This window comes from Lynx canadensis, chromosome B1 (assembly GCF_007474595.2).
Source record: "Lynx canadensis isolate LIC74 chromosome B1, mLynCan4.pri.v2, whole genome shotgun sequence".
Classification (NCBI taxonomy): domain Eukaryota; kingdom Metazoa; phylum Chordata; class Mammalia; order Carnivora; family Felidae; genus Lynx; species Lynx canadensis.
This window is the reverse complement of record NC_044306.2, coordinates 72958145-73102323: the sequence shown is the minus strand read 5'-3', so window position 1 is coordinate 73102323 and position 144179 is coordinate 72958145. Positions and strand designations below refer to the sequence as shown.

The following is a 144179-nucleotide window of genomic DNA, read 5'->3' as shown; positions in this document are numbered from 1 at the left end:
TAGTGTCCTTTGTAATCTTGGTTTTGCAAGTATTTTGAGCAAAGTGTATCCTATGGGTACTCAAGAGGCTGCCAGTATGTATCATTATCTCTTACTAATTGTATGACTTTGGGAAGTTACATGATCTCTCAGCGTCTGCTTTTTCATCTTTGTATTCACATGGGTTATTATGAGGATTGAATAAGAGAATACAGGGGAAACACTCGGCTCAGTGCCTGAAAGACCTCAACAAACATATTAATTGTTACTTGAGATATGCTGAATTTTATGAAAGGGGATGTTCAGGGAGCATAGGAGATTTACAGCTGGGGGCCTTCACTTGTACTGAAGGGAACAACGAATGTCCTCCAGAGGAAGTGACCTTTAAGCTGAGACCTTCAGGGTGAATATAATTTGTGATCTGGAAAAAAACAAAGGTTCCAAGTAGAAGAAACCACCTGCCACATTCCAGGGCCTGAAGGCATATGCTGGGGGAATGCAGGAGCTGAGAAGTCCCAAATGGTGGGATGGAGAGAATGAGCTGGGAAGATGGCAAAAGGTGAGCCTCGGAGAAGTAAGCAGGTGCCAGAGGGCAGAGGACTCTGAAGGTCATGGTTAGGATTTTATACTTAACCTTGACCACAAATTAAAAAACACTAAAGAAAGGTTAGAGAAAGGAAATGACATGATCAGTATAAATTCTGAAGAGACCATTCTCCCCTGCATTTGGGCAGGCTGGTAAGAAACACCTGTTGCTTCCTTCTTTAGCTCCAGGAGGAAGTTCAAAACACACAACGTCCAGTCCACCTGTGGAAACCCTCACCCCAGCCCTGTGCCTTAAATTGCCATAAAATCCAAGTCTCCTTTCCTGACTCTCAAGCCATTTTTGGACCTGCTTGAGAACCTTCTGTGCACTTCCAGAAGGCCTCATTATGTGAGTAATAAACCTTTTCATATGCTCTTGGTATGTGTGTGGCCTCAAAATCAATCTCTACATCTGAACCAAATTCAGATGGTGGGGTTGGGGTGTCCGTTGTGCCTCCTGTGGTAACCACACAATATGTATTATAAATATAAACACTTTAACATATCTATCTCAAAAAAAGAATGAGATTATACTATGAACATCTGATCTTTAAAATAATGTACTTTCAACAAGGATGTTATTAAATGTTTTTCACAATATCATTTTAAGCACAGTATATTATACTAGTATATGTATAGTGCAAATGATCTAACCAACTTACAATTAGACATATGTGTTGGTTATAATATTTTTACTACTGCTGTAGCAGATATCCTTATAGCTAAACATTTGTTCATTTTCTTGGTAACTAAGATAAATTCTAGTTTTAAGTATTAATGAATCATAAGCACGTTCATCTCATTAGAGTAAACATTTATGGAGCACCTGCCATGAGCAGTTATTGGGATCCTAAATACAAAAGACATCAAAATTGTTTTCAGAGAAGTACTCTTACAATAAGGGATTCAGAGGAATATTTGCAGGTTAAAAACTGATTTTTTTTTTAAATGAAGACAGCTAAAGCCAAGAAATGTAGCCTGTATAAAATTTTATAAGGTGTGAAGTTTGCCACAGGGTGGCACTAATACATTTCTATTAAATTATGATATGTTAGAAGTTTTTTCTCTGTTGATCTGTTTTTGTTTTTTTTTTTTTTAATTTTTTTTTTCAACGTTTATTTATTTTGGGGACAGAGAGAGACAGAGCATGAACGGGGGAGGGGCAGAGAGAGAGGGAGACACAGAATCGGAAACAGGCTCCAGGCTCTGAGCCATCAGCCCAGAGCCCGACTCGGGGCTCGAACTCACGGACCGTGAGATGGTGACCTGGCTGCAGTCTGACGCTTAACCGACTGCGCCACCCAGGCGCCCCATGTTGATCTGTTTTTTTAGTGAATTATAATTAGGTTTAATTTGATATTTTAAAAATTAGTTTACATTAAAAAACACAAGACAGGGGCGCTGGGGTGGCTCACTCTGTTAAGAGTCCGACTTTGGCTCGGGTCACGATCTCGCAGTTTGTGAGTTCGAGCCCTGTGTCAGGCTCTGTACTGACAGCTCAGGGCCTGGAGCCTGCTTCAGATTCTGTGTCTCCTTCTCTCTCTGACCCTGCCCCACTCCTGCTCTGTCTCTCTAAAATAAATAACCTTGAAAACACACACACACACACACACACACACACACACACGACAGCATTTTTATTTAAGAACCTAAATATTATACATACCTTCATAACCACAGAGCCTGACAGGTGATTTCTGTTGTTTTTGTTTTTGTTTTTTTAATGTTGGTTTATTTTTGAGAGAGAGACAGCATGAGCAGGGGAGGGGCAGAGAGAGAGGGAGACACAGAATCCAAAGCAAGCTCCTGGTTCTGAGCTGTCAGCACAGAGCCCTATGCGGGGCTTGAACCCACAAACTGCGAGATCATGACCTGAGCTGAAGTCAGATGCTTAAACAACTGAGCCACCCAGGAAGCCCCCAGGTGATTTCCTTTTTAAAAAACCAAAAATCAAATTATTGAACATAGTGTATATACACATATACACACACACATATATAAATGTTTATGAATATTAAAAACACGTAATATTTAGGTTCTTAAAAATCCTGTTTTACATTTTTTTGGGACACCTGGGTAGCTCAGTTGGTTAAGCGTCCGACTGGGGCTCAGGTCATGATGTCTTGGTTTGTGAGTTCAAGCCCCGGATCGGGCTCTGTGCTGACAATCAGATCCTGGAGCCTGCTTCGGATTCTATTTGTCTTCCTCTCTCTCTGCCCCTCACCTGCTCACGGTCTGTCTCTCTCTGTCTCTCAACAATAAATAAATGTTAAAAAAAATTTTTTTTAAATCCTGTTTTGCATTTTTTAATGTAAACTAATTTTCTAAATGCGTGTATGTGTTTGTGTTTTATTGTATGTGAAATAAGAGAGTGAAATACAATTTACAGAGTTGGGTTTATTTTCTGATCTTGTGTCTAACTGAAATTTTAGCTTTTATATTTTATATGAGCTTTTATATTTTATAATATAAAATATATATAATATAAAATATATATAAAATAATATAAAATATTTTATATTTTATATGAGCTTTTATATTTTATATTTTATATGAGCTTTTATATTTTATATTTTATATAAATATATTTTATATATTGAAATAAAATATATTTTTATATTTATATAATATATAAATATATGTTTATATTTATATTTATATAAAATATTTTATATTTTATATGAGGGATCCTCAATAGTCCGTTTCTTTGCTCGCCTACACCAGAAAAATTTTAGGGGCAGAGAACTTTTATAAAGTATACTCTGCCATTTACCCCTGTTTCTCCTCTCAACCATTCTGAATGCACCTGGGGGGCATTACTTCCCTTCCTTCTTAATTAGTTCTCTAGTGAGCTTCTGTTAATGACAATTACATTTACATAATTAATTATTATGTCTTTCTGGTAAAATGACTTCTGTATCATTATGAAATGACCTTTTTATTCCTGGTGATGTTTTTTGCTGTGAAATTTACCCTGTCTGATGCTAAGGAAGCCATTGGTACCTTTTCTTTTGAGTCTTGCTTTTTTATGTAATCCGAATTCACCATCTTGTTATTTCTTACCTATTTGTCTCATCTAACTCTTGGTTGCCCCTTTTCTCTTTTCTGCCTTGTTTGAGATTAAAGTTTTTCTTTTTCTTTTTTTAAATGTTTATTTATTTTTGAGAGATAGAGAGAGAACACAAGAAAGAGGGCACCTGCCGTGTGATCTCTAGTCAGCTTTGTCTCCCTAGACTCAGCTTCTCAACTCGGGGTACCTGCTGGGCTCCCCTTGGCTTTCCCCTCCCAGTGTGTAGCCTGGAAACTCAGTCATAGACTCATCTCATTTGTTTTATATATCTTAGGGAATCACTGTTCTTTGTTGCCTGATGTCCACTGTCTTGAACACTATTATTTCTTTTTTTTTTTTCTGGTTTTTTGGTTGTTTCAGGCAGTAGTATAAATTTGGCCCAGGTCATTCCATCTTGTCCAGAGCAAGATATCTACTTCAAGTTTTTACGAGAGGTTTTTGTTAGTTTCTTTGTATAATTTTTTATTTAAGTCTATGCAATAATCTTGAATTGTACTTTAGATTAAGTAGGGAATTAATTACTTTATCTCGAACACATACTATTTAGAGATTCTACCTGTAAATGGATACATTATACATTAAATAATTAATTTTTGTAGGGTTTTTTCCCCTCATAGTTTGGTTAGAAAAGCAATGGCTTTGACTTGTTAACACCTGGAAAGTAAGTCTAATAATGCTAGTTGTAATTTTACTCCTTTAATTACATTATAGTAAAATTTACTAAACTTAAGCTTTTTATAAATTAAAATATATCTGGTAGGTCATCTTCAACACATTTTAAACTGAACATAATTGCATTTCTTTAATACTGTGGAGTTAAAAAGCTAAAGAAATATGTCTCATACAAAGATTCAACAAATTTTATGAAACAAAGTTACAATCATTTCTTGAGTGCCTACTATGTGAGAGGCACTTCACAAAATAATTTTTTATACTCACAATTAATTTATTAGACAGACATTGTTGTCCCCATTTGAAAGATGAGGAAATTTCATACAATAGGATTATATAACTTGCCCAAAGTTACAGAGTAAGTATTCACACAAGCTGGATTCACACAAGCCAAACAACTAAAACTCAAAAGTATTTTATTATCCCATGCTGATTAAAGCTCTTCACTTTGTAAAGAGCTTAAGATCTTCCAAACTTTAGGAGAATGAGTTTTAATAATAGATTTATTGATAAGTTTTAGTCCATTAACATGTCAAATAGTAATATCTTATAAATTTTGCCTCCTATCCTATAAATAACATAATGACAACTTCATGTCACATTTCAAGTCTGATAATAACTTAAATTTTGAAGCACTTTGCAATTTTCATGGCTTTCACGTATTTTTATCTCAATTAATTATCATAACCACACTGGTTAATGCATTAGCCCCATTTTGTTCAAAGTCTATCACTTGGCTTAGGTTCCTGTGATTCTTAGACCAGTATTTTTTCTATTATCCCAAGCTAGCCTTTCTGCATCATTAGATTATTTTATTAAAACAAACAAAACCAAAGTGGCACCCATGTAAAGTAACCAAGTTTTTTCCCAATTTTATGACAATACTTCCGAAAAAGAAGGTTTGATTTTTATATTTGGGAAGGTCTTGAAAATTTTGCTTACCATATTAGTGTCATTTTCTTTTGTTTTGCAGCCTTGCAGGACACCTTACTGAATGTGATGCTCAGAGTATTGATGGAAAATTCATAAGTTGGGATTGGATGCCAGACTGGTAGGTTATCAACACATATATATATAAAGTTTATATAGCATTTACATTTTAGAAATTTTATTATGTGTTTATTAAATTGTATTTCATTATTTTCTTAATTTATATTGTTTATTTGCATTATATATTGTTTTCATATTGTGATACACAAACTATGTATCCTAGCCATCATTATCTTATTAGGATCCAGAGCTAAGTTTCAAGAGAATTCTTTTTGGCACCTTAAAAATCATATTTCCCTGAGATAATATACAATATTTTATATTACTATTATTATGGTCTCTGGTTTATTATTAAGCTGACCTTTGTACCTGTTAATGAGTTGAATTGTGTCCCCCAAAGATATGTTCAAATTCTAACTCCCAGGACCTTAGAATGTTACCTTATTTGGAGAGAGGGTCTTTACAGAGATAGTCAAGTCAAAATGAGATCATTACAATAGGCCTCAATCCAATAGGATTGGTGTTCTGATAAAAAAAAAAAAAAGAAATTTGGACAAAGAAAAAGACACACACAGAGGGAAGACAATGTGAAGACACAGAGAGAACAACATGTAAAGACAGGACTGGAGTGATGCATCTATAAACAAAGTAACACCAAAGATTGTTGACAAACCACCAGAAGCTTAGAAAGGAAAGGAAGGATTTTTCCCTAGAGCTGTCAAAGAGAACATGACCCTGCTCGTCTACACCTCGATTTCAAACTAATAGCCTCCAGAACTGAGATAGTACATTTCTGTTGCTTTAAGACACCTGGAGTTTGGTACTTTGTTACAATACCCCTAGGAAAATAATATAGTGCCTAAAATAGAGTCTCTCTGTTTAAGGACAAAATATACTAAATATGTATTACTGGAACCTTGTATAAATATATATCTAAATATACACTGGAACCTTGAAATACCAGGACCCTATTCCATCCAGGGCTCTGCTGTGAGAAGGTTCTTGGTCCCAACTCTAAGAAGCTCCTGCAACAAGAGCCAGCTTACCAATGTGAAACTTACAATACATAGGCCTTTGCCTCTAGTAACAATTAGGGATCTATACATGACATTCCAGACCCCAGTCTAGACAGTGGTCTTTCCAGTCTTGTCTCCCATTCTTTCTCTGATCCTTGTCCAGAGCCAAGCAGATGCTATCACTCTTCTCCTCCTCTTTGGCTGTCATATGGTACCAGACTAGTAGGAAGCAATAAACTCATGAGGGTTACAAGCAACAATGGGAAATGTGTCCTTAGCCCTTTACTCATATTTGTCTGTATTTTATCTCTGAGAATGATCATTTGCTTTTGCAGTGTTTTCCCCTACTTGGTAACAGATGACTTATCTGATAGTTTTTGTTTGTTTATAATTTTATTTTTACCTCAAATTAATTAGCTTCTATTAGAGACTTATACATTTCTGATGGTGATGTGGTCAGTCTCTTACTGACCTAGACTCAGGTCTCTTCCATGCTCTCCCTTATCTCATCAGTCACCAGTAAGGTCAATTTTTACTCCATAATATCCTTCATTTTCTTCCTTTTATATTCATCCAAATTTTCCAGTTTTCTTATCTAGCTTCTAAAGGCTATTGTAGAATCTTATGTGGATTCTGAAGGCTATGTAGATTCTCAAGACCATTAGCTGGTCTCCATGCCTCTTGTTTCCAATGTAACAGCTTTGCAACTGTAAAACAAATAGTTGAAGTACAAGAAATCTGACTTCTTAGATTTTATCATCTTGGTTTTATCTTTTCAACCAAATTGTAAACTCTCTGAGGGCATGGATCTTTGCATTCCTACAGATTTATCAGATGCACCATTCAGCCCAGAATAACAATGAGAAAGCATGAACTTTAGAGATATTGCCTAGAATCCTGGTTCTACCACTTATTAGCTCTGTGAGATGGGACAAGTTACTCAACCTTTATGTTCCTCAATGTCACTCATCTGCAGAGTAAGGAAAATGGTAATATCTACTCTGAATGGATTATTATGGAAGATGAGTGAATAAAGCACTTAAAACAGTACCAAAAATGAATAGTAACTTTTCAATAAAATGTTCATTATCTTATTGTCTTACACTTAGATGTTCACCAAATATTTGGAGACTAATAAAAGATAAGTTGCGTTAACACAAGAATAGAAGCACCTATCTGAACCTATTTTATCTGAACGTGTGTTGCACCTCTCACTTAAGGTGGTGTAGTCCTGAGTCTTGTTGAGTTCCATGAGTATAAAATAAGGGTAATAATACCTACCCATAGGATTGTTGCAGAGATTACTATAAATAGGTTGCTGTTGGTCAGGGCTGAATCCAGTGTCTGACACATGGTAAACGTGTAAGTAAATGGTACCCAGGAGAAAGAGTGATAATGGTAGTATTAATAGTAGTGAGGCAGCAGTAGCAGTGATGGCGTGGCAGTAATAATAGCAATAATGGTAGTAACAGGAAGAAGCAGGATTTTACTTAGTTTTTGGTGTGTATGGAACATATCAGCAATTGGAAGTAGCTTGGGGGTTGTGAGGAAAAGGCGAAGATTTTCTTGACAGTCCAAGAGAGGTGATGGTTGAAGTCATGGAATGGATGAGGTGCCTTTGAGTGTGAAGAGAACAGTACTGGGACAATCAGGGCATCTAGGGAATGCAAGGACAAGGGGAAGGTTGAGGATCGTGGAGAGAGTATAGTTCAAATTCTTACCCATCAAATCCGGAGAGTGTGGGAGGAAGAAAACAACTTGTAAGGTGGGAAGCTGTGAGTAGAGAGTGCCAGACAGTAAGAGAAAGTAGTCAAGGAAGACAGTGACCTGCCTCGGCCTCTATTACAGTCATTTCTCAACCATTTCCTCATCTTTCCATCTTACTCAGAATTATCTTCCCTTTAACAGCTAAAAAAAAATAAATATATACATACGTTAATGAAATTAAAAACACTATATTTTAATGCTATGGCTGAATGCTATGGTCCATTAAAACCAATTGGCAATACGTCATGAAGAAAATATGGACATGCTGGAGAGAAACAAATATGCTTTTCATTTTAAGAAGCAAATTATGGCCTGAAAGTTATATTGTGAAGCTGAGGACATACATTTGACAGGAGAAATTGAGAAAGCATGGAATGTGCCTTTACTCAATATATTTGGAATCCTTTGCTGAACTCTAACATGTACCAGTGCTTTAGATAAAGAAACATTTTTTAATTGGTGAACCCAAAAGTTATGTCCTAAATTATTATATATATATATATACACATATATGTGTGTATATATATATATATATATATATATATATATATATTTGAACACATATATATGTTCATTGTGACTTTCTCTGAAAATTATTTTCTAAGTATTTTTTTAAATATGCAGGTTTTATCAAAAAGCAATTTTTGCTTCAGCAATTCAGATAATATTGATTAATGTCTATCTGATTTCGATGTTGTCAATGCTTTAGTCAGTTTGTTCCAAATGAAACATACTTCTCTTGGCTTCCTGCTTTTGCTGTAAACAGCCTGAAAAGCAATTACAAATTAAAAATCATCCCTGTTCAGGTAAATAGTAAGATTATATTTATTTATTATTTCGATATTTCTCTTTTTTGTCTCTATATACTGTTTTTAAATATATTGTTTAAACAAAGTATTCAATACAATATAAATATAGCAACTATTATACCTAGAAGAACCAAAACTGATCTATAGCTTCTTCTCAAAGAATAGTTCCAAGGATACTATCTTAGACACCTTCCTTATAATGGTTGCGTTGCCATTAAGCATTGCACATGGCCTTTTAAAATTTATACTTTTTATTTATGATACTTAAACATGCAGTGGTCATAATGCAATATAAAATAGCTTCAATTAGTATACATATTCTTTTTCCACTTCAATCTTTAAAAAAATAATAATAAACTCCCAGTGAACCTTTACCCTGCAAATGACCTGATATGACATATTTGAACTTGCAGTGAACTTTCACATGAACTTTCAGTTATCCTCTGAGAAATATAACAGATGGAAAATAGGCAGATTTTTCAAATATTTTTAGATGCAGTGCTTGGACATGTTTAACAGAGACAACAAGGCCGACTATCTCTTTCCAGTGTTTACTTTGCTGACTTTATTGTACTGCATGCTGTTTACTTACATTATATGCATGAATTAAGAGGTTCAGTTATAGTTCTGTTTGACCAGCATCTTGATTTAAAAAAAATTTTTTTAAACGTTTATTTATTTTTGAGAGACAGAGACAGAGCACGAGTGGGGAAGGGACAGAGAGGGAGACACAGAATTGGAAGCAGACTCCAGGCTCTGAGCTGTCAGTACAGAGCCCAATGTGGGGCTCAAATCCACGAACTGTGAGATCATGACCTGAGCTGAAGTCGGAGGCTTAACTGACTGAGCCATCCAGGTGCCCTGACCAGGATCTTGATTTTAAACCAGCACTTGTATATGTGTTTAAAGATGAGGCTAAGAGGGTCATAAAATATAACAAATTGTGAGAGAACTTTATCGAACTTATTGAAATAATACTGCTTCAAATCATTTAGATATGAGGGACTTTCAAGGATCTATTTCAGATTTTAGAATATGAATCAGCTATAATGTCTTTCATTTTGAATGGTTTGTAGCTGGAAATTCAGTTCAAAATACACATGGTTTTTGAACGGTTATTTGGGAAAGGAAGAGGAAAATTAAGGGAGCACTAGCTATTGTTTATAACTGCTATGGTATGAGATAGGCTCCTTGGAGGTATTTAATCTTAGCAACTCTCTTCCCTAAGTAGTTATCTTATTCATTTTGCACAACAGGAAAGGGAGACAGAGAGGTTGCGTAACTTGCCTGAGAAGACACAGCTAAACTGGGGAATTAAATCCGGGTCTCCAAGACTTTCAAGTCCTTTCTCTTGCAACAAGTTTGTGCTCCCAAGAACAAAATATTTTGTTTGGTCAAATGAATGCTAAAGATAAAAGTGTGATTATGCTGTAATACTTCTATAATCTTTGTTTTGAGAATTTGAAGAGTTTATTTCTTTGTATTTGTTGCATAATATTGCTAAATAAGTTAGGTATAAAACTTTCAGACTGCTCTCAGTGATATAAAGATAGTAACTGAGACTTTTGCTTCTCTTGAAAATTTCCTATTGTTTGCAAAAAAAACTATACATCTATTACATTTACCAAATAATGCAGGCATTTATATTATTTATCCACTGATATGCATCTCCTTGCTTAGAATCAATTCTTATTAACGCCCACTTTATTCTCAGACCATAATTTATTCATCCTGAATAATGTTTTAGATGTAGTTTAGTTCAGAGAGAGATTATACTTAATGGACATAGATATGTATAAAGTAGCGCACAATTGCATTTATAAGATCAGAATGTGAACTGTATAAAGCTGTAATTAGTCCCTCTTTCCTGACACTTCACTTAGCAACAACAATATCATTGGTGAGGAAAATAAAGATCTTTCCATTTCACAAGGATGTACTCAGAAGCTTCAAGGACCTGTTGTGATCTTGTCAGTGACATAGTTTAAATGGATAGCAAGTTAGGGGCACCTAGGTGGCTCAGTTTGTTAAACATCTGACTTCAGCCCAGGTTATGATCTCACAGCTTGTGATTTCGAGCCCCGCATCGAGATCTGGGCTGACAGCTCATAGCCTGGAGCCTACTTCAGATTCTGTGTCTCCCTCTGTCTCTGCCCCTCACCCCACTCACATTCTGTCTCTCTCTCTCTCTCTCTAAAAATAAATAAACATTAAAAACCATTTTTTTTACATGGATAGCAAGTTAAAGTAAGTTGTTACTCATTTTAAGGGAATTTGTAATACATTCCTTTCTTTAACTTTTTAGCTCATTTATTAAAAACAGGTTTTAATGAAAAGTAATGAACAGTTTTCATGTTAAAATAAGTGATCCTGTTTTTCTCTCCAGTGTTTAGGTATTGAAGGTGGAACAGTGTAGGTTCAAGGAGCAAAAGGTCTCTTCCTTCTTCCTTTTACAGCTGATCCTTCAACAACATGGGTTTGAACTGCACTGGTCCACTTACACATGGATTTTTTCTGATGAATATAGTACAGTACTGTATATTTTCTATTGCTTATAATATTCTTAATGATATTTTCTTTAGCTTTCTTTATTGTAAGAATACAGTATATAACACATATAACATACAAAATATGTGGTAATTGATTATTAGTAAGGCTTCAGTAGGCTATTAATAGTTTATTTTGGGGGAAGTCAAAAATTATACGTGGATTTTTGATTGCGTAGGGAATCAGTGCTCCTAACTCCTGTGTTGTTCAAGGGTCAACTATATAAGGGCTTTTCTCTTGTGTTATTTTATTATTTGTTTAGAGGTCAGGTGGAAAGCACATAAATTTCCCTCTGTATGATAGGGTGATTTAGTTAGGGATAAAGTTATGATTTCCTGTAAAAAGTAGGCAGAAAACATCTTAGAGAGATAAGCCCACGACTATCTTTGATTTCTTGATATTAGTTAAGACTAATTGGTATATGTAAACTCTAAAACTTACATTTATAATATTGCAATTCCTTAGATTTAGGGTAATCATTATCTGTACAAAGCTAGTTGTGTATGGTGGCACCACAATTATAAAACATCATAGAGAAGGACTGTGGAGTGGGTATTGAAGTATTAATATAGAGAATATATATCTGTATATTAAAAATAATGTTTCATTTTTTGATATGGTATGTCCAAAACTGTGATATGTCCATGACAGAAAACATAAAATTTAGGCATACATGCTTTTTTATCTTCTTGCTTTAAAATAAAACCTGAAAGCTACAAAGTGATGCAACCTCTAAAAATAAAAGTGTCAAATTCGGGGGCACCCGGATGGCCCAGTCAGTTAAGTGTGTCTGACTCATGATCTCAGCTCAGGTCTTGATCTCAGGGTAGTGAGTTCAAGCCCCGCGTTGGGTTCCATGCTGGGCCTACTTAAAAAAAAAGAAAAAAAGAAAAATACAAAGTGTCAGCTTAAAAAAACAAACTGTTTAATATAGTTTTTACATTAATTTTTTAATTAATAATCTACATGTGTACTATTTAGGATTTTTTTTATTGCAAGTGACAGAAATGTAATTCAAACTGACATAAAAAGGAGTGGCAGTCACATGCAAACTTGAACACAGATTATATTGTATACCGTTTTTGCCTCTTTTTTAAACATAACATTAGGAGTATTTCATCATAATTAATTTTACTTTTTACCGTTTTTTTTTAATTTACTTTCTTACATTATTTCAAAAGTGCTCTATAGCATTCCATTATCTGCATGTATCATATTGTATTTATTTATTTTTACTTTTTTTAACGTTTATTATTTATTTTTGAGAGACAGAGTGAGAGGAGGGAGGGGCAGAGAGAGAGGGAGACACAGAATCCAAAGCAGGCTCCAGGCTCTAGGCTGTCGGCCGAGAGCCCAATACAGGGCTCAAACCCATGAGCTGTGAGATCATGACCTGCGCCGAAGTCAGATGCTTAACCGACTGAGCCACCCAGGCGTCCCTATTGTAGTGTATTTAAATATTCCTTTCTTGTTTGACATTTAGATTGTTTCCAGTAGAGTATTTCCAAAGTTTCTGTCCATGTAGAAGAAAAAGCTTGATTGGAAGCTTAACAGAAATAAACTTTAAAGCCCCCAAAATATTTCTCTAAATTCAGAAATGTAATCTTATACCCCCCCCCCCCAATTTATTAAAGCTTTCACTTGACTTCTATGAAGGTCATTATTTCATATTAGAAAAGATAACCTTATTTATGTATGCACTCAGAATAGATACAATTGTTTCCGATAATAGTTATGTGATCCATTCTAGGGCATATTATTGTTGGCATAGATTAATATCATTGTTTATATTTATAACCTTGTCTTAGCAGGTAAGCAAGTGCTTGTTACCATGATGATTTCAGAGCAACTGCTGTCTGCACAATGGAAGGTCCAAAAAGCAACTAAAAAGGGAAGGAGAACAGCTGAAAGTTTTTTGAAAAGGTTGGCACATGAAACAAATTGATGGGTTTTCCAGTCTATTTTAAAGCACATTAGCGATCAGATTATTTCACAAGGATCGTTATTATAATGACTTAACGTTTTTCCCCTAATGTATCTATATATTCACTCATCACGTTATGTATTAAGTGGAGAGTGACCTGCCCCAACAGTTTTGTAGTTTAGTATGCTCAGATAAGCAAGTTTTAGTAAAGTTTTATGGATGTTAGCTTCTTTCTCTTAACCTAGAGATGATGTTTAGAAAGATAACAGGTGATAGAATCAAAGCAACAGACCCTTTGACAGGTCAAATGGTACATCCGCCGGTTTTTGTCTCTGGAGGAAACTTCATTCGTCCTAGAAATTTCTCTTTAAACATATCCAAATAAAGAAATATTATAATTTTGTAGCCAAACTTAATTATTTAACAATTTTTATAAAATTTTTGATGCTAGAACCAAATCATTTACATGTTATTTACACTAGTGATGCTTCCTACCATGTAAGTACCCCCAAATTATTTCATTTTTATCAATAGTGGTGATCAAAAACATTTAAAAGTAAAAACATAAACAGGAAACTGAGTGAAAATAACCTGTGATCCCTTAGCAGAGAGTTAGAGTGTTTTTAAATTAAAGATTTGGGGTGCATGGGTGGCTTAGTCAGCTAAGCATCTGACTCTTGATTTTAGCTCAGGTCCTGATCCCAGGGTCATGGGATTGAGCCGCATGTTGGCCTCAGTGCTGAGCATGGGGCCTGCTTGAGATTTTCTCTCTCTCTCTCTCTCTCTCTCTCTCTCTCTCTCTTCTCCTGCCCCTCTCCCCCACTCACTCTCTCTCTCGAATTAAAGTGTTTTTTAATTAAAATTTAAGATAATTACAATCTGCATTTTAAAGGCTATCTATATAATTAATTAATTAACTAGTTCTCTCTTTCAACATTTGAGTCCCTTACTACATAGCAGTGACTTCTGGGCCCTGGGTATATAGCTGTGAGCAGGACAGACAAGGTAGCTATCCTCATGGTGTTTAGTAATATGGATAGACATTAAACTAATAACCCACAAATAAAGAATTGAAAAGTACTTTGAAGAAATATTAAAGGGTATTATGAAAAAGAATAACGAAGCATAATTTCAATTTAGCAGTTAAGGAAGGTTTTATTTTATTTTTTTATTTTTTTTAAGTTTATTTATTTTAATTTTTTTTTAACGTTTATTTTTGAGACAGAGAGAGACAGAGCATGAACGGGGGGAGGGTCAGAGAGAGAGGGAGGACACAGAATCTGAAACAGGCTCCAGGCTCTGAGCGGTCAGCACAGAGCCTGACGTGGGGCTTGAACTCACGGACCACGAGATCATGACCTGAGCCGAAGTCGGACGCTTAACCGACTGAGCCACCCAGGCGCCCCTAAAGTTTATTTATTTATTTTGAGAGGAGAGACAGAGCACACCAGTCGGGGAAGGGCAGAGAGAGAGAATCCCAAGCAGGCTCCTCACTGCAAGGGCAGAGCACAACGCCGGGCTTGAACTCACGAACTGTGAGATTGTGACCTGAGCTGAAGTGAAGAGCCAAGACCCGGATGCTTCACCGACTGAGCCACTCAGGTGCCCCAAGGAACGTTTTATTAAGTGATGTTTGAACAAGGCAACCTGAATGATGGGTGCCTTCTTAGGCACCTACATAAGATAAAAGGCATGAAAACACAGTCATATGTCACAATATCTGGCACATATTATTCAGTAAATATTGTTGAATGAATGAATGACTATTCCAAAAATCAGAAAATAAAGCAAACGTTAAAACGGGAAGTGTAAAACAGTATTTTAAAAGTTAATGGGGCGCCTGGGTGGCGCAGTCGGTTGGGCGTCCGACTTCAGCCAGGTCACGATCTCGCGGTCCGTGAGTTCGAGCCCCGCGTCAGGCTCTGGGCTGATGGCTCAGAGCCTGGAGCCTGCTTCCGATTCTGTGTCTCCCTCTCTCTCTGCCCCTCCCCCGTTCATGCTCTGTCTCTCTCTGTCCCAAAAATAAATAAACGTTGAAAAAAAAAATTAAAAAAAAAAAAAAAGTTAAGTCAAAATCACAGTTGTGCAAATAAATGTAAATGCCGTAGACTGCTCAATTAAAAGATAGTCTCTTAGATTAAAATCAAAGTTCAACTAAGTGTTATGATGCACAGTGAAACCAAACAATGCAAGAAAGTTGGAAGAATCAGTAAGCAAGGAATAAGAAAAAGAAGGACAAGGAGAAGGTAGGGGAGAATGAGAAGGGAAAAAATAAGAGGGAAATGATATTGACAGTAAGGTAGGATTCAAATGGCATAAAATGTATCATTCACAATGAAGATAATGTGGTCATGCCCTTTCATGTGCTAAATAACAAAGCATTAAGACATTTACGTCTCTTTAGATATGTAAAGAGAAAGAGAAATACAATTGCCGTGGAAGATTTTAACATCTTCATATTTATTGAGTTAAATAATAATGATTATTTATTTTTATTTATTATTTATTATTAAATAAATGATTAAAAAGAACACAGAATATTGGGATAATACAAAAGTTGAATTAAAAGCTACAGATAGAACATTCTCCCCCACACAAGACAAGTATGTACCTTGTTTTTAAGCATCCTCAAAGCTACCTTAATCTGTTTCAGAAAGTAGCAATTTTATAGACCACATTCTTTGATCATATGTTCAATACACCAAATTAATAACAAAACTTTCAAAAACAACCAAATCCCAAAACTCTAGTCTCTAAGAAATGTCAAAAGTACTTACATGTACCCTGTGGTGCCAGAGTGGTGCAGTCAGTTAAGTATCTTGGCTCAGGTCATGATCTCACGGGTTCGTGAGTTTGAGCCCGGCATCAAGCTCTGTGCTTGGGATTCTGTCTCTCCTTCTCTGTCCCTCCCGTTTGTGCTCACACGTGTGCTCTCCCTGTCTCTCAAAATAAATACATAAACTTAAAAAAAAAAAAAAGTATTTGCACGTGTAATTATTGTATCAAGGAGAAAATCTTCGACATTAGACTGTTTAGAAAATAAAAGACATTGAGGCTATTAACATATCAAATGTTGTGGTTTGAAGCTAACGCTATATTCAAGAGTGACTTGATAGACTTAAAGGCCCCAGATTGCCCTAGGGCTTTAGCTGTAATTGTTGTTGACATCCAAAAATGGGTGACCTTGATCAAGAACGAAAACTAAGGGAATGTTGGAATGGATCCACTGTAAATTCATGAATACTTTTTTCTTTTCCTTCTCTTTTAATGATTCTGATTTTAAGAGAAAAAAAAATCTCATTTGGTCCTTGAGCACGTGCCAACCTCCCTTTTTTATCGTGGAGCCAGCTTGCTATCGGCAGGCTCAGACGGTCCCACCAGAAACAGTATTTGGCTGGAATCTGGTAATGCTTGTTTTCACTTTATTTATTTATTTATTTATTTACTTACTTATTTATTTATAATTACTGAAGTATAGTTGACAATGTTACATTAGTTGCAGGTGTGCATCGTAGTGATCCAACAATTCTGCACGTTACGCAGTGTTCGCCACCCTCAGTGTAGTCGTGGTACAGCATTATTGCGGTATTTTTGCCTCTGTTCCCCATGCTGTACTTTTCATCTCCATGACTTACTTAGTTTATACCTGGACGTTTGCACCTCTTAATCTCGCGTGCTTATTTTTATCATATCCTTTGCTGCAGAACTCATGTTTGAAGACGCTGGTGTGGAAAATTAGAGTGGGGTTCGTCTTCAAATTTTAGGATATGAAGAAACATATGGAACATAAACTGAAACAAATTTAAATGGAGTAAGTAAAATACAGGATTTCTTATTCCAGTGTAAAAGAATTGGTTTTGCATATTCTTAATCACTTATGTATGAAAGCATTTATTATAAAGACCAACCTAGCTAAGTTTTAATGGGCTATGAATTTTGGGTTACTTCTGTTTTATAGTGTGTATTGTTTTTAATCGATTGTTCTATAACAAGCTCGTTAATTCAATTTGAAATTTCTGTATGCCTATGGCAAAACTTTATTCATTTCCTTTCTCATTATACCGTTAATGGTGTAGCTGTTATGGTTAGGCTCTCTGGGTGCCACATATATGGTTTTCTTAAAAAGCTTTTAGAAAGCTATGAATATTTAAATTTTTAACTTCTAGCTAGTTAGTACATGTTGTTCCTTAGCAGTAAAAACAAATAATGTTCCTTCCATTCTTGCTGGAAAATTTCTAGCTATTCCCTAGAAAAGGAATCAGAGATTCAGAATTGTTTTTTGCTTACACTGAAAGCATTCAACATATAAAGTATGTCAAAATCTATTGTGAGCACCCATTAAAAATCAATTGCATTAATCTAATACAAGGCATTTTGAGATTTTTTTTTTTTTTTGAGAGAGAGAGAGGGTGTGAAGGAGTGGCAGGAAGAGAGAGGAAGGAAGAAAGAGAGAGAGAGACAGACAGAGAGAGGCAGGGCTCAAGCTCACCAGATGTGGGACTCGAACCCACGAACCATGAGATCATGACCTGAGCCAAAGTCAGAGGCTTAACTGACTGAGCCATCCAGGCACCAAGATTAGTTTTTAAAATGTAAGTGACCAAATTAAACAAAATGAAGTATGGTCAATGTCTCATTAAATTATGGATAATTAACTTGACCTTGCCTAGGAACTTTCTTTCCCTATTCGTATATTTGTTCCAAGCAACATTATTATAGGTGTGTCTTATATAAACTTTCTAATTACAAGTCTAACCCTTTTGAATAATTTTTTTAGGACTTTTTAACTCTGACAGTCTTATTCACAAAGGTTTGACCATTATTATTCTGGATTATTTGTAGATATCTTGGTGTGTAGTGACTTCTGTCACTTAAGAAGTATTAATCAAAGATGGGAAAGTATATGGGAAACATCAATTACAGAGTCACAGTAACACTAATTGAGAGGGTAGTGCGTGGCAGGCACTGTTCCAAGTGCTCTACTTGTATTTTTTTCTTTTTTTAAAGTTTATCTATTTATTCGAGAGAGAGAGAGCAAGCACGAGTGAAGGAGCAGCAGAGAGAGAGGGAAAGAGAATCCCAAGCAGGCTCCACACTGAGCATGGAACTCGATCTAATGACCGTGAAATCATGACCCAACCCGAAATCAAGAGTATGATGCTTAACCCATCGAGCCACCCAGGCGCCCCTACTTGTATTTTCATTTAGCCCTCACAACAACACTTTTAGGTAGATCTGTTAGTATTTCTATTTTATAAATGAGGAAACAGACGCAGAGAGGTTGAATAATTTGTCTCAGGTCAAACGGCTAATGAGGGGCAGGGCCAGACTTTGAACTCCCTGCAGTCCAGTTCTAGCTTCTGCACTTTTAACCTCTAGGAGCAAGAGTTTCATTTTAGTGTAGAATCAATGGAAAAGATGTAAAGCTTCTGTAACTGAATTATTAAGGCTTGAATGCCATAAAAAGATAATTTATTAAATTTTAAAAAAGGAAAATAATATCGTTCCTTATAATCCCAGATATGTTAAAATAGTATGGTTCAATTGTCTGTGTTACAATCTTTATTGACATTCTTCTCTATTTAGGAATTTTCTCTTTTGTACAAAGTAGAAAGCTCAACAAGATGTTGGCCAAATATTTTATTTTGACAAAATTTTTAGAGAATTCTTAGTTGCATAATTTTTGCAGTCTGTTATTCATTTCATTTTATGAAGCCCCACTCCACTCCCCAAATGCCAGGAACTCCTGTGTTTTATTTTGTAGACTAGCATGTGGTAAGGTCGGGATTTAAACTTAGGGACTATTGAGAATTATATGGTAAATTTTAGGTGCCTGATAAAACCCAGAGGCAGGAAGCAGGTGTCAGAGTGTAGTTATTTCACTCTACCTAGGAATATGTGCTCTATGAGTGGCTAGGTGGTTTAACTGACATATATAATTCACTGAATTAGAATTAGTGAATGTAGAACTTAAAATGAAAGGTTATTGTGAAAGCCAACTTTAAAACTTTTAATTAATTGATTCGTTTTTATTAATTTTTTTGAGCATGGGCCACACACAATGTTATGTTAGTTTCAGGTGTGCAAATGGTGATTCACCTTCTCTATACATGATGCTATGCTTACCACAGCGTAGCTGCTATCTGAAAGCCAACTTTTAATCTGTTGTTTGGAAGGTGCTTTGTATTAAAGGCTGCCTGAAAACAGTACATGTGTCTATTTTTCATGATGTATCCATAAAGCTCAATTTAGTCACATAATTAAATTGTCAAACAGATTCATTAAGTTGGTTTTAGACTGAGAAATTGATAGTAAACATAATGGGAAAAGTAGAAGTTTACTTTAATTATTGGTCATTAAAATAATTATGTCTCGTATTTGTCCTTGAAGAAATGTTTCACATCTGATGCCATATTGTTTCATCATAGTAGCTCTGTGAAGTAGTTAGGAAGCTGATATGATCTTCATTTGACTAAAAAGGCAAATTAAGTTGTGGGGAAATGAACTGACTTAATGAAGGACAAGCAGGTCTTTAGAATAACAGGCAGAACTAGACCTTAGACTTCCACTCCTTTCTAGTGACCTTTCAGATGACCACACGTTTCAGAGAAGATCATTGCTAAATCCTTAAAAAGTCTCAAGTAAGACATTATTTATATATTTATGTATTATAACTCTGTTTCAAACTAGGATAACTGACTCATTCTATAATAAACTGTCCAATGGCTATAGATCATGTATGATGTAGATGTCCTTTTAGAGGAATTGAACTATAGCCATGATACACATATCATTTAAAATCATCTGTCATATGAAGAAAGTAATAGGCCTCAATTAAATAAAAGAGATAGAAAATGGAAAAAAGTAAAGGGGTTTTTCAAATAGAATTTTAGCGATTTTTTCAAGCTATCATTCCCATGTGTCAAGTTATATTCCTAAGATAAAATTTATTATTAATAATTTATGGAGGACCAAGAGTGTTATCGTTTAATAAGGTGTTTATTTTTGTGGACAAGCATGGCATAATTGGGAAAACCTATAATAATAAACTCTTTATAGTGATCATGCAAATCAGAGATAATTATATGGTCCAGAAATATATCTTCTTTCATGGTATGCAAATATAGGCTTGTTTCATATTTTGCAGTAGACATCTGTTAATTTCTACTCTTTGTTAATAGGGTCCTGGAGAAGTAGTCCTTTGACTTTCAGGACATCATAAACAGAAGAAGGCATTAGAAATTTTTTCAAGAGAAATTGCACAAGCAGGGCCTGACTGGAATGGGTAAATATGCATATTTTTACAGTTAAAATATGTACATATATTTTACAGGTATAGCTGTAAGAACCTCTTACTTTCTTATCACTGACATCAATTATAATATTCATTATTTGACCCTTCTGAACTTGGCAGTGTATGCCAATGGTCAGGCCATATTCATAGCCCTTTTGCCTTTGAATACCTTTAAACATTTGTTGCGTATATGCCCTTTCTCATAATACTTACTTAAAGTTTATCAAAAATTTTAAAACATCTTGACGTTAAGTATGGGCATATATATTTGCCCATTACGTGTATGCCAAATGATGGATTTAGGTTATAGTCCCAAACAAAGCAACCTGGTAAAGTTTATTTTGGGTTTGCTCTGCTGAAGCAGCACACCCATCCTGTGTCCCATTTCTCCCACATCAGGATCCCATTTCCCCAGAAAACGGTCTCTTCTTTCTTAGTACCCTCTGAACAGGTCTCAGGGCGACCTGTGCCATGCTACCTCCAAGCATACAGGATTTCTTTCCTCCCTTGCTCTTGCTCTCCTCTCACAAGTGAAATAGACCTGCTGTGACCACAGGACCAGGCTTCTCAAGGCTTCAGTTTTGCTAATGCAATGAGCTCATTCATTCATTGGCACATTACATTTGAAAGGCTTTGAATTCCTACATTTTGCATATGGAGAAATTGAGGCGCAGAGAGGTGAAGTGGGTAAAATGAGAGAAAATAAGAACCTTCCTTTGGCTTCCAAGAAGAGAAGTAAAATTTTCTAGAAATGTTAGTGTCATGGGGAAAAGTTCTGTTCTATTTCCACTTCTTTCCTCATTCTCTACCAATGTTTAAAAATGGAGGGGGAAATGAATTTTGACTAGGCAAGACTTACATTTTAAAATTAAAACAAAGCAAAAATCAGTAAGTGGGACTACATTAAACTAACAAGCTTCTGCACAGGAAAGGAAATGATCAACAAAATGAGAAGGCAATCTATGGAATGGGGGAAGTTATTTGCAAGTCATATTTCTGATAAGGGGGTAATATTCAAAATATATAAGGAACTTGTACAACTCAATAAAAAAACGGTGCAATTAAAAAATGGGCAGAGGACTTGAATAGACATTTTCCAAAGATGACATATAAATGGCCAATAAATACATGAAAAGGGGCTCAATATCACTAACATGAGAGAAATACAAATCAAAACCACAATGAGGTATTATCCCACACCTGTTAGAATGGGTATTATCAAAAAGACAGGAGATAACAAATGATACAGAAAAAAAGGGAATCCTTGTGCACTGTTGGTGGGAACGTATATTGTTGCAGCCACTCTAGAAAACAGTATGGAGGTTCTTCGACAAATTAAAACCAGAACTACCATATGATCCAGCAATGCCACTTCTAGCTATATATTCCAAAATGAAATCCCTATCTCAAAGAGATGTATGCACCCTCCCATGCTCATTGCAGCATTATTTACAATAGCCATGGCATGGAAACCATCGAAGTGTCCGTCAACAGATGAATAGATAAAGAAAATGTGGTTGGTTTATATACACAATGGAGTATTATTCGGCCATAAAAAAGAAGGAAATCCTGTCATTTGCAACATCGTGAATGGACCTTGAGGGCATTATTAGTGAAATAATTCAGATTGAGACAGACAAATACTAAATGGTTTCATTTATATGTGAAATCTAAAAACACTGAACTTCTAGAAACAGAGACTAAAATGAAGACTGTCAGGGGCTGAGGTGTGAGGGAAATGGGGAGATGTTGGCCAAAGGGCACAAACTTTCAGTTATGGTACGAGGAAGTTCCAGGGATCTAACATACAACATGGTGACAATACTATACAATACTATACAATACTATAGTTAACAATACTGTATTGTATACTCCAAAATGGCTATGAGGGTAGAACCTTAACATTCTCGCCACCGTAACAACAACAAAATGGTAATTATGTGAAATGAAAGATGTGCTAACTAACCTTATTGTGGTAAACGCTTCACAATATAGACATAAATCATCATAGTATCCACCTTAAATTTATACAATGTTGTGTGTCAGTTCCATTTCAATAAAGCTGGAAAAAATTAAAACAAGAAACACGTTATGGAAATGGAGGCAACCAAAAACCATTCCGAAGTGGTATGAACTTTGGGAAGGAGTTTAGGAATTCTGGGGATTGCTCTTAAATGTCCTCATTCTACATCCTTTTTTTTTTTTTTTTTTTTTTCTTCTAGTGGAAAGTAGGGCACACGATAGTCTATTTTTCTGAGGCACAACATGGGGACAGGTCGACAAAATTTTATGTCATGCCTATTAAGAGTTTCCAGCTTTCCGCTTTCAGTATCTGTGCCTTCACTGCTCAAAGCCCACCTTCAGCAACCCAGTTCCACATCTGAGATTGCAGCATGCCATTTCAAGGTACCAAATTCTATTGAGGTGAAGCTTCTTGGTCTCAAACAGAATTCTAGCTAGTTTAAGTGGAAAGAGATTTATTGAAGGATATTAGTGGCTCCCAGAATCTTGAGAGAGCCATAGAACCCAGTTTTGGGTCTCACTCAGTCAAAAACAAACAAAACAAAACAATCAGGCAAAAAACAGTGGTTTCAAATGATGCATGAATGGATAAAAAAGGTGTGGTATATATTATTATTAATATTTTCTATATTATATATTAATATATTAATTTATTTATATATTAGGTATTAATATATAATACATTATATTAATATATTAATACATTATATTAATACATTATATATTATTAATTATACATATATATGTGTATATATGTATATATATGTATATATATATATATATATATATATATATATAATGGAATAATAGCCATAAAAAAGAATGAAATCTTGCCATACATGACAACATGGGTGGGCCGTGAGGGTATTATGCTAAGTGAAGCCAGACAAAGACAAATACCATAGGATTTCACTTATATGTGGGATCTAAAAACCAAACAAATGAAGACACAAACAACAACAAAAGAGAAAAACAGACTTACAAATACAGAGAACAAACTGGTGGTTGTTGGCAAAGGGGAAGGGGTGGGGGATGATAACGGGTGAGGGCGATGAAGAGTTACAAATGTAGTTATAAAATAAGTTACAGGAATGAAAAGTACAGCATAGGGAAGGTTGTAATACACTTATCATGGTGAGCATTTCATAACGTATCTGATTGTTGAATAACTGCGGTACCCTTGAAACTAATTTAATACGATATGTCAGCTACACTTCAACTAAAAAGAAAAAAGAAAAACAGTGGTTGTAGGGAGCCTGTAGGGCACCGGGCAGGTAGGACACTAAGTGGCAGTGAGCCTACTTCATTGTCTCAGAGGAACCGCTTGGCCACACCACTGTGCTCTCCAGAAGAGACAAGCTCCTGGCATGCAGCGGCCACCTCTCGTTGCTCATTTCTCATCCTGCCTGCCAGAAACTCAGATGCCTCTGCCTGCCAGGAATTCAGGCCACCTGCCTGCACCCAACTGCAAGAAGACTGGGGAATGCTGGTGTCAAAATGAGAGAGAACGAGCCAACCTGCAGAATCTGCCACAGTTTCCTGCGTCCTTACAAATTCATTGTGAGAATTCAGGCAAGGTATTTAACCTCTCTACTAATCCATCTTCCTAATACTTAACGTGAGGATTTTGGACGCCATGAATTCCAAGAATCCTTACAGTAATACAAATCTGTCCCTGAACTAGTTAGAACTCTGGCTTCTGGTGATAGAACCTTACATGAACTAGTGAAGGTCGGTGCATGATATTTGTTGACTCTTATAACCTAGATGTGGGAAGAGTAAGGGTGCAGTTAGCTTTAGGAGTGTCCAGCTCGTCTGGCCTCTCACTTGCTCCCCTTTCTGTGTCTGTATGTTATTCTATGAAGACCAGTTTCTTTGGGAAGCTGGAGAAGCAGCCAAGGCTTGTATCCAAACTATCTTGAAATCATAAAGGAAAAGAATTCTTCTCTCCCAGAATCAGTTTCTAAAGTTCCGAAGGCCTTTTTAATTAGCCACGCTTGGTTTGTATGCCGACTCCTGTGGCCAGAGGAGTGGAGTCTTTAACCAGAGAAGACACCTCACACAGGTATGGCCATCAGATAATTTGTTCTGAGGCAATCAGGCACCCAGTGTGACCAGGGCAGAGTCTAAGAGCTAGTGTGCCACAATATGTGATGTGGGATTTATTCATTTGTTTTCATTTCAGATACTCCAAATGAAACAAAATTCAATTATTTTTGTGAATCTCCATTGTTGTGTGGGGCTTGATAAGAGATATGAACACCACATATGATTCAGAATCTGCATTCAGGGAACTTAAAATTTAATGGTAGAGATCAAAACAAATAGAGGCACATGAAGTCCTGACGGTAAACAAACAATATAATGGCTTTAGGGAAAGATCTGAATCCTAAAGCAGATGAATATGGAACTTTAAGGTCATATGGAAAATAGTTTTGCCAGCCATTTTGACCCAAATCATATTCCCAAGCCAAATACAATTGGTATTTGTATTTTAAGATCAACCGATCTTATGATCAAAACTTCATAGGTGAAAAAGAAATGTATATTTTTTCTTGAACTTTTGGCCTTTATCTTTTTTTCTTGGATGTTGTCTATGTTGGTATATAGACAGCCTTTTCTTTTGGAAAGTCACAGAATTGTACCGAAATATATTTTGCCTTTAGCAATAAATGTGATAGTATGGTTCTTTGGTCTTGTGTTTTCTGAACATAGCTTGTATAAAAGAAAAAAAAAAAAACACCTATTTTGTCCCTGGACTCAAGGAATAGGTAGCTCTCTCTAAAATTTATCTGGACTGAATTTTGCATATTAAATTGTATTATGTTGACAATTAGATTGTTGGAAAAGTGTGAAAAGTTGCAGTCAGTCTGTGTTTTGGTTCATCATACAAATGAACTTCTTGGTTTTATAATCTGAAGCACATGCATATTAAGTAGATAAAATTAATTGCAGTAAATCCTGGCAATAATCCGGATGTTTCAATAATGTCACATTGTTAATTCTGAGTTTACTTGTAACACTGTTGCATAAGGGTCTTACTTTTACATTTTTAGTTTGGTTGGCCCCTGCTTCTCTGATCCTTAATTGAATTGATTAGATTTCATTTAATTAGATTGTATACTTCGATGTCATGTCAAACTTTTTTGAATGCATTTTGCACCCTTTTCACTATGGGCAATCTATATAGATTTAGGTAGTGGTTTATATATACTCTGTTTATTTCTTTCTTGGAATTTTTATGGTAATAGGCAATAACCAATTTGTATACTTTAGTGATGACTGAGGATCCCTCCTTGCTTTTAGAGTGGATATATCCATCCCAATAATATTTTTAGCAGTTATCAAAATCATTTTAATGACTGTTTACTCCAGCATTTATGTCCCTTTTTCATTGTAGGGTAAATGGTCCTTAAAACTAAATGGGAATCTTTAACATTCCAGGAATTTAACCCACAATTTTTGATGAACACCAGTGCTCTGAAAAGAATTGCTGTCTTGGTGTAAATAAAAATCAGAATCCTGGCATTACAATCTAATTGAGAAATCTGGAGAGACAGGTTATTAGAGATCAAATGTGCCCTCATGGAGCAAAAGAAAACAAAAACAATGGCAGTGAGGAGTTGGGGCGCCTGGGTGGCTCATTCAGTCAAGCATCTCACTCTTGGCTTCAGCTCAGGTCATGATCTCAGGGTTCGTGAGTTCGAGCCCTGAATCAGACTCCATGCTGACAGTGTAGAGTCTGCTTGGGATTCTCTCCCTCCCTCCCTCTTTGCCCCTCCCCTGCTCATGTGAGCTCGCTCTCTCTCTCTCTCTCTCTTTCTCAAAATAAATAAATAAGCTTAAGAAAGAACAAAAACAATGATAGTGAGGGGTATAGGATGTTGTGGAAAAATACAGCAGGAGCACCCAACCCAGTCTAAGCATATCGGAGCAGTGGCAACTTAAATTGAGAATCAAAAGATTCCTAGGAGTGATACCTAGCCTTGTGAAAAAAATTCTAGTCAGAGGAAACAGCACGCATGAAAGTCCAGAGGTGAAAGAGAGGTTGGCAGTTCTGGAAAAACTAAAGTTCTCTTCAGCTGCAGCACAGACATGGGGTCAGCTCGGGGAAGAGGGGTTAGGAAACCGATGCCAGGAGAGGCCTAATGTGGGATAAGATTAGCAAGACTAAGCAGAATGGGCGGATCACAGACCTCTATGAGGCTGAATTCCCAGGACTTACTGTTTAACTGGATTTGAGAAACAAGGGAGAGAAGGACGTGAAAGATCATTCTGGGTTGGACCCTGGGTGGATGGTGGTGCCACTCACAGAGGAGGACCCTGGGGCAAGAAGCAGGTTTGGGGGAGTCTGTGGGACTTTTCAAGACATCTAGGCTGCCAAGGAGATACCAAGGAGGCGTCAGTGTGTGTGTGTGTGTGTGTGTGTGTGTGTGTATATATATATATTTCATATCAATGTGCAGGGGATTTGCAAATGACTTTCCTTTAAGATAAGCTTACAGAGATCTCCCAGAAGAGGCAATAAAAACTAGGACAGAATGCTTTGAAAAATTCAGGGAAAGAAAGTATTTCCAAAAGGATTGAATGGTCATGGTGTCAAATGCTATACGGAGGTCAAGTAAGATAAAAACTGAAAAATTCCCATTGGATTTTGCAATGAGGGTGCTGTTGGTGACCTTGGCACAAACACAGTCAAGACGGGGACGAAGCCAGATGCCCGAGTTGAGGAATGAATAGGAAAGAAGGAAGTGGGAGATAGTGAGTGTAGACAGCTCTTTTAAGAAGAATGTTAGTGAAAGGGAGAGTAAAGATAAGGCAGTCACTAGAGGAAGATGGGAGGCTGGGGGACACTTGAATTTTTCATTTAATATGGAGAGACTTGAGCGTGTTAGACACTGACGATGTAGAACAATTAGTGGAGAGAGAAACGTTGAAGGTACTGAAGGGGGGGGTGCAATCAATAGAGAGAGGTCTCTGGGAAGGTGGAAGAAGAAGATGGGATGCACAGTACAGGATAAGGGGTCTCTTTTTAAAAGAGGTGGGCTCATTGTCAGGAATGCTTTCCATTCAGGCAACAGAACTTCAGCTGCTAATAGTGCCTCACTCCAGCAGAGGTTTATGTTTTCTCACGTGAGAATCGGTTTGAGGTGCACAACACGGGCATAGCTTCTGTGTCAATGGTGTCAGCACTAAGGGCTTGACATCACCTTATTCATCTTGGCCTTTTCCTCTAGGGCTGTGATCAAGGCCAGACAAGAGTGGGCAGAGGCGATGTTGGCTGCACCTGGTCCTTTAGTCAGGAAGTGTTGCCAGAAGTTTCTGGGAGACTTCTGCTTATGTCTGATTGGCCAGCACTGTGGGGGAGGCTGAGAAAGTTTTCTTATCCTCCTGGTTGGAGAAGTCAAGGGACGCAGGACTTGGGAGTAGCAGTTGGACCAGCCAAGTGGCAGTGTCTACCACAGAGCAAGTGCAGATTTTGTTGTTGGGTAGCGTGCAGGTGAAGGGCTTCCTATCTGAATTTCTGTTTTCTTTGAAGTTGGAAATAAATCCATCTGCTAGGAGAGTACTAGAACAGGTGAAGGTGGTGAAAATCGGAAATGCCCCTTTGGACAAGTGGAGAAACTGGGGACTGATGAAAGTCAGTGATTGATTTCAGAGCAACACTGAGATTCAATTCAGATTAGAGACCATGGATTCATGGGACACAAGACTAGAGGAAGGTGTGGTTGCTCAAGGACTATTCAGTGTGTGACCACGGGACAATGGAAATGTTATGTGTCACTGTTTAGTACACTTTTGATGCATATAAAATGTACCGCTTAATCATTTTTACTTTGAGGGGCTTTTCAAATGTTTATTTTTGAGACGGTGGGGAGGGACAAAGAGAGAGGGAGATAGAGAATCCAAGAAGGCTCTGCCCTGTCACCACAGAGCCCGATGTGGGGCTCAAACTCATGAACCATGAGATCGTGACCTGAGCTGAAGCCGGACGCTTAACCGACTGAGACACCCAGGTGCTCTGAGTTGTTTATATAAAATTCGTATAGTTTTCTTTTTAAAAATTCTTTATTCATTCTGTAAAAGCCATCACTTAACATGTTTTAGGTATGTCTCATATATTTCTGTGGAATATTTTTCCACAGCTTTTCATTTTGAAAATTTTTGAATCTATAGAAAAATTGAAAGAGTTGTAAAATGAACATCCTTATGCCATTCACGGACACTCACTAATTAACATTTTCCCACGTTTTCGGTCTTTTTCTTTTTTTCTGTTTCTCTTTGTCTCTTTCTCTCTCTCTACACAAACACACACACTTTTTTTCCCTGAGCCCCTTTGAAACTTTGAGTTGTAGACAATAAGACACTTCAGCTCTAAATACTTCAGCATGTATCTCCTGGTAATTGGGACATTCTCCTACGTAACCACAACAGCATAATTTTTTGCCTCTTGGAGAATTGTTAATATCATCAACTAGTCTTCAGTATGTTTTTATTTCCCACTTGTCCCCCAAAATGCCTTTCCACCCAGTCTGAAAACTATATATATATTTTTAATTAATTTAATAGATTTTGAAGCCCTTTAACAGTAGGCTTAATGTTGAAATTTTGTTGCCATCTGAAAGAGGCCAATTTAGGGGACTTAGGGCACAAAAACATTAAGGAGCCCATACTCAAAATGATCTTTAATCTCAGTTTTAAATACTATTGAAAGTTATATTTATATTTCCAGCCACAACTCCTTTTTCAGCTAGTAAATTCCTGTGTTCACCTGCCTACTCAACATTTCCTCTTGGATGCCCCATTAGTACCTCAGACCTGCCTTGTTAAAAACCAGGTTCCTGAATCTCACACACTCCCCAAACCTGTGCCTCTTAATAGTCTCCTCCCCTCAGTTGGGCAAATCTGTTTTTCTAGTTGCTAAGGCCAAAACCCGTAGAGTCAGCCCTGACTCCTCTCTCTTGTAAGCCACATCTGATCTAGAGACAATTTCACTGACTCCACATTCAATTCAAAATTGAAGGAAAGGCATCGCTGACGATGTTTTATAATGGAATCCTGTCCATTATGAATTTTTTTGTGTGTGAACCTAAAAAATGATTTGTCATTTTGGTATATTAGTATTTTTATTGAAAATACAGCAGGAAGCATTAATGGCCACTGTTGATATTCCCAACATTCTGTGCTTTCCCCAATTGTAGCCTATTCAAGCCAGAGCAAAAAAGAGATAATTAGATTATGTTACTCTGTGATCTTTAACAATTCTAATATTCTGCGATTAAATCGTGCCAATGAGTAAAGTGCTTTTAGAGAAATCAGATTATTCACATTTAGGAGAAAGTAAGTGGTGCTTTTTGTTTGCTACTACTAGTTTCCTTCTTAATGAAAGTGCATGTAGGAAGTATTCATCCTCTTTAAGCCTCCGAAAGAGCCCTATCAGTGCTACTTCCAGGTCTGACCACAGTTTACCATGTCCGGTGCTAAACTCCAACCTAAATCACTGTCCTCTCTGCCTTACATCATTGCAAAAGCCTTCTAACGTCCCAGAGTCACCAGTTCTTTGCAATGCTCTGCATCTTGTCTCCACGTAGCAACCAGTGTGATCTTCCCATGGTGGTTTCCCACTGCCATTAGACCAGAATAGAAGCTCCTTCCATGGCCACAGAGCCTCACCTGTGGCACCCGTCCATCCCACTGACCTCACCTTCTACCTCTTAGCCCTCATTCACGGCTTTTTTTCGGCTCCTTGAGCTTGACACGCCCAGACCTCTCGTTTATGCTGCTCTATCTTGACGTCTTTCCTGGAAAGCTCTATCCTGACATCTTCTGATAAGTTAGGTATCAGCTCAGATGGGACCTTCCCAGAGAGGCCTGTCTTTATCACCACAAATGAAATAGCACCTGCCCTAGTTGTTCTCCAGTCTGTTACCTATACTTCTTTGTATCATTAAAACTTACCACTATGGGGTGCCTGGGTGGCTCAGTTGGTTAAGCGTTTGACTTCAGCTGAGGTCATGATCTCACGGTTCATGAGTTTGAGCCCTGTGGCAGGCTCTGTGCTGACAGCTCAGAGCCTGGAACCTGTTACAGATTCTGTGTCTCCCTCTCTTTCTGCCCTCTCCTGCTCATGCTCTGTCTCTGTCTCTCAAAAATAAATAAACATTAAAAAAATAATAAACAAACAAACTTATCACTACCTGCAATTATACTATTTATTTATCATGGCTGTACTGACTCTCTCTTGTAAAATTAAGCTCTGAGGTCAGGTTATTGTTACCATTCAGACCAACTTGCCGGCACTAAGAGTAGCCTAGCTCATGTAACTGGCACAGTATCTTTAAGTGCAATACATGGATGAATGAATTAGGTGAAAATGACAGCAAAAACAAAAATTACAAGACTGTTTCACTCCAAAGGGCTAAACTTCACTTACAGGGAACCCAGTGAATATCTTCAAATCCTTTTCCTCATTTGTCATGAGTTGAATGTATAATTCTAAGCACTTATTCTTCAATATGTCGGTTAACTCTTGTAATAAAATAGTTCCATACAATTCATTATCCTGATGCACATTAGCAAACATTTTATAAGGTGAGAGTAAAAAGTCTGGAAAAAGCCCGAAAATAGATAATGGCCAAATATATATACATATATATGTGTGTGTGTGTGTGTGTGTGTGTGTGTGTGTGTATATATATATATACACACACACACACACACACACATATATATATATGTGTATATATACACATATACACATATATATATAGTTTTTGGGTTAAACAATAAACTGAGAGAATAAGCTTTAGAAATAAACGATCTATTTTTTAAAGGCCAACAATTTAGCAAAATTTGGAATGAACTTTACAGTCTAGTTTCTGGAATGAGAAATGAAAGAATCAAACTTTGCCATCTTATTTTAGGTGCAAGAATTGAATTTGTATTATGTACGTACTAGATATCAGTCTTAGAGATAAGTGTTTCTTAATAATGCCAAACTTGTATAGCCCATACTGATTGCCTATATTTTTGGTTGTTGATACTACTTTAAATATCAATTTGACACTTTCACATTTCTTCATTTCTATATATTTTATTTGTGAACAATCATAAAATCCCATGTGACTCAGATAACGGGAATATGCAATAAGGACTTGCTGTTGGGGGCTTTAGCAGAGTTTGATAACAATAAAGTATTTCACTAATAGGAAAAGAATAAGACAAACCCTCTGTTGACCTTTGTTTCACATTAAAATGACCGGAGTTTGACACCAAAATGACAGCTGGTTAAAACAGCTTGAGATTTCAAAGTGCTTGAGTATATATAAATATTATGACTGATCTCATAAGTGTGTTGGAAAACACTTTAAGAAAGGTCCTTGGCTTAACAGTTTGCTACAGTCTCCTCTGTTGGTCAGAGGGAAATATCACACACACACAGCCCACCAAAGAAAGTTTTATGAACTTCTAGATTTAAAGAAATAGAATAATTAAAAACGCGTAGTTGAACTCAACAGAACCAAGGCTGGAGATTAATACTTTGAATGTAAGTTACTAGTTTGTACACAAACCTAGGATTCATATTCCTGTAGTTTGGTAATAGGACAGATACTGCTCCAGATTAACTTTCTGTGATGAGATGCTGACAGCAGTAATATGTGGAAAATTCATCACTAAGATTTATTTCTGTCACTTCCTCTTCTACGATAGAACATGTTAGGACAAGGAGAACTCTCAGGGATGAAAAGATGTCATGGACAGACCATTCCTGCTCACAGGTCTCACGGCATTCCAAAAGGCACATCTACTGGCAACTCCTTAAAATTGTCTCAACTTTATTTTTAAAAATCTTGAGCAAGCTACTGTTTATTCTAAACCTTATAGCGACTTGGATTCTGTGCAGTTTTCCGTGGGCAAGAAACATTTGGGATGACAGGAAAGAATAGGAAGCAAGAGTGATAAACAAAAGTCAGAATGATATAGTTTGTTAGTGGACAGAATAGATTAAGATTATCAGTAGTGCAGAGTTCAAGCAGAAGCTTTCCCATGAGGTTTGTAACATTTCTAAAAGGCATTAGCATCAATTAGTGAAAAATTAATTCAGGACAGTGGAGGCTGACCAGAGCCATGCAATCAGGGTGGGGGTGCAAGTTCGAAGCACAGAGAAGTGTCTATGCAGATCTCCAGCAGGTGGGTGAGGGAAAGAAGAGGCAGAAGGCATGGTTGCCATAGGTTGAGGTGAATAATTTCATTTCCGTGTTTACTTTTTAATTTTTAAGGGGCGTCTGGGTGGCTTAGTTAAGCGGCTGACTTCAGCTCAGGTCATGATCTCAGGTTTCGTCGGTTCAAGCCCTGTGTCGGGCTCTGTGCTGACAGCTTAGAGCCTGGAGCCTGCTTGGGATTCTGTGCCTCCCTCTCTCTCTGCCCCACCCGTGCTCTCTCTCTCTCTCTCTCTCTCTCTCTTTCTCAAAAATACATAAACTTTAAAAAGATAGTACATGCACATGGTACAGAATTCAAACAATGCAACAGAGAATTGATTGAAAATTAAGTCAGCTTCCTACCTCAATTCCCAAACCCCAGGTCCCCGCCAGAAGGTCAACACTTTCTTGTAAATTCTTCCATGCTCTATGCACAGACAAGCATTTATATATATCTATATCTATATCTATATCTATATCTATAGATATAGATATATATATACACAATTCCTTTTTTAAAAAATGCCAACAATAGTATTACTTACAGCGCCTCCATTTTCCACACAAGTCAAATTATTCTAAACCTTGCTTTTTTAACCTAATTCCTCCTAATTTCCTCAGTTCCTTTTAACAGCCACATTATATTCTGTCCTATGGGTGTGACAGTCTCCTATGATGGACGTCTGTTTCCAGTCCTTTGGTCCCACAAACAGTGCTTCAGTCACTGCCTCATACATATGAAGTCATCTCTTTTCTATATTTCCACTGAAAGATATTAGAATGGGGTTGGAAAAATCAGGAAATAAAGTTGTCCTAATTAGATTGAGATATTGAGGACAGGCTGATTTATTCTGGGACAGAGAGAAATTACCACGAGGTGGTACTGATAAGAGAGTAAAAGTTAACTTAGATTAATAGGGCTTCATTGCCCATAAACTGATTTGAGGCGAATAGCAAATGCTTTTTGGTACGTTAGTGTTACTCTTCTTCACAAAATGCGAAGTTCAAGGTTGGAGTAAGTACTCAGTGAAAGTGATTAAAGAGCAAATATACTGATGACCCGTGTAAGACCTGCTATTCTTTTAAGGAAAAACAAGCTATTGTTGAGCAGATATTTTCCCCCAGCTTCAACCAGTGATTTCAGAAACTGTTGGGGCACCTGGGTGGCTCAGTTGGTTAAGAGTCTGACTTCAGCTCAGGTCATGATCTCACACTTCGTGAGACAGCTCAGAGCCTGGAGCCTGCTTCGGATTCTGTGTCTCCCTCTCTCTCTGTCCCTCCCCCACTCATGCTCTCTCTCTCTCTCTCTCTCTCTGTCTCTGTCTCTCTCAAAAATAAATAAACATTAAAATTTTTTTTTAACTTTTAAGAAAATAAAAAAATAACATTAACATATAAACATATAAAAATAACAATAAAAATGTTGAAATTTGAAACCTCACTTCAGAACAAAGAAATGAAAATGAAAAGGACATCCTTTCTGTTCAATCCAGAAAAAATTATTTTTTAATTACAATGCACAATGATAGTGGTTAAATAATTAAAGATCCCTCTGCATGGGAGACCATCTTGTTACAGTTTAAAATGTATTTGTAATTTTAAAAATATATAAAATATTACAAAAATAATTTTGAAATAAAATATTTTGAAGAATACTGATACATAAATTTCACATTGTAATGTTTAAATTAAAGTCTATGCCCAGAATTATATATATAAGTAAATCTATGATACAGACTCATGTATGTCAGAGAGGGAACACCAAAAAGAGATAACAGTAATGATCTCTGAATAATGGGACTATGGGTTTTTGTTTACACTTCTTTGCATTTTCTAAATGTGCTACTGCAAGTCCTTGTATTTTAAACAAACATTTACTTTTTTTAAAGATTAAAAAGTGTGGAAATGGAGACATGGCTTATTTTTAATAAGAGCTTTTCAAATCATGTATATTCCTTTTCCCAAAAGATGTATCCTTCCCGTGCTTAGATTTATGGAACAGTTATGGAAATACTTGAATCAGGTCTTAAGGAACTCACATTATAGATTTTATGTTTCGGTCAAGCAGTGTCACATTGAGATTCAGTGTGAGTGATCTTAAACCCTTCCCCCACTTCATGGAGAGAAAGCCTAATACAGGGGACGACTGCCCTCTCCAGCCTAGACCTGCCCTTTGAGCTTCAGCCTTGTGACATCCAAATGCCTCCAGGCACTCTGCTGGCACAACCTCACATTCTTAAAATGTTCCTTCTTAACATGACTTCCTGGGCTTCCCCCAGTCTCCTGTCACTTCCCAAACTCCTCCTTCCATGTCATTGAAAACCCAGAGAGTCACCCTTGACACTTCCCTCTCTCTCCTTCTCCACATCCGGTCCATGGCCAGATCCCATAAGCTCTACCTGCACTGTATGCTGTGCCTCTACCGTCACCTCCCCTCCCCCACCCCCAGCCACCTCTCTCAGGGCTTGCCGGAGCAACTGTCATTTTCGCCCCCTTCCAGTCGTTCTCCACGGGCAAGGTAAATGATCTCTTCTCATCGCAAGACCGATGCAAACTACAAATTTATCTGATTGGCAAATTTCAAAAATGTTGATAACACATTGTGTTGGCAAGGAATAAAGTATAATAGGCCCTTGAACATTGCTGGTGGGAGTATAAATTAATTCACTCACTTCGGGCCGCAATTTGGCAATACCTATCAAAATTAGTATCTTATAGAACCTTTATGACCTGCCTGTTTACTTCTGGGAATTTATCCTTCAGGTGTCTTACAGAAGGGCAAAATGATATATGCCTGTGCATATTCATTGTGACGTACATATATGTGTGTGTGTAGCCTAAATGTCCATTAATGGAGAGCTGATATAAAATATGGAATTGTAGGTCCATACAATAGAATACACATACATAGCTTTTGGTTAGCTCTAAATGAGATGATGTGATAAGTGTTCCAAGGTGGTTAAGGAAATAAAGCAAAATGCAGAAGAATGTGTATATAACTATTTTTGTTAAAAAAATAAGTTGGGGGGTGAGGGGGGACAATAGGTAATTGTGTTTGGTCTCAGACAAACTGGGAACTGGGACCAAACTGAGAACTCGGACCAAACTGAGAACTAGGTGGTTGTAGGACAAGAGTGAGAAAGAGATGATTTTCAATTGCTTACCCTTTTACTGAACTTGATAATATATATAGTTTACACATTCAAGAGGGAAAAACATTTCTTTACAGAGTGATCTTTAATGAGTCAAAATATGGGCATATGGCCCCCCTGCGTAGCATCTTGCTGCGAATTCCTTTCCATTTAGGATAAAACCCAGTCCAGGATCATATGTCTCTGTGGGGGCCAGCTCCTGTCTGTCTCCCCAGAGAGCCTCTGGGGACTTCTTTCCTTGCTCCCCACACTCCAGCCCTGCTTTCAGTTGCTCTAGCATGTCATGTCATGTCCTTTTTTAACTCAGAAATAAGACAGCATATGCACCTTTGTTTATATCTCACTGCTGCCTGACATGCCCATTTCCCTTTTTTCATCAGTGACCCACAGAGAAAAATGCTCCAATCTATATTAGGTTCCTTTACTAGTCTCTCTCATAGAAGGATGAAATCACATACTTATCTGTGTGGATTTCAGTTAGTGTCTGCTCTGTGTACCACTTTTTAATTTTATCAGATGGGGGTCAATCAAAGAAAACATTTTGTTGAGATTCAAGAGATCTGAGTTTTGATCTTACCACTGTATAACTGTGGCGTTCAGGAAATCACTTAACTTCTCTGGGCTTGAATCGTCTCATCTGTAAAGTCAGAACACTAGACTAGTTGATTTCTAGGGCCCTACTATTTATTAGGATGCTATGAGTATATTGTATAAAGTGAAATGCACATAAACATTGAATGCTGGTGCACTCTTTATATAATGTGAAATACATCTAAATAATGCATGCTTGGATAAAAGAACTTTATGTTAAAAATGAAAGTTTAGTTAACTGTTTTCTTCAGAGTAATTTAACTTTTTGATTATTTCCCACAGCATTGTTTCTTGATTCCTTCTTTAACTTTTACAATTGTGTCGAAAGCTAGAGATCCAGATAACACTCAAAAATGTACTTAATGTACACATAGGATATGCTTATATGCCAAACCCTAATTGTCTTCTTATAATACTCTCCTTGCCATGTTTTTATATGGCATTATTTTTATGCAGTGTCTATAATTTATTAGATCATATAACTCTTTTCTCATTCCTGTTTTTGTTTAAATAATAAATCCACTAGATGGATTTATGAATAGAAAGAAAAGTTAGTTCCTTTTTCTACTTTATAGCTCAAGTTCAACAATTCTGTCTTAAGAAAGGAAAAAAAGGGGCGCCTGGGTGGCTCATTTGGTTGAGCGTCCGACTTCGACTCAGGTCATGATCTCGTGGTCTGTGAGTTTGAGCCCTGCGTCAGGCTCTGTGCTGACAGCTCAGAGCCTGAACCCTGCTTCAGATTCTGTGTCTCCCTCTCTCTGCCCCTCCCCCACTCATGCTCTGTCTCTCTCTCTCTCTCTGTCAAAAATAAACTTTAAAAAATATGTATTTAAAAAAAAAGAAAGGAAAAAAATTTCTGATTACATTTTGGTTTGAGGAGCAAGGGAAAGATGTCCCCAACAAAAAAAACACAACCAAAAATTGATTTTCTGCAATTTTAAGGTTTCTATTAGCTATTATTATTGTTAATTCTAAAAACTGGATATATAAATTAGAAGAATATGCTAAATAAATAATATTTGATTCAATACATGTGATTAAAATTATTTGCCTTCTTATTCTCTTTCAGCTTTCTCAGTTGTAATAATAACTTCACTCTATTCCATAGAAATTTTTGATTGTCAAATTATTCCTCCATTTACTGATTACTACTTATGAATTCTGGATATTGTTTTCACCTGGATTTTCTGAAAAGCTAATAAATAGCACCCTATATTACAAGTTAATTCTTTGTTATAATGGACCACACTGGGGTTATATTATAATTTATCAAACCCTTATATTTTAAGAAGGAAATTGTCTTAATTATTTCTTTTCTCTTTAGCACCTGATCTGATGGCAGTGGGTTGAAGGTCACCCAAAAGTGTAAGTTTACTAATGATATGCTAAAGCCAGTCTTTTATATATTGTTCCCCTCGGCATAGTTTTCTGGGTAGAGATGAGAGCAAAGCAGGTCTAGGGATCACAGGACTATCGTCCTGACACATCTTGTTCATTAACAAGATCCATGAGGTGCCTCCGTGATTCTTGAACAGTAGGCTGGCCTTATCTGAGAATCCCCTGAGCTGATCCTGGGTGAATCAGACAGGTGAATTGGTCTCTGAGGTTAAAGTTCTCATGAGATAAAAGGCTTTTAAAGTTGAACTAATGGTTGCCAACCACTAATATACATTGGGGGAAATTTGATTTATTGATAATTAAGGGGGACTAATTTGGCTCCGCATAACAAAATTAGAGGAAGGTGACCACTTCATTTAGGATAGTCCCTCCCTTACCAGAATCCCTAGTTCAGTTTCTCCTGGTAGTTCTTTCTGTTTGTAGAAAATGAAGCAAATTCTCATACATGAGTGGAATTTTCTAGCAGCTTTGTGCTCTATTCTTTCAAGATAAGATATATGTTTAGATTACTGGATTCCAGTATGCATTTGTGTCAGTTTAATTAGGAATGCACGGCTTCTCTTTTTGTTTAAAAGTCAGATAAAGCAGAAAAAGAGCCTTGAAAGAGTTGGCTTTCCTGTTTATTCGTTTCTCTCCACTCTCCTGAGCCCTCTGCAAGAAGGGTTTCAGCCCCCACCGATCCTCCACAACTGGCCTTGCCAAGGTCTCCCACAACCCTTACTTTGTTTCATACAAAGCTCTGTTATTGTCACCATCTTATGTGGGCCCCGAGCACAATTTGATGCTGGTTAGTCATGCTTTTCCTCTTTTAAATACTTCCTTAATCTAGCTTCCAAGGCATTAGCTTTTCCATGCATGTCTCCTACCTTGTTGGCTGAGAGCTCCCTTGGCTAGATCTCCCTCTTCCTTCCTGACTTCTAAACACTGCATTGCCTTATCACAAACCGTGAAATCCTGACCTGAGCCAAAATCAAGAGTCAGACACTTAACCAACTGAGCCACCCAGGTGCCCCTTCTAGCTACTCTTACTCCCCTGATGATCTCATCCTGTCTTTAACCTTTCAATACCACCTATATGCTAATGGCTCTCAAGTTTATTTCTCCAGCTTCCATGTCTCTCTTGACCCTCAAGCTCCTATACCAACTGTTTACTTAACAACTCCATCTGGATGCCTAGTAAACATCGCAAGCTTGACATGTCCCATGCTGAACCCCTTCCTGCCCCCAGCCAGCCAGTTCCCTGTCTCCTCAGGGAACTGAGTCAGTGGCAACTTCAAGCTAAAAACCTTTGTGTCATCCTTGACTGGTCCTTTTCTCGCGTCTCATATACAGTCCATCAGCAATAGCTCCGTGCTTGTGTCTTCAAAATTTGTCAAAAGTCGGACCACTATCATCACCACTGCTGCCACCCTGATTCCAGCCACCATCACCTCTGGCCTCAATTAATGCAATAATGTCTTAACTGGTCTCCCTGTTTCTACTTGCCACTATTATCTATTCCCCAAATAGAGTGATCCTTTAAATATGTAAGCCAGCTGATTTCTGTCCTTTATTCCAAGTCCTTAAACGCACCTAAGGTAAAAGCCAAAGTCACAGGCTCTGCCCAATCTCTGATCTCCCTCTTCTCCCACCCCCTCCCAGGCACTCATCCCCCCCTCCCCCCCCCCCCCAGCTATCCTGGCCTCCTTTCCAGGCTGCCTCAAGGTCCTTGTGCTCTCTCCTCCCTCTGACTCAACTGCTCATGGCTCTCTGTCTCCCTCGCTTCAAATCTTAGCTCAAAGGTCACTCATTCAAAGAGAACCTAACTACCCTGTTTAATATTGCCTAAAATCATTTAACACTTCTGCTCCCAGCTTCATTTTTCTTGAGGGCTTTATCCCATCTGACTTACTTTCTATTTTACTATTTATTTTCTTTATTAGTAATACTCCTCTGGGTTCTCCCCTGCCACCCTCCCCAAAACACATACTCAAATGTAAGTCCTTTGAGGGAACGAAATTTTGTTTTACATGTTCACTGTTGTACCCTTAACACTGGAGGAGTGCCTGACATATAGTAGGCCCCTAACAGATATTTGTAAAATGAGTGCATGATTAAAAAAAGGTTTGTGTTACTGGATACGCTGAACTAGTGGCATTGAAGCATTCTGTTTATGTCTAAGAGTTAAAACTGTACTATCATATGAATTTTGGTATGTTTGGTTGACTATTCAACCAACATTAATTGAGAATCTTCTCTGTGCCAGGCACTTTGACACTAACCTTAGAGAGGTAAGCAAAACATTACCCCTTGCTGTTAGAAGCTCATGAAACACCTTCCATTTAAATTTTTATTTTGCAATATTTATGGGGCGCCTGGGTGGTTCGGTCAATTGAGTGTCCAACTTCAGCTCAGGTCATGATCTCGTAGTCCGTGAGTTCGAGCCCTGCATTGGGCTCTGTGCCGACAACTCAGAGCCTGGAACCTTCTTCAGATTCTGTGTTTCCCCTCTCTCCCTGCCCCTCCCCGACTCGTGCTCTGTCTCTCAAAAATAAATAAATGTTAAAAACATTTTAAATTTTATTTTGCAATATTTAATATCTACAAAAGTGACACAAAATAATGTATATTCTTTGTAAAAAATATATAAATAATAATGAATCTTTGTATGTCCACCTTATATCTGAAGAAATAAAACGTTTTAAGTGCAGGTAAGCCCCCATTTCACTCCTCTCCAACTGCATCTCTTCCCTTGCTGCCAGAGATAACTGCTCTCCTGAATTTGGTGTTTATCGTTCCCATGCATTTAAAAAATATTTTTGCTACATATGGATCCCTAAATAACACATAGTATTATTATGTTCAATGGCAGGTCATATATATATATATATATATACACACACACACACACACACACACACACACACACGTGTGTGTGTGTATATATAAAAGGTTATATATGTGTATATAAAATTATATATATATATATATATATATATATATATATATACACACACACAAATAATTTGTTGTCAAGTTTACTAACATACAGTGTATACACTGGGCTTTTGGCTTCAGGAGTAGATTCCCATGATTCATCTCTTATATACAACACCCAGTGCTCATCCCAACAAGCGCCCTCCTCAATGCCTATCACCCATTTTCCCTGCCCCCATCAACCCTCAGTTTGTTCTTTGTATTTAAGAGTCTCTTATGGTTTGCCTCCCTCTCTGTTTGAAACTATTTTTCCCTTCCTTTCCCCCCATGGTCTTCTGTTAAGTTTCTCAAATTCCACATATGAGTGAAAGCTTATGATATCTGTCTTTCTCTCACTGATTTATTTCATTTAGCATAATACCCTTCAGTTCTATCCACGTTGTTGCAAATGGCAAGATTTCATTCTTTTTCATTGCTTGGTAGTACCCATTTTATATATTTATATATATGTATATATGTATATATATGTATGTATATATGTATATGTGTGTGTGTGTGTGTGTCTGTTCATGTCTTCTGCCCATTTCTTCACTGGATTATTTGTTTTTCGGGTGTTGAGTTTGGAAATCTTTATAGATTTTGGATACTAACCCTTTATCTGATATGTCATTTGCAAGTATCTTCTCCCATTATGTTGTTTGCCTTTTAGTTTTGTTGATTGTTTCCTTTGCTGTGCAGAAGTTTTTATCTTGATGAGGTCCCAATAGTTCATTTTTTGCTTTTATTTCCCTTGTCTTCAGAGATGTATCAAGCAAGATATTCAAATGTAGGTTTTTTGATTTTCTCAGTGTTATTTGAGGGATTCATCTGTGTTGATACATGTAAACGTTCATTTCCATCACTGTATATAGCATTCCAGTTACTTTTCCATTCCCCTTTTAATGAAAACATAGGTTGCTTTCAAGTTTTTGAAAACATTGTTGCCCTAATATTCTAAACCAATTCTGTCCAATAGAAATTTGTGTACTGATGGAAATATCTGTACTCTACAATACTGTAGCCACTAGCTACGTGTGGCTACTGAACACTTCAAATGTCAATGTGACTGAGGGACTTAATTTTTAATTTAATTTAATTTTAATTAATGTGGTTAGTGACTACTCTGTTGGAGAGCAGTTCTATACTACATTTTTTTTATCTCTTTGGATGCATATGAGAATTTATCTAGTGCAGTAATTCTCAGTACTGTCAGACCCAACATGCTTTTCTTATAATAAATATATTTTATTATTAACAAATATATATAACAATATATCACCCCATTAACTATCTTGAAATGAAATTCATAATTAACTCATCTACACATTTAAAACAACCAAATGTAATGCATTTACTGTGAAATAAAGTAGAAATATAAGAAAACAAACTTTAATAAAATAATTGTATTCAATATGTCAGTGGCTACAAATACACTATAGTATATTAGGAGACAAAATGAAGTTACCTACAAATGCAGACGCATAGAATCTTGTGATATTGGAAACTCAAAACTCAAAAGTGGTGTTGCCATTGGTGATGTGAGCAACGGGGTTCTGAACAAGACAAAATACAATCTTCACTTTTCCAGTAGCTGCATCCCTGGAAAGTTGATATATATTAAAATCTTACCAAAAAATACTTGGTATTTATATCTGAAACAAAGTTGTTATACTCTTAGGTAATTATAAACAGACTTTTCATCTACATGAATCCTCTACTAGGGCTTGTAAAGTCATGGAGGATCCAGGACACTTGTTTTTTTGTTGTTGTTGTTTTGTTTTGTTTTGTTTTGTTTTTTACAGGACATAGAGGATACCTGATCCCCACCCCCTACATGTGGTAGTAAGCCTCCCATCACTATTATAAACAAAAATGCCCCTTCAGGTGAGGCACCATTGGTCTCATCCATTACCAGATTCATCCAGTACCAAATTACTTAATGTTAAAATATGAGCATCTTCAACATTATTTAATATGTACTTGTTCTCCAAAGTAACCTCCAGTTACTGCCAAGTTCTCTGAAGCGTTAGATCAACTTACAGTTCTCACCAGGAGGATATGAAATTTACCATATTTCCATGTACGTGAAGTATTAAACCCCTAAACCTATACTTGTCCTAGAGGATAGCTTTGTTGAGCTCAACAGTTAGCTATTAAAAACCATAACTGACCTATGCCCTAACCCTTTGTATACCTCACACCAGAATAGGACCTCTCCCACCTCTCTGAATAAACCCAGAACAGCATACCTGCTACGTGAATGCAATTGTGGTCTCTTCTGCCATTTTCCCAAGGGGTATAGCCAAGGCTCAAAAAGTTCCTAACTGATGCTAGATCCTTTCCACTGACCCCAAGCTATCTATTTCCATCTCCTACCAGCCCCTTCTTCAAATTCCAAAAGGATCTGGTCATAGGTCTCTGGGAAGCAAGTATTTGAGCTTAAAAAAAAAGCAAAAAACAAAAAACAAATGGGGCACCTGGGTGGCTCAGTCAGTTAAGCATCCAATTCTTGACTTCTGACTTCAGCTCAGGTCATGATCTCACGGTTTGTGGGTTCAAGCCCCTCATTGGGCTTCGTGCTGACAGTGAGGAGCCTGCTTGGTATTCTCTTTCTCCTCTCTCTTCCTCCCCACCCTCAAAATAAATAAATAAACTTAAAAAAAAAAAGTCTTGAAATCTGAATCCCTGGTTTTATGGAGCAAATGTAGATTGAGGTAAATGGAGCCAAGTTCATTACTATTAAGGAGTGATAATGGCCTGATCTTTACAACTCTGTCTATAGCTATCAAACAATTTTTGTCATTATAATAGCAAAGTAGTCAACACTCAATGGCTCACAATAACAAACATTTATTCTTGCACTGGTCACCTTCAGCTGGGCTTACATAGACGCATCTGGGGTGGGCAGCTCTGCTCCAAGTTGCGAATTGGTTGGCTATGGTGTGGGTTCAGGTCTGCTCCACATTTTTCCTTCTGGGGCCCAGGGAAGAGGCCAACCAGGGCTTGCTTTTTTGGCAGATCACTGGAGCACAAGAGCATGAGTCCACCAGTCAAGCATATTTAGAGCTGCTATTTCTATCACACCTGTTGATTTCCCAGTGGCCAAAGCATGTCATATGGCCAAGCCCAAAGATAGGAAAATATACTTCATTATAAGAGAGAGGTGGAGGAGGGCTGAGTATTTGCTGAACAATAACCCAGTCCAGTGCAAGGTAGCAGCCCTTTTTTGTAACAAGTCTGTGATTACTAGAACAGTTCTGCTTTCATGACCACCACACAGCAAATATATCGAAACCAGTATCAGGAATTAATGGAATAACGACTAGAATTGAAGTCCTTTTGTGCATGTGTACATGTACATGCTCTTTCTCTCTTTCATATCAAGCACATACTCGCTGCCCATGTAGCCATGTTTTTCTTGCTCCTTTTTCAGTGACAGAGGACAGAGCTATTTGGTTTGGAGCATGGCCTCAAGTGTTTCTCCTTTGCAAAAATTGGGAAAAATAACCTCCTTGGATCTCCTTCCACCTTCCACCAGCCCAATCAGAATCAACTCTCTCCAATTACCCCTTTTCTGAAGCACACTGAATTTAAGAAACTTTTTTGTTTCTCTCCCTTAAATTAGCCAATTTAATAAGTGAAAACGATAGTCCATATCTTCACTATAATGAGAATCTATGTAGTTAGAAAAAGAGATTAAAACTTCTTTGGCTTTTATAACATGTAAGAAGAGAACTGGGAAATAAGTTGTAGTACATTATTTCAATGGAATATTATACAGTAACTAAAATTTACTGTATAGTATTTACTTTTTGTAACTGAATACATTATACTAACATTCAACGAGATGTGTGAACCTCACAAATATAATGTTGAATTAAATAAGTAAAGAACAAGAGAATATGTATAAATTCCTTTATATATGAAGTTCAAAAAGCAGGCAAAAAAAAAAAAAAACCCAAAAAAACAAACAAACTAGTGTTTGGGAATGCGAACTTAGGTGGAAGAACTATAAAGAAAAGCAAGAAAAGGGCACTTTGGAGGCTCAGTAGATTGAGTGTCCGACCCTTGATTTTGGCTCAGATCACGATCCCAGGGCAGTGATATTGAGCCCTCGGTCAGGCTCCACACTGAGCGTGGAGCCTGCTTGAGATTCTCTTTGTCTCCTTCTGCCCCTCCCTCCCACTCATGCTCTCTCTAAAAGAAAAAAAAAAGAAAGAAAAGTAAGCAAATTATTTTCATCAAAGTGGGGATAGTGATTACCTTTGCTGGGGACATTAATTATTGGGAGGGGGAGAAGGAGTCTTCTCATTTGCAAGCAACAATCCATTTCTTGACATTGGTGGTGATTACATGGATGTTGATAAGTCATCAGAGCTATACATGTCTGTTCCTGGAAATTTTTTCTATAAATATTATATTTCACTGTAGAAATGCCTCAGGATTCCATGATATTTGGTCTCATAAACTTAATCTCACATGCCATAAAATTTAATAACAGACTTTGTCTCTAGTTTCAACTCTTGGTTAATTCTGTCCACAAACTTTCAGTGCCTTCCCTATGTCTGTGTTCCTCTTGATAACTTTTGTGGACACATTGTCCACACCAGATATGTAGATTTCCTTCTGACCCTCATATTTGTGATTAAAGTTAAATGTTAGATGACATCAAAGCCCATTCACCTTTGTCCATGTCTAGTAATTGTGCCCTAGCCACCTACACTTCTTTTAGGTACTCATTTGGTCTTAAGAGAGACTGAATGAGGACATGCGCTGGAGAAAATCCATAGGTAGTACTAGAAAAACAGTTCAACTTTTAATGACTCAGTAATGCTTGGTTTTCACGTATATAAAGACACTTCTTGATAAAAAAATCTCAGTTTCTTGGTAGGATCAAAGAAAAATGCAAATAAGAAACAGCTCAGTATATATGGTCAATAAGAAAACTAGATAGGGTTGCCTCGGTGGCTCAGTCGGTTGAGCGTCCGACTTCAGCTCAGGTCATGATCTTACGGTCTGTGCATTCGAGCCCCGCGTCAGGCTCTGTGCTGACAGCTCAGAGCCTGGAGCTGCTTCAGATTCTGTGTCTCCCTCTCTCTCTCTCTGACCCTCCCCCATTCATGCTCTGTCCCTCTGTCTCAAAAATAAATAAACGTTAAAAAAAAAAAAAAAGAAAACTAGATAGAGGTAGGTCAGGCATGATAAGTGAGCAGAGGTCCCTCTTTTCTGGGCCCCCAGATTTGTAAACTTAATGTTTATTCTCCCTTCTTTTGTATCATATCTCTAGATCTCCTGTTTTACAACCAGTTTTCTTACTGTATCTCAAAACAAGGTTAAGGTAAGAGAGACTCCTTAATCTGCTACCACAGTATCTTAATTACACTTTCACACATAAGTGTTTTTGTGAGAGGTTAGTCTTTACAAGCCTTTTCAACTCTACTGTTTATAATTGTTAATGGGTGTGAATGGGGAATGGGTCACCCTAATTACCTAATTGTTCCTATTGAGTGACAGTTAACCCTCCCCATGAGTTGGATCTGTTAACTCTAGACCAAGTATATGACTACTCAGATAGACAGACTGCATGCTCTTGCATCTGAATTTTTTTTCCTCAGGGCTGTAAGATCATATTGGATATTGTCTTGGTTATTTACTTCTAAAAATACTGCATTTCACCAATCATCTGTAGTCTAGGAATCAGGATAGCATTCACAGTGACAATATACTGATAAAAATATAAATCTCTCTGATAATTTTAATTAAACAGAATAAACCAAAAGGAAAAAATAAATGCTTCTGAACCTTCACACATCAAATATAAAACTTCAGAAGCCATATGTACTCCTGAAAACACTGAGTTTCTTTAAAAAGTGATTGTCAAGATGGGGCACCTGGGTGGCTCAGTCAGTTAAGCATATGGCTTTGGCTCAGGTCATGATCTCGTGGTTTGTGGGTTCGAGCCCCGCATCAGGCTCTGGGCTGACAGCTCAGAGCCTGGAGCCTGCTTTGGATTCTGTGTCTCCCTCTTTCTCTGTTTCCGCACCCCCCACCCCCACTTGTACTCTGTCTCTTTCTCTCTCAAAAATAAATAAACATGAAATAAAATTTTTTAAGTGATTGTCAAAGTAATCAAAGTCCTGAATTTCTTAGAAAAATTAGGAAATTTTGAAACTAACATTTATTGCTAATAAATTATATGAAGGGAGGGATCCTGTCTATCTTATTCACTTCTATATCCTGGGACATAATGCCTGGCACGTTGTAGATGTTCAAAAAATCTTTTTAAATGAAATGAATGTTCAGTGTGGGTTAGCAACATTATATATGTGATCTCATTTAATCTTCACAATAATGCTATATAGATGAGGAAATTGAGTCTTAAAAGGGAAGAAAGGTTGCCCAAGGTCACACGACCAGAAAATGGCAAAGATGGGAATCAAACTATAATGTGCCTAATGCTAAATCTAACATTTGTTCAGTGATGACACACGTTTTAGCAAAGACTGCCAGTTGCCTACACGAACAGCCATTTCTCTCCTCATCCTTAATTATAACTCTAATTTTGTTTTAGTGCCCTTTCCCTTCAGGTGACTCAGTTATATCCTGATGGGATTGGTCTAAGCCAAAATAATGCCCCCATTCCCCATGTCTGTGACCAGTTTAGGGGTTTGGAATTTGATCTGGCTTTGGCCCGTGAGATTGGAAGGAACTATAGTAAAACCTTGGATTGTGAGTAACTTGTTCTGTGAGTGTTCCGCAAGATGTGCAAACATTTCTAATATGTTTTAACTTGATAAACGAGAAATGCCTTGCAATACGAGTAGTACGTGATGCCAACTGTCACATGATCACAACTGAGCCAATGGTTCTTCTCTCTCTCTCTCTCTCTCTCTCTCTCTCTCTCTTTCTCTCTCTGTCTCGCTGCGGGATTGTGGGTGATCGTCTCCCATGCTTGGGTGCTCTGTCTCATGCTGCAGGGTTTGGCAGCAATGAGTGATTTTTCAGAATATTGGAAGGTGCTCACAATGGGCACTAGTGTATTTTTTGTCACTTCAAAGCACCTATGGACAGTTCTTTGCTTTTCCATACAAGAGTAAGCTCAGGAATGCTTTGCTTCATTCTAGGTCAGGCTGCCTGCAGATATAGACCCTTTCCTCTGCTGCCTTATTGCCCGTTACATTAAATACAGTACGTGACAAGAGTTTATTAATGCTGTACTGTAGTCAACATCTGTGTGAGCATATACAATGGTCCCCATGCAGAAGAAGGTTGAAAAGAAAGGCAGTAAGAAGAAGGACATGATTATGGCAGAAGTTAAGAAAGAAATCATTGAGAAGTACGAATGAGGTATGTGAGTGGCCGAAATTGCAAGATTTTATGAGAAGTCTCTGTTTGTATCTCCTCTGCAGAGGAGGAGGAGAAAAAGGTGAAGGAATCCCCCACTTCAAATGAGATTAGGGAGATGTGTCAAATGTGGGAACAGTGCAAAATTTTGTAAAACAGCACCCCCTGAATAAGGCTGTAGCAGTGAGAGTAATTAATCTGTTTAATGACAATGCAATGTCACATTTCCATGAAATCCTCAAAAGAAGGAAAAAGCAAGTGTCATTGGATAGGTTCCTTGTTAAAGTTGCACGAAAAGAAAACAATTCCACTGAGCCAACAGATAGCAGTGATTCTGTTAGTGATCATGAAAGTCGTCCTACACAACAAGCTTCCTCTTTCTTGTCTGCCTCACACTGGCTGTAAAGGTTTTTAAAGGTAAGTTCTGGTTAATTTGTTTATTTTTTTATATTTTGTATTTTCTTTACTATTTTGTATTATATTACAGTATTGTAATTTTTAAAAAATTTTTTTAATGTTTATTTTTGAGAGACACAGAGCACAAGCAGGGGAGGGGCAGAGAGAGAGGGAGACAGAGAATATGAAGCAGGCTTCAGGCTCTGAGCTGTCAGCACAGAGCCTGAAGTGGGGCCTGAACTCAATGAGACTTCTTCGAGCCATGAGATCATGACCTGAGCTGAAGTCAGCGGCTTAACCAACTGAACCACCCAGGCACCCCATGTAATTGTTTTAAATGAATATTTTGGGTTGTGGAATGAATCATCTGAGTTTCCATTATTTCTTTTGGGGAAATTCTCTTTGATATACAAGCGCTTTGGATTACAAGCATGTTTCTGGAATGAATTATGTTTGCAAACTGTACTGTGATGGTAGGGATGGGGGAAGGTTCTGGAAAAGGATTTTTGTTGCCTTTTTAACAAAGAAATACAAGAGAGAAAGACCTTTCTCTATTAAGCATTGATATATGGGGATGTGATATGTAGAGCTGCTAAATCCATCTTGCCTCCAAGAGAGCTAAAAGACAGTCTTAGGTGTTTAATATATTGTTGGGCTTCCAGTAAGTGGTAGCAATCAATCAAATTCTCGGTTTTAGTGAGCCAGTTACTTGAGAGCTTGAGTTGCCAGCTACCTGGAGTGTCAGTCACTCTGTAATACTGACCCTGTCAAAACTAACTCCACTAGTTTTGAAAACCTCTATTCTAAATGGATGTATAAAATGAAATGCTATTGTAGTTTTTACCATTATTTTATGGAAATGGGATGTCTTTGCTTATTCACTAATCCACGAACCATTTCCTGGTGCCAGGAACATGGCAAGTACTTAAAAAGAGATAACACACATAGAAGAACAAAGAGAGACACCCAGGCAGCCTACTCAGGAAGAGGAAGGGTCAGGGAAGTCTCTACCCCAGAGTTGACGAGAAGTAACACTTGAAGTGAACCGTAACAGATCAACAGGAGTTACCCAGGTAGAAAAAGAAGAAAAAGGGCAATCCTTGCAAAGGAGGTAGCATATGAGATGCATGAGGTCTGAGAGAATATGGCACATTCAAGGAAGGACAAGTAACTGAGTGTGTAAGGTGCAGGCTGGAAGAATTGGGAAAGAAGTTTAGAGAGGTAAACACGGCCTAGTCACAGAGGGCCTTGGGGTCAAGCTATGGGGTCAGTCCTCCATCAGGAAGCAGTTGGGATTTCCTGAAGGGAATTAAGTATGTGGGGAACATGATGGTTCTTGAATTTTTAGGAAGATTACTTTGGTAGCTGAGAAGAGAATATTTTGGAGATGGTAAAAGAGATGGGTAGAGATGATGAGAGAAGAAATCAAGCAGGGCTTTTAGATTCAAAAGATATTTAGGCAGTGGTTTAGGTGGAACTTGGTGACTTGATATGAGAGAAGAGCAGGGGAGCAGGAGGTTTGCAAAGAAATGCAGGGCTCGCGAGGGGAATGGCGAGCTGGGCTGAGAAGCGAGACCATGAGTTAATGGTTCCTATACATATGGTTGAGTGATTTACTTAGTGTGGTGTTAGAAGCAAAGAACGCTGAACTGATCCGCATTTGGGTAAGTATTGCAGAAGGAAAAAAAGAGCAAGAAGAGTGAGAAGCTGAAGATGTTATTTAAGAGGTTACGGTGCTGAACCAAAGCAAGATGGCAATGGAAGCGAAACCAGAAAAAAGCACGTGACACGTGGAGTGAGTGGGATAAGACTTCAGTCACAATCCTGACGGATAAGCAGGCATTATTGGAGCAATGAGGATAATGGCAGTTTGTGGTAAGAAAGTTGAATGGTATGGTTTAAGATCTTACAGGTGGAGTAGCTGCAGGTACTAATAAGGAAATGGGGTGAGTTGTCATATCTGTGTGGAGATGAGGGGCATTGGAGACGAAGAAGCCAAAGCACTGGGTGTTGGAAGGGCCATCCGCATGAACTCTGAAGACAGCAGGATTATGGCAGATTTGGGGTAGAGAGAAAAATCATAGGCCATGCTCCAAAATCTCTGATACTAATCAGAGAGTGATGAGAGGAACAGCAAGTGATGGAGGATAGAAAATTTGAGAGGCACAAGTTTCAGAGGAAGAATCTTGACAGGAGATTGGCAGAATATTGAATAGGCAGGTGGTAATTGTTATTTAGCACCTACTGTGCGCCAGGTTCTGTTCTAAGTACTTTACAGATACTAAGCTCATTTAATTCTCACCTCTGAAGTAAGTACTATTATTAGCCCCCATTTTACAAGTGAGGAAACTGAGGCTCTGTGACATTTAATATCTTGCTCAAGGTGCATAGTCATGGCTTCCATCCAGGTGGTTTGGCTCCATAGTCCACACTCTTAACAATGTCATTGTACTGCTGATTCTGTTGAACAAACCCAGCTAACCCCTATTGTTAGGTGGAAAGTTCAGGAACAAACAACCTCTACTTAAGGGTGTAGGAAAGAGGTAGTGTTTGTGGTAGGGAGCCATTCAAAAAAGGCAGAACATGACTGGTCCTTGATAGCATCAACTTCTTTATGTTTTCCAGAGTCTATTTTATTTTGCATTTAAACATAATAGTATGCCTTTGAACTATGGGCTAATACTAAACTCCCTCAGACATTTTTAGAAGTGGCAGTAGACTTTTAAAATAAATAGCTACATTAATATTAACTGTAAGGGCTCAGTTACATAAAGGAATTAATTTTGCATCTTGCAGAGAACTGAGATACATTCTGAGAATGGCAATGAAGACAAGAAAACATGTGATCTTGAAAGATACGTGGTTCCAGTTTTTTCCCTGGTGTTACTAAGCTTTATAGCAAACCAGTTTATTTGAGGTTCATGCTACTTTTTGGAAGAAATTCTCCCATTTTTCTTTTTTTAATTTTTGTTACCTACCAGGCACTAACATAAAAACGAAGAGCCCAAGAATGTTAGAAGGCATTATAATCCAAAGGAGAAGCCTATTTTGCTTGGCTCATATGAAGTTCTATTTATTTTTTTAGAATTAAGGCCCAAAGAATCTCGAATAAAGTGCTAATCCTACAAAGCACTGACAAAGCAGCTTCCTTGTTTTACAGAGCTCCTACTCTTCATGACAATTCTGGCTCTAAGAAGTGTAGAGATGAGGAAAATACGGATTTATACAAAAGGAAATTTATGATGTAATTATAGAGAGAGATGGAGAGAGAGACGGAGAAAGAGAGTCCCAAATGGGTTCTGCACCATCAGCACAGAGCTGGATGTGGGGCTTGATCCCACAAACCGTGAGCTCATGACCTGAGCTGAAATGAAGAGTTGGATGCCCAACCAGCAGAGACACCCAGACCCCCCTAAATTCTTTTCCTTTTTTTCTTTAAACATTTTTTTTTGGTTAATGTGTATTTATTTTTGAGAGAGGGACAGAGCCCGAGCAGGAGAGGGCAGAGAGAAGGAGACACAGAGTCCGAAGCAGGCTCCAGGCTCTGAGCTGTCAGCATAGAGCCTGACATGGGGCTCCAACTCACAAACCATGATATCATGAGTTGAAGTTGGATGCTTAACTGACTGGTCCACTCAGGCGACCCCCTAAATTCTTTTCTCGAATTAGTTTTTCTAGCCATATATTTCTAGGACTTTGTTATTGTATTTTTTCAAATTTACTACCATGAGTGAATAATTACATAATCATTCTATATTTTAATCTCTTTTGCATCTAAAGTAATGCCCCCTTGTTGTGATTTTGTTTGTCCTTTCTGGGTTTTTCTCATGATCTAGCCTTGCTAAAGTTTTGTTGTGGTGGTGGTGGTGGTTTTTCATTTTTATTATTCATTCAAAGACTAATACCTGGGTTTTTAATTTATTTATTGTATATTTACTTTTTATTTCATTAATTTCTGCTCTTGCCTTTATTACTTCTACTTTTTGTGTGTCTGTTTTGCTGATTTCTTCCTAACTTCTTATGCTGAGTGCTTATTAGCTCATTTATTTTCCATCTTTTTTCTTTTCTCATATAATGAATTAGGGCTATAAATACTTCTCTTAGTGCTGTAATGCCAACATTCTGCATGTTAATTTTATGTTTTTTTTATTATGTTCCCTTTTTACTCATGAGTTACTTGGATTTTTTGTATATTTTAAAATTTCCAAATTTTTATGGTTTCTACTTATTTTGGTATTGGTTTCTAATCTAATTATATTATGATAAAAAATAATAAATGATACTGGGTTTTTTTTTTTGAAATTTGTTGAGATTTACTTTATAGCTTAGTATGTGGTTAGTCTCCTAGACATTTCTTGTATGTTTGAAAAAAATGTGTACTCTCTAATTGGCAAGTGTAGATACATATATGTGTGTGTTCTCTAATAGGCAAATGTGTATACACACACAGAGACACACACGCACACACACACACACACACACGCACACAGAAGTTCAAACTTGCTGATATATTGTCTAGATCTTCTGTGTTCCAACTGATTTGATTTGTTTTGTTTTCCTTTTTGGCTGTTTGAACTATTATTTGCTAAGAGACTATATTACAATATCATAGCATAATAGATTTTTCAATTTCTTGTTATAATTATTTCAGTTTTTCTCTCCATACTTTGAAGTTGTGTTTTTAAATGCACATTTCCAAACTTGTGAATTTAGCCTTTTGTCATTCTGCAGAAATTTTACTTTTATATCTGTTGATGCTTTTTTTCATTAAGAGAGGAAATATTTGCAAAATACCTGTCCGATAAAAGATTGTTATCCAAAATATACAATGAACTATTAAAACTCAACAATAATAAACCAAACAACCCAATTAAAATATGACCAAAAGACCTTAAAAAACACCACACCAAAGAAGATAAACAAATGGCAATGAGCATATGAAAAGATGCTCAATATCATATGTCATTAGGGAAATGCAAATTAAAACAATGAGATACCAGAACACTGACCACACTAAATGCTGGTGCGGATGTCTGCAACAGGAACTCTGTCGTTGCTGGTGGGAATGCAAAATGGTACAGCCACTTTGGAAGACAGTTTGGCAGTTACTTACAAACTAAGCATACTCTTACTATATGATTCAACAATTGTGTTTCTTGATATTTACCCAAATGGGTTGAAAACTTATGTTCACATAATATCCTGCACATAGATATTTATGGCAGTTTTATTCATAGTTGCCGAAACTTGGAAGCAACAAAGATATCCTTCGATAGGTGAATAGATAGGTACACTATGGTCCATCAGACAGTGAAATAGTATTCAGTGCTAAAAAGAAATGAGCTATCAAGCCATGAAAACACATGAAGGAACATTAAATGCATATTACTAACTGAAAGAAGCCAATCTGAAAGGGCTACATACTGTTATGATTCCAAGTATATGACATTTGGCAAAGGCAAAACTATGGAGACAGTAAAAAGATCAGTGGTTGCCAGGGCTGAGTGGTGGGGGTGGGTAGGGATGAATAGGTGAAGCACAGAAGATTTTTAGTATTCTATATAATACTATAATGGTAGATACATGTCATTATACATTTGTGCAAACCCATAAAATGCACACCAAGAGTGAACCTTACTGTAAACTATGAATTTTGATTTTGGTGATAATGAACCACTGTAGGTTTGTTGATTTTTAAAAATGTACCACTCTCGTACAGGATATTGATAGTGGGAAGGCTGTGTATGTGTAGGGGTAAAGGATATATAGAAACTCTGTATTTTTTTTGCTCAATTTTACTGTGAACCTAAAACTGCCCTAAAAAATAAAGTCTGAAAAATTAACTGTCAGTTTGGCTGTCCTTTAATGATAATGAGTCTTCTCTTTTCTGGCTTCTTTTGTCTTTGGTATTCTATAATTTCACCATGTTATGTTATGTTCACCATGTATCCATTCCTTCTTACTTTGTATGGAATTCACTGGATTTGTTATATCAGAGAATTTGTTCTTTCATTCTTTCCAGAAATTTGTAAGCTACTATCTGTCTAAATAATTTTCTTTTTCCTTTTTCCTTTCTTCTTTAACTCCAAGTGGAAGCTTTGAGACTCTTACTCTTCCCTAAAATAAGAATCACTTGTTAGAGTCACTTCATCTTTATCAAAAGCCATAGTATAAATATATTCTGTAGAGGAGTTTCTGGACTTGCCCTTATAATCCACCTGGACCATGACCTTCCTGAATTATCCTCTGTTGTGAAAAGACAATTGCTTAGAGTTTTAAAAAATACAATAACACAATATAATATTTTACATTGACGGATTCATTGGTGGTACTCGGGGCAACTTGATATTTTAGCAATATGGCCAAGTTCTCAATTATCTGTAATATCACTGAAACTTGAGATGATCCAGTTTTGTTGGTCATGGACAATGCTGGAATGTTCCATGATGGAAAAGGGGTGAGTAGTGTCACCAGTCAATGCTATCTACAGATAGTTACTGGAAATTTTGGCCATCACAAATTGATAACTAGTTTCTAGAACTGCCAGTGTATAGCATGAGTATAAAACTAATATTTAAAAGTGATTTACAATTCAGATTTATCATTTGATTTTAAAAATCCTCCTTTTCACTCATTAATAAAGAGACAAGATGACTAATCTGCTAGTCATAGGCCACTGTGAAGTCATAAAAAATAGAGAAATGGATAAGCTGATTCATAGCTAGTGAAGGTCCCCTTCTGGAAATATTTGAAAGATTATCAGAATAAATGTTCAAATACCTCTCATTTGGTTTATTTCTGAACATTTGGAAAGAACATATCCTGAATGAGAACCTGCAGGTAAGTACCTAGTAATAGCATTCAGTATGGCTGCATCTATTTTTGCCAGATCACCTGGTAAAGTGAGTGAAACCTGTTATTGCCAAAGATCTCAGTTTTACCAAGAACTTGCAATAGCAGGAAGCATGGGCAAGCTGTGAACCCTCTGTATGCTAAAATAACAGTGGCACAGTGTAATCAGTAATTTTTGCCTTGGTAACCTTGAGCAAGAAAAACTAATCAGCAGTTTTAAGCAGGCTGGACAGGATGGGAGGAGAGTGAAGATTTTTTTTTTTTTATTTTTTTTTCAACGTTTATTTATTTTTGGGATAGAGAGAGACAGAGCATGAACAGGGGAGGGGCAGAGAGAGAGGGAGACACAGAATCGGAAACAGGCTCCAGGCTCTGAGCCATCAGCCCAGAGCCTGACGCGGGGCTCGAACTCACGGACCGCGAGATCGTGACCTGGCTGAAGTCGGACGCTTAACCGACTGCGCCACCCAGGCGCCCCAAGATTTTTTTTTTTTTTAAGATGGGACAGCTTGAAGGTAAAATAGTCCTATCCCAGAATATATGCAGAATACCATGCCAGTTGATATGTATTCCTACCTACTCTGTGAAACTTGGTTCCAGTTCTCACAGCACTTACATTGGTCATGAACAGGAACAAGAGTAATTGCAAGGGCAGCTTTGAAAAATAACAATAAAACTCTTAAGTTTAATACATTTACTGAGAGCTTGTATGTTGCAGGCACTGACTGTGCTATGCATTAGGACACAAAGAAGAAAAAGACATGGCTCCACCCTCATATAATCATGTAAACTAATGCAGTCATATAAATCAGTCTGAGACATGCTATTCTAGATTTCCCGTCACAGTATGAGTTGACTGTACATTGGTGTGTGAGCCAGATTTACCACACCCTGATTTAAAAAAAAAAAAATGAAGCTGACATTGCTTTTGACACAGAAAGCTCCTTTGTAAGGTGCTGGCAGTTGAGAAAAGGTGTGCCTCACACCTGATTCAGTTCTGAGACAGGGTGAGGAAGCTGGAAATGCTTTTCCAGGGAGACTGTACTGATGAGGCAGCCATCAGTCATCAATCCAGAAGAAACAAAGAGTCTTTGATTTAGTGTCAGCTACAAGGCCATACTTGTTTATGCTTCTTCAACTTCATCTACCCAGACTACCAGATGGAGTTCATTGCCACTCATTCTTCACCAACAGCAAGCAGAAGCAGGAACTGCTGAGAGAGAAATGCTTGTGCAGAAGCAGAGGAGAAGAGAAGTTAGAAGAAAGTTCTATGGTTTTTGTTGTTGTTTTTTAAACTAAGAGATGACAAACCATATGCTCCATGTAGTTCCAAAAAAGCTTCAGAAACAGAGCTTCTAAGGTGGGAGTAAAGAACTGACCAGTTAATATTCCAATTAAACCAAATTATAAGCACAAACTTCCTTTTTCATAAAATCTTTTTTTCTCATTTCCTGGTTTAAAAATGTTTTTTTTCAGGTTGCTGTCCACATTAATGAAGAACACGTTGAAACCTTTCATGAAGATCTCATTTTTACACTGGACACATTGGCTTCACCAAATTTACCCAAGATAGGTGATGACCTAAAGGTATGTTCATTTTCTCTATCTGATATTTTCTGCCAAAGCTGTTGTTCTATTTTGCATTACTTATTCTTTCTTTTTGGTATCTACAAAGATGATATGGCAGGTATGTAGGATATTTTGGCAGGAAATACTAATGTGGTTTATTTGAGGTCAGTGCATGGAAATACCTGGATATGACATACAGGGCAGAGCTGGGGGTATAGTTCATGAAAAATACTGACTATAATAGCGCCTCCTCTTATCCGTGGGGATCCGTGGGTATGTTCCAAACCCCCTGTGGATGGCTGAAACTGCGACTAGTACTGAACACTTACATGTACTATGTTTTTTCCTACATATACATACCTATGATAAAGTTTAACTTATAAATTAGGCACAGTAAGAGATTAACAACAACAATAATAAAATAGAACAATTGTAACACTATATTGTAATAAAAGTTAGGGGAATGTGGTCTCTCAAAAATCTTACTGTACTGTACTCACCCTTCTTGTGATGATGTGAGATGATAAAATAGCTATGTGATGAGATACAATGAGGTGAATGATACAGACACTGTGAAGTAGCATGAGGTACTACTGACCTACTGAAGACAAGTTGGAAAGAGGATCACCTACTGCTGGATGCTGGGGTTGACCATAGGCAACTGAAACCATGGAAAGCGAAACCAGAGATGAAGGGGGAACTTCTGTACACTGAGATTAATGGAGAAAATGATGAGCCTACAATTCGACTTGGTCTCTCTTCTCTTTCTTTTTTTCTTTTTTCTTTTTAATTTTATTTTTCAAATTTACATCCAAATTAGTTAGCATATAGTGCAACAATGATTTCAGGAGTAGATTCCTTAATGCCTGTTACCCATTTAGCCCATCCCCCCCTTCAGCAACCCTCTGTTCTCCATATTTAAGAGTCTCTTATGTTTTGTCCCTCTCCCTGTTTTTGTATTATTTTTGCTTCCCTTCCCCTATGTTCATCTGTTCTGTGTCTTAAAGTCCTCATGAGTGAAGTCATATGATATTTGTCTTTCTCTGACTGACTAATTTCACTTAGCATAACACCCTCCAGTTCCATCCACGTAGTAGCAAATGGCAAGATTTCATTCTTTTTGATTGCTGAGTAATACTCCATTGTATATATATATCACATCTTCTTTATCCATTCATCCATCGATGGACATTTGGGCTCTTTAATACTTGGGCTATTGTTGATAGTGCTGCTATAAACATGGGGGTGCATGTGTCCCTTTGAAACAGCACACCTGTATCCCTTGGATAAATGTCTATTAGTGCAATTGCTGGGTTGTAAGGTAGTTCTATTTTTAGTTTTTTGAGGAACCTCCATACTGTTTTCCAGAGTGGCTGCACCAGCTTGCATTCCCACCAACAATGCAAAAGAGATCCTCTTTCTCCACATCCTCGCCAACATCTGTTGTTGCCCAAGTTGTTAATGTTAGCCACTCTAACAGGTGTAAGGTGGTATCTCATTGTGGTTTTGATTTGTATTTCCCTGATGATGAATGATGTTGAGCATTTTTTCATGTGTCGGTTGGCCATCTGGATGTCTTCTTTAGAGAAGTGTCTACTCATGTCTTTTGACCATTTCTTCACTGGATTATTTGTTTTTTGGGTGCTGAGTTTGATAAATTCTTTATAGATTTTGGATACTAATCATTTATCTGATATGTTGTTTACAAATATCTTCTCCCATTCCGTCGGTTGCCTTTTAATTTTGCTGATTGTTTCCTTCACTGTGCAGAAGGTTTTTATTTTGATGAGGTCCCAGTAGTTCATTTTTGCTTTTGTTTCCCTTGCCTGCAGAGGTGTTTTGAATAAGAAGTTGCTGCGGCCAAGATCAAAGCAGTTTTTGCTTGTTTTCTCCTTGAGGATTTTGACAGCTTCCTGTCTTACATTTAGGTCTTTCATCCAATTTGAGTTCATTTTTGTGTATGGTGTAAGAAAGTGATACAGTTTCATTCTTCTGCATGTCCCTGTCCAGTTTTCCCAGCACACTTGCTGAAGAGACTGTCTTTATTCCATTGGACATATTTTCCTGCTTTGTCAAAGTTTAGCTGGCCATACATTTGTGGGTCAATTTCTGGGTTCTCTATTCTGTTCCATTGATCTGAGTGTCTGTTTTTGTGCCATCTCTTCTCTTTCTTGATGAGAGATCCAAGCAAAGGCAAATGTTATTGTTGCATAAGTCAAGAATATTTTTGCACAAGTGGAAGGCTAGAGAAATAGCCTTTCAGAAAAAATGATCTTGGGGCGCCTGGGTGGCTCAGTTGGTTGAGTGTCCAACTTCAGCTCAGGTCATGATCTCGCAGTTCATGAGTTTGAGCCCCACGTCGGGCTCTGTGCTGACAGCTCAGAGCCTGGAACCTGCTTCAGATTCTGTGTCTCCCTCTCTATCTGCTCCTCCTCTGCTTGCACTCTGTCTCTTTCTCAAAAATAAATAAACATTAAAAAAATTTAAAAATATTTAAAAAAAAGAAAAATGATCTTATCCTAGGGAGGGGAGGAGATCTAACACTCTAATGAAGGTAGGAAGAGCACAAAAAGATAGTCATTGTCATGGAAAATCGTCACCAATGGAACACTTGAATTAGAAAGAGAGGGGCAGTTTTGGAAAGCTCATCCCACCTTTTAGAGATTTAGTTTCAGGAAACTAAAATAAATGTGCAAAGTAAGGACTCCCTGCATATTCAAAGGGTTTATCTTATATCTACCCATGTGCTTCTTGGCCCAATTTTAATTTTTGTATGTTTATAAAATTTGTTTTAAGGATAATTCAAAATTGAAGATTTTCCCCCCATTTGCTGGGAATGGTTTTCTCACTAATTCATTTTAAGGTGGTCTTACTGGATTTGCTTATTCTTTACCTTCATCTTGGTGAACTGTATTTATTACATGATTCCATGCATTAAATTAAATGCTGTTCAACCTTAGTGAGTATCTGCAAAATTTTGGTTTCCCATGAAAATGAGATGTGGATTTAGAGTCTGACAACATCATCATAAAAAGAAAAATTCTGAAATATTCTGCTTTCCACTTGCTAACTGAGGCTGTAGATCTTTAGTTTTCTAACAAATTATGCAGGTACATTCATTTAGGATGGTGTGAATATCTTGATAAAAAGAAACAATAGGCCCAGTCCAAAACCTTTGGGATGCAGCAAAAGAGGTCTTAAGAGGGAAGTAGATAGCAATACAGACCTACCTCAAGAAGCAAGAAAAGTCTCAAATGTACAGCCTAACCTTACACCTAAAGACACTAGAGAAGAAATAGCAAATAAAGCCTAAGGCCAGCAGAAGAAGAGAAATAATAAAGATTAGAGCAGAAATAAATGATATAGAACAAAAAAACCCGGTAGAACACATCAGTGAAACTGGGAGCTGATTCTTTGAAATAATTAATAAACTTGAAAAGCCCTAGGCAGCCTTATCAAAAAGAAAAGAGGGGCGCCTGGGTGGCTCAGTCGGTTAAGCAGCTGACTTTGGTTCAGGTCATAAATTTACAGTTTGTGAGTTCGAGCCGTGCATCAGGCTGTGTGCTGACAGCTCAGAGCCTGGAGCTTGCTTTGGGTTGTGTCTTCCTCTCTCTGCCCCTCCCACACTTGTGCTCTGTCTCTCTTTCTCTCTCCAAAATATATAAACATTGAAAAAATTTAAAAAAAAAAGAAAGGACACAAATAAAATCACAAATGAAAGAGGAGAGATCACAACCAACACCACAGAGATACAAACAATTATAAGAGAATATTATAAAAAATTATATGCCAGCAAATGGGGCAATCTGGGAGAAATGGATACATTCCCAGAAACATATAAACTACCAAAACTGAAACAGGAAGAAATAGAAAATATGAACAGACTCATAACGAGCAAAGAAATTGAACCAGTAATCAAAAATCTCCCAACAAACAAAATTCCTGGGCCAGAGAGCTTCCCAGGGGAATTCTACCAAACATTTAAAGAAAAGTTAATACCCATACCAGGGAACCTGGGTGGCTCAGTCAGTTAAGTGTCTCATTCGGATCTCAGCTCAGGTCTTGATCTCAGGGTCATGAGTTCAAGCCCCACACTGGGCTCTGTGTTGGGCATGAAGCCTACAAGGAAGGAAGGGAGGGAGGATGGAAGGAAGGAAGAGAGAGAGAGAGAAAGAGAGAGTTAATGTGTATTTTTTGAACTATTCCAAAAAAATTGAAATGGAAGGAAAACTTCCAAACTCATTCTATGAGGCCAGCATTACCTTGATTCCAAAACCAGACAAAGACCCTACTAAAAAGGACAATTACAGGCCAATATCCCTGATGAACTTGGATGCAAAAATTCTCAACAAGATACTAGCAAATCTAATTCAACAGTACATTAAAATAATCATTCACCATTATCAAGTGGGATTTATTCCTGGGCTGCAGGGCTGATTTAATATTTGCAAATCAATCAACGTGATACACCACATTAAGAAAAGAAAAAATAAGAACCATATGATCCTGTCCATAGATGCAAAAAAGCATTTGACAAAATACAGCATCCATTCTTGATTAAAAATCTCAACAAATTAGGGATAGATGGAACATACCTTAACATCATAATGGCCATATACGAAAGACCCACAGTTAATATCATCCTCAATGGGAAAAAACTGAGAGCTTTTCCTCTACAGTCACGAATAAGACAGGGATGTCCATTGTCACCATTGTTATTTAACATAGTACTGGAAGTCCTAGCCTCAGCAATCAGATAACAAAAAGAAATAGAAGGCATCCAAATCAGCAAGGAAGAAATTAAACTTTCCTTATTTGCAGACAACATGATACTCTATGTAGAAAACCTGAAAGACTTCACCAAAAAATTGCTAAAACTGATACACAAATTCAACAACATTGCAGGACACAAAATCAATGTACAGAAATCTGTTGCATTTCTATACACCAATAATGAAGCAACAGAAAGAGAAATCAAGGAATTGATCCCATTTAGAATTGCACCAAAAACTGAGATATCAAGGAAGAAACTTAACCAAAGAACAAAAAGATCTGTACTCTGAGAACTATAGAATACTTATAAAAGAAACTGAAGATAACACAAAGAAATGGAAAACATTCCATGCTCATGGATTGGAAGAACACAAATATTGTTAAAATGTCTATACATCCCAAAGCAATCTACACATATAATGCAATCCCTATCAAAATAACACCAGAGCTAGAACAAACAATCTTAAAATTTGTATGGAACCACAAAAGACCCTGAATAACCAAAGTAATCTTGAAAAAGAACGACAAAGCTGGAGGCATCACAATTCCAGACTTTAAGTTATATTACAAAGTTGTAATTATCAAGACAGTATGGTACTGGTACAAAAACAGACACGTAAGTCAATGGAACAGAATAGAAAACCTAGAAATAGACCCACAACTATATGGTCAGGGAATCTTCAACAAAGCAGGAAAGAATATCCAATGGAAAGAAAGACATTCTTTTCAACAATTGGTGTTGGGAAAACTGGAGAGCAACATGCAAAAGAATGAAAGTGGACCACTCTCTTATGCCATACACAAAAATAAATTCAAAATGGATGAAAGACCTAACAATGAGACAGGAAACCATCAAAATCCTAGAGAAGACCACACAGCAACCTCTTTGACCTTGGCTGCAGCAACTTCTTACTAGATACGTATGTCTCTGGAGGCAGGGGAAACAAGCACAAATGAACTATTGGGATTTAATCAAGATAAAAAGTTTCTGCACAGTGAAGGAAACAATCAACAAAACTAAAAGCAGCCTACAGAATGGTAAATATTTGCAAATGACATATCTGGTAAAGGGTTAATATCCAAAATCTATAAAGAACTTACCAAACTCAACACCCAAAAACCAAATAATCCGTTTACGAAATGGGTAGAACTTGAACAGACACTTTTCCAAAGAAGACATCCAAATGGCTAACAGATGCATGAAAAGATGCTCAACATCACTCACCATCATGGAAATACAAATCAAAACTAGGATGACCTACCACCTCACACCTGTCAAAGTGGCTGCATTTAACACAGGAAACAACAGATATCGGTGAGGATGCAGAGAAAGGAGAGCTCTCTTACACTGTTGGTGGGAATGCAAACTGGTGCAGCCACTCTAGAAAACAGGATGGAGGTTTCTCAAAAAGTTAAAAGTAGAACTACCCTACACCAGCAATTGCATTACTAGGTATTTATCTGAAGGATATAAAATTACGGATTCAAAGGGGCACATGCACTTCAATATTTATAGCAGCATTATCAATGATAGCCAAATTATGGAAGAAGCCCAAATGTCCATTAATTGATGAATGGAAAAAGAAGATTTCATTGTATATATACATATATACAATGAAATATTACTCAGCCATCAAAAGAATGAAATCTTGCCATTTGCAACGACACAGATGGAGCTAGAGTGTATTATGCTAAGCAAAATAAGTCAGAGAAAGACAAATACCATGTGATTTTACTCATGTGCGGAATTTAAGAAACAAAACAGATGAACATAGGGGAAAAGGAAAAAAAGAGGGTAAGGCAAAACATAAGAGACTCTTAACTATAGAGAATAAACTTAGGGTTGCTGGAGGGGAGGTGGGCAGGGGATGGGCTAAATGGGCAATGGGTATTAAGGAGGGCACTTGTTGCGATGAGCACTGGATGTTATATGCAAGTGATGAACCATTAAATTCTAGTCCTGTAACCAATATTACACTATATTTAACTAAGTAGAATTTAAATTAAAACTTTGAAACAAAAAATAAAATGGACAAAACAAAAACAAAACCCCACAAGCACAAATCCTACATGGTAGCACAGATACTCATGACCACAGAGAAGAGAAACACTGAGACTATGGGGTGTCAGGCCCAGTGTCAGTCCCTGGCAGAGTGGGGGATGCAAAGCCTCCCTTGAAGTTAACACTTAAGGGACTCAAACTCATTTTGAGTCAGTGTGTGTTTTACATCTGTCCCCACAAATTTGTCCTCTGATGAAAAAACACATCATTCCAAGGCAGTTGGGTTGGGACCAAAGCAGTAGGGACACACATAGAAGTCAACCAGCAGAGCATGGAGACTGGAAGGAGTACAGAAACCCAGAGTGAGCCTCACAGACATTCCTCCCTTCCCAGGGCCAAGATTCTTTCTTTTTCTGTCAAAATGTTGGTGTAGAAAGAAAGAAGGAAAGGGAAAGGATGGGAAGGGAAGGGATGGGAAGGAGAGGGAAAGAAAGGGAAGGAAACAATTGGCCCAAAATGGAGTCACTTTTGCTAAGCTCAATCAAGACTTAATTCCTAATCTAATTGCAGTTTCAATCTTTCCCAGGAGTGGAATTTTAAACCAGTCTGTCTGGAAGGTCCTGATCATTACTGGTGAGGTAATCTTGATAAGACCCCTGCCTTCCCCTACAGGAAGGTAACTTACTTGGTTAAAAGAATCCATTCTTTTAACTTCCTTATCCTGCCCTCTTTCTGCTTATAAAATCCTCCATTTTGTATAGCCCCACAGAGCTCCTTTCTTCTTACTAGATGGGTTGCTGCCTACTTTATGAATCACTGAATAAAGCCAACTGGATCTTCAAATTTAGTCAGTTGAAATTTTTTTAACAATTCAACTAATATTGTCACTAAATCTCATTTTTACTATAGGTTTTACATAAGTGGAATTTCTTGTAAAAATTGTTTAATTTTGAGAGAGAAAAGAGAGAGAGCCCATGAGCAGGGGAGGGGCAGAGACAGAGAGAGAGAGAGAGAGAGAGAGAGAGAATCCCAAGCAGACTCTGCACTGTCAGTGCAGAGACCAACGTGGGGCACGATCCTACAAACCCGTGAGATCATGACCTGAGCCGAGATCAAGAATCAGACATGCAACCAACTGAACTACCCAGGTACTCCATAAAATTGGAATTTTTTAAAGCAAATATATGTATTTATGCTTCATAAATGTTAAGTGTTCCTAGAGGTCTAAAGAAACATGAGGTGTATTCAACCTAGAGTGCTAAGATTCCTCCAAAAAGGGATTATCTAATTTTGACCAATGAAGCTGTTCTATGTAACTTCCATGTCAGAACAACCACATTCCATATGACCATCTTTTAATTTTTTTATATATCTTTTCAATTTTCTTCCATTTGTAGATCTACCAAGTGACTCGCTGACATATCACTTAGAAGGTCTGGCCTATTACAACAAGTGGGACAAAGGTAACCCTGCAAAATAGGTGTTTTTGCTTAAAAAAAAAAAAAAAAAACATTTATATCTCTAAACTTGATTTCAGTCATTTAGTATGTTTTCATTTGGATTTGAACAAATAAGGTTTTTGTTCACTGTATTGGTTAAGTTATATTAGGTTGTTCAGTGCTGTATAGCGTTTACTTTTTGACATAACAAAGAAAATTCTGTGCTTAAAATAAGCTGTGGCTCTCCATACATGATAATTAGTTTTTGCAAAAGTATTCATATTTTAAACATTCTTGGGGCTAGAAAATCCAGTCCTATTTTATAGTATTTTGATGCACATATTCTGTGAATTAATTGGCCTTTGCCAAGAGCTGCCTTTCAATCTTCTTTTTCCTAATGTACCTAAATAGTATAATACTTCATTATATCACCATATTTCTGTTTTTCCTTATTCATATATATTTTCTTTACTTATGTATTTCTATTTTAATCTAATTTAATTTAATTTTTTATTTATTTATTTTTTTTTGAGAGAGACGCACAGAGGGGTGGGGGAGGGCCAGAGGAAGGGGCAGAAGGAGACAATTTCATGCCCAGCACAGAGCCTGATGTGGGGCTTCATGCAGGGCTTGATCCGACTATGGTGAGATCATGACCTGAGCCAAAATCAAGAGTTGGAGACTTAATGACTGAGCCACCCAGGTGCCCCATGTATTTTTAAAGAATATCTCTTCATCTCCTAAAACTCCTTTCTCCTTTTTTCCTTTCTAGAAATTGCTGGATCCTTTCCTTCTCCTTAGAATGACTTTCCTGGTTCTTCTTCCTTTTAACCTCATGGAATGCCTTTGACTCATCTCTTTATCGATATCCCAAGAATAACTAGAATATGTTTTAATAAATGCCTTTTAAGTAGACTATAAAATCATTGTCCCTTCATAAAAATATATGTAAAAATCAGAGTGGACGTAAATCTCTATTGTCAAGTGAGTTTCTAATGCAAAGGTACACATTCCTGTTAAAGGTGCCTGTATCTGAAATCTTTTAAACAATGACTCCATTGGCGCTTTGTCTATACTTGCCAGCCATCTGGATTATGGCCACAGCCAGTTTATATACTTCACTTTCACCATCACCTGTTGTATGTATTTGAGCTATTTGAGCTGAGGTGACTAAAAGGAATGGATTAACCAGCTTTTTATTCCTGATGATAAAAGAGAAGTGTTTGCATTCTCAAAATAAATTGAGACATTTATATCTGCCATCTTTCACTCAAAAAATATTTAGTATCTTCCATTCCCTAGAACATCAGTTGTGGGCAGGAATAGAACAGCAAGCACATTAGCCAAGGTCCTTGATCTCTGAAATGTAGCCTTTTAAATAAACTTAATATCCCAATATCCTTCCTTTGATTTTACATCAATCTTCTGTACTCTCTTGGCAAGTTGCCGTTTTTTATGCAGTTACGTGCCTAGTTTCAAAAATTAAAGGAATGAAATAAATTTTCTTAGAATTTCATAAAGCCCCTTGAGATAGCCAGAGCAGAGTTGCCAGATAAAATAAGGAATGCCTTGATGTGGTTTATATGTACAATGGAATACTACTTGGCAAAGAGAAAGAATGAAATTTGGCCATTTGCAGCAATGTGGATGAAACTGGAGGGTATTATGCTAAGCGAAATAAGTCAGGCAGAGAAAGACAGATACCATATGTTTTCACTCATATGTGGATCCTGAGAAACTTAACAGAAGACCATGGGGGAGGGGAAGGGGAAAAAAAAAGTTACAGAGAGGGAGGGAGGCAAACTATAAGAGACTCTTAAATACTGAGAACAAACTGAAGGTTGATGGAGGGTGGGGCAGAGGGCAAAGTAGGTGATGGGCATTGAGGAGGGCACCTGTTGGGATGAGCACTGAGTGTTGTATGGAAACCAGTTTGATAATAAATTATATTTAATAAATAAAATAAACAGTATCTCAAATATAAAATAAAATTAAATTAAATTAAAATAAAATAAAAAAGTAAGGAATGCCTTGTTAAACTTGAATTTCAGATAAACATAAATAGACATTGTATGTCCCATGCAATATTAGGGATGGCCTGAATTTGACATACCTAAGTATGACCTAAATTAGAGAAACGGACATTTGGAAAGCAAAGAGAATGATATTCACCACCAGGGGATTCACTTCAATGGCAACAATTTGTCCACTGTATCCCCCACATCCTCTACCCCCACATCCATCCCCATGCACTACACAATATTCCCATAGAATCAGATTAAGATACTTCAAATTAACTAGTCATCTTGATCAATCTTTAGCATATGTGCTTATTAATATGATGTCTTGTACACAAATAGGCATCGCAGCATGGTACCCTCTCTCCTACCCACACTTAAAAATATTTCTAATTATTCAAGCCATGGATTACTTCCAAAAGATTCTGCACCAAGAACAGCTGGAAGGGAATTTAGTAATAAGATGTGGTTCAACTTAAGTGATTGGATCACCATGTTTATATCTGGGGCTCATAAGTAGTTAAGGATATTTTGAATCAGCAGATCAATGGCTTTTATTTTAATTCTAGGACTTTTATCTTTTGCCCACATTATAGGAGATATGAAAGGAAGAATACATGATTGTTATCCTTCAAAATGAACAGTCTTACTAAACTGACACTCCTTGTACACTTGTTGAATTGACAGGATTTGGAGCATCTACAGGTCAGTATGAGACCCTTTGATACAGGCTAAATTGGGTGGTCCAAACACTAAATCTAGGAGATAGGAGAGAGGTGTGTGACATGAGTTAGGGAGAAACTTGATATAAATCGTATGTTGGCCTTTCAAATATTGCCTCAGTGTCAGAATCTGAAGTGAATCATATGCCAGAGAGGGTTTATTAATGAAATGCAAGTCTTTTTGGTTGCTCACTCTAAATGAACTATAAATAGTCCAATTTTCTTAAAATTAAGGAGTTTTATAAGAGTATAAGAAATATATTCAAAATATGGAATAGCGTATACATCTTAAAGCTCTAAATTACATATGAATTGTTTGATATGACTACCTTATGTTTTCTTTAAGGATGATTAACATTTTTAATGAAAAACTATACAATTAAAAAAATTTTTTTTACTATTTATTTATCTTCGAGAGAGAGAGACAGAGCACGAGCAGGAGAGGGGCAGGGAGAGAGGGAGACACAGAATCTGAAGCAGGCTCCAGGCCCTGAGCTGTTAGCACAGAGCCTGATGCAGGGCTCGAACTCACAAACCCTGAGATCGTGACCTGAGCAGAAGTCAGACGCTTAACCAACTGAGCCACCTAGGTACCCCTAGACAATTTTTATTTTAATCAGTTTACCATTTCATTATTATTTAACTTCTTTTCATTTTCTGATAGCTAACTTTAGAAATTCGTATACCTTAGCAGCCTAAGACCAGAGGATTGCAATAAATAGATTAATTTATTTACCATCCAAAATCAACAATAAGAACAATTAAAGCTAAAGGTGGTATAATAGATGTTCCTACTACTGTATAAATAATCTTTTCTGTAGTTTTTGATTTTGGAAAATGTTCCTTCTTAAATGCATTCTTTATTTTGGTTCATTGGTGTTTTATGCCTAGAAGTGACAGTGAGGCTATACATTATTTTTGGCATTCCATCAGCCCCAAGTAAAGCCATTTGTTATTACTTCACACTCTACGTGGGTTTTATCAAAAGTCTTAGCCTGTTTTAGGTGTCTGGATATATCAGATCAGTAGCTATTAGAGCCTATCAGTGCCACCACACTTTGATAAACAAGGTGAGAAGGCCAGGCATTGCAGTTGGAAGGTTTATGCAAGAGTTTGGGGAAGACAGGCAGGGACCAAAACCAGACAGATCACCATCAGTGTTTTGAGTGGGAGTGTTTGAAATGGGCTGGGATTGCAACCTGAAGAATCACTCAGGCAAGGCTTAATTGAGAGCCATGACCCAGTAGACTGGGGTTACAGTAGGGCAAAGCTATTAGCAGGTTGAAACCCATTGGCTTCGCCTTCCCCAGGGAAGCCTGAGGTCATGATCAGGCATACTGAGAATTTCTTAAGGAACAGCCAGATAAGCTGAGGTCTAGCTCTGAGATAGTACTAAGTATCAGTTCCTGTAAATTATTTTGGTAAGCTGTATTTAACTTGCCTTTTCTCTGTCTGGACAGGTACAAGTCTTCCATAGAAAGCTTTGCTACTATGTCAATATTTCTGACTATTGGGGCAAATCAGCAGCTGTATTTTCAAACTCCCAAGAGCTGAGCCATGTTTGTGTGGGATAGCAGTACTCTTCTGGGAGACCTTGGCAGGAGCTCTCTTAGAAGCCAGGTCCTCTGATTTCCTTTTAGCCGCCTTCATGGGACTTTTATTCTCGTCCCTCCCACCCCTACATTCTGGGCCAAGGGCCAGGCTTATAAAACCAGGCTTAGGATCAGGATTTAGACAAACGTTGCTTATAAAAATGTCTCTGAATTGCAATAATTAGTCTCCTGTGCAACTGTATTCGGCTTTAAAATGCTATGTGTGATTAGCAATTGCTGTTACTAGAACTAAATCTACGGAGGTTAGTTTGGGGATGATATAAATATTCTCAACCAAGGGAGTAAAATAATCTAGGAACGTTTCTTTTACTGTCTCCTTTTAAAGCTTTTGAAACTATTGGACTCTGAGCTCAGGTTCCTAAGTGATACTGGGGAAGGCTATATACTAGTGTGATTTGATTCTGCTGTAGAGTCAGGCTGTCTGATGTCAGCTAAATGATTCTCCACCCAGGGCATTTAGAAAAAATGAGGCTATTTGGGGTTATCACAATGACAGGGGAGCAATTCTGACATTGAATGGATAGGAGCCAGTGATGTTAAACTTCCTACAGTACACATGATAGTCCTGTACAACCAAAAATTACCCTGCACAGAATTCCCATAGCACACTCATGATTGACAAATACTTGTGATCTCTTGTTGATTCCTAGTTGCATTGCCACTGGTAACTGTACCAAATTATTTGTTTTTCTCAAAACCACTCAGTTACCTCCCTCATTTCATATTGTTTCCTCACTCTTCATTCAACAAAAACTTACGCAAATTCCCTGCTTTCCCCTTACTGTTTTCTCTCTGTGCCCACCCTGTTCTCCTTCCTGCCCTCTCAGCAACAGGAGTCTTTTGTCTCCTTTCCAAGGATAAAGACAGCTTCACCTAAGGCTTTGGTCCCTTCCCATCCCACCCTGCCCCACCCCATCCCCAACTCTTGTCTCTTTCATTTTTAATGCCTTGCCAGTCCTTTCTTCCCCTTAGAAAACTACTTGAGTTTTTCTATCCTAAATATCAAATAAAAGCAAAAACAAAACTCTTAAACCTGGTACTTACCCCTTCACATTAACATTCCACTTCATTTCTTCCATGTAGGGCCCAGGGTCTATGAACCATTTTTCACTCACTGGTTCTATTTCTTCACCATCTACTGGCTCCTCAAACCCTCATAAAATGATTTCCACTCCCCCAGTTCTGCTCTCCTGAAGGTTACCTCAGTGGCCTGTTGCCAGACCACTTGCTCTTCAGATTCCTTGGATTTCTTTGCAAGATGGGATCCTTGATAAACCACATATTAAAGATCATTCCTCCTCACTTTTCTTCAGTTTGCCTCTTGATTGTTCCCAAGAAGACTAGGGCCCGCCACACCATATGACGTTCTTCATTTTCCTGTACTCCTTTTTAGTATTTTCCTATTTTCCTTATTTGTATATGTCCAAGACTCTGTCCCATTTGGGGGCTCCTTTTCGTCTTCGCTTTCCCATACACTGAATGTAGGTGTTGGCCACCCTCCACTTACTGTCCTTAACCTTCTTCTCAACCATGTGAACAATCTGCAAATCTACTAACACACCTAGCCATAACCCCACTCCTCAATTTCAGGCCAGACAAAAGTTACCTGACAGATAATTCCACCTGGCTGGTCCCCTGACACTCTCTAAATTTAAAATAATAACAAAATCTAACACATTCTGGTATATTTCTTTGATAGCACTTTAAGCTTGGTGGTCATTTTTATAGGTCTTCACTACCAACCTAGGAACTCCTTGAAGACAAGGACAGTTTCTTACTTAATTTTTGCTCCAGTATCTGGTGCTTTAAAAATGTTAATTGAGGGGTACCTGGGTGGCTCAGTCAGTTAAACATCTGACTCTTGATTTCGGCTCAGGACTTGATCTCACGGTCATGATTCATGGTTGGTCATGAGCTCGATCCCAGCGTTGGGCTCCATGCTAAGCTTGGAGGCTGCTTCAGATTTTCTCTTTCTCTCCTCCTCTGCCCCTCTCTCCACCCCCTCCCTCAAAAAACCTATTTATTAGATAGTAAAGAAATTGATGAGTGACTGAGGACTTGAGGTTCCTTAGAAAAGAGATGTGTCTTTCAAATCTGTAGTCCAGTGCTGGCCTAGTGCTTGGCACATAGTAGGTACCAAGCAAATATCTTGAGTGAATCTATCTTCTCTTCTTCCAAAATCAGCACCTTCTATTTTCTTTCCTATCGATGTCAATGATATCCGCATTTTCCTACTCAACCAAGTTGCAGATCTCAATATTCTCTGATTCTTCCACAGTCACTAAATCCAATGAATTACCATGTCCGGTAAGGCTCCCTCAAAGATTTTAAATACTCCCTTTTACAGGCATACCTTGTTTTACTGTGCCACACCTTATTGCACGTTGCAGATACTGTGTTTTTTTACAAATCGAAAGTTTGTGGCAACCCTGCATGGAGCAAGTCTATTGGTGCCATTTTTCCAACAGTATTTGCTCACTTTGTGTTTCTGTGTCATATTTTGGTAACTCTTTCAATATTTCAAACGTTTTCACTATAATTATGTTTGTTAGGGAGATCTGTGATCAGTGACCTTTCATGTTGCTATTGTAATTGTTTTGGGGCACCACGTGCCCACATAAGACAACAAGCTTAATCAATAAATGTTGTGTGTATTCTGACTGCTCCATCAACCAGCCATTACCCTATCTTTCTTCCTCTCCCTGGGCCTCTCTCTTCCCTGGGACACCGCAGTGGTGAAATTGAGCCAATTAATAAGCCAACGATGGCCTCTAAGTGTTCACGTGAAAGGAAGAGTGACGCTTCTCTTACTTTAAGTCAAAAGCTAGATATGATTAAGCTTAGCGAGGAAGGTGTGTCAAAAGCCAAGACAGACTGAAAGTTAGGCCTCCTGTGCCAAACAGCTAGCCAAGTTGTGAATGCAGAGGAAGAGTTCTTGAAGGAAATTAAAAGTGCTACTCCAGTGAACACACGGATGATAAGAAAGTGAAACAGTCCTCATGCTGGTATGGAGAAAGTGTGAGTGGTCTGGATAGGAGATCAAAGCAGCCACAACTTTCCCTTAAGCCAAAGCCTAATCCAGAGTAAGGTCCTGACTCTCTTCAGTTCTATGAAGGCTGAATGAGATGAGGAAGCTACAGAAGAAATGTTGCAAGTTAGCAGAGATGGGTTCCTGAGGCTTAAAGAAAGAAGCCGTCTCCATAATATCAAAGCACAGGGTGAAGCAAATGCTGATGTAGAAGCTGCAGCAACTTATCCAGGAGATCCAGCTAAGATAATTCACGAAGGCAGCTACACTTAACAACAGATTTTTCAATGTAGACTAAATAGCCTTATACTGGAAGAAGATGTCATCTAGGACTTCCATAGCTAGAAAGGAGAAGTTGGTGCCTGGCTTCAAAGCTTCAAAGGACAGGATGACTCTCTTGTTAGGGGCTAATGCAGCTGGTGAGTTTAAGTTGAAGCCAGTGCTCACTTACCATTCTGAAATGCTAGGTCCCCTAAGAATTACACTAAATCTGCTCTATAATGGAACAAGAAAGCCTGGATGACAGCACAGCTGTTTAAAATGTGGCTTACTGAATACTTTAAGACCACTGTTGAGACCTACCATTCGGAAAAAAAATCCTTTCAAAATATGACTATTCATTGACAATGCACCTGATCACCTAAGAGCTCTGATGAAGATGTACAATGCGATTAATGTTGTTTCCATGCCTGCTAACACAACATCCACTCCGCAGCCCATGGATCAAGGAGCATTAGACTTTCAAGTCTTATTATTTAAGAAATACATTTCATAAGGCTGTAGCTGTCATAGGTAGTGATTCCTCTGATGGACCTAAGCAAAATAAACTAAAACCTTCTGGAAAAGAGTCACCATTCTAGATGCCATTAAGCACATTTGTGATTCATGGGAAGAAGTCAAAATATCAATATTAACAGGAGTTTGGAAGAAGTTGATTCCAGTTCTCATGGATATGACTTTAAAGAGTTCAAGACTGCAGTGGAGGAAGTAACTGCAGATGTGGTGGGGAAAGAGAGAGAATTGCAATTAGAAGCGGAACCTGAAGATGTGACTGAATTGCTGTGATCTCATAGTGAAACTTTCACAGATGCGTTCCTTCTTATAGATGAACAAATAAAATTGGGTTTTTTTTGACATGGAATCTACTCCTGGTGAAGATGCTGTGAAGACTGTTGAAATGACAGCAAAGGATTTAGACTATTATATAAACTTAGTTAATAAAGCAGCAGCATGATTTGAGAGGACTGACTCCAATTTTGAAAACTCTACTGTGGGTAAAATGCTATCAAACATCAGCCCAAGCTACAGAGAAATTGTTTGTGAAAGAAAGAGTCAATGCAAACTTCATTGTTGTCTTAATTTAAGAAAGGGCTGCAGCCACCCTGACCTTCAACAGCCACCACCTTCATCAGTCAGCGGCCATCAACATCAAGGCGAGACCACCAGCAAAAAGATTATGACTCATTGAAGGCTCAGATGATGGTTAGCATTTTTTTTAGCAATGAAGTATTTTTAAATTAAAGTATGTACATTGTTTTTTTTAGACATAATGCTATTGCACACTTGATAGACTACAGTATAGTAGAGAGAATGAGAGGAAGGGCATTCCAAGTTCAGGGAACAGAGAGAGAGAATTTGCAAGTAGGAAATAGGAATCGACGAGTCCGAGGACCAAGTGGTAAAGCTTGGACTTTACCATCCCCAGAGTGTAGGCTGTCCTGTCCCAACTCCATGTTTTGGATCGCATGATTTCTTTCTATCATCCCGCTCTTCCCATTCATCTTTCACCACCAAATACTCATATCTACCCTTATAAATCCTAGCTCAAATAATTCTTCCCCTATGAACTGTCCTTAATTCTACCAGGCAGAAAGAATCTCCTTTATTTTTTCAACCCCTTCTGCTTTCCTTTGGCCTGGGTGTCTCTCAATCTTGTATTAATGTTGTTGTATCCATTTTCTGGCACCATCAGTTCCTTGAAGTATAGGGAGTATGTTTTGTTCTCCCTCTGTGCTGGGCACCACGCACACAGTAAATGCTCACTAAATATTTGTGAGCCTTGGATCACTCTTTTAAAGGAGTTTTAGTATCAATTTGTAAGCTAGTATTTCCTGGTAAACAAAATCTTTTTTTTTTTCTTTCCAGAATATCCTTTCAATAAGAAAATATCTTTAGTGAAAGCGATCATTAAAACGACTTCTTTTTTGAGAGTTTTTTTTTGGGGGGGGAGGATTTAAAATACTTTCAGTTATTAAGTTATATCATTTGGGGTCCATTTTATAATTGGTATTAGAATGAATTTTTGAGAATAGAAAGTAAAAGCTACTGGAGGAAAAGTAAGAGAAATTTCTAATTTAATTTATGAGAATTTTAAGGATTATATTAAGATGTATTAGTTTCTAAAGGTTTACTTTTTTATGTTTAAATGTTTATTTATTTTGAAAGAGAGAGAGTGAGAGAGGGCAAGCAGGAGAAGGGCAGAGAGAGGGAGAGAATCCCACGTAGGCTGTCTGCTTTCAGCACACAAACTGTGAGAGATCATGACCTGAGCTGAAATCAAGAGTCAGATGCTTAACCAACTGAGCCACCCAGGCACCCCTAAAGGTTTACTTTTTAAGTTAGTTTTATGTAGGTGGAAAGATTCAGTCAGCTGTTTTTTTCACATACATTGTAAATGTCACTTATGAATAGTTATGTAATTAAATAAAAGTATTTCAGGACCAGTTACATTTTTCAGGTTTCTGAATTTTTTTTTGTTTTGTTTTAAAAAAACAAAACTTTTGCCCCAAAGAAATTAATTTGCATCATAACAGAGGTATTTAGTCAGAAAAAGCAAACCTTATATATTCTATTGCTTTTCAGTTTATTTCAGTGAATATTCAGTATTTGAATAAAGCAATAAAGTACATTTCTTAAGAGTATAATAGTTCCTTAAATATTCAGCATTAAGTTTATTCTTTCTTTCTGTCTTTCTGTCTTTCTTTTTTTATTTTTTTTATTTTTTTTTTTTACATTTATTTATTTTTGAGAAACAGAGTGAGACAAAGTGTGAGCGGGGGAGGGGCAGAGAGAGAGGGAGACACAGAATCTGAAGCAGGCTCCAGGGTCTGAGCTGTCAGCACAGAGCCTGATGCGGGCCTCAAACCCACAAACTGTGAGATCATGACCTGAGCTGAAGTCAGACGTTCAACCGACTGAGCCACCCAGGCGCCCCAAGTCAAGTTTATACTTGTGTGTCAGGCACAGTTATAGATTTATGCCCACATATGGCTTTCCCCAGGACATGGTTATTTTGGACCACCTAAATCCACCCACACTTTAAGTATTTAAGCAGATGTGATATATTCACTGATCTCTAAAGATGCTGATAGAAATTATCCTTACCCTGTCACCCTATCCCCTTTGTTATTTGTAGGATGTCCTGAGATTAGAGCTATTTGCACTAGGGACTAAAATACTAATTACCTTGTGTAATTCCAATTTAGTACTCATTAAAAATCTTCCCTAATCAACTGGACTAACTAGCACCAATAGCATGGGTCATTGAATTTAAACATTACTTCAGTTGTGCCTGCTTCGGCAGCACATATACTAAACATTACTCCAGAATACAATATTTTAAAATAATATGGCATTATCAATATTTGGATAATGGAATCTATACTTGAAGAACCAAATCCTAGGAAATGTGTAGACCTAGGAAAGCAATTTCTGATTCTGTTAACCAGAGAAGCATATGGCTACCACATGGCTTACCTTCTGGTCAGTAATACAGCCAGCCAGCCACACACACACACACACACACACACACACACACACACGCACACACACACAGGGTGTTGCAATTTTTCTGAGAACAAAGAGCATGTTTCGTCATTCTGCCTAATAAACTCATGTTTCCTATCGGTACCAGGGAACGCCACACAAAGCATGTCTTTGAATATCTTTGAATGCCTTCATGCTTAGATTGGTTCCTAAAGGGTTGGGGTTTTCTTGGTATAACATCATTTCCTCAGTGTGTACAATCACAAGGAAATCATGAAAGCTATAATACATTAAATTTAAGATTTTTATTTTCTGGATATGTAGAATTGGAGCAAAATCATATCCTTTTCTTGGGGCCATCTGGTAACCTCACTAAAAAGGAAAAAGTAAACATGTTTCTAGTTGCTTTGAACAAACCCATATGCTGCCAGTCGTTACTAAAACTGGCCAATGAGAGAGTTGAATTTCACTAGTGTATTCTGAGATATACTCTGATCATCCTGTAGTTTCTATAGCTAGATTCTGGGCAGATATATTTTCTTTCTTGTATTTTCATTTCATACTTTCCAAAGACGATCTATAATCAATTGATATGTTCTATTTTTCTCTATAATTCACCAATAATAATTTAGCCAAAACAAACAGGAAATTCTCCTGGAAGTCTGATCCCTAATGAATTCTGAAACTAAGCTTAACATATTAAAGGAAGTAATTAAGAAGGCACCCCATTGTGTTTAGATATGCTGGGTCAGCCAAAACAGGATTTTTCTATTTTTATGAGCTTTTGTCAAATTTAAAGTATGTTACATTTTAAAACAAAAATTTAAAAGAATTTCTCAGTAGCCTTACTACTCTGTAAATATTTTTTAAAATTATTCTTCATGTAATGTAAAGGTGACTTTTTGAAACAAATGGCCTAGATGTGCCAATAAAAGTACCTATTCAAGTTGCCAAAAAAAAAAAAAATACCACAAGTATTTTCTAGTTAATTGTGTGCACACATTCCATATAACATAGCGGCCACGTACTAACCATTAATTGTGAAGGACTATAGAGGTCATCCGATTCATCACCTTACTTCAGAAAGGGCTGATCCTGTATTACCCCTGGAACATGGTTGGTTAATGTGCTTTTATTGTTTTTTTAAGGTTTTTTTTTTTTTTTAGGTTTATTTATTTTTGAGAGAGACAGAGCATGAGCGGGGGAGGGGCAGACAGGGAAACACAGAATCCAAAGCAGGCTGTAGACCCTGAGATGTCAGCACAGAGCCCAAGGTGGGGCTTGAACTCAGAACCGCGAGATCATGACCCGTACCGAAGTTGGACCCTTAACCGACAGAGCCACCCAGGCGCTCCAGCTAATGTGCTTTCTTATCTCTTGCTCTTACACTTTGTTTTTTTACATCGCAGTCCTAGTCCTAACCCGCCTTTTCATGGTGCTCATGGTTTGCCAAGCACTGCTGCACTTTTCACACTGGTGCCTCTAACCCTTCTAGCGGCTCCCTTGGCTAGCGACCGCCAGACTTTTTCTTTTGTTCTCTTGCTTCTTACTGAACTCAACTCTGACTTTAGATAGACTCTCCTCTCTTTCTTCTCATATTCTTGTGTTCGTACTTCCTTCGCACTCTTTTTCTTTTTCTACCCTTGTCCCCTATTTGTGTCACTGCATTATCTCCTGCCATTTTTTCCCCCTTCTCCTCCTATCACCTTTTTCTAGCACTTTCACCTATCCTAAAAATCCTTAGCTGGCAGTCTTTGCTGGGTCCTGAGCTCTCAAGGTAAGCAGAGGGAGTGCCTAGAACTCCCAAGCCTGCACCACCGACTTGTTCCCATCCCTGTTGGGGGCAGAAGTCTAATGGGCTCGCAGGCAGCAATTGTAATCATCAGTGCACAGTGCCAGTTTGGTCTGGAGATAATCACTCAGTCAGTTATATTGCCATTCAGATTAGCAGTCTTGTGAGAAATAAAAGCCCGCCCTCTCTGATGAGTGTTTCACGTACATTCTTCCCAGTAAAGATCTTTTAGAGCAGTGTTTAAGAAATGTGAGCTCGCATCAGTCACCTGGAAGGCTTGTTAAAACAGATTGCTGGGGCGCCTGGGTGGCTCAGGCGAAGTCGTCCGACTTCGGCTCAGGTCATGATCTCGCGGTCCGTGAGTTTGAGCCCCGCGTCGGGCTCTGTGCTGACAGCTCAGAGCCTGGAGCCTGTTTCAGATTCTGTGTCTCCCTCTCTCAATCTGACCCTCCCCCCTTCATGCTCTGTCTCTCTCTGTCTCAAAAGTAAATAAACGTTTAAAAAAAAGATTAAAAAAAAAACCAGATTGCTAAACGCACCCCTTTCTGCAGTGGAAATTGGACATCGGCCTTCTGGCTGACTGTGCCGACACTGCCTGTCTGCAGGTCACTGGTGGAGTAGCACTACTGCTCAGTTCTTTTCAATTTTCTGATCACGAACTTAAATGATTCTGGCTCACTTCAAGGCCAATTACCTGTATTCTTCTTCCTTTGGAAATGATTTTCAGACAATCCCCGGGGAGTGACTTTCAGTCATGACGTTACATTCTTACGGCTAAGGAACGCAAATCTCTTCAGCTTTTTACAAAATGTATGCTGTAAATCTGTTATCACTGTTAGTTACCCTCTTCCATTTCTCCTACCGGTTATCTGCGCCATCCTCCGGTTGCAGATAGGCAAAACAAACTTAATAATCTATACGGTGTTTCACTTGAAAAGAGACTTGTCTAATTTAGACTTTGGTATGTGGATTAACTTCTGGTTTCCATGTATTTTATTTATTTATTAATACACATGTATATAGGTGTGTATTTGGCACCTGTGAATAGATGGCACCAACACGTACCGTGCAAAGTGAACTAGGATACAAAAAATTTAACCCATGCATCTAGCAGTCAAGTTGCTTTGCAACTCTTTAGGGATATAAAACAAAACAACAATATGACAACAAAACAAACAAAATCCCAGTGAAATAGAACTTTTAGAACTGGAGTGGACCAAATAAACATCAAGCCTTGAGTCGCAAAACAAAATTGAAACAGTAATTCAAGGAAAAATGGTTGAGTCAGTCATGCTTAACTGAAAAAAGGGTGACCCTGATAATGATTGTTCCTTTGAATATCAGTACCCATACAAATATATTTTCTGTCTAGGCCATCACTTGATACATGCCACCTTTTGTAATCATTGGTTGTGTGTGTCCTGTCTTCAACTACCATTGATGGCCCTCCAAGACCGAGACGATGTCTCATGCATTTTCATATTACCAACACTTAATATAGCATAAGTATGCGTTTCCAACTTACTGTTGATTAAATAAGGGCAAGTGGACACAGGACATAAGCTGGTTGGCAAATAGAATGGTCATTGAATCAGTTTTGTAAAGCTTACTAGGTAATTTCACATCAGCCATATTAAAGATCCTTCTAGGAGGCACCGTCTAAGCCCAAGCACAATGTCCTGTGTGTAGAAGGACCTCACTACATCAGCTCATTCAATGGGTATTCATTATTTATTAAAAGTCTGACTGACCTACTCAGGGTCTTTTAGCACTTGTTAATTTACTTTTTCCTCCTGACAACCTAATGATACTGGGCAGGAGGTACAGTACACAATTAAAAAATAATTTACCTAAGGTCACAGTGGTTGAGCCAAGATTCAACCAGGGAGTCTCCCAAGTCTGTGCTTTAGATGACTACACTGTATTATCTTACCTCTCAAAGCATGCCCATCACAGTCTTCATCTCTGCAACAAGGTGACACTCTCCCTTGCATTATTTCTTTTCACAGAGTTGGACATTGTTGCTTCCAAGGTATAATGGGATGTGTGGTACGCGTGGGTTTGAGGTTTCACTTTGATCTAGTGCTAATACACTTAAAGTGATTCAACTTTTAAAAATAGGAGTCAATCTTGGCCAACATTTCATCCTTCTTCGAGCTCCTAAAGGACTTCATATTATTCTCTTGTCAGACCAGGATTATTATGGAAGACTGGTATACATCCTGCAGGGCAGAAATGTTTGTTCAGTAAATCAGGAAATAGATAAAAGAAGTCTGGGGAGAATTCTGGATCCTCCTGAAATTCATGAGCAGACTTTTCTTTTTGAATGTAATCACAGTAATTATAAAAGTATGGTTAATAACCGTTCTTACATAATTTTCCATTTTTTCATTAAGCCCACATTCCACCTGGTTATGTGTACAAGGAAAAATGGGTCAAATTTATATTAACAGTCATTGACTTACAAGGGAAATAGTAACCTAGGGCATGTTCTCTTATTTGAAATTAATCTTTGCTTGAAATTACACATCTAGACATTTCTTTTAAAAATGGCTTTTGAGTAATAGTGAATATACTTAATACTATGTAGAATTGGTAGCTGAAATTGCACAGTGAAAAAACAAATCAAAGGCTAGTTGTTTCAATTCCTCAAGGTAAAGTTTAAGAGGAAATGAAAATTCTCCCTGATACCAGTCTTCTGATTAACATAATATATGCTACAAAATGAACAGTATATGAAGAAAATGCAAAATTGTTTTAAATCATTGATGGTGAATCTATCTTCTGTCTGTCTTATTGCTATAGCACATATTGAATGTGTAAATTCTCGTATCAGTGCCTATGCAATCAGGATATTCTACTTCCGTAATAATTTTATTTCTTATCCATCCTTGCATAATTACAATTATGTTCATTTTTCCATGTTATTATCCAAGAAATCAACAAAAACAATGCTTAAAATATCAGGAAAATATTTTGTTACTAGATGACAGTATCTATACTATATCCAAGCAATTCAGCTGCCTTTCCCTCTTCATTTAATTTCCCCATTTCTGCTTCTCCTTTCACAGATACACACTTTGGTCACAATACTCTGTTTCACACTGTCCTAGACAGTGTTACAGTGTTGATCTTCTCTGAATTACTTCCATGCATGTATACATAAATATTACATATATATATATATATATATATATATATATATATATATATATAATCTTCTGTCCAGTGCTCATTAGGCTTAGAGCATGGGAAAAATAGAGATATGTACTAGTAGTACATACTATTAATATACATGTTTGTTTGTATACATATCTATATTTTTCCTATATATATGTATATAACAATCCATTAGAACATACTATTAATATATGTGTTGTTTGTATACATATCTATATTTTTCCCATGCTCTAAGCCCAATGAGCACTGGACAGAAGATACAATTCTTATATCTGTCTTGTCATTAGTAAATCTTCCCTGGAAACACTCATGAACTGTCTGTTGAGATATTCTGACTTCAGCATATACTTTGTGGTATATGGCCTGGTCCGTGCTCAAAGGCTAATATTGCTTGAAGGCAAAAAATTTTAGGGGGAAAATATGTCTTGCTGGCATCCTCATGACTAACACAATATATGCTGTGGGTAGACTTCCTGCTTTCTACCACCGATTTTTGCCTCCTGGCAAACAGTTTTGAATTTTAAGGCTGATAGCAGTATGCCAGTGCCAGTGCTGTAGCAGAGAAACTGGAAAGGTGTTTCTGTACTTTAAAACACAGGTTTCACCGTGGCATAAGGCATCTTCAAACTAATTGTCAATGGAACAGTGGGGAAAACCAGCTGAGGATTGGTGGAAGCCCATTGCTGATACGAAGGGTATCATTGTCATTGCTGACACTTGGGAGGACAGACCAGTAACTGTAAGGATGGCAGCTGGATGAAACTATGGCTAGACTTTAACCAGAGTGTTAGGAAGAGGGATTGCTCCTATACAGCGCTGGGCATGCTTGTCCATAAGGACCATACTGTACCTATCCTGTAAAATGCTCTTCAGTTAAAGCCGCTATTGTTGAGGACATGCTTTTTACCTTTCATCTGTCAAAGAATGATAGAGACAAATCCAAAGAATACACGGGCCAGTTTGAAGGAGCTTCCACAAGACAAACTTGAAATAATATGACCGTCAAAATAAATAACATATTAACGGATTATGATCGATGGAATAAAATAAGAATACAGTGAAGTCCAAAATAATGTCAATGAATAGGGGAGAATGGAAAGCTTTTCCTTATGATAGAAATCTAACTTCTTACTGTAGAAAAAATGATGCAAATTGAAAAAAATTACCATTTGCAGGATTTTGGATTCCTGGACCCCATTTCAATGGGGCAGGATAGGGATGCAGTTTTCCCTTAACACCAACAGTTCTCTGGACACCAACTCCAAATGGATGTCCTACAGTTCAACCTATTCTGACACCATCTACCTCGAGATAGCAACAGCTTGCTGGTCATGGGCTCAGTTCTACAGGACTTTTCTTCTCTACCCCCATGTCAGATGCCAGTCTAAAGCACAGGTTGTTGTTACCTGTACTTCTGGCTGCCTGGTTATAAATCAGAGGTTCCCATTATTCCCTCCTTGGGTTTGATGAATTTGCTAGAGCAGCTCACAGAACTCAGGAAACCCCATTTATTCACCAGATTGTCTATCTGTTATAAAAAGATACAACTCAAGAACAGCCAGGTAGAAGAGAGGCATGGGACAAGGGATGTGGGAAGGGGCACAGAGCTTCTCTGCTACATCTCCCTACATGGCAGTCTCCCTACATCTCTATGTGTTCACTAACTTAGAAGCTCTACGAACCTTGTCCTTACGGGGGCTTCACGGCATAAGCATGGTTGATTAAATCACTGGCTTTGGGTGACTGATTTAATCTCCAGCCCCTCCCTCCTCAGCGGAGGTCAGGGGGGGTAGGACTGATAATTCCAACCCTCTAATTACATGGTTTGTTTCTCTGGTGACAACCCCTGTCCTTAGGTGGTCTAGGGGCATTGCAAAAGTCACCTCATTAAAATAACACAAGATACCTGTATTGCCCTCCTGGCTTACGAAATTCCCAAGGTTTTAGGAGTTTTGTGTCAGAAATGGGAGGAAGACCACATGTATTTCTTATTAGAAATCACAACCATCTTAGTAATAACTGATTCAGGCAAGAATCATCCGTGGATGCTAAAACGGGTAGAAAGGTAGATATTACCAGGATATGTAAGTAGTCTCAACTGAGCAATGTTATCACTTGCATCAGTTCTAAGCATCTAAGCATCAGGCTAAGACCACCAGGAACGCACCTGTAGTCGAGCAAGCTGGGATTTTTTTTTTTTTAATTTTTTTTTCAACGTTTATTTATTTTTGGGACAGAGAGAGACAGAGCATGAACGGGGGAGGGGCAGAGAGAGAGGGAGACACAGAATCGGAAACAGGCTCCAGGCTCTGAGCCATCAGCCCAGAGCCCGACGCGGGGCTCGAACTCACGGACCGCGAGATCGTGACCTGGCTGAAGTCGGACGCTTAACCGACTGCGCCACCCAGGCGCCCCAAGCTGGGATTATTAATTGTTGCGGTAAGGAACAACGCACACCATGAGAAACCATGGGACGGTTCAGTGAAAGGAAGTTAGAAAGGACTTACAGGATTTGGGGGTGGTTAGGTAACACTGGAGAGCGGTAAAGAAAATGGTTCTGAATTGGAAGCTGTCAGGAAGTATGGGTAATTCTATCATTGGGTATCTCAGGAAATCATATACAGAAGGAAGGAAGACTAGACTGAAGCTAGAGCCATAATTGGCAAAGCAGCCACAGGCATACATACTACCCAAGATAGAGGGAGGTTTGGCCATTAGTGCAATGATGACAGTGTTCATTGTTTTGTCTGTGTGCAGACATGATAATGGAGGGGTCTTGTCACAAGGTCCCAGAGTGGCCTTGACTAATATTGATATTCTGGGAAACAGTTTCTGTTCAACACAAGAGCACCGAGGCCCAGCTCTGAGTGCCAGTGCATCTCCTAGCAACACCAAGGCCTAGATGGTGGCATTCTCAGACAGCAGAAGTCAGAGACTGCTTTTCTTTTTCTCACTAGTAACCCATTAACCAGAACCAACCAAATCAACATCACGTGCCTACTGATATGAAAAGGAAAACAACATCACTCTTGGGGCATTCCTGCCAAAAATACATACCTGAACCTAATCAGGGGGAATATCAAACACAAATTGATAGGCTACAAAAGAGCAGGCCTGCATTCCCCAAAAATGTCAATATCATGAAAGAGATTGAGAAATCGCTCTAGATTAGAGATGAGCCAAACATACCAGACTGCAATCTATGAATTGGAATTTTCTTTTGCTATAGCAGACATTACTGGGATAATTGGCAAATCCTAAATAAATCTGGAGTTTAGATGATTGTAGCAGCATTAATTTTCTGATTTTGATAATGATACTGTGATATTTAGGACTCTTTTAGGAAGCACATTGAAGAATTTAGGGGTAAAGGGGCATCATATCTACAAATTATTCTCAAATAGTTCAGAAAAAAATGTGTATGTGTGTGTGTGTGTGTGTGTGTGTGTGTGTGTGCAGAGAGAGAGAAAGGATAAAGTAAAATTTGGAAAATCTGGGAGAAGAATACATGGGAATTCTTTATATAACTTTTGCAACTATTTGTAATTATATCAGAAGTTAAAGAAAAAATGCCTTCCCCTTCCCATTTACCAGTGCTTTTCTTTTTTGAGTAAACGTTATCTTGGTTGATGGGGGATTCAGCCTTGGTGTTTTGGTCACCGCATTCTTGAGTGAAATATCTATTATATGCATATTTACATCTAAATCTCCTTTCTTAATTTTTTATGGCTATTATAAGACTGACAGGGGGTTTCCTTGGGGGGTAGCTAATTCCTTTAGCAGTCCTTATATTTGGTAAAATGTATTATAATTCATCTTTTCTTAATTCCGCAGATATGAATTGCTAGGAACATATGCATTCAACTTTATTTTGAAAAATTCTCTTGGCGGTGGAAGCACCACCTCATTGAGAAGTGATCCACGGGTAAGCATCTAAACATTGCATGTTTTCTCTTTTGTGTCTTTCTTCCATGTGCTGTTGACATTAGCCTGTATCAACAACATTCTGTAAAACATAGCATATACACTAATACTACAGGGCTTTCAGTTCAGAATGAGGAAGAAAATAGGAGTGAAGTCTTTTTGGATAACTTAGTGAAAAAGTTATCTTCATTATGAGTGTTGCTTAGAAAACTATCTCAAGATTTAAGAAAAGAGTTCATTTAGACTTAATCTTGAAACTAAAGAGTATTTGGTCTTCCATAGATTAAGGAGAGCCATTATTTTGAGGTAAAGAAAAGTATTATTTTATTATCATTGTCGAGAACAAGCTGCAGCCACCCACATACCATGGAGCCGTGTTGAAATATGCCTGGGTCATCCTAAGAAGGAGCTAAAGTCAGTTAACTTAAGCTCAGTCCAATGTATCACTTAGCCTTAAAATTTTCCTATTACTTTGTAATGTTGCTATGTTTAGATCTTCTTAATAATTTACAACTAGTGGTGTCTCTGTAATTTTGAGTAAAAGCGTTGTTATAATATCTCATTTAGTGGGAGTTTCTCATAGGTTCTCACAGGTGTATATATATACTATATATATATACATTATTATATATATATATATATGTATGAGTTGCCTTACTGAGGACTCCACTGTATCAACCTCACTCAGCATCATTACTTTTGTCAATAACCTGAGATTTGGCACAACTGTTTATTGATTGATTTTTAATTAGAGCACAGGAGTAGGGGGAGAGTGGCAGAGGATTGAGAGAGAGAGAGAGAGAGAGAGGGAGAGAATCTCAAGCAGGCTCCATGCACAGTGCAGAGCCCAACTCGGGGCTTGATCCCACAACCCTGGGAACATGACCTGAGCCAAAATCATGCATCTGACTGAGCCACCCAGGCACCTCTTTCTTTTCAATTTTTTTGTTTTTTGGTTTTTGTTTTTGTTTTGAGAGGGAGAGATCAGCTTCGGTAAAGGTGGTTCTCAAGATGTGAAGGCCACTTGCCTGAAAATCACCTGCGGTGCTTGTTAGAATGAAGATTCCTGCCTCCACCTCAAACCTATTCATTTGGAGGCTCTTGATGGGAGGCTCTGAAGCTATAAATAGGGACTTTGAAGTTCATTCAGAAAGATGACTCTTTGCCTAAGGTAATACAGTCTTAAACACAGAACTAATTTTGAAATATTAACCAATGGATTTAAGGTTCTTAATTAATTAATAAGTACAACTTCATAAATAAAATGGTAAATATAATTATTAGATAAAATTTAAGTGGGAGTTTTATTGAATGCCCACTGTGAACTCAGAACATTTATGAATACTTCAGTTTTAATCAAGGATGATGGATTTCTAGACAATGTTGCCAAAATGAGTTTTTTTAAGTCACATTTGTGGGCAGTAATCTTGGCAATAAACTTTTTTTACAATATCAATAATTATTCTTTCTTATTTATTCTTCCTGAATTTGGCATTCTGAAAAAAGAACAATTGATAGATATTCTACATTGAAGGTTTAAATATGTAGAGAAAAATCTTCAAGATTTCTTCCATTTAATCTATACAGCAAAATACTTGGTTAAATTATACTCACTTTTTAAAAAAAGACGAAAGGCAGAAATTGTTATTTGAAAACCAAATGGTACAGCCATAAAGGACATTCAGTAGTTCCCCCTCATCTTCAGGGGATAGTTCTAAGTCCCCAAGTTTGCAGATAGTTCTGTGAAAACACAGATACTATCAAACCCTATATATACTATGTTTTTTTCCCATACATGTATACCTATGATAATGTTTCATTTATAAATTAGGCACAGTAAGAGATTAACAATAATAACTAATGATAGAACAATAACAATGTACTATAATAAAACTTATGTGAATGTGATCTTTCCCTCTCAAAATACCTTATTGTACGGCCCTCACCCTTCTTGTGATGATGTGAGATGATAAAATGCCTGCATGCCTACATGATGAGATGCAGTGAGTTGGAAGATACAGACATTGTGACGTAGTGTTAGGCTACTATTAACCATCTGAGGACATGTCAGAAGGAGGATCATCTGCTTCCAGACTGTGGTTGACTATGAATAACTGAAACCAAATGAAGCAAAGCTCGGATAAGGGGGTGGGTACGGGATAAAAAAAAATCTGGTCCCTTTCATCAAAAGTAAAGACAAAGGCTGGGAGATCCATAATTTAAGGAAACAAAAAAAGAGTTTAGACTGTCATATTTGACTTGGCAGTGAGGTGTACAGGATGATTACCTCTAGTTATTGCTCAATTGAATTCCAGAAAGTTCAGGAGGTGAAAAGACGATGAGGGTCACCAGCAGGGAAGGTAATGGATACTGTCACCCCTTCTGTAGATGAACAGACAGGACATGAAGAGTTGAACCAATTTACTATAGGTTCAAGCGTCCAATGCTTGATTTCATCTCAGGTCATGATCTTGCAGCTCAGTAGGTTCAAGCTCTGCATAGAACCTACTTGGAAATCTCTCTCCCTCTCTCTCTCTGCCCCTCTCCTGCTCTCTCTCTGTCTCTCAAAATAAATAAACTTTAAAAAAAAAAGTTATTGAATTTATTTTATTTTTTAATTAATTGTGTGATTCAAATTCAGTTCCACTCACACGCTTTTTTTTTCCTAAGTAATCTCTACACCCAGTGTGGGGCTTGAACGCACGACCCCAAGATCAAGAGTCACATACTCTGACTGAGCCAGCCAGGCGCACCCCCCACTCATGTGCTGTCCATGTAAAGAATGGGTGTGAATAAAATGCAAGTAATCCGACTTAATGGGATGTCCTAGCAGAAGGCAACCAGGATAAAAAATCAGTGAACTTAATTCAAACATAAAGGTCTGTACCTACAGAGAACACTGGCGGCCTGGTGCTTAAAGAGAGAGCTGTCCACTTGGACTTCTTCCAGTTAAGAAATTTGAGACAATGTAAAATCAAAGTTCCCTTTTTTTTTTTAGTGTTGCTTAAAGTATTTAGTTATGAATCAGCTTTAGCTGAATCACACTGAATTTTGTTTTAGTGTGGAGTGGGTTAAGAGTATGTGTAATTACAAATATACCAGAATGGTACACTTACCTCCCTTCAAATTGAGTTTAGAAATGAAAGAGATGTTATTCTTTTCAAAAACATAGCAATAATATATATTGCTACAAAATATTGATGAAACAGTGTGTTTATATCATTTAAAGTTTCTGTACCATTGAACATGTGTAATCAAAGGAACCACTGATTGCCAGGACCAACTGCTTCTAAACTTTTGCCCCATTTTTCCTGTTCTTCTTGTGTAATTACTGCTTCACTAGAGTATGAGTGATTTCTTTCTCTCTCTTTTTTTTTAATTCAATGAGGCACTGCATTGTTTAAACAGTTAAATAGTGAATCCTATTAAGATTTTCTAAGTACCAGACAATAATTCATCTTCTGTTTCCGGTAATTGCTCACTGTGAAAATTCACCAAGAACCACAGTTAAGACTCTCTGAAGGGCCTGAGTAATTTGATTTTCATAGGCCCCAGGCCCATTCACACTTGGAGGGTTTAGAGAACATGTCATTCTAATCCAGCTCACAACACTTCACAGATGAGGCCTTCTAGGCCCCAGGAGTCTCCGAGATCTCACACACCATCAGAGAGGAGTATCTGAAGCTAGCCTGATACTAAGAAAGTTCTGCATTCAATTACCTGTCATTATATCCTTAGAATGTCTATGCATTTACAAAGGATTTTTGAAATATAGTGAATAGGATGGCATTGATCCCCAATCAATTATTATTATTGTTATAATTGCCAATGCTGTCCTGCTTGGGGAACAGCAATACCTCATTTCTTCCTCTATCATGGGTACGATTACAGTGGTGGCATTTCAAATATGTGGCCTTTCAAATATGTAGCGCAAGGCTATTGCTACATGTGCTTTTCTTAACAAACCTGGGTTACCAAATACGCATATTTACTATTGCCTTACAATGATAAGTTAGAATAAAAAGGAAATAAGATGAATTTATTAAGAAGTAACGTGACTTGCCATTTATTATTTGTATTTTAAAACGCAATATGCTTTACATGTCGTGGGGCATCTCGAAATTCTTAGTCATTCCTCGGTATGTCCTTTTATCATTTCAAACATGGACGTTTGGGGGGTTTGTATGTTTTGAGAGGCATCTTAAAACAAAAGACTGGTCTTTACCTTTGTTTTTACGGATTATAAAGGACTTCACTGGTGGTGAGCAGCTGGAGGAGCAGAGCTCTGCCGAAGCTTCCAAATCTCATAAGTGTGATTCGTTCCCTCTCTGCCCGCTGCCTACTGACCGTGCCTCTGTGGGCGCACTCAACGCCCCAGCTCTAAACGTGCCTGCTTTCTGCTCCCCACTGTGGCTCTGGGCCGAGTCCTTAGCAGGGGTCTACGAGTAAAAGCATGTCCTTTGTCTATACCGCATTCTTGGGTGACTGTGGTTTCAAAGCAGAAGGGAAAAGCACCTCTGTCCTTGTTTCTCTGAAGAATAACACATATGATATTACCGATGATGCACTGTGTTATGAATCTCCATGCAGTGATACAGTACGTTCAGTACATTTGATTGTGTTTAATCCTCTAAACATTCCTTTGAAATATTCCCGTTTCAGAAAGATGAAATCGAGGCTCAGAGGTGGCAAGTGACTTGTCTGAGTTCATTTAGCTGTGAATGACACCACACGACCTTAAACTCGGGATTTTTGCCTCCTTCCTCTATGTCCCAGCTGCCTCAACCTGTTGTTAATTTATGTGAAGCCTGGATTTACTTTGGTCGTGATTCTTCATAATATTAAATGCACATTCTTTGGTTTTGCTCAATGTTATTTTATGGTTAGCACAACAAACAAACAAACAAACAAAACCCCTAAATCCTGTCTGGCTGGAACTGCAACCTTTCATCTTTGTAAGGACAATAGGCAGGATTGAGGCCCTCATAATAAAGTGCTAGCCAGCCAGGAAGGAAGCTGGGGAAGTCTTCCTCCCAGGAGGTAATTGATTCCTAACACCCTAGGTAGCACTGAGTTTGAAGGCTCCATGAAAAGGTGTCTGCTGTTTTCTTCTGCTTCCAGGGGGATGTGCACAGAGCCTTTATTCTCCCCACTCCCTTAGAGTTAGCCAGTGAGGGCCTCTGTGTCCACTGGGCCAGACCTGAGCATATGTAAATGAACTGAAGGCAGAGAAAAACAAATGTTATTATCTATGTGCCCCCAAATGTAATAACCTTAAAAATGTAAGAACAACAACAAACTAATTCTAAAGGAGGACAATAATTTTAAAACATGAAGTTTAGGGGCACCTGGGTAGCTTAGTCAGTCAAGCCTCCAACTTTGGCTCGGGTCATGACCTTGTGGTCCCTGAGTTCCAGCCCCTTGTTGGGCTCTGTGCTGACAGTTCAGAGCCTGGAGCCTGCTTTGGATTCTGTGACTCCCTCTCTCTCTGCCCCTCCCCGGCTCATGCTCTGTCTGTCTGTCTCTCTCTCAAAAATAAACATTAAAAAATAAAATAAAAAATAAAATAAATCTTAAAAAAATAAAACACGAAGTTTAGAAAACCAAATTTATCAGGCTTAGGGGCCAGGGGAAAGAAGGTATAAGAAGTAGGAAGTCTGGGATGACCTAGGTTTTGCTTCTGACTCTGTGCCCTTGGGCAAGACATCAAACACCCATGTCTAAGGAGGGTATGGGACTTCGTGGCCACTCAAGTGCTGGGGCCTTCCTCGTGAGGGAATACTAGTAACCAGAACCTTAATCAGATCTTTCTTATTATTGCAGTAAAATAGCTGATGCTAAAAATTAGACCCCATGGCACTAGAGAAGCAGGGAAATGAATTCAAATTCAAAAGAAAAGGTGTGAGATCTAAGTTTAGGGTTAGGTATTTCATTGAGCTGAGCACAGCACCTGACATATAGCAGGCATTTAATAAGTGAATGGATGACAGGTGGATGGACGGATGGAAGGTCAGTCCTTCCCTGGCGGTGATGGACCTGGGGACAGAGAAACCTGTAGTCGAGTCCTGATCCACATGAACACAGTGAAGGAGGCAAAAGTATAGGCCTTAATTTCTTCCTGTGTAAAATAAAACCGAGATGGCACTTCACAAGGTAATGAGGATTAAGTGAGAAAATGCTTAGTTCAGGTCCTAGTACGTAGGAAGCACACAATTTTGTGATCAGATCCTCTAAGGACTTCTCTGAGGAACAAAAAGGCTCCAGGGGCAAGAAGTGTGCAGGTCGGAAATCTGTTAGCCTTCCAGGCTTCTGCTGGACTCTGTACCTTGTCTCTGAGAGTGGGACCTCTTTCTCCTGGGATCCACGATGAGCTCAAGGACTCTAAGATGAGGCCCAGAAGTTAAGTGGGCTCTGTGAACCCCAATTTCAGCCTCCTTTGCACAGAAAACCAGCAGAGTCTTGGTCTGTGCAGCTGGGAGAAATGGACCCAGGCCTGAGCACTGTGGGTGGGGCTGCTGTCAATGTCCTTTCTGCAGGAGGATGGGGAAGCAGTGTCTGAGGTGAGGCTCAGTTGACCTTCCAGTGAAGTCTATGTGTTGACCAGGAAAGCCTCAGCTCTTTCAGAATTCCTAGGCCAGACCTGGCAACACATTTGCGTGCATTTAAGGTATCTCATGGAGACTTGTTGAATGTAGCTGACTTTCATAAAATCTGGAAAACAAGAGGTCTTTCCAGCAACCCATGGGGATGTTCCTCGCTCTAAATGAACAGTTTCTGGTTTAGGAAGGAGAACTTTCTAATGTTAGATTTCTCTCGGGCCTTTCCTTCTAACAGCAGTTTTTCCCCCATAGTTCAGCTAAAATTGATGCAGGCAGAAGAGTATTAGTGGGAGTGTACCTATCAGCATACAACCATATATTTATTGGTTATGTGCCTCTAGGAAGCAATCAAAAACTGACTGCTCAGCCACAAAAATATATACAACTCAGAGAAGGGTGAGGGTTGCCTTTTGTAAGGTGAGGTCACCATAGGGAGGTCATATCCATTGGGCCAACAAGAGCTCATTTTAGGACGCTGTGTTTTTTCGGTTGAGAAGCAGCCTAATCTTCCCTAACCATTCCCAGTTTAAGAGGTCTGAGAAGACTTCAGAAGTAAGACAAAGGAAAATGTTCTACAGTCTCCTCGGGGTTACCCAAGGCCAAATTCCCGCAGGCGGGGCAGGGGAAACACAAATCAGTGTGGCACTCTCTTTCACAAAACCTCCAGAGGGGATGAAGCCATTGAAGGTCTAGGGGTGATTTCTCCTTAATACATTTTTGCTCTTAAAGAATATTCTGTGGAGCCGTCAAACAGTTTTCCATACTTCTGTCTCTGCAAATTCTCCAGGTGGAGACGGTCGTAGGCCTTAATAAGCCGTATTAGTGACCACCAAAGACGGAAATCGCTAATTACGAAGTCCCCTTTGATCTCCCCCAGCCGTTTGGTTCCCGACACTGGAGGTTCAGGCATCTATGCTTTCTTAGAACTGGATGCGACTAGGGAGCCTTAGAGTCCGACCTCGGGCCTGCAGTTTAACTTATGCGCCGAGGTCTGGATCAGATTTTTAAAAATTTCCAGACTGCCCAGATTTTAAAACCAGCCACAGAGCTGGTGTGCGGCTGGAAGCTAACAAACGCCCAAGTGTCTGATTAATTTCAGTAACTCAGTACCTCCGCGCTTTAAATTTTGGGGGCAGAGTGGGGAAATAAATTATTTAAAATTTCCAATTCACTGCCTTTCTCCCCTTCTCCATCTTCTGCTTTCAATTCGTTTGTGGGAAATGGAGTTTTCTCCTCTATGCTGGGACTGTAATGTGATTCGGGATCATTTGTGAAATGAACAGAAGTCACCACCGGCAAACGGGACCACTGGGGCAGAACGCTGACGGCAGGCCGGAGGTGAGAGCAAAGGCTGGGCCTCCGAGGATAATTAGAAGCCAGCCTCCTCCCCGCCTGGTCTCCGTGGCCCCCCTTCATCTTCCAGGTAAGATGAATGGCCCTTCATCCATCATCCACAGCCCAGCCTCCTCCCCCAGGCAAGCGGAGAATCTGCTACCCTAAGAAACCTATTAGCCCCGAATTGGGCAGCTTTGTGGAGCCAACCGAGGCTCTCTATTGTGGCCTTTGTCTGCGGAATTTAAGCATTTACATGACGCATTAGCACGGAACTCCGCGCAGGGTCGGAACACCGCGTGCCAAACCTGGCGCGGACCGCGAGTTAGCAGCTCCCTCACCCGGCTGCTCCCGGGGACCACCCTCGCCGTTGCGCCTGGGTCACGCTGTAGGCGCTCTGGCAAGGAACGCCGTACCACATCCTTCCTTGGCCACCTCCGGGCGGCTGCGCTTTGAAAGAAATCGGCAACGTTCTGGTGGGTGAACCCGAGCTGGGTCCATCTGAGCCTGAAGCCAGAGAAATAAACTTGACTTTAATCCGGTTCTCCAGGCGGTCGTTGGGGGCTTCGCCGTTTTTCAGCTTACCGTTCGGAGCCGTGCGCTCAACGGTCACTGGTGCCTCCGAATGCAGAGGCTTCTTGGGTTCTATTCGCCAGTTTGCGGGACCTGGACGCCGACCCGCGCGCCAGCTGAGAGCAAAAATGATTCGAGCAAAAAGCATTTAAAGGGGAGAACGATCCGCGGCGCGTGGGACTACGGCTCTAGGGAATTTAGGAAGGAATACGCAAGCTTTGGAGGCACGCACTCTTCGCAGAGTGAATGCAAACATTTTAGTAAGGTAAGGTCTCTGGGTATCCAATCCTTTAGAGGGAGGTGGTTCGGCTCAGAAATCTCGAGGGAGGGGGCTTTTGCACCGAAAACGTTCCCGAAACGCCCAGAATGCACCCCAGTTCAGACAGGTGCAGGAACTTTTTGTGTGGCCACGCCTCGTTCAGTACTTCAAACGGCTGCCCAGCGGATGGAAGTGCTTAGGTCGCGAGCGCCAGAGGGAACCTGCGTCTGGAAGGGGCTCTCGAGAAAGAACCCCGGACCTGGGGGGCCCCAGACGCGTTCCAAACACCCCGCAGCCCCGCGCGCCCCTCGCCGCGAGCGGCGCTTGTAGCCGGTGCCCAATCAGCGCTCTTGCCGGGTCTGTGACGGCGTTCATCCCCGCCCCCCTGCCTGGAATAAAAGGCCTCGGAGAAGGCTCCAGGCTAGAGCTCCGCGACCTGCCCTGTGTCCAGGCGCGGCCCCCAGGTGCGTTTGGTAGCTTGTTGCTCACAGCTCCCGTCCCACTGACCCCGCGGTCAGCCGCCGTCGGGTCCTCATTCTCCTCAGTCCCCAGTGCGAGGCGGCCGAGCCAAATTTCCAGGCTTTCTCCCCTTTCCTTTTTGCTCCCCCTTCCTCCGTGGCAGCTGCAGTCCCCCGCGGCACTGGGCCGCTGGCCTGCAGGTGAGCAGCAGCGCCCCTGTCCGGCAAGCTCGCCTAGCCCTGCCGGTGCCGGAGCGGCGGCGGTCGCCCCTGCCTCGGCCCACCCCACCCCCAGCACTCCCTTTTCCCTGCAGGATGAAGAACCCAATGCTGGAGGCACTGTCCCTATTGCTGGAGAAGCTGCTCCTCATCTCCAACTTCAAGCTCTTCAGTTCCGGCGCCCAGAGCGAAAACAAGGCGAGGAACAGTTTCTATGAGATCAGCCGTTTCCTGCGCGGCGACGTGCTGGAGGTGCCGCGGACCCACCTGACCCACTACGGCATCTACCTGGGCGACAACCGTGTCGCCCACATGATGCCCGACATCCTCTTGGCCCTGACCGACGACAAGCGGCTCACCCAGAAGGTGGTCTCCAACAAGCGTCTCATCCTGGGCGTCATCGGCAGGGTGGCCAGCGTCCGCGTGGACACAGTGGAGGACTTCGCCTACGGAGCCGACATCCTGGTCAATCACCTGGACAAGTCCCTCAAGAGGAAGGCGCTGCTCAACGAAGAGGTGGCGCAGAGAGCGGAGAAGCTGCTGGGCTTGACTTCCTACAGCCTCCTGTGGAACAACTGTGAGCACTTCGTGACCTACTGCAGATTCGGCACCCCGATCAGCCCCCAGGCTGACAAGGTACACGTGTGACTTGCCTGTGGGCTCAGTGGGGACGCCCTTTCCTATCCCTGACTTTTTTCCATACCCGGGGATCAGGGATTGAGTTCTAGAATGAGTAACGACCTCTTCGGTGTCCCTACGGGAGGCCAAGTAAATAAATAGAGCTGTCGCTTGCAAGATAACGTCGAAACGCGCGGTTAAAAAGTGTGGCAATGCGGTACCGCTGCCAGCGATTCCAAGAGATCTACCCAGTTACTGCTGCAGAGGTCGCCAGGGTGTCCACCCAGCTAGTCGAAATGATAGAAGAACAGGTGGGGGTGGGGGTCAACAGAAAATCTGTCGCCGTGTGCTTACAGATTTCCCCAAGAATTGCAATAGGAAAAAAGGCGTTCAGAGTTTGTAATTAAGCTGTAACCCTGTGTGCAAATTGTTGTGCCTTTAAAATTAAGCAAGCTATGCAGGTTTTTCCGTCTGTAAAATGCAGAGTGAATTCCCTTTGCTTAATATAAACTATCAAAATTCCCAGTAAGAAGACGTCCGTGGTAGATCCCTTACTCCTGCGTCTGGCTTCACAGAACTCATTTCCTTGGTATTCTGAATTCTTTCCTTGAAGGCTTTAATCCCCTTGTGGACTTCCTCATTGTTAAGCATCCTTTAAGGATTAGTTCCGAAGGTGGGTTAGATTGTTTATGGGTTCCCCAGAGAGCAAAACAATTGGTTTTCTAGAAGATTCATTAAATGTTGTAATTTTTATGGGTGCTTTTAAAAAAACAGTATTAGCATTCAAGATGATTGAATCCGTCACAGACCCAAAGGAGGGAAAATGGATTTTTTTCTTTCGTTTCGAAACCTTAACTTAAAGGTAGTTAACATTTTAAACTTGCAACTTCATTCGCAATTAGAAGCTTTCTCAGCCTTCACTGTAGTTGTTAAAGAGGTTATTGTTAATGTTCGCTCTTAATGGAAACCTGGGCTATCATGTAATGAGCTTCATATTTTAGTCTTCATGTCTAGATATTTTTCAGACCAAGAGAATGCGTCCATGCAACCACTTTTGTTCTGCTCCACATCTTGATTAATTTTTTGACCTATATGGGAAAAACCTTTCTCTCCTCTGTGGCAGAGCATAAAAGTATCATGCTTTTTATACACCGGAATATGAAACCCTAGTAGATTATTTATTGAACCGCAAAAGTCTCAATCTAAGAATTGTTTTCTAAGTTAAATAAAAATGTAGTTAGAGCACTGTGCAATGATTTAAGAAACACAACTCCAGTCCAGGCCTGGTTGGAAATGAACTCCACGACATTTACAAACACTGGCTCCAAAAGTGTACAAAAGGAAACGCGTCAGATTTACTTAGGAACCAAGCAAGTTATTTCTCTAAAGGAAAACAGTATTTCTATCCAGTAATTAGGAGTTACCCTTTCATGGAACACATAGGGCACTGTATTGCATACTTCTACAAAAAAAAACCAGTACAAGTGTTTTTTTTAAGGTAGCAAAATATTTAATCTGCATAAATAACGAGTTGGAGTAGTTTTTCATCTTTGGAAACTTTGTAAGGTTTTACAGAAGTGGAGAAGTGTTTTAATTGCCGTTGCCGCATAGCACCTCTTGTGAAACTGAGTTTTTGTCTTCACTTTGAATGGTGTAACAAACAATTTGGCCAGAGTAGATTTCCCGGGAAATAAAATTCCCATCCCAAATTTTCCAATTCTAAGAACCGGTTTTTGGACATGTCTTGCTTGAGAGAAGAAGATCATTCATACTGAAGGAGGACTAATTTCTACTTTTCAGAATGTAAGGAATTACTTGGTCTGGGGTCTGCTTGTTGAGTTCTTTAATTACATACACTAGTATAAGCCTAACACTGAGAGTTACAAATTGTCTCTTAAATTTGAGTTTATAAACACTCTGAATAGCACTTTCCCTCATGAAAAGCCCTGAAACTAATTTGAAAATAAATTGGAAGAAAATAATTTACTTTTTTGTAGTGAAGTTCTTTTTAACAAGTTTAGAAATCCTAAAACTAAAGGGAGTTTTATATTACTGTTAACAATTTCAGTGTTTTGTAAACTATAAAGCCCTTTAATTACTATTACTATGCCTTACGCTTTTTCAACTCTTTTTTTTATGTTGCTGGTACTGCTTTTCATTGCCAAAAAATGAATGCAAATACTCCTTTTAATTTCCAGGGACTCAGTGCTCAAAAAGTGCCCCTACAAGTTTCTTAACACCTTCTAGGAATGCAGGACATTCCCTCCTGTTGAGCACCACCAGAGATGCCTCCTAGGCTCATGGCCAAGTGAACACGACCAGGACATTAGAAATATGATGCTCCTTGAGAAAATCTGCTTTTGCGGGAAGGAGTCACAATGATTCTCTATTTTTCGTAATTAAAAATTATTAGGGAAAAGATAAAAAGAAGCTTAACTGTATGAAGACAGCTTACCTTTTACCCTAATGCATATTCTCCCATTATCTATCAAGCCCTTTTTCTCATTGTCCCGAAAACTTCATTTAGTTTAATCCTCACTTTATGATTGTGTGTTTGGGACTCGATGTTTTGTTCCGTAAAAGGAGACAAATCATCCGTTTGACACGTAAGGAAAACAACATCGGGATAACTGACAGGAAGTTTTGTATTTGTCTAGCAATTGTATAAAAGTATGGATAGAGACAACCTTATGGTCAAGATAGCATGTTAAAATATGTTGGGTTTGTATACTCTGTCCATTAAGAATTTAGAAACCTAGGGGTGCCTGGGTGGCTCAGTGGGTTACACGTCCAACTTCAGCTCAGGTCATGATATCACGGTTCATGGGTTTGAGCCCCGCCTCGGGCTCTGTGCTGACAGCTCAGAGCCCGGAGCCTGCTTCAGATTCTGTGTCTCCCTCTCTGTTTGCCCCTCTCCCACTCATGCTCTGTCTCTCTCTCCTTCAAAAATAAAGAAACATTAAAAAAAAATAAAAAGAATTTAGAAACCTAGCTTTAAAATAAAAAGACATTGGGGTGCCTGGGTGGCTCAGTTGGTTGAGCATGTTGAGCCTCTGACTCTTGATTTCGGCTCAGGTCATGATCACAGGGTCACGGGACCAGGTCCCAGGTCTGGCTGCGCGGTGCTCATAGACTCTGCTTAAGATTAGCTCTCTCTCTCTCTCTGCCTCCCACCCCCTTCTCTCTCTCTCTCTTACAAAAAAAAAAAAAAAAAAAGAATTTAGAATTGCTAAATCTATCCAGGACTGTATAGTAGGAGACCCTCAAAGCGTATACAATGTCATGCCTAGAAAAGGAGCTTAAGATTAGTATGAGTAGCAAAAGTCATATGTAAAAATTGAACAATTCATTGCTAAATTTTGCCCTCACAGGGATGAGGTAGAGAGAATTGTCAACACATGTAGCAGTAATAAAAATTACTGTAATGCCTTACATTTATGCAGCATATAGAAGAATACAGAGTACTTTTGCATGAAAAACCTCATTTGAGCCTCACAACAACCTCAGTATTCCCATGGAGGAGAAGAGCGTAGTGTGGACAAGTTCAATGATTTACATGAGATTTACTCGAGCTAATAAGAGGTGAGCCAGGACTGAAGCATAAGCCATCACTTCTGAATAAAATTGGTTTTTATATTTATATATGAGAAGAATGCCTTCCTCAGGGCTATGGATCATATTTATCTTTATCTCCAGCAGCCAATTTTATGTCCCATAATTGACTGGATTTAATTTATTCGGGTAATGGGACATGACAAAAAAATTAGACTTTCTATGTCTTTAGATTCTGAGACATATAAAGAAAGTTATCATTGGTATCATCAAATTTTCAAATGAGTTGTAGGAACTGAATTCACCAATAATAGGCTAAATTCTGTTATTCAAGGTTAGAGATTCTTTTGCCTATATAATTTTAGAATATGTTATTGTTATTGACAAGCAGTATAAAGTTTTCACCTTTAATCCCGAATAACTTTTATGTAGTTACACTGTCTGTAGTTTTCTATAAAAATGCTGTATTTACAAAGGCAAGTGCCATTGTGAGCTCAGTTGCCTGAAGCATCATTTCAGCTACTATGGGATGTGAAATCAAGAAACTGAACTATTTACATCTTAAATTCTTTCTGAAGTCATAATAGAAATTCTAGTTCTTTTGTGGGACAGAAAATATTTGAGAAAATGTTGCTTTACTGTGCTTCTTCTTAGATTTAACTACCTTTTCTAATATTGTTCAATTTTATTTTTCAGTTTTGTGAGAATGTGAAGATAATTATTCGTGATCAGAGAAGTGTTCTTGCTTCAGCAATCTTGGGATTGGCGTCTATAGTCTGTCTGGGCTTGGCATCGTATACTACCCTTCCTGCAATTTTTATTCCGTTCTTCTTATGGATGGCTGGCTGACTTCATATCCCCGTGTCAGTGTGTGTATTCTGTGTGTAAATATGTTTATATTTATAGAGCACAAATCAGTATAAGCATCTTCAAGAAAAATGTGACCTGTAACACTGTGTTCTGGATAAAAATGTGATTAAGAATCACGCAGAGTGCTTACTGTGTAAGCCCAAGAACAAAGGCTTTCTCAATCTTCTCAGGCAGTTGCATTTCAAAGCACTGTGCAAATCTTGGAAACATGGCAACTTGTAATAGAGTTCAACATTACAAGAGAACCAGCCCGTAAGGTGATGGCCACAGGAGATTATTTGCGTGTTTGTTGTTTGTTTTTTTCCTCTTGTAATCCTTGCTCTTCTCTTGTTAGACCTGAATTTGAAGACTATAAGACTCCTTGATTGAAATCACTAACTTTATTATAAATGTATTCTTTTTCATTGAAAAACTTATATTAAACTAAAAGAATTTCCCTCATTCAGTTGAAAACATGTTTGATGATTGGCAAAAAAAAAATTCATAGTCTTTTTTTTAATGTATTATATGCAATTCCCAATAAGTCAAGAATATTTTCATTACTTGAAACCATGTTGGCAAAGTTAGAGTTTAATGATAAAATAACGACTGGAACTGTAGAAATTTGTGTTTTCCTGCAGAAAAAGCTCCTATAGCATCAGTTGAACAATTCAATTTGACTTTACTCACTAGGAAGCCTGGCATTCAATTTTTTCTTTTCCTTTTATGTGTCACTGGGGTTACTTTAAACCACTCTGAGAAGTAAATGGATATAGGATTGAAATAATTTGGGTATTTGGAGTGTGTATGTGTCAATCAAACATGCAGATGTCCACATATACATAGACGGATGAGAGACCAATTTTGTTCTTGATTGCTTTATTATCCACCAGTGTGGTTACTTCTGCATCTGCAGAAGTGAGTGTAAAAGTAACTTTAGTCTGTGTTCTCATGTCTCTTTAGTCTGTGTTCTCATGTCTATGGTTTGCATATATGTCATTGGATGGTTTACCTTTTTAAGCACTTACTAATGTACTGTATAATTTTTAAAAGCCGTCAGATTTGTCTGCTAACAGGTTTCTTCATTTCATTACAAAGTACAGTTTATATCCTTAAAAGAAGGATACCACAAAGAAATAACTATTAGAAGTGGTTTTTGAGTGTCTTAGTAACGCCAGGCATGTAAAATTGGTTACACTGAGGCTGTGTTAATATCAGAGTTGAGATGCAGTCCTGTTAAAGCAAGCGTTCAAGTACTTTTGCAGAATTACCAAATTGTAAAAACTAAGCCACAAGCTAGACTTGCATTTCAAATATTAAAATTTCTTTATAAACTATCAAGAATCACAAAATAATGAGTCACATGGTGAGCATTAGGGGGAGAGTGGGGTCAGTCACTCAGTGATCCAATCAGAACAAATTTAATAGCAGATTTTACATTCTGTTGGAATTTAACATTCAGTTGGAGTTTAATAATAATTAAACTTTGTTTAATTTAAATGTTTTAAATAGTTAAAACATGAAATGGTAACACTACAGAATAAAGTTTCTCTGGGCATATTCCAACCACTTAAAATTATTTTAAGTATGTATACACTATAAGAACTCTATTGTATTAGTGGTTTTTCACTTACTGTTATTACCCTTGGAGCAAGTGTTTAAATAAATTGATCTTTTAAAAACACGATGTCCTTCTAAATAAATGCCTTTTTTTTTTTTTTTTGTGGATTTCAGTATTTTGGGTAGTGAAAACCACTGTCTGATGTTAAATCTGTGTTCAAAGATAATGATCCCTTATTAAATGCTAAGGGAAGTACTTAAGGTTGGAATTAACATAATTAGTCTTACTTCATATCCTTAAAGTGAGATCCAATTCCTCATTCATTTGAGTGTTCATTACATGCCAGGCACTGACCTGTTATAATTTCATGGTCTAGAATTAATATTATTTTTAAGCTACCTATATTAGAGTGTATACAGTGCTATGGTAATAAGAAGGAAAAACAAAATCTTACTGAAGGTCAGAGAAATCTGAAGTAGGCAATGCTAACATTAGGCTGAGAAACAGCAAGAGGTGATTTTATCACACTAATGTATTTTACTACTTACTGGAAGAGCGTACTGGAAGGAGGTTTTATTTATCTAATATTCCACAACACTAGAATTTGTTGAGTTTAGGACAAAGGGAAATTTCGTTTTGTTGTGCTTCGTTTGATGAGCTGCGTCTGGAGGCAAAAGAAACAAAATATCCTTGATTCTGGCTGTGGAACAAACTGAGCCCTTCCTGTGTCTCTGCTGAATGTCTCTGGGCTTCATTAGTTAAGACTCACGCTTACGATTCTGCAAGTCCTTGCACTTATAAATTTCACTTCTAACTTGTGGAATGATACATAGTGTCTGATACAGCTTTTTGTTGCTTCTTTTGTCGCCATATTGTCACCATATTGTCACCATATGGTTGCCATATGTAGATGAAGGCCAAAGAACTAGCTTTGGCTAAGATGAAATAATGCAAGTGTCGAGTACTATGCAGGTATTAGGGATGAAGAGAAGAATGAGACATGGACCTCAAAGTTTATTGCCTCCTTGACATAGAAGCATTAAGACTATGCTAGAGCTGATTGAAGGCACAGAAAAAGACATGGTTTTACCTGATGAAGCCAAAACTATAGGGACTGTGTCCTGAGACTTGGAAAAATGGGATGTGCTCCAGGGGGACAGATCTGGGCAGGATATTGTACACATTCTGAACAGTATGGGCAAATGCAGTAACACTGTTCACAACACGCCTAGCACATAAGTGTGAGGTACTCGACTGTTGGTTGACTGAAGCATGAAACTGTATGGGGCATTCAGGCAGACGCAAGTGGTTCAGAGGCTAGAGTGGAGCAACGGTGCTGAGGGGAGGTACTGGAAAACGAGAGCAATGATCAGGTGGTTCAAGTCCTGTGTAGACCAAGAAGGTTGGACTTTATGAGCAAGCAATGGAGGTTTGAGTTCAGAGAGGTAACTCCAAAAAGTATCAAGGAAGGATGGGGCATGGGGCAAGACAGGACAAGGGGCTCTATTAGGAGACTAGTTATGGTCCTTAATCTCTCAAACTGTAATTGTGGGGGCGGAGAACAAACATGTTAAGGAAGTGTCAACAGACTAGCCAAATTCTTATATTCGACTCATGAGTAACTATTGGTACAGTGTCAGGGAGGAGTCATAAATCCTTTCCTGCCAGAAAATCGGTTCCTGAAATATAACAATGTGGTTGACTGTATGTATATTGGATATTCCAGATCTTTGGTCTGCTAGTTCTATGTCTTGGCAAGGACAAGCAAATAAGTACAGATTTGTAGTTTAATTTTTTTTTCAGAATAGAGATATATTTATTTTTCCATTTTCTATTTCATACTATTACTGTCAAAAAAAAAAAAAAAGTTTTTTCAAGGGGCACCTGGGTGGCTCAGTTGGTTAAGCGTCCAACTCTTGGTTTCGGCTCAGGTCATGATCCCAGAGTTGTGGGGTCAAGCCCTAAGTTGGGCTCCGTGCTAAGCATGGAGACTGCTTGGGGTTCTCTCTCTCCTGCTCTCTCTGGCTCTCTTTCTCTCTCTCAAAATTAATAAAGAATCATTAAAAAAAATGTCTTCCGGTAATGTCACAGGTATGTCGATGACAAAATCTTTTTATAGATGAGAAGCATATAAGAAAGGATGATTGCTAATATTGTGTTTTGTATGTTCTGTTTAGAGAATTTTATCTAACCTAGATCTATTAGTTCAATTAGTTTTATATTTGGTACATATGTGTATTAAATAAAATCAATTTGACATACATCCTGTCCTCTCTTGTCTTTGAATTTGATATCCATAAATATTCTTCTAAGCTTGGTAGCCTGAAAAATTTTGTCTCTCAAAGCTTCCTTTACTGAGCAAAGCTAGCTTTACATATTTGAAATTAAAACTGTGTGAATCTGCCTTCAGACTGATATGATCTATGTTATCTGCATCTTGAAGCCTACCTTGATTATGTAGAAAAGGTTCTGCATCATATTAAATAACAATTCTCCATTCCACAAAACCAAGAAGCAACAAAACAGAGCTATAAGCATGAACTCAGTCAGTAGATGTTTAATACTACCAAGGTGGCCTGCCATTTTACTCTGGCTATGGGTTGAGTGCGGATGAAGTGTGAGTAGGAGCGAATCCCAGGGCCAATCCTGAGATGTATTCACAGCTTTGCTAAGAACCACAGAGGTTACTGGGCCAAACCCTTAAACAACTCATCACATTTCAGACATGGAAAATCAGGCACAGAGGTTCAGATACTTTGCAATTACACAAATAATCAGAGACAGATCTACAATTTGACTCCGGCTCTCTTTCTTTCATATGACGTTGGCTTCCTAAGGTCTCCCATAAATTGGACAATCTTTCCACCAATGAATGTATTAATTTCTTGCAGACCTTTTGTGTATTCCAAGCAGGGCCACAAAAGAATGAACTAGTTAGAATTTTAGTCCTGCAGTCGCTCAGTCTCATGAGAAAGAATGGCAAGTAAATAGATTTCAAAACAATGATAAGCTTGTAAAAGTGTCAGAAGGGCAGAGACAAAACCCGTAGCTGCCTGCTGGGTGCCAGTAAAGAAGAGAGATGGGAAAGAAGTTTTCAGTAATACCTTAACTGAGTTGTAAAATGTACAAACATTTGAAGTGGAAGAGACTTCCCTTTTCCATGCCATTACAGGCGCCAGGAGCAGTAAATACACAGGCAACAGGGTCGTGAGAACCCACATCACAGTTGGGATTACTGCCAGTCACTAAGAACAATGACTTGTGTTTATGTTGTTGCTTTAAGAGAAAGGCGCCATACTACTCCACCATTTCTTTGAGGAAGACAGCTCTTGACCCAGGTGATGTTAGAGACAAGAGGCAAGATCATGGAGGACTTTATAAAAGTCTGAAGTGGAAAGGAAGTGTTTCCTAAACTTTCCAAGGACCTCAGGTGAGACTTGTGAGCATGCCATTTTGTGAAACGTGAGGAATAGGGGTGGCATTAGCTTGTTTGGAAAAGAAACATGAGTTTTATGGGTGGAGGTTTATTTAAGGGCACATGGAGAAGTGGGAACTACACGAATCGCATCTCCCCATACAGCTCCCAACTTCTCCCATGTCCCAACAACAACCCTAGTGCCATCCTCCTCTCGAGTCTAGATCCCGCCCTGGACATTTCATTCTCCTGAGCTTAAAACTGTTACCCATAGTGCTATCTGGCTACTGTTCCTAACCTTCAGTGTATCATTGCCTCTGCTGCCTCATGGTTTTCCTTACACCTTTATTTTGTGTTTCTTCTTCTTCTCCACTCTGCTGGGACGCTGTCTCTCATTTACAATTTCCAAAGGATCTGGAGCACCTGGGTGGCTCAGTTGGTTGAACGTCTGACTTTGGCTCAGATCATGATCTCACAGTTCATGAGTTTGAGCCCTGCATCAGGCCTGCTGCTATCAGCATGGAGCCTGCTTCAGATCCTCTGTCTTTCTCTCGCTCTGTACCTTTCCCCTCAGGCACTCTCTCTCAAAAGTAAACATTAAAAAAAAAATAAAATTTCCAAAGTATCAAATTAAACTGACCAGTCATGAAGCAGTATTGGTGGTCATGAACAAAGTTCTCTAGCAAGAAGACCTCCTGGCCATTGGTCCTCATATCCTGTAGGTCTGGTACTTTCAGATCAGGTGACATCCTTGGGCCAATCATTTGTTGCCAAGTTGTACAACAACGTGGCCCAAGGTATGGTGATCTATTCTAAAGGAGCTACTTGTAACTGATTTTCCTTTGAAGATAGCTATCTGTTTTATTTTAAAGGAGAGGGAAACATCTCATTATCATCTCAGCTCATTCTGCAGCAATGTAGAGAATGGATTAGGTGAGGAGATGTAACTTAAAGGACATAAATTCTATCACCAAAATGTAGGAGAAAAATGATGAAGGCTAGCACTAATTCAATGGCAATGAGGATGGACAAGAGAGAATTGATTGATTTGAGGGGTGAGAAGGAGGGGGTTTCATATAGGTCCAACATAGAAAACAGAAACCATTCTGAGTATTGTCTGGCAGGATGTGTATGTGTATGTGTATGTGTATGTGTGTAATGCCCTGGTTTCTCCTTTTCCTCTCTCCCTCCAATCTCCCATGAGTATCTCACATTGGCCAACTAAGCCAGAAACCAACTGGCAGAAGAGCCTGCCAGGAAAGGCAAGAAATGCATCTGAAGCATAACAGGCTAAAACTGGGCACGGGGATAAGTGTAACTGATTGTATGTGACATACTGGCTAATTTGGAGGAATTGGTCTTGGGAAAAGCAAGACAAGCTTGGTTTGGAATATATAAGTTTGAGTAGCCTTGGGTCTCATAGGTGGCAATACAGACAATTGGAAATTGGAGTCTCATGCTCTAGACAGAGCTCAGGGATGGGGATATATTTAGGAGTCGTGACAGTGGTGGTTGAAGCCAAGGATATGGATTAGACCATCCTGAGGGAGTCTATAAAGAATTTTAAAAAGTGGAAGGATTTTTGGGAATGCAAGCTGGTGCAGCCACTCTGGAAAACAGTATGGAGGGAGGTTCCTCAAAAAACTAAAAACAGAACTACCCTACAACCCAGCAATTGCACTAGTAGGCATTTATCCACGAGATACAGGTGTGCTGTTTCAAAGGGACACATGCACCCCCATGTTTATAGCAGCACTATCAACAATAGCCAAAGTATGGAAAGAGCCCAAATGTCCATCGATGGATGAATGGATAAAGAAGATGTGGTATATATATATACAATGGAGTATTACTCGGCAATCAAAAAGAATGAACTCTTGCCATTTGCAACTACATGGATGGAATTGGAGGGGTATTTTGCTAAGTGAAATTAGTCAGTCAGAGAAAGACAAAAATCATATGACTTCACTCATATGAGGACTTTAAGAGACAAAACAGATGAACATAAGGGAAGCGAAACAAAAATAATATAAAAACAGGGAGGGGAACAAAACATAAGGGACTCATAAATATGGAGAACAAACTGAAGGTTACTGGAGGGGTTGTGGGAGGGGGGATGGGCTAAATAGGTAAGAGGCACTAAGGAATCTACTCCTGAAATCATTGTTGCACTATATGCTAACTAATTTGGATGTAAATTTTAAAAAATAAAAAATAAAATTAAAAAAAAAAGTGGAAGGATTGTAAGACTAAGCTCACAAAAAAAAAAAAAAAAAAAAAAAATGGAGGGAAGAAGAAAGATCAGGAAGAGCTCCTGAAAAGGACCGAGGAATAAGGCGCACAGGTTGGAGCAAACCAAAGAGACACTGGGTGAAGAGGCCAGGAAGGAGTGAATTGTAGAAGCTAAGAGTCTGAGTAGCATCGAGATATAGAAGAGAGCACGGGCCTCAATGCTGTTCCCAGCAGATTTGACAAAAAAGGAGACTGAGTGGCCTTGATGAATAAGCATCCCACTAATGCCAGGTACGGGGGTTGTTAGGAGGTTAGGGGAAAAGGCAGATTGTGGGTTGAAATATAAGTGGAAAATGAGTGCGGGCTTACTTTTGTAGTGGTTTGGTGGGAAAAGGAAGGAAACCAATAAAGCCCGAAGACTCAGAAAGCAGTATAATATATGACATCTCTGCTTTGGAAGGGAACATACTGTGAATACACTCTGAGAGGCTTTATGCCTCGTTTAAAAAGCATAAGTTAATTTTTCATAATTGTTTCCTAAGGGACAAGCGCTGTTTTTGTGATAATATCAGAACGGTGCTTTTCTTTCAGAGCAGTGATTACTATCAGAGGGTTAAGTCAAATCAGTGAACATTCCCATTTCTATTGTCTTCTTTGAAAATAGCCCATATTCAGATGGAAATTCTGATAGGGTCAGGAGAAGGGGGAAGGCATAGAAACAAAAACCACACTGCGTGGGACTCTAGAGCCTTGGGCTCTCATTCAATCTGTTGAGGGGAGTCCATCACCACTTCTTCCCTTTCACAGAATGATGGAGACATCAACACACAGTGCAAGACTCAGATTCAAATGCTATTGGAATTTGGGGGGGCCATCACAGCCTCATAAGTACTTCAGATTCTCTGCAATTAAAACAGTCATAAAAAATTACAATGGAAGGTTAAACAAAGCCAGGTGGCTAACATGTTCAACGGATGTCATGCAAAATAATGGCTTCTTATCTGTTAGTTCTGTGCTGACCTCAGTACTTGTAGAATTTTGAGATCATTTCATCTGCTACTTGGCTGAATCACCTATTCTTTGAGGAAGAACGTGTTAGTATTCCTAAGTAAGTCTTCTTGTTTATACTGAGTCAAACAATGAGCCGAAACTCCAAAATTTATCAGATAAACGGCTCTTGTCTGCTAGGCCTGGCTCAGCCTACAGCCATCTCCTAAGGATCTGCTCAACCAGAAGAACCAGGACTTAAGCTCCGTGTTGGTCCAGACATCTGACCTGACCGGGTGCCTCACTGCTGGGTGGAAACAGAAAAGGTAGCAATTGTTACATGCTTGAGCAACATCAAAATTTACTTCCTCTTCAGGACTCCCCTAAGCCAGCTCCCCACTCCACCACTGCACCCACATGTCTCTCCACTTCACTTCTGGCAAGTCACAGACAAATAACCCCTGGGGAATTTAACCATGGCCAATTCTTTTCATTTTCCTGGATAAGAAAGGACTTCAAGTGACCATAACATTTGTGACAATGCTCTTGAATGCTACAAAGGAATTTAAGGCAGAAGATAAGACAGGGGGAAAATCTAAACATAAAGAGAATGGAGGAAATGAATTTAGAGTGCCGCAACAGTCCGAGGGACTAGCTCCTCAGGGGGGTGAGTAGCCCACTCCTTCCGTGCTTCTTTCTGCGCCTGCTCTGAGGACTGGTACTGAGAGGCCTGAGAAAATTGAAACTTAAAAGCTTAAGTTATGGGAAACTGAAACCTAACCAAGCTTAACCAGCTTGTTCCGCTTCTGTACAATTGCTTGGCGCGCCCATGTGTTCCTGATCAATCATTATTGCCTGGCACATCCGTATATTCTTGATCAACCATTGTTACTTGGCACATCCGTGTACTCCTGATCAATCATTGTTTCTTGGCACATCCGTGTATTCCTGATCAATCATTGTGATACCCGTACCCCCGGTTGTGGTCTGACCTAAAGGCAGGAACCAATTGAATACTGTTAAGTGTCCAACTTTAAACACCAACCAATCGCAGCTCTGTAACTGTGGAAAATTCCTGATTTCCCCATGACTTGTTTGTACCTGTCTATAAAAGGGGTGTAAAAACCTCTCTCAGGGCCTCTTGGCGTCACCGGCAACGGGGGCGCAGAGGTCCCAGTTCGAACCTGCAATAAATGACCCTTGCTGCTTAGCTTTGACTCTGGACTCTGGTGGTTCGTTTTTGGGGGTCTCTTAGACTCTGGGAGTTTCAGTACCCCTCCTTCTGTAGCTCAGATTTCTCTGCTTTTGGTGCTCATTCTCCTGACCACTCTGAAAACAAGTGCTACGGATATCTTTTCTCAAAAGAGCTTTTGAGAAAATATGCTCTTGGCGTTTATTCTCTGCACACCTCAGCAATAGGTGGAAAAACCAACAAGAAGACTTTCTTTTTTCTTTCTTCTTCTTCTTCTTTTTTTTAATGTTTATTTATTTTTGAGAGACAGAGAGAGCATGAATGGGGGAGGAGCAGAGACAGAGGGGGACACAGAAACCAAAGCAGGTTCCAGGCTCTGAGCTGTCAGCACAGAGCCTGACGCGGGGCTCGAACCCATGAACTGTGAGATCACGACCTGAGCAGAAGTTGGACATTTACCCAACTGAGCCACCCAGGCTCCCCAGGAAGACTTTCTTTTAAAGCAGTGATTCTCTGAATATGGTCCTTTACTTGATTTTCCTGCCAGGCCTCAGACTGATCTCCCCAAAGTAGGTCCATCCTTTGGTTTGTACTAGAAAGTGGGAATGGGTGGGATGGATGAACTTTAGTCTTCGTCTTCTTTTAAGGAGACAGAAATAAAAATTTAAGTCACTGTGTGAGAGGGCTACATGGCTTGAGTGGGCATGACCTGAAAAAGCTGTAATCAGGACTTCACATGAGCACTTGGAAGTTTACCCCCTTGCAGTACAATTAAGTCTAATTAAATAAGGGCGCTTGATGGCTCAGCCGGTTAAGCATCCAACTCTTGATTTCGGCTCAGGTCATCTCATGGTTCCTGAGATGAAGCTCCACACCAGGCTCTGCACTGACAGTGAGGAGACTGCTTGGGATTCTCTGTCTCCTTCCATCATTGCCTCTCCCTTACTTGAGTGCTCTCTCTCTCTCAAAACAAAAAAAAGTATAATTGAATACAATTTGTAAATTTGCTGGTTTCCTTTTTATCTTTTATCTATCATCTTTGTATTTCCTTTTTATCTTTTATCTTTTATATTTCCTTTTTATCTTTTGTCTTTTATTATTTTATTTTATTTTATTTTATTTTATTTTATTTTATTTTACTTAGGCAAAGATGAGCCCATTTTCATTCTTGGAACTTCATCTCTATTTTTCCCTGTGAAAAAGGCAGCTAGGTGTTCATCTTTCCACCATGTCCAGACTCAGGTGCTACCTACGGCCGTCAGCGACTTTGCCTGTTCGTCGGGACTTTTTCAGCTCAAGGTGAACTGATGCAACATGCAGAATGGACACTCACCAAGACACCAGAACGTGAAAGTTGTTTTTTTTTTTTTTTAAACTCCTCTGTTGTTTATTTAGCGCTGATTTCATAATGTGCAGGAATCAGACAGCCCTGATATTTCAAAATATGTCACACTGTGTAGAACAGCTATATAAACACAGCTCAAACTTCATTTGCTTCTAGAAAGTACCATGGAACCACTTCAAGTGAGAACAGATTAGAATACTTTTCACATCAAGGCATACATCGGAAATGATATTTTTAGCCACCTTGAGGCTGGGGAGGACCTGGCTTACCATTCTTGTCCAACAAGCCAGGCAGGCAGAAATATTCCCTCTCTCAAACAGCTAAGGCCAACTGCACTGCCTCTCATGGCTGCCCACGTCACTGAGAATGTTGGTTCTGTCACAGCTTTTTTTTTTTCTTTTTAATCAATTTTCACTGCTTTCCTTTTGCTCTCAGAAAACCCAAGGCTAGAAGTCCCAACAGGGGGTTAAGCGACTGAGAACGTGGCTTGGGAGAACATGAAAGTTTTAAGATTTATTTAAGTAGTATGCTGAAACTGTGGAACGTTAACCACTTCTGTGCCAAGCTGATTTATAGTCAACTGCCTCCAAGTGGCAGTTGACTTGTGGTTACAGTGACTAATAGTGAACGTCATTCACAACATGTGCTCCTAAGTCAGTATGTTAGGATGTGCTCCTAGGTACAAATTTGTCCTGGTATGAGGGAGACGTGGTGGGGTCAGGGAGGTCTCTCTTAGGTACCCAGAATCTGTGGGGCTCACTTCCCAACCACTCCGCATTTGTACTTACAGGCTTAGGATACTAACTCCTTTTTGGCAGGGCAAGGCAGCAAACTCATTCCCACGGCAGAGAATTCAGATTCTGCTGCATGAGTCTCATCCCGCTCCCTTGTACTGAGTGTCTACTGTAGAATAGTCACTGAACTTGGTAAAGGGGCTACAGGGTGAAAGATGAGTTTTCACTCTCAACGTGAAGGCATGCTATGACCGTAGGGTTAGAACTATCTGAGTTGAGGGGCACCTGGGTGGCTCAGTCAGTTGAGCGTCTGACTTCAGCTCAGGTCATGATCTCACACTCTGTGAGTTCGAGCCCCGCGTCAGGCTCTGTGCTGACAGCTCAGAGCCTGGAGCCCGCTTCAGATTCTGTGTCTCCCCCTCTCTCTGCCCCTCCCCTGCTCATGCTCTGTCTCTCTGTGTCTCAAAAATAAATAAAAACATTAAAAAAAAAAAGAACTGAGTTGAAAATGGCTTTCGAAAATATCTAACATTCAGGTTGCCTGGGTGACTCAGTCTGTTAAGCTCCTGATTTCGGCTCAGGTTGTGATCTCACGGTTTGGGAGTTCGAGCCCTGCATCTGGCCCTGTGCTGACAGCTCTGAGCCTGGAGCCTTAGAATTCTGCGTCTCCCTCTCCCTCTGCCCCTCCCCCAATTGTGCTCTGTCTGTCTCTGTCTCTCAAAAACAAATAAATGTTAAAAAAAATTAAGAAAAAAATAAAATACCTAACATTTTCTCATTTATTATTTTATAAAGTGCTATCACACACATTTGCTTATTTAATAATTATTACTTTGTATGGGTACCTGGGAGACTCAGTCAGTTAAGTATCTGACTTCGGCTCAGGTCATGATCTTATGGTTCTCATAGGTTCAAGCCCAGCATCAGGCTCCACACTGATAGACAGGAGCCTACTTGGGATTCTCTCCCTCTCCCTCTCTCTGTGCCCTTTCCATGCTCTCTCTCTCTCTTTCTCTCTCTCAAAATAAATAAACTTTAAAATATTAAAAAAGTTATTACCCTGTGAGAAAGAAACTGGGCATATAAATATTAAACGATTTAGTTTTTAACCACGAAGTTGTTATTCTTGTTTTATAGTCAAGGAAATTGACACTAAGCAGGTCCAGTGTTCATGATCCTGAAGTCAACAATGTAGTATCAGGACTCAAGCCTCGGTATTTTTACTCCAAGTTCTATATCATATCACATTGCCTTAATTGTGGACAACCAAATAAATGAGATGATCAATTTCTTTCCAAGATCATACTGCTACATCTAACCAGTGTCTTGTCATGAGAAGGGGACACATTCACATGCCTACTCCTTACCTGTGCTTTTGGGTTGTAGAGTTTGAAGTTCAATAGGATGTAACAGTTCTTAAGATCTTCAACGCAAGAAAGGTAAGGTCCCTGTCCCTGGAATAGCAAAGTTCAGCCTACACAGCTGATGTGTGGTTTTAGTTCTGTTAAGGTACGTAAAGTGTGCCCAGTTACACCAGATACTGTTCATACTTGGCTGTCCTATGATTTGGACAACATAGAATTTATAAGCGGACAATACAATGAACACTCTGTATTCCATAGTGAGCTGTTTATAAGGCAGCTTCCCTGGGGCGTGTGGGTGGCTCAGTCAGATAAGCATCTGACTTCAGCTCAGGTCATGATCTCATGGTTCGAGGGTTCAGGCTCTGTGCTGACAACTCAGAGCCTGGAGCCTGCTTGGGGTTCTATGCTGCCTTCTCTCTCTGTCCCTCCCCCACTTGCACTCGATCTCTCTCTGCCTCTCAAAAATAAACATTATAAGGCAGCTTCCTTTTGTGAAGCAATGCCAAGACAGACATTAAGATAAAACAAAAGACTGTAATAATAATAACAGGAGTGTCCCTCTCCCATCCATTTGTTGGTAAGCACACAGATGCACACACCGTTCCCTAAACTGCACATCTTATTATTTGGGACGTATTATTTGGGTAATGCAACTCACATTCCAGATTATAGCCCTGGAATTCCACTGGTGAACCCTGAAAAGCTGAGAAATGGTGGTGGCAAATGAACTATGCTGGCTTTCCACCAACGGGAATAGTGAAAGTCCTTCTCCAATAAAACTTCCAGGTTTATCGTGAGTGGTAGAATCACAATGACAGACCTGGGTTCCAGACTGAAGGACGTTAGCTGCAGGTGTGATGTATGCAATGTTGTTGACTCAGCAGAAATCTGTCTTGGCCATCTTCCAAGAATGGACAGGATTGAATATCCTCCTACAGTTTTAAACATTTTTCCTCTAGCCTCTGTTCTTGTGAACCATGGCCTAGAATCCCTGCTGATGGCACCATTGAGAAGGCAAGACAGGGGTGACAGGTCTGAAAGGTGAGGCCTTACAGAGGAAATTAGCCTAGGAGATGGGCATGTGTCAGGAGGCAAAAGTGGGAGACAGGTGGGGCAATGGCTCAGGATGGCACCAGTTGGAAAGCCGCACGATTGGCCTACTTGCATAAGTACAGGCCTCCCAAGCTTCGTGTGGCCCCGCTGGGCACCCGTTAAGTCCCAGACCAAATGTTCACAGCAATGTGAGAGAAGAAAGAAAGAAACAACACCTGCAGGGGGGCTGAACTGGTGGATGCAGGCCCAGCAGCTGCCTTTGTGATTCTAAAATGGGGGCTATGGCCTAGCTCAAGAGGCTGAGAAGACCCAGGACACCACATGCTGCAGGTTTGAAATCAGTGCATTTGCCTAGTTGACAGCTGGTTTATCCAGCTCCTAAATTAAACTATATGCTCTTTTAAATTATTTCTAAGTGTCTGGTATAGTGTTTAATAAATTGTAAAAAAATGAGTACAATTTCACTGTCTCCTAGGGTGTTTTTTTCCCCATGGATGGTCAGCCAAAGCAAGAACGTTCTCTCATTTTTAGATCCTCAGCGGATTTCCATTCAAGCATTCTTTTATTCTTTTTCTTTTTACTTTCTTCCTTTCAACACGTATACATTGAGTACTTGAGTGCAAGGTGCTTTTATGTGCTATGGATGTGGACAACAAGGCCCAGGTCTTTCTTTACTACCAGAAGGCCAAGGATGGCTCTGTGTTGCCTCTCATAATCTCATGTCTGACAGCGTTAATGGTGATATTTGGGCTGTGGTTTATGGGCATAAACATGGCACTCATCAGTAAGCGTTGTAAATTTCTTGCTTAATCCTTTGCTTATCTCTACAGACCATCTCGTGTCATAGTTTAAATTTTTGTTTAATATTTATTTGAGAGAGAGAGAGAGAGAGAGAGATCACATGAGCACGGGAGGGGCAGAGAGAGGGAGACACAGAATCCGAAGCAGGCTCTAGGCTCTGAGCTGTCAGCACAGAGCCTGACGCGGGGCTCGAACCCACAAACTGTGAGATCGTGACCTGAGCTGAAGTTGGACACTCAACTGACCGAGCCACCCAGGCGCCTCTTGTGTCCTAGTTTAAAATCTTCGTTCTTAAGACTTGGTTCTGGGTTGAAGGTAGAAACGATCTTTCTTTTCTCCATCTTGCTAAATTTCTTCTGTTGTCCAGATAGCTAACTAACGTATTAAAAAAAAAAAAAAGTTTTGGCAAAGCACCAGCCTGAGGCAGTCCCAGAGTGTGGGCCTGTTGTCCACCTAGCTGCTGTAGCAGGCACACCTGTTGGTGTGCGTGGCCTTGCAGGTTGGCTACGTGACACATTCCCATAAATACTCTTATTATTGGTGAAACAACCTGTTTTGTCTCACAAGTCTTCCTGTCCATCCACCATCTAATTTATGGGAGATTGTCAAAATAATTGTATTTCTAGATTTAATAGGAACAAAATGTACTTATATTGGAAATGCTGGTTTTGTTTCATCCTTTGATTTTTCTGTTGTTTCACGAACAGTATCACATTAATTTGTGGTTCCCCACCATCATTTCACTTTCCCCCTATGGTTCTGTTCCATCTTTATCAGGGAGCCTCTGTGGCAAATGGAAAGGTCTGGCTTTGAGTCTTGCTCCTGACCGGCTGAGAGTCTTTGGCGAACTATCTCATTCTTAGTTTTCTCAAGTATAAACGGCAGATGAAATGACTTACCTCTCAAGATAATTGTGAAGGTTAAAGGATGTTGAGCCTTTCAGTCGGCTTGGCACAGAGATGTGCTTCATAAATGGTAACCCAGAGGCTATAGTTAGTATTGCCTCTTCCACACTCTGAGCAGTATTTCTAGGATTACAGTTCCTTCTGGGACCTACACACCAATTCTTTCTGTTAATGTTTACCGAAGGGATTCCCTTTCCTCAGTTCCTGCACAGCAACTTGGCTCTCAGAAGCCGAACAGCTGTTTGGCTCCCCAGGGCCCAGCCAGTGGGAATCTGGGGTGCTGCATGAGGTTCCTATGCTGGCAGAGCGTCAGGCCCCAAGGTCCACAGATGGTTGTTTAGTTGGTCTGCCCTTTCCAATGACCTTTTGGAAATCCCAGCAGTGGCCAGGCTGGCCTGGCTTCCAGCAACTGGATGTGCTGGCTCTTTTAGAGCAAAGACTTCGTGAAGAGAAAGGGCTACTGCCAGTGAAAAGCTTTTTATGTAGAATCTGGGTAATACAAAAAGTTTGGAAGCAGCCAGGGAAGGGAGGAGGGAGGGAAAATGAAAGTGGAGCCTTAACACAGAGGCCATGGATGTGAACCACAGCTTGTATCATAAACGAACACCTCTTATTCTAAAATCAGAACCTAGGAAAGCAAAAATAACTGTCGAGTTGTAATTAGCAATCAGATTAATAACTCTGGGATTTTACAGCGTTCAAGATGCCACCTGAGAGAAAGATTCAATTATGGTCAGTCTCTGGGGTGTGTGTATGTGTGTTCAGGGTTTGTTCTAAATTCTTGGGAATAATCCATATATGATAATATGACAATACTTCGCCACCTAAATTTTTTTTGTTAACAGTCGTACCCCATTTTCCAGCATTCTTAATAAATGCCAGTTCTGTTTTTAAGGTATACATTTCGTTAGACCTGATTGCCTCCATTAAATGGACTGCTTCTTTTTTTTAAACCTCAATATCATCCATTTCTATTTTTTCCTTTGTTCTGATTTCCTGTAGTTCCTGGTTCCCTAATGCATACTCCACTGGTCACTTGCATCAGGATCACTAAGGAAACCTGTTAAAATTTCAGACTCCTGGGAGCACCTGGGTGGCTCAGTTGGTTAAGCAGCTGACTTTGGCTCGGGGCATGCTCTCACGAGTCCGGGAGTTTGAGCCCCACGTCAGGCTATGCGCTGACAGCTCAGAGCCTAGGGCCTGCTTCGGGTTCTGTGTCTCCCTATCTCTGCCCTCCCTCTCTTTCTCTCTCTCTCTTTCGCTCTCTCAAAAATAAACATTAAAAAAATTGCAGATTCTTGTACAACATTCCACATACAGTGGAGCAGGGATTACTAGTTGGTGATCACAACAGCATTGTTTCTATCCCTTTTATTAACATGATCCTTACTCAGTTGGGGCTAGCAAAACACCTATTTAAATACTACATTTCTTGGCTGCCTTTTCCATGTGACAATGTTCTGACCAATCTACTGAAGACAGATGTGTTCGTGCAGGAATACCAGCAAGGCACCTTGAAAGGAAAGGAGTGCCCTTTTTCTTTCCCCATTTCTCTTGCTGCCAGCCTGGAAGTGAACATAATGGTTAGAGTGCCAATAGCCCTTCTGGGTCATGAGGTGACTCTGTGGATGGAAGCCAGGCACGTAAAGTGGTAAGGCAAGAAGAAAGAACTCTGAGTCCCTGTGGTGACACCATGTCAGATATGTACAGTGTTCCTCCAGAGAAAGTAAGCTGTTAATTTATTCAGGAAGTTGGAGTTATTTTAGAATATTCTGTTCTATGCAGCTGACCTCATTGCAATTGCTAAATTTGCTGGTTCAAAAATCTCGACAGGGATCTTGAAAATACACATTTTTAACAACTCCCTAAGACAATTCTTAAACACAAATTTGGGAACTACTGCCATGATAGTTTTACAATTATATCTTAGACCAGCCAGAGACTGGTTATACCTTTATACCTTTGCTTTGATTGTTCGGGGTTTGGTACTCTGACAAACAAACATGGAGATGGTCCATCAAAGTCTACAGAATGAATAATTTTCTTCCTTTAGCGACCAGAGGAAACATTTCTTCACAGTAGAAAGACTTTAGAAACACTTAGAAGGTAAACCTTGTTCCAGGGCTTTGCAAGTCCGAAGCATACTTCTCTACTGCAACACAGTGAGCAGCAGCTTTGCAGGGACAAGTTTCTCAGCATGGTGGCTATTCTGTCTCTGGAGTCCCTTCCAGGTTTGCTAGGAGGATAGCATGAGGTCACTGGTCCCACTTAGTCCTTCAATTTTGCTAGCCTTAGGGGCAGTAAATCCAGTTCTAAATACAAAGCAGTTAAGTGCTTACCATATGGCTTTAATGATCTGTATCTTTATATGGACATACACATCATTTTATGAATAAAGTAAACTTCCAAGTTCTTAGCATTGTATGTCCTTGATATTATGGTAATTAATAACTGTGATAATCACCCTAGTGAAAATGCTGGTTATTTGAATGAAAAGTTACATCTTTTGTTTAGAATGTGGTGCTCAGAAGTCAAGGATGATGCATGTTAATGACTTATGGGATTCTTACTAAGAATTTTGATAAAAATTCACCTCATGCTTCAAGACAACATTTATCCAATGTTTCTAAAAGGGTATAAAAAATCCACCTCTCCGTTTTTATATCCATATTTCTATAACACTGAGTCTATCAGCTTACCCAAGTTATTGTCTTTTCTTTTGGCTCTGTGAGTACTGGAATATGCTACTAAGAGCTAGTTCCAGAGATTCCATAATTATTATCATTGGGCAATGTTTGAAGACAAAGTGGCTGCTAAATTCTTATCTATACATATCAGCAACACCAAAGTTAATTAAAAAAAAACCCCAAACAACTAAACTTGATAAGCTTTGGTTTTCCTCCCTGTAAAATAGAGATAAAAATACTGTTTTTTTCATCAAATTGCAGTGAAGAATAAGTAAGATAATACATGTAAAGCTCTGAGCACAGTACCAAAACAAAGTAAGTGCTCAATAAAAGTTTGTTGTAATTGGTAAATTTTCCTTCTATCAAATGATTCAGCCTCATTGTGTGTTTCTGACTAGATGGTAAAATATCTGTGAAACTTTATTAAAGACATTTTCTTAAACTTATTCTCTGAAGTTTTTAATAAAAGGGAAAAGCAAAATCACTTTCCTCAAATGTAACCATTTTCCAGAACCTGGTTCTAACATTTCCAAAATTAATAATAGAATGGCAGCCTATGTTCCTGGGAGGACACGGGAAAAACTTTGGGAAGAGATAGTGTTATATCATTTCATTCATTCAAATTCTACTGGGAGGAATAGAACCTTCTACTCTGACGCTGTGATGCAGAAATATGGCAGCACCAACCAGGGCACCTAATGGGAGGATTGTATCAGTCAGGGAGGTACTGGCTGTGGTGTAGAGTAGACAGCAACAGAATTGGTCCTGGAGTTATCCCTGCTTCCTCCTTTACTCTGTAAGCACTGGGAGTTTATAACCAGAAGCATCTCTGGCCTCTGCTAGATGTCAACTCCATGTATTCATCAGCAAGGGTACAATACAGGGACCCGGCCTCAGTTCACATTACTAATGAAGAATGCCAATGTGACTAAGACCTTACAAGGAACACTGTAGCACTGAACTACACTGAACTAGCTGTAGTGGATGAAATTACATTAATGTGACTATTCCAGAATGAAAGAAGAAAGATGAAATGTCCCCTGAGTGAAGGAGCTCATAGAGAGCTGAATAAAATGGATGAGAAAAAAAAATCCATACCTACACACATTATGATAAAATTTAAGGTCAAAGAAACAAATTATGAATGCTTCCTCAAAGAGAGAATCGTATACCTTCAAAAGAACGAGATTAATCGGCATCAGACTTCTTCACGATAACACTGGATTCAAGAAGAAAATGAAGTACTATTTCAAGGTGTTGAGTAAGAGAACTGAGAAAGTAAACTTTTATATACAGCAAAACTATTATTTAAATATGATGGAGCAAGAATGATAGTGTCAGGCATTCAAGTCTCAGACTGTTTTCAAAGGCCAACTTTGAAAAGACTATTGGAGGAAATATTCTAAGAAAAAAAAATTAATCTAACCAGTCATTATGAGATATATGGGCATTATGATTGAATAAATAACTTAATAAATAATTTATAAGGAAAGAAGTTGTGTGTCTGTGCACATGTATACGTGCACGCACGTGTGACAATCCAGAGTGAAAATTCCGTGTAACAGCAACAAGTCATTCATGTGTGTGATTTGGTTGGGAGAGCAGGTAAAAAAAAAGAGGGAGCTGAGAGAGTTTTAGAGTCCTTGTCTTAATCAGAGAAAAAAAATACAAATGTTGTTAAGTATAGGTCTTAGTAAGTCAGGCATATAGAATGTATAACTTTCATATCAACAGAAAAATAATCTATAATAGAAGTTGGAAAAGGGAAGGAGTAAAAGAACCCCATCCTTTTCTTCTCCATTGTGTTAAATCCCTACCTCCCTTATTCTTAATTTCATCATGTACAAATTGACAACCTCATTAGGAGTTAACGATTGGTCATATACTAAATTTGGTTATTCCCTCATTTTAGATAAAATCAGGCTAAATTACACTCTGGAAAACAGTATGGAGGTTCCTCAAAAAATTAAAAATAGAACTACCTTACAACTCATCAATTGCACTACTAGGTATTTATCCAAAGGATACAGGAGTGCTGATTTGAAGGGGGCACATGCACCCTAATGTTTATAGCAGCACTATCGACAATAGCCAAAGTATGGAAAGAGCCCAAACATCCATCAACTGATGAATGGATAAAGAAGATATGGTATATATACAGACAATGGAATATTACTCGGTGATCAAAAATAATGAAATCTTGCCATTTGCAACAATGTGGATGCAACTAGAGCGTATTATGCTAAGTGAAATAAATCAGTCAGAGAAAGACAAATATATGATTTCATTCACACATGAAATTTATGATATAAAACAGATGAACATAAGGGAAGGGAAGCAAAAATAATATAAAAGCAGAGAGGGAGACAAACCATAAGAGACTTTTTTTTATAAATTAAAAAACATTTTTTTAATGTTTATTTTATTTAATGTTCATTTTTGAGAGACAGAGAGACACAGCATGAGTGGGGGAGGGGCAGAGAGAGGGAGACACGGAATCTGAAGCAGGCTCCAGGCTCTGAGCTGTCAGCCTAGAGCCCGACACAGGCGGGGCTTGAACCCACCAACCGTGAGATCATGACCTGAGCTGAAGTTGGATGCGTAACCGACTGAACAACCCAGAAGCTTCCATGAGAGACTCTTAGAACTTTTTTTAAAAAATTAATTTATTTTTGAGAGAGAGGGAAAGACAGCATGCACAAGTGGGGTAGAAAGAGAGAGACAGGGAGAGAGAGAGAGAGAGAGACGGAATCCCAAGCAGGCTCCACACTCTCAGTGCAGAGCCCAATGCAGGGTTCTAACCCACAAGTTGTGAGATCATGACCTGAGCCAAAGTCAGACGCTTAACTGACTGAGCCACCCAGGTGCCCCAAGAGACTCTTAAACACAGAGAACAAACTGAGGGTTGCTGGAGGGGTTGTGGGTGGCGGGTGGGCTAAAGGGCGATGGGTAATAAGGAGGACACTTGTTGGGATGAGCACTGGGTGTTATATGTAAGCGATGAATCACTAAATTCTATTCCTGAAAAAAAATTTTTAATTTAATTAAAAAAAATGAGGCTCAATTATATACCAATAGACCTTAAAACCTCATTAATTCAGAGCAACACTTTGTATTCCGTGACACTACTGACAAAGATGATTGAGGCTTAATTCCACTTGAAGTTAAGAAAACTGTTAATGTATTCAAGATTCCAGATTACAAAAGAGAATATTTAAATTACTTGAGACAATCATTTTAAGGATCTCAAGTACTTCTCAAGCTACTCACACCCATTTACTTGCAAATACACTCAGGTAAATTACTCTTATTTGTCCATTAAGTCTGTTCTCAAAACAATTCTTTCAGTCAGTATTTTATGCTCAAGTTTCTGTTGAAAATAATAAATGTTTATTCCAAGTCTGCACATATAGAACATTTGAATTTTTCTTAAATTAAGATGAAAGCTTTTTCCTCTCTTTTGATTAATGAGGTAGATTTCTATTGTAAAGAGGAATCCAGCATTAAATCCTTACTAAATGCAACACAAGGCTCTAGCTGACCTCCTGTTGACCTTAGGTGACAGCATATACAACATAGTAAGAACTATCCCCATTCATGGTGATTCTAGTTCTCAGAGTAAGCAGAATCTAGATTTGTTTTTGCACTTTACATTTATCAGGAGGGTGTGTTCAGACGAGATAAATGGTACATAATGAAGAAACAGACGGCTTACTAAAACTACACGCAACACACGTTTCTTTGGCTTATTACTAAGTTCTCTTTTTTCTGTGGCAGATGAAGGCTAATTTTACCGAGCGATTGATCTATGTAACTGCCTAGGTTACAGAATATACACAAAAGAGGGGCCAGTTTATGCCTTGATCTCTTCTCGGACAGATAGCTTCGATGAGCTCATTCTTGGTCTGAGGGGACTCCTCAAGTCACCGTGTGCTTCCTTGGCCTCAGCTCTGCTGGTCTCAGCCTAGTTGGAGATTCCTGGGGGCTGCTTCTATTATCAACTAGTGATGTGTTTGTTGCATGAGAATCCACCTGCTCTTGGACATGCTCCCCTTCACTTACGGGTACAGGCTGTGATACAGGTGACTGCCAGTCTTAAGATTTGCAGTGTCTTCGGAGCAGCCAGCACAGAGTTCTCATTCTCCTCATCCACATAATCTCAGATATTTGAGCATTGGCAGTACGCTTTGGCTTACCTGTGTCTGGATGCTTGCTTGCCCTTGTCTAGCATCAAGCCTGGGAATGGACAGTCATGGGCTTGTAGATGATCAGGCCATCCTCGATCAGCTTTGGGATCTGCTGACTAGAGTTGGTATTGGCTATTGCACTGGTCTTATAGGGGTCCAATCAGATCTTCTTCTCACCATAACAGAGGATGCCGGAGGCCAGCCTCTTCTGAACCCCGTACATACTGACGGCTGCTACCACAGCACAGAGAAAAAAGTAAATTATCTGATTTTTTTAAAAATTACATTATCTTTTTTCTTTTCACAAAAGAATTATATTACATGTTCACGATAGCAGAATAAAATATGATTTTTAATACTTTTGTTAATATTACATGAGAACATTTTACTTTTTTTTTAATTTAGATTTTTAAATTTTTACTTATTTTTGAGAGAGAGAGACAGAACGTGAGCAAGGGAGGGGGCAGAGAGAGAGGGAGACACAGAATCCAAAGCAGGCTCCAGGCTCTGAGCTGTCAGCATAGAGCTCGATGTGGGGCTCGAACTCACAGACCTCAAGATCATGCATGACCTGAGCTGAAGTTGGCCGCTTAACCGACTGAGCCACCCAGGTGGCCCATAGGACACCTCTGAACTTCTTTTTTTTTTTTTTTTTAATTTTTTTTTTTTTCAACGTTTATTTGTTTTTGGGACAGAGAGAGACAGAGCATGAACGGGGGAGGGGCAGAGAGAGGGAAACACAGAATCGGAAACAGGCTCCAGGCTCTGAGCCATCAGCCCAGAGCCTGACGCGGGGCTCGAACTCACGGACCGCGAGATCGTGACCTGGCCGAAGTCGGACGCTTAACCGACTGCGCCACCCAGGCGCCCCTGGACACCTCTGAACTTCTAATAAACTACTAAGCGATGACAATTTTGAAGAAGGGATATAGTATGTGGTGTTTCTCAAATTAATTTGATCATATAATTATTTTTCCATGGAGCATTTTCTAGCTCAAGCATTGTACTGAACTCACCTAGCCCACTTTGGTCCCCAAAAATACTGCCTGTGGGAGTTCATCTGCGAGGTAGAAGGGCAGGTCCCCTGCCCAGGCCTGATGTCATTACCCAAGATGACAGGGAGGTACAAAGCAATGATGAAAGCCAGCGCCCACGACTAAGGCCTCAGGCCACACCAAGAGAAGCCCTGGGTGTCCTTGGAGGGACTCTGAAAGTCTCTTTGCCATAAGAGGGTCCCCTTCACAAACCTGTCTGAAAGGACATGGGAGAGTCAGGGGAGTATCTGCAATCGAGCTGCTAGACGAATATCTCTGCTCCACCAGGTCAATAAAATGCTTCCGGATCTCAAAACAAAACCAGACCAAACAAAAAACAAAAAACAAAAAAACTTTTTTTTGTCTGTGAATTCAAAGGTAATGTTTTTGAAATAGAGGTAGCTCCGCTTAACAAACAAGAAGGCATGCAAGGTGTAACCTGGAGAGAGGAAAGGGACAGATCTGGGGTAGATGTTACACTAGACACTCAGTGTTTGATATCGGTGGTGGTTGTTGATTCTGCTGCTCAGCAAAAAGGCAGGTGCCCACATTGTACCTCGTAGGCCCCTTTGTTGGCGGCACCGTGTGACCAGTCCCAGCTAATGAAATGTGGTGGAGAGGATATGTGTCAGTTTGAAATCTGGCATTTAATTGCCCCTGTGAGATTGTCCTTTCCCTCTGCCAGGGCAGCCTGCAATGTGATATCTAGCTGCTCGCCATCAGTCTGTGTTCCTGAGTAAGGGAATGGCTGCATGGGAGTAGAACCACAGCTATTGTAGCTCAAGAGAGAAACAAACCTTTGTCATTTTGAGCTGGGATTTGTGGGATTATTTATTTATCCTGTTTATCCTGACTGATACAGTGTCTTATTTCATCTAGACTACCAACATTCAAAGCAGGCAACTTTGTTGTATGTGTAATTGATATGAAAATGAAGACTTTGAGAGGCTAAATAATTTATGGCCAAGCTTACACTGCCAGAATTTGAACTGTCTCATTCCAAAGCCCATTGTATTTCCACTGTATTGCTGTGACTAAAGTATTTTGAAATATAACTCATTAGACTTACTAAGTGCTTAGAGAGCAGTAGGTGTTAGACAAATATTTGTTGAACAATGTTGCTCACGTCCCTGAACTACTCTTTCACTGATGCCTGGTGTAGGACTCTTTTATTGTGCCAGCCAAGTATACTTCAAGAGGCTAAGGAGAAGGCTGGCTGTAAAATTTCCTTTGGGGTCTTCAGGAATTTAAGATTCATGGTAATTTCAAATCCAGGGATAAATAAACAGAACAGCTTAAATTGTCCAAAAGCTAATTTTGGAGTCCCATTTCTATCTGTTTCAAAATTCTTTATCCATAACTTCTCTAAATCCTGATATTGTGAAAGTCATTTCACTCATATTTTGAAAATCAGTACTCTAGTTTTTCCATAGAAGCAGGGAGATGGACATAATGTCTTTCTACATTTTAGTAATTTGGCAAATCACATAGGAAGTATACTTTCATTTAGTCACTTTAAGCATTCAAATTTGAGAAGAAATTAGGTGCCTCTAATTTTTAGTCCTTTATTCAGTCTTTTGTGTCACTTGACGAATAATTGTTAAGGGCACTGTGCTAAGCACTGGAGATGCAGCAAGGATAAAATAGACACAAATCTCTGCTTTCCTGGATCCTGTATTTTAGTAGGAGAGACAGATAACAGCCAGATCAAATAGAGAGAGTTAGATGGTGGAGAAAAATTAAGCAGAGATAGATACAGCTTGTGAGTGATGGGGAAGAAGGATGTAATTTACACAGTATGGCTTTGGAGGGTCTTACGGAGAAAGGGGAATTTGAATAAAGCCATACAGAGGATGGAATAGCCAGCCAGTTGGCCAGGTGTAAGAAGCACATTCCAAGGTCATGGAACAGCAAGAGTAATGGCCTTGAGACAGCAGTTTGCCTAGTATAGTCAAGAATAATCAGGAAGTCACTGTGGCTACCATAAAGTGAAGGCGAGGATTTTTGTCTGTCTTGTTCACCATGAATTCCCACCCTTGCAGTTAGCATTGCGCCTGGCACATAGTAGGCACTCCGTAAATGTATGTTGAATAAATGAACCAACCAGTGGGCAAAGGGAATAAATGGGAAGCCTAAGAGGATTTAATTTTTATCTTATGTGTACATGTGTATATATACTTTTTTTAATAAAAAAAGACTTAAGGCAAATATGACCGGATGTTAACAGTAATCAATTCTGAGTTGTGAGAAAGTACATTGCACTTAATTTTTTAAAAACTTTTTAATGTTTATTTATATTTTAGAGAGAGAGAGAGAGAGAGAAAGCGGGGGAGTGGCAGAGAGAGAGGGAGACAGAATCCAAAGCAGGCTCCAGGCTCCAAGCTGTCAGCACAGAGCCTGACACGGGGCTCGAACCCACAAACTGAGATCATGACCAGAGTTGAAGTCAGACACTTAACTGACTGAACCACCCAAGAGCCCCGCACTTAATTTTTTAAATGTCTATTTTTAAAAGTTTTTTTTTAACATTTTATTTATTTTTGAGACAGGGAGAGACAGAGCATGAATGGGGGAGGGTCAGAGAGAGAGGGAGACACAGACTGAAACAGGCTCCAGGCTCTGAGCTGTCAGCACAGAGCCCAATGCGGGGCTCGAACTCATGGACTGTGAGATCATGACCTGAGCCGAAGTCGGACACTTAACTGACTGAGCCACCCAGGCGCCCCTAAATGTCTATTTTTAAACTTCTAAAATTATAATAACAAACAAACAACCAAAAATTCTAAAGAGGCCACGTAAAATCTCACATCCCACAAATGAAGTGGATGCTACGGGGCTTGGTATTTTTACTTGCTAATTCATGTTACGCTACCTAGCTGTGAGGCAGTTGGTGTTATGACTCTTTGACAACCGTGAAAACTGAAGCTCAGAGAGGTTAAGTGAGTTGACCAAGGCCATATACAACTGGAAAAAGAAGAGCTGAAATTGGCATAGAGATTTTTTGGCTCTAATTCCAGTGCTTTTTTTTTTTTTCCAATACCATCCTCCATATAAGATATATATGAAACAGACTTTTCTACAAATATAAACTAAGAAATATATTTAATTTGTTGCATGTAGTAAGTAAGTAGCAAGAAAAACAAACCGGTGTAAAATTTCAATAATATGAGTTGATGCTATTAATATTTGTTCTGAAAACAAAGCATTCTGAATTTACATCTTATAGTCATTCTGCTGATCATTCCTTCTTTCTTTCTATACCTCTAATTGACATATATACTATTCACCCACTTCGTAGCCCTCTAAACACATACTACAGACTTCCTCTGTCTCTTAGTTATTCTAGTACTAAAGCCCCATGTCTGGGTTACATAAGGCTGCTGGGCTGAACCAAAGAAGCAGTTCTAATCCAGTCTGGTTAGCCTGTCCCATGTACACTGGGCAGTCCTGATGAAAATCAGAATTACACATTGTACTTGTTTCCACAGTTTACATTTACATACATTTTCCCAACAGAATAAGATCCCTTATGTATGTAATTTCTTTCTTTCTTTCTTTCTTTCTTTCTTTCTTTCTTTCTTTCTTTCTAGGGCTTAGTAAATCAGTGGTGCTATAAGATGCAGGTTGAGAGGGAAATGTATCCCACTTATGAAGAATGAGGATAGGAATGGAATAAGTAAAAGTTGGCAAAACATAAAAGGCCAGTGATTTCAAGGATGCCCTGGAGATTGTAGATCTCTACATATAAGTAGATCGATGCAAATTGAAGCAAATGTTTTATTGGAAAGATCTGATGCTTTAATTTAAAACACAGACTGCATTGTGGATTGTAATGGTATTCTACTTCCCCCTTAAGAGTGCCCTGCATTTGAGAAAATGCAAAACGCTCTCCTAGGCAAACACAAGGAGTCCCCCTCTGCTTCTTCTGCTAAGACAATAACTGAGACAGGCAGAGCTGGAGTCACCTTGGGAGGGTACCACACATCGAGTGTGAAGAAAGAAATGTAATACCCAAGAAACAGCTTTGCCTCACACATCCTTTATGGCCAGGTGCATTAATGTCCCAGAACCAAAGCTGACCCTGTTGTCCTCAGCCAAAATGATTTTCTTCATCGAATATATTTATGATGGCTTTTAAAAAAACGCTGTAGGGGGCGCCTGGGTGGCGCAGTCGGTTGAGCGTCCGACTTCAGCCAGGTCACGATCTCGCGGTCCGTGAGTTCGAGCCCCGCGTCAGGCTCTGGGCTGATGGCTCAGAGCCTGGAGCCTGTTTCCGATTCTGTGTCTCCCTCTCTCTCCGCCCCTCCCCCGTTCATGCTCTGTCTCTCTCTGTCCCACAAATAAATAAACGTTGAAAAAAAAAAATTAAAAAAAAAAAAACGCTGTAGAAGTTAAGAGTACAATTTAAAAGTTTCTGTGAGAGCCAGGTTTTAAGCCTGAAAGTCAGAAGAGAGAAGCTGGAGATCCAGTATTTCCAGTAACTGACTCTGTGATTTTGGGGCAAGTCGTTCTGGCTCGCCCAGCCGGACAAACATGCAAGGGTGTCTGTCAGCTCTAGTTCCACTGTAATTTGTTACCTAGGAAAGTTGCTCCCATGAGATAAGCTTCTCCAGTGAGATAACACAGGAAAGAGTTCATCGCTCTCTCTCCCTAACCAAGTGTTTAAAAAAAATTTTTTTTTTTCATTTTATTTTAAAGAGACAAAGAGGGAGCATGAGCCAAGGGGAGGGGCAGAGGGAGAGAGAATCCTAAGCAGCCTCTACACTCAGCATTTCGGAGCTCAGTGAAGGGCTCGATCCCATGGCCCTGGTGGGATCAGGACCTGAGCTGACATCAAGTCTGATGCTCAACCAACTGGGCCACCCAGGTGCCCCCAAGTGTTTAAGTTTTTAATCAAAAAGTTATTTTTTACATATGTTAGTTTTTCAGATGAGTGAAGTCTGTATTTTTCAAAGGGGGAAAAAGATGATTTTCTGGGATTGTCTAACACTATAATATTGTAGTTGATTAAAAAAATAATAACTAGATGACTGGATCTTGATGTTAACTAATAACTAAATCCAATCAGCAAAGTTTGGCTTTACTACTGCTTCCGTCAGCACCTATATTAAGTGAGGTCTTAGTTACAGGTTTGGTCCCTCTATAGACCATTACATTATGCCCCAAAATATCTATTTCTAATTTGTTGCCTTGAAAAGATAGGTTGTTAATCACAGGAGGTACACTGAATGCATATAAAGATGGCTCGGGATGGACCATCACCACCACTGGGAAAAGCATCTATTCCACCTTATAACCATCTTGATGCTGACATTTACATCCCATAGTCATCAAAAGTTCAAATTAATCTGTCAAGCAGAAAGCATCAAACAAGGGTCAGTGAATTGGAATAAACCCATTTACTTTGAGATTAAAAAAATAAAAGCCCCCATACTTCTGAAAGTGTTTTGAGATATCATTTTGAATGAAGAGTCATCAGATGAAAAGATAGTGCTTAGTTCCCAAGCTGTGTCCTGTAGAAAGATCGTTAATTCTATAAGTATGCAAACCGTTGCCATGTTTTTGGTGGATCCAGGCCAACACTGCCAAATATGGAGGGAGGAATCTCTAATACTACACGGTGCTCTTTTGTATGAAACCATTGACCTTTCATTTCTCTTATTAGGACTAAATTGGACTTTAAACATTTATACAGAGTTCTCATTGCTTTTCTTCCTTTTTGGGGGTTTGTATTTTACAGAAGGTATATGAAGATATTTATTCCAAAAAACTACAGTTCATATGAGAAAAACCACATTTACATGATATCCAGACTATTTTAACCAACTTTAGTTTTTATATCTCTTCCAATTTTTATTGATAATTTTTTCTTCCCGTGACCCACAGTCATGTAGAGGTCCCTTTCTATTTTCTCCCTTACCAACAAGTATCCAACCTTAGGCTTCTTTTCAGTAAAAAATATGTCTATATCACTTATTTTCATTCTTCCTATTAATTTGGATCTCCTTTTCCCATAAACTTGCAAATAAACTTATAACAGACCCTAATTTGGAATTTATTCCTGAAAAAGAATTCTAGTTCTAAAGGTATTTAATCTCTTTTCTACAAGCCTTTGGAAATAAAGTTAAAGGTCATTCCTTTACTTGTACATACAGAGAATATAGTTTTCATAGCATTTGAAAAATACATCTTCAAAAATACATCTTTAGAAGAAACATGACCAAAAAGGACATACAATGTAAGTGTTGCAAGCATCTTTAAATAGCACTGTCTTCATCTAAGCAAGGCTCTATGGCCTGACTAGTTCCTATTCAGAAGCCTTTGCTTGTTTTTCTTTATATGGGGGAGTGTTGGGTGGAAGGAAACAAAGAAAGCTAGAAATGTAAATAATCCTCCAGGCTACTTACTTCCAGGAACCATCTTTTGTATCTCATAAGATAACATCTCCACCTAGTGAGGTTTTAAGGATCTTACAGCAACTCCTAGAAATTGTTTAGTTGTGTGAACTTTTCAGACTAATATGTCTTAACACAATTTCATCTAGTTTAACCTTAAACACGTGTATTTAGAGTTACTGAGAAATGAGATAGCATCAACATGAAAATAAATAATGTGGGTAATCTCTTTCTGGAGAAATGCATGAGCAGTTACAAATAGTAATCAATACGATAGAACAATTATCACCTTAGCAGTTCTTGAGGTAAAGAATTGCCATATTAAAAAAAGAAAAGGCAGCCAAATAGTTACATTCTATGTCTAGATTTTCTAGTTACTTAATTTATCATTATTATTTGTATAGGCATATAGCCTATATACATGAGATTGGCGGTATTTATTAACAGAAGGGCAGTCTAGGAAGGTATTTGTTAAGCTTCCGCTTAACATTTTCTGGGCATTATGCCACTTGTTTCTGGACACATTATGAGACAGTATAGCCTAATGGTTGTATCTGCAGGGTTCAAAGCCAAAATAAACTTACTTGCTGAATGACCTTGAACAAACTACTTAAGCTCTCTTTCTGGGTTTCTCCACCTGAAACATGCAACTACACGGGTCTAGTACCTTTGCCAAAGTTACTGCTAGAATGAACTAATATACGAAACTAGATTACAGTTGCCTCTGGCACACAAGTGCTCAATATTTGTCAACATTATTTTTAATTAATCCTCCCAATCCCCATTTTAAATTGGGGCTCAGAGAAGTTGTATCACACCCACAAAATGATAACAGGGATTTTAGCCCAGAGCTATCCAAGTCCTTGCTAATTCCTACCGTTGGGGGAGGGGTAGTACGTACGCGCGGCTTGTTAAAATTTAGTACATTTATTCGTGGAGACAACAAACTGAAATCACTAGTGTGGAAAAAAGCACCTCGAAGTTGGGTATTAGAGCACCAGTGTTATTGCATAATCCAATGGATTATTCTGGGCGTCAAGTTCTTCATCTTTTAAAGCAGAACTATGTGATCTAGTTTCTTTCCAGTCTTGCTATTCTGTGAGTCTATTAGTCTACAGAATTGGTGCCTAAAGCCGTTTTTCTTTGCCATTTAAACTCAAGCTCTATCTTCAAAGGAAGCAAAATTCAAGGCGTGTATGCAGAATAACGCACAACTGTATCTAAGAAAGTTGGTTTTACATAATGATAGTAGTACCTGGTTCTTCAGCTCTGACAATGTCATCTCTCCCCAAACTGAATCAGGCCTGAATCAGGCCTACTAGGTCTCTCGATTCAGCCCATTCTCCTAGGCATTTAAACCACTTAATTTCTACATGTTCGTCCTATCTGAAAATCCTCAGCAAGATTAGCCTTATACCGCCCCATCCCCCATCCCGACACTGAAAGACGTCTAAACTAGGAGTTTAAGACTTGAAAACTCCGTCAAATGAGAAGAACCTTTAAAATGTATCTACATTTCCCCCTAAGTAAAAGGAGTATGTTAAAATCATAGTGTTTGTTTCCCCACACCCTAACAAAACATGCAGGATTTTCTTTTGGCAACTTTACATGTATGCCCTCCCCCTAAAGCTCGTTCTCCTTTCCCAATTGGCTAAAGTGCCTGTCACTCCAAGCACTTTTACGCCCCTCCGAGAGCCTCATTCGGGTAAAAACCTTCGTCCCGCCCACTCTCCACTCCCTGACTCCTCCCTGAAGCTGGTCACTGATTGGTTGGGGCTCCACTCCGCGTGGGGCTGCATAGGCCACTGCCCCGGCGCCTGCTGGGAGACAAACCAAGGCGCGAGGACGGCTCGAGCTCTTCCCGGTGGCCTCCCCCGCTACGGCGACCCCCCTCCCCCGCTCCGACCGATTGGTCCCCGAAACGGTGGCGGCGGTTTGTGGTCGTTGGTCCCAGGGATTTAGGACCAACATTTGAAGACCCGAAGGGGTGAGGAGGGGATGGGGACAGCGGGGTCACAACCAAACCGCTAGTAACGGCTGGAGACCCCGCCTTCCGGCCACAAAAGGCCCAGTCCGATACACTGTTACGCCAGATACGCAGCGGGATCTCACGCCCCTCTGGAGGCAGTGTCTGCGGGATTCGCCCCCCTCACTCCCCTGCCCCGTCGAGCATAGGGAGGGCTAGAGTCATAGACGCGGTTCCCCAGCCCCAGAGGGCATCTTTCGACCAGATAGCTCTTGCTGTCACAGTTTGCGCCCCGTGGTCCCAGCCGTCCAGTCCCCCAGCTCCAGTTGTCGTCGGGGGCCGCTTAGCGGCTCCTTCCGCCCCTCGGGGGCCCTGCCCTCTCTCTGCTTTATTTCCGCTCTTCCCCGACATCTTCCGGCCGCTTCCCACCTGCTGCCCTCCATGTTCTCCTAGCACTGCCTCCGTCGACCGCCACACGTCAAGGGCGTCTGGCCGTTGTGGCGCCCGCGCGTCCCCTGTAGAGCCTTTGGGACGACGTCCGGGGCGTCCCGACTGCTGGGTGAGATTTGGCAATCATGTCGTCGTTTTCATTGAGTTCTAACTGGGATGAGCCTCGAACTTTCCTCTGCCTTTGACTATTTCTGTTTATTCCCCAAGTGCTCTCTTGTGTGTAGGGTCTTGAACAGTGGAAGGCTGTGGGTGTTTGGGAAAGATAACTGACCCCCTTCACTCCCGCGACACGCCGCGGCAGGCAGCCATGGACGGTAGTACACGCAGTAGTACCATTTGTGTTTCCTAAAGTCAGATAGTTTTAATTACAAACCTTTTAAATATTTTCTTTGGGGGGGGGGTCCTAGAAAGACCACTGAACCTGATGTCAGGAGACCTGGGATTTAATAATCCTTGCATTGATGTTAATTGTGAGATCCTTGGGAAGCCAGGACCAATTATTTGGGCACCAGTTGCCTTATATGTGAATTTAGTTAATGTTGAAGTTTCTTTAAGCTCTCTCTTTACATTCTTGACAAATAATCTATAGTCTTTATAATAGGCGACGATTCTAATATAGGCCAGTATTGTAGAGGGACTATCAGGAGGAGCTTTTTAAGACTTGGCTTCTCTTTAGAAATCTGTTCGCTTTGTGTTTGATAATGGCGTTAGAACCAGGCAGCAGGATGTGTTCAGTGTATAAATAACATATTCACGTGTTGGTAGTATTTTCCTTATTTAAATAACAGGAAGATATTTTCATTTCAAGAATCACTACAATGTATATTTGAGCAGTTGGACAGACTTCCATACAGAGCCTTTCAGAATTAAAGCTCCTTAATCATCTGTAATGATATTCTTTCCAGGTTGCACATGTAAAACATTCGTTTTTAAAAATTTGCACCTGTGTGCCATAATGGACATAAAGATGACTATTAGTGCTGCAATTGCTAAATATTAGCAGTGCTTTAGTTTCTGTTTAAGGCACTGCTTTAATTGCTAATTTTCATTTAAGAAGGTAGAATATTGGATTTGAACATTATTGCCAAAGATTATGATATATATCAACGTCTGAAATATAAGCATGTGTATTATTGGATCTGTTATGAGTTAAGAAATATTAATAACAATATGCCCAATTTATGGACTGATATTAAGCCTCCTATTTTTAATGGTGTCATTTTTGTTGTTAAAAAACAGACATGTCGGTTTAAGAAGGGTTTGTGAATACAAATCAAATACTTGATGTAAAATCTGTCCAGATTTGTATATTAATGCTGGGTCGTGTCTTATTTTACTACCTGATTGTTGCTAAAACGAAATCAGTGAGAGAAGAAAATGTGATATCTATGTTCAAATTATAATAGATTTTGGATGAAAGCTTATAGGAGTTTTCCTTTTCCTTTTCCTTTATGTAAGGAATATCACTGTATTATTGTGTAGTAGCATACAAGAATTTTGGTTCTATTGTAGGTATCTTTATACTAAATTCAAAGAATTTTGTGTTCAATGCAATATTTAAAAAATTGTTAATTAAATAATTAAAAAGTACTCTCTACAGTATTACTAAAAGTTGTGAAACACCCAGTACCAACACTTTTATTCATTATATATTTAACTTCTAGGAATAATGTGTCCTCATTATTTAATAAAAATAACTTAAAATGGAATTGAGCCAATCCATCTATACCCTTTCATTCTGAAATGATGTTAGACTTCTATATCCATACACTTTTGAGTAATCCTCATTTTATGTGGAAAATAAAAATAGTGCAGTCTGTCACTAAAATGAGTTACCACTTAAAAAACCTCCATTGACTTGGCAACCATGGTCTCAGCATTCCATACTCAATAACAATTGAACAAATCAGGAATTTAATACCACGTAACTTAAGGAATGCCATAACTAATATGCTTTCTGTACAAGTGTTTTAATACTTTAAAAATTAATTTTTTTCACTATTGCAGTTTTTATTTTAATTTTTTTTAAAATTTTTTTAACGTTCATTTATTTTTGAGACAGAGAGACAGAGCATGAACAGGGGAGGAGCAGAGAGAGAGGGAGACACAGAATCGGAAACAGGCTCCAGGCTCTGAGCTGTCAGCACAGAGCCCGACGCGGGGCTCAAACTCATGGACCATGAGATCATGACCTGAGCTGAAGTCGGACGCTTAACCGACCAAGCCACCCAGGCGCCCCACTATTGCAGTTTTTAAAAATAAAATTTATAAAATGTTCATTTTCATTTCATAAATTTTTACAGTAATTCATAAGATGAAGGGTCAGTTTAAGTAGTTTGAACACAGCTGACACAAATTTCTTTAGATAAGTGATTAATTTTCATGTATATTTCGCTAAAATTGTGCTAGTAATTTTTTAATAGTATATTTTCTATTTTGAAAGGCAGTACAAATTTGAAAATTTCTATTTTTGTTAACTTATTACGGTTCTTAAAATTAGTGAAGATATAGTTAGCATTTAAACTAAAGGCTTGATTCAAATTGTTACTCGAATATCTATCCTGTGATTGGCTATGCCGTCTTGGCCTTCTACTTTATAGCTTAGAAAATTTTTTCTTTTTAATTTTTCTTCTAATTTTACTTTTGAAATTGAGCTGGAACGGAATCTTTGAAAGTCCAAAGTTTAGGAAAAAAGATTTATCTGTGAAAACTAGAGTTTATTTATGGTACAACAGCTTTTAATCTGCCCTTCCCCACTATTTTTTGTATAAACTGTTTGTGACATTCTCTTGCTTAGGACCCTCCTTCCCTTACTCAGATTCCTTGGGTCAGCAGTACTAATTGAGCCTAGAAGCTTCAGTTGGTATGACAGCTTTGTCATAATGTATAGGGCTGCTATACTTCCTTGGAGTTTTGGTAATTCTCAGATTGATTCTGGAATAGTTTAGAACAAATATTAGGCTGTTGTATGCCTGTTTTAGATTTGATTTTTAATTATCTGAGGTTCTTGATTTCTGGCCTTTTTAGAAATGTATTTTGTTAGATTAAATATGGTATTAAAGTTAGATATTTTTGATTTTTGAATTAGAGATGTGTGTATGTTACCTTTGTTTTGAAAGCTTTAAGATAAAACATATTCCTTTCTAAAGAGAGAGTGAGGTTGGTGACTCTTACACTTTCCTAATTTTAAGTTTTTAAAATATTTTGATTGAGATTTCTTTAAATGTACTAAGTCTAGCATATGTTTCTAGTCATTGTATGTTAAAAAGAGTCTTTAATGTGGGGACTGCCATTTGTTTCAACGTGACACCCTAGATAATATAATATCTTTAAAAATACAACTTTAGAGACATGAATTGACCCAAAATACATGTCTGTAAGTAATTGCAGGGGTGGTTTGCATTGCCCAAATCGGCCATTTAGAGTAAGCGATGAGTTACAGAAAAACAAAAGTATGCATTGATTAAATTCTACATTTTGGGTAAAATGGAAACAGAAGGTATATTTACCAATTGTTTTATATGTAAGGCAGCATATTAAACTAGTCTTATTTTTTTCCTCATCCTTGCAGCATGCTTAAAAAAATATAAATCTCATACTTTCCTATTCTCCACATTGTATCAACTTGATGTCTTTCTTTAGTGTAATGGGACAGTATGATGTCCTATGGGATATTTAGACCATTAAGGTCCCTCTGGACTAAATTCTGGAAAAGAGCCAGAGTCAGAGTTTATTGATGTCCGAAGGTTTGAGCCATAGGTCTTTTCAGTTACTAGTTTTGTGACCTTAAGCAAGTCTATTTTAGTTGCTCTTGATTTTCTATGTATAACATTGGAGGTGGTCTACGGTCCACTTGTAATTCTAATATTTTCTTAGTAGAAAATCTTCCATGATGGTATAGTCAAAGCCTAGTAGAATAAAAACAATCCTAAAGTCTATTTTAGTTGCTCTTGATTTTCTATGTATAACATTGGAGGTGGTCTACGGTCCACTTGTAATTCTAATATTTTCTTAGTAGAAAATCTTCCATGATGGTATAGTCAAAGCCTAGTAGAATAAAAACAATCCTAAAGGGAAGAAAAAGGTCGTTATATTATTTAAAATGCTTTTTGTTTGAAAAAGGGAGAGAAAATCTTAAGCAGGCTCCAAACTCCGTGTGGAGCCCAATGTGGGGCTTCATTTCATGACCCTGGAATCACGACCTGAGTGGAAATCAAGAGTTGGGCACTCAACCGACTGAGCCACCCAGGCACCCCTAAAATGATTTTAATTTTAAAGCAATGATAGAAGGACATTGCCCTTTTTTTTTTTTTAAAGACAAAAGGCTAAAGTTGGTTTGGTTAATTAATCTTTATGTCATTGATGGTTGTGATTGTTAAAGAGTACCTTAACTCTTAACAACCTGTTAATAACAAATTTATTTATTTATTGGATTTGATGTCACGTAAGTGTGTTCCTGGAGTATAGTGTAACGTACCCAGCTGACAGTACAGACTTCCTAATTCTGCCATTTAATAAATATGTGAAGCCAGAAAATTAGAAGAATCTAAAAATGATGGAAAGAGAACAGAGACAGTATCATCGTAGTTCATCATAGTAATCATAGTAATCATATATATAATCATCATAGTAATGGACATAGAAGGGGAAATTGAGGAAAAGCTGAACATCTTTTTACCTTCTCTGGAGATGGTCTTTTACAGGATAGCTTTATTATTTAAAAAACGTTTTTTCAGTATATCACATATATTCTTCATATGTAACTACGTTTTTAACGTTTTTTATTTATTTTTGAGACAGAGAGAGACAGAGCACGAATGGGGGAGGGTCAGAGAGAGGGAGACACAGAATCCGAAACAGGCTCCAGGCTCTGAGCTGTCAGCACAGAGCCCGACGCGGGGCTCGAACTCACAGACCGCGAGATCATGACCTGAGCCGAAGTCAGCTGCTTAACCGACTGAGCCACCCAGGCGCCCCTGTAACTACGTTTTTAAAGATTAAAACCCCAGTGTTGTTGACAGTATGCTTCATTCAACCATCAGTATCATGCAGCTGTGTAGAACACTGATGGAATCTTTCTCTGTAATTTTGACCACCATACTTGTAAAGGAAAAAGAGGACAGTGAGGGCACATAGGGAACAAACTGTATCCTGTAAAGAGCAGTTAAGGCAGCATTTTCCAAATAATTTTATAGGCAGTTAATACAGGTAGCAAGGAGAATTAGGGTGTCATGTTGAAATGTTTAAGAAGCAGGAGTTAAAGTTGAAAGGTTTTAACTGAAACTTTTCATGGCCTCAAATATGCTAATGTTTGTTGTGATACTCTTAAGAGAGACGTATAGTGATTCTCAGATGTTATTTAGGTATGGAACACATTTTTGAGGCCTGTTAATAGCTCCTAGAATAGTATTCTAAGGGACATCATTTTAGAAAATGTTGGATTTAAGGAACTGGTAATGTTTAGCTTGAAGAAGAGGAGAAGAATTTTTCAAGTGCAGTTAGATAAAAGAAGCATGTTCAGTTTGGCCAGAAGGATGATATGAGGATCTATTTCTGAAAGTTACAAGGGAAGAAATTATGATCATTATAAGAAAGAGCTTTCTTAAAGAGTTAACCAAGGTTAAGTTGTTCTAGAGAATAGGAGTTTCTTGTAAGAATTCAAGAATAAGGTAGGTGACTGCTTTGCACCCATATTGTAAAAGAGAATTGTATATCAGATAGGTGGTTGAATGAGATTATTTTTAAGGTCTTTAATAAATTTGAAATTATTTTATTAGAGATTTTCCAAAAATATTTTTTGACTGATTTTTTTCCCTCTAAGGTAATATAGTTTTAAAAAGTATCATGCTGTAGTTTTTTAAAGAAGCCATAAATATTTGAGTAGTTGTTATAATCATATTTAAAAGAATAACTATTGATCTGAAAAAAACCTGGATTCAGGTACTGATTTTGCAACTTATATGGCCCCTGGCAAATCACATCGTTTTTTTGAAGATCTCAGATTATTGAATATCAAAAATGAAGGTAATATAAAGTAGGCCTTCAGGAGCCCAATATTTAGGCAGACAGGTTTGAATATCTACCCTACCAATTTCCTAGCACTGTAACTTTATCTTAGTCTCAGTTTATTTTTGAAATAGAATAGAATAGTACCTATCTCACAGAGTTATTGTAAGTACTAAATGAAGTAATGTATATAAACTGCCTATCATCATTGAGGGTATATAAGGTGCTAAATATATGAATGCAGAAATAGACATAAAATGGAATTTCACAGATTAGGAAAGTAAAGGTAAAGGCTGTAAAGTAATTTATCCAGAGATTTCTTGACTAAGCACTAGAACTCAGGCCTTCTCTCACCCAAGTCCATTATTTTCAATTAAATCACAATGTCCCTCCCTTTCTGTCTCATTCATTGAACATTTATCACATATTAGGGAGTGTACATGGTGGTAGAGATTTGGAAATAAAAAACTAGACCCTTCTTGATATCTGGCAGAGTTTAGGGGGGGAGGTGGTAGAAGGGATTGACAGACCAGCACTCTGAGGTGTGTTCTGTGATAGTAGTATAGAGGAATGCCTAATTTAGCATTGAAAGGGAGAGTCATGGGGTGGTTTTTCTGGAAAATGTTAGGAGTGGGAAAGGCAAAGAGAGTTAGACAGAACTGTGGGAACAAGCTACACAAAGGCTGGTATGTGAGCACTTGGCACATTTGACAAATGACAAAAAGGTAAGTATTGTTGTTGACATAGAGTAAGAAATGAAGTTGGAGACGTAGGCTGGGCCAGATTAGGAAAGGACCTTTATGGCTTTTTAAAGAGTTTAGATTTTATATGTAAGGGACAATGGAAAACCCCCAAAAAGGCTTCCTGCTTTTTTTATTAAATTTTTTTTTTCAACGTTTATTTATTTTTGGGACAGAGAGAGACAGAGCATGAACGGGGGAGGGGCAGAGAGAGAGGGAGACACAGAATCGGAAACAGGCTCCAGGCTCTGAGCCATCAGCCCAGAGCCCGACGCGGGGCTCGAACTCACGGACCGCGAGATCGTGACCTGGCTGAAGTTGGACGCTTAACCGACTGCGCCACCCAGGCGCCCCAAGGCTTCCTGCTTTTAATACAAGTAGCATATGTTCTTGACAGTCACAGAAAAGTGAAACATTAAGGTGCTTTGACTCCTCATTCCTACTTACCAATGGTAACTACTGTTAAAGTTTCTTAAGTTTTTCTAAAATTTTTGTATGCCTATAAAACGTGTGAATGTATACTTGAGTATCTTCAAACAAAACATTCAGTTGGTAAACCAGTAAATATTGTTCTCTGGCATATTTTTCTTATATATTTCTTAAATATTTTTCCATATCAGCAATGCAGATCTATGATAATTTTTTTTAAGATTTTTTTAAAGTTATCTATTTTGAGAGAGAGAGAAAGAGCATGAGCACGCACACACATGCAATCTGGGGACGGGTGGAGACACAGGGAGAGAGAGAGAGAATCCAAGCAGGGTCTGCATGTGCAGAGCCTGATGCAGGGCTTGATTCCACCATCCACAAGATCATGACCTGAGCTAAAACTAAGAGTCAGATGCTTAACCGACTGAGCCACCCAGGTGCCCCACTATACCATAATTTTTTAATCAGTACTCTCTATGTAAACAACTAAATATTTTTCTAGATTTTTGCTTTTATATACAATGTTTCAGTGCACATCTTGTGCATGTATTTTTGCATACTTGTGCAACTATATCTGTAGGTTAATTTTTTAGTAATTACTAAGTTTATATACATTTTAGATTTTGATAAATATTGCCAAATTTCCCTCTAAAAAGATAATTCCAATTTAATATGTACCTGCCAACAGTATATGAAGTCCTAGTAAGGATTTTTCTGTTAGACCCATCATCCAGCAAAAAATTATTGAGTATTTACTGTGCACCAAATACTGTATGGATAATAGGGAAAGTATTCAAGGCAGATGGGATCCCTGCCCTTATGCAGCCCAGAATTAAAAAGATAGAAAGTCGGCAGGTGTTTTGTTTGGTCTGTATAGTTTTTGTTACTGTTTTTGTATTTGAAGTAATTTTCAGTTTGTTTTATTTTGTCTTTCTGACTATGCAGTACTCTGTTTTCAAGGAGCCGTGAGCCTCTTATAGAGATACTGCTTCTGAAAATGAAGGCTTGAAACATAAGACACCTAACTGGATGATGATGATAATACTGTTTTCTGGGTTATAAATCCTTTTAAGGCAGCTTCTATGCTTTCACTCTCTGTACTAAATTTTGGAAGGGATGGTAAAAGCCACATGGTCCAGTAGTACACCCTTTGCTTGAATCTCCACAGCATGTTTAGCCCATGTTTGAATACTTTCATTTGGTAGGAAGTTACCTTCCTATAGTATGGTCTATAGGTATATTGTATACTATACCTGTATAGTACACACACACACACACACACACACACACCACATCTTTTTTATCCATTCTTCTATCAGTGGGCACCTAGGTTGCTTCCTTATCGTTGTTATTATAAATAATGCTGCAGTGAACATAGAGGCATGTGTATCTTTTTAAATTAGCGTTTTTGTTTTTGTTTTCTTCAGGTAAATACCCAGTACTGGAATTACTGGATCATACAGTAGTTCTATTTTTAAGTTTTTGAGGAACCTCCCTACTGTTTTCCACAGTGGCTGCACCAGTTTACACTTAACACCAGTTTTGCAGTTTTTGTGGTAAATTCAGCTCTTTGGTTCTCAGATTTTAAACATTGAGATTTCACATAAAAATCTGCCATTTCTGGCTTCTCTCTTTAAAACTGGAAAATGTGGGGGCGCCTGGGTGGCGCAGTCGGTTAAGCGTCCGACTTCAGCCAGGTCACGATCTCGCGGTCCGTGAGTTCGAGCCCCGCGTCGGGCTCTGGGCTGATGGCTCAGAGCCTGGAGCCTGTTTCCGATTCTGTGTCTCCCTCTCTCTCTGCCCCTCCCCCGTTCATGCTCTGTCTCTCTCTGTCCCAAAAATAAAATAAACGTTGAAAAAAAAAAAATTTAAAACTGGAAAATGTGGCATAACTGGGCAAACTGGATTTGAAGATGGAAAAGTTTATTATCTTAGAGTCTTGTTTTTGGCCTTTATGCTCATTTAACATTTCTTCCCAGGGCCTTGTAGGCATTCGAGTTGGTCATTTAGTGGATACAAAAACTCACCATGTTCAAAGCTGAACTCTGATCTTATCCCTAAAATCTGTTCTAGCTCTGCCTTCCTCATCTTTCTGCTTCTTATTGCTCTAGCGAGTACTTTGGTGTTATCCTTGACTTCTCTGTTTATCTTCCAATCCATATCTAGTCTATCAGAAAATTCTGTTAGGTATATCTTCAAAATGTATCTCATATCAGAGACTACTTCTTTTCCCCTTCATCACCCTCTCTGGTCCATGCCACCATCATTTCTCACCTGAGTTTTAGTTGTAGTCTTCTCTTTGGTCTCCCTGCTGCCACCTTTGCTCTTCTTTTCTTTCTTTCTTTCTTTCTTTCTTTCTTTCTTTCTTCTTCTTTCTTTCTTTCTTCTTTCAAGTTTTTATTTTTAAATAATCCCTACATGCAACGTGGGGCTCAAACTCATGACCCTGAAATCAGGAATCTTATGCTCTACCAACTGAGCCAGCCAGGCACCCCACTTCTTTTGCCTTTCCGCTATAATAGCCAAATGATCCTTTTAAAAGGAAAGATGATAGTACTCCTGTGTTCAAGAATCTATGGTGGCTCTTCATTTAACCTAGAATAAAAGCCAAAGTCCTTCGTTACCTGACTTACAAGGTCTGTGTCATGTGGCAGCTTACTACCTCTCTGACTTTATCTCCTACTATTCTTATTGTCTTCCTGGCTTTGCCGTACCAATCCCCTTGCTGTACCTTTTGTGTGTCATGCACACTTCTACCTTGTACCTTTGTCCTCCTTTTTCTATTTGTATGAAGTGCTCTTCCCAAATAACTGCATAGGTAGGTTTCTTAATTCTTTGCTCAAATGTTACCTTCTTATTGAGGTTAGTACTAGTTATTTATTTATTATTTATTTAAAATTATTTATTTATTTTGAGAGAGAGCTAGAGAGAGTACAAGTAGGGGAGGGGCAGAGTGAGAAGGAGAGAGAGAATCCCAAGCAGGTTCCATGTTGTCAGTACAGAACCTGATGCGGGCTCGATCTCACAAACCATGAGATCATGACCTGAGCTGAAATCAGGACTGGGTCAGTTAACCAAATGTACCACCCAGGCGCCCCATAGCTATCCTCTTTAAAATTTCACCCTGTCTTCTGTTTTCTGTTAATCCCTTCCATGTGCCCTATCCCTGCCCCCCAAGCCCCCACATTACCTTTTAACATATATTACTTACTTATTACTTTAATTATTGCTTGTTTTCTTCCACTGGCTAACAGGCTATGCCAGGGAGGGATTTCGCTCTTTTATTTACTGATGTCTCCCAGACATAAGGAATAGTACCGGCACACAGTTGGTACTCAGCAAACATTTGTTGAACAAGTGAATGAATCTGAGTTTGCAATCCCTGGTCTGCTGTTTGTGTTTTTCTTATTATTTTATTAATTTATTAGACAATATTTTATTAGAAATTAAATTTATTTTTGTATATTAAATAGTAAATACATTTATAGTGCTTATATCCAAAATACTGTTTTAAGCCCTTTCTCCATAATCCTGGCAACAACACTCACTGTGAGGTAGAAATTCTTATTATCTACTTTATAGGGACAAATAACTGAAGCCAAACTTGCCCAAAGTCAGAATTAGTAAGGGGGAGAACCAGGATTTGCCTTTAAGCCGTTGTTTAGATACTTGAATTTGCTTTTAATTATGACACCATGCTGCCCTTTTTTTATTTTGAAAGTAGCCTTAAATATGTGTGTTGCAGATCCTTTTTCCCTGTTTATAATTTTCTGTCTTGGTTTTGTTCTTTTTGCCTTCCAAGATGATAGTTAATATTTATGTAGTAAAAATAATACAGTAATATTTTCCTTTGAGGCTCTTTTGTTCATTTTTTAGAAAGGACTTTTGATTCTAAGATTACTCATTTTTCCCCTTAGTTTTGATTTGTATTCACAACTTAAGATGATCAGATATCACCTTAACAGCATCATGGAGATTTTGTTTGCAGGGCACAAGACTAAAGCCTGTAACAACAGTTAGGAATCTAGTACTGGTTCCAGTAACACATAATTGAGAACAGGCTGTGGGGATGGACAGGAAAAGATTGATTTCAAGATCTGTTCAGAGGTAAATATGCAGGTGTTTGTGACTGAATCAAAGGAAGACTCTGGGTTAACTCAGATTGTGAAACTCTGATTGTGATAGTTTATAGGAGACGGGAGTATGTTTGTTGTGGTTTGTTTATTGGTTGAATGGAAGAATTGATGGAGATGTAAAACAGGAAGGAACTTAAACAGGTTTAGAAGTTAAAAGGACATTGAGTTTTGGATATGTTGAATTCAGGATGCCTGTTGAATATCTCATTCTCAATACATTCATTAGGCAGGTTGATAAATGAATCTTAGCTTCATAAAGAAAACTGGGCTAGTAAGTTTAAGGAAATTAGGTAGATGGCAGGTAGAAACTATAGGGGTCCAGGAGCTACTTTCTTGCCTCGTTTTCTTCAGAATTACTCCATTGAATGCAATATAATAGCTTGGAAAGAGCTTTAAAGACTGTAAAAAGATTGTGTGTGTGTGTGGTGTGTGCGATATAATGTGTTGTAGCTATATCACCGCTCAGAAAACATTTTGCAACTAGGAAGGACTGTAGAAGTCACATGACTAAGGTGTATTAATTTATAATTTCTGCATATTCCACTTGCATGAAAGTCAGTTTGATGCTTCTTCGTTTTTTGAGGGACTTTTTAAGGTAATGTTGCGGCAAAAGGGATGTCAAAATCATTTTCTTGGCAGGAGGGGATATTTAGCATCAGGCAGACCTGGAATTGAATTCTGTCTGTGCCGCTTTCTGGCTCTGTGATCTTG

At 38.8% G+C, this 144179-nt stretch overlaps 1 protein-coding gene across 2 annotated transcripts; it reads left to right on the top strand.

The window, feature by feature from the left end:
* The first annotated feature begins 56551 nt into the window (after nucleotides 1-56551).
* Nucleotides 56552-101536, top strand: LRAT (lecithin retinol acyltransferase). 2 transcript variants are annotated; one of them, XM_032592883.1, is made up of 8 exons: nucleotides 56552-56925; nucleotides 57042-57152; nucleotides 65307-65372; nucleotides 67963-68071; nucleotides 85301-85391; nucleotides 93216-93412; nucleotides 94926-95466; nucleotides 99697-101536. In XM_032592883.1, the coding sequence occupies exons 7-8, from the start codon at nucleotides 94927-94929 to the stop codon at nucleotides 99847-99849; spliced, it is 693 nt and encodes a 230-aa protein (XP_032448774.1). In that variant the 5' UTR covers nucleotides 56552-56925; nucleotides 57042-57152; nucleotides 65307-65372; nucleotides 67963-68071; nucleotides 85301-85391; nucleotides 93216-93412; nucleotide 94926; the 3' UTR covers nucleotides 99850-101536. The 2 variants fall into 2 exon arrangements, with proteins under 2 accessions (XP_032448774.1, XP_032448775.1); XM_032592884.1 differs by lacking the exons at nucleotides 56552-56925; nucleotides 57042-57152; nucleotides 65307-65372; ... (1 more) ...; nucleotides 85301-85391; nucleotides 93216-93412 and having other exon boundaries at nucleotides 94841-95466.
* The last annotated feature ends 42643 nt before the right edge of the window (nucleotides 101537-144179 follow it).

Bases quoted from the DNA above. Each gene is read 5' to 3' on its own strand.
- LRAT (XM_032592883.1), top strand. From the start codon at position 94,927: ATGAAGAACCCAATGCTGGAGGCACTGTCCCTATTGCTGGAGAAGCTG. The intron at 95,467-99,696 runs GTACACGTGTGA...TTTATTTTTCAG, and splicing joins TCAGCCCCCAGGCTGACAAG to TTTTGTGAGAATGTGAAGAT.